The sequence below is a fragment of the Salvelinus fontinalis genome, unplaced genomic scaffold, assembly GCF_029448725.1.
Source record: "Salvelinus fontinalis isolate EN_2023a unplaced genomic scaffold, ASM2944872v1 scaffold_0018, whole genome shotgun sequence".
Taxonomy (NCBI): domain Eukaryota; kingdom Metazoa; phylum Chordata; class Actinopteri; order Salmoniformes; family Salmonidae; genus Salvelinus; species Salvelinus fontinalis.
The window spans coordinates 577,964-722,142 of NW_026600227.1; the positions used below are offsets into that span (position 1 = coordinate 577,964).

The 144,179-nt window shown below is 44.0% G+C and overlaps 1 protein-coding gene and 1 long non-coding RNA gene across 2 annotated transcripts; both read left to right on the forward strand.

The window, feature by feature from the left end:
• The first annotated feature begins 14,867 nt into the window (after positions 1 to 14,867).
• Positions 14,868 to 68,651, forward strand: LOC129842155 (protein Wnt-7a-like). Its single transcript, XM_055910569.1, has 4 exons — positions 14,868 to 15,413; positions 15,924 to 16,150; positions 41,941 to 42,212; positions 67,852 to 68,651. Exons 1-4 carry the CDS (start codon positions 15,343 to 15,345, stop codon positions 68,317 to 68,319), a joined length of 1,038 nt encoding a protein of 345 aa, XP_055766544.1. The 5' UTR covers positions 14,868 to 15,342; the 3' UTR covers positions 68,320 to 68,651.
• A 44,185-nt stretch (positions 68,652 to 112,836) lies between these two features.
• LOC129842157 (uncharacterized) lies at positions 112,837 to 113,335 on the forward strand. Its single transcript, XR_008757475.1, has 2 exons — positions 112,837 to 113,064; positions 113,167 to 113,335. It is a non-coding gene; the product is annotated as an uncharacterized LOC129842157 (long non-coding RNA).
• The last annotated feature ends 30,844 nt before the right edge of the window (positions 113,336 to 144,179 follow it).

The following is a 144,179-nucleotide window of genomic DNA, read 5'->3' on the forward strand; positions in this document are numbered from 1 at the left end:
AAACGTTACCAGAGCATTGATTCAAGCCAAAGAGAGTGATAACGTAAACATCGACAAAATGTATTAATTTTTTCACTAACCTTCTCAGAATTCTTCAGATGACAGTCCTGTAACATCACATTACAACATACATATACAGTTTGTTCGAAAATGTGCATATTTAGCCACCAAAATCATGGTTAGACAATGAGAAAAGTAGCTCAGCTGGTCAGAAAATGTCCTGCGCCACATTAGACAGTGATCTAGTCGTATACATAAATACTCATAAACGTGACTAAAAAATATAGGGTGGACAGCGATTGATAGACAATTTAATCGCTGATTTACATTTTTTAAATTATCCTTACTTTTCAATACAGTTTGCGCCAAGCGAAGCTACGTCAAAAAAGATGGCGTCCTAAGCCACTAACATTTTTCGACAGAAACACGATTTATCATAATAAATTGTTCCTACTTTGAGCTGTTCTTCCATCAGTATCTTGGGCAAAGGATCCTTTCTTGGGTCTAATCGTCTTTTGGTGGAAAGCTGTCCTCTTGCCATGTGGAAATGCCAACTGCGTTCGGCATGAACTGGAAGCGTGCCCAGAGATTCACAGCGTCTCAGAAATAAATGTCCCAAAATCGCACTAAACGGATATAAATTGCTATAAAACGCTTTAAATTAACTACCTTATGATGTTTTTAACTCCTATAACGAGTCTTAACGGCTCTTTTCTGGATTTTGATAATTAGCGGTATGGGCCTCATTCTGCTCTGCATGCATTATTTGGTGTTTTACGTTGATCGCAGAGGATATTTTTGCAGAATTATGCATGCAGAGTCTCAATTTGGTGTTTGTCCCATTTTGTGAATTCTTGGTTGGTGAGCGGACCCCAGACCTCACAACCATGAAGGGCAATGGGTTCTATAACTAATTTATGTTCCTTTTGATGGCATAAAAGGCCCTTGCCTTGTCTCTCAGATCGTTCACAGCTTTGTGGAAATTACCTGTGGTGCTGATGTTTAGGCCGAGGTATGTATAGTTTTTTGTGTGCTCTAGGGCAACGGTGTCTAGAAGGAATTTGTATCTGTGGTCCTGGCAACTGGACCTTTTTTGGAAAACCCTTATTTTGGTCTTACAGAGATTTACTGTCAGGGCCCAGGTCTGACAGAATCTGTGCAGAAGATCTAGGTGCTGCTGTAGGCCCTCCTTGGTTGGTGACAGAAGCACCAGATCATCAGCAAACAGTAGACATTTGACTTCAGATTCTAGTAGGGTGAGGCCGGGTGCTGCAGACTGTTCTAGTGCCCTCGCCAATTCGTTGATATATATGTTGAAGAGGGTGGGGCTTAAGCTGCATCCTTGTCTCACCCCACGGCCCTGTGGGAAGAAATATGTTTTTTTGCCAATTTTAACCGCAGACTTGTTGTTTGTGTACATGGATTTTATAATGTTGTATGTTTTTCCCCCAACACCCCTTTCCATCAATTTGTATAGCAGACCCTCATGCCAAATTGAGTCGAAGGCTTTCTTGAAATCAACAAAGCATGAGAAGACTTTGCCTTTGTTTTGGTTTGTTTGTTTGTTTGTCAATTAGGGTGTGTAGGGTGAATACGTGGTCTGTTGTACGATAATTTGGTAAAAAGCCAATTTGACATTTGCTCAGTACATTGTTTTCACTGAGGAAATGTACGAGTCTGCTGTTAATGATAATGCAGAGGATTCTCTTGAGGTTGCTGTTGACGCATATTCCACGGTAGTTATTGGGGTCAAATTTGTCTCCACTTTTGTGGATTGGGGTGATCAGTCCTTGGTTCCAAATATTGGGGAAGATGCCAGAGCTGAGGATGATGTTAAAGAGTTTAAGTATAGCCAATTGGAATTTGTGGTCTGTATATCATTTCATGTGGGATACCATCAATACCACAGGCCTTTTGTGGTTGGAGAGGGATTGTAATTTTGTCCTGTAACTCATTCAATGTAATTGGAGAATCCAGTGACTTCTGGTAGTCTTTAATAGTTGATTCTAAGATTTGTATTTGATCATATATATATATTTTCTGTTTGTGCTTCATTATAGGGCCAAAAAGGTTGGAGAAGTGGTTTACCCATACATCACCATTTTAGATAGATAACTTTTCGTGTTGTTTGTTTAGTGTTTTCCAATTTTCCCAGAAGTGGTTAGATTCTATGGATTCTTCAATTACATTGAGCTGATTTCTGACGTGCTGTTCCCTCTTTTTCCGTAGTGTATTTCAGTATTGTTTTAGTGATTCACTGTAGTGAAGGTGTAGACTCAGGTTTTCTGGGTCTCAATGTTTTTGGTTGCACAGGTTTCTCAATTTCTTTCTTAGGTTTTTGCATTCTTCATCAAACCATTTGTCATTGTTGTTAATTTTCTTTGGTTTTCTGTTTGAAATTTTTAGAATTTTTAGTGAACCTGAGAGGTCAAATATGCTGTTTAGATTTTCTACTGCCAAGTTTACACCTTCACTATGACAGTGAAATGATTTGTTGTCAAAAAGGGATTGATTTTGTTGTTGCCTAATTGGTTTTTGGTAGGTTTACTCATTTTTCTCTGTTATAGATTCCTTCCATCTATAGCATTTCTTAATATTATTCAGCTCCTTTTGGCTTTGATGCCTCATGATTGAGTATTGCTGACCAACTGGCAGGTGTCTTCACTGACATTTTCAACATGTCCCTGACCGAGTCTTTTTGAATTTGTTCTTAACTGACTTGCCTAGTTAAATACATTAGATTTTTTTATTTTACCATTATTTATTTCACCTTTAATTAACTTGGCAAGTCAGTTAAGAACAAATTCTTATTTTCAATGACGGCCTACGAACAGTGGGTTAACTGCCTTGTTCAGGGGCAGAACGACAGATTTTTACCTTGTCAGCTCGGGGATTTGATCTTGCAACCTTTCAGTTACTAGTCCAACGCTCTAAACACTAGACTACCTGCTACCTGTTACTTGAACTCCGTGAAGCATTTATTTGGGCTGCAATTTCTGAGGCTGGTAACTCTAATGAACTTATCCTCTGCAGCAGATGTAACTCTGGGTCTTCCTTTCCTGTGGCGGTCCTCATGAGAGCGAGTCTCATCATAGCGCTTGATGGTTTTTGCGACTGCACTTGAAGAAACTTTCAACGTTCTTGACATTTTCCGGATTGACTGACCTTCGTGTCTTAAAGTAATGATGGACTGTTGTTTCTCTTTGCTTATTTGAGCTGTTCTTGCCATAATATGGACTTGGTCTTTTACCAAATAGGGCTATCTTCTGTATACCACCCCTACCTTGTCACAACACAGCTGATTGGCTCAAACTCATTAAGAAGGAAAGAAATTCCACATATTAACTTTTAACAAGGCACACCTGCTAATTGAAATGCATTCCAGGTGACTACCTCATGAAGCTGGTTGAGAGAATGCCAAGAGTGTGCAAAGCTGTCATCAAGGCAAAGGGTGGCTGCTTTGAAAATCTCAAATCTCAAATATATCTTGTTTTGTTTAACACTTTGACCACATGATTCCATATTTGTTATTTCATAGTTTTGGTGTCCACAATATTATTCTACAATGTAGAAAATAGTAAAAATAAAGAAAAACCCTTGAATGAGTAGGTTTTTCTTTATTTTTACTATTTTCTGCATTGCTTACTGATGAGTGTCTTCTGTCTGGCCACCATAAAGTCCTGATTGGTGGAGTGCTGCAGAGATGGTTGTCCTTCTGAAAGGTTCTCGGGAGCTCAGCGTGACCATCTGGTTCTTGGTTACCTTCCTGACCAAGGCCCTTCACCCCGATTGCTCAGTTTGGCCGGGCGGCCAGCTCTCGGAAGAGTCTTGGTGGTTACAAACTTATTCCATTTAAGAATGATGGAGGTCACTGTGTTCTTCAGGACCTTCAATGCTGCAGAAATGTTTTGGTACCCTTCCCCAGATCTGTACCTCGTCTCAATCCTGTCTCGGAGGTCTACAGACAATTCCTTTGACCTCATGGCTTGGTTTTTGCTCTGACATGCACTGTCAATCAATCAATCAATCAATCAATCAAATGTATTTATAAAGCCCTTTTTACACCTATGCCTAAAACCCCAAACAGCAAGCAATGCAGATGTATAAGCACTGTGGGACCATATATAGACAGGTGTGTGCCTTTCCAAATCATTTCCAATCAATTGAATTTACCACAGGTGGACATCTCAAGGATGATCAATGGAAACAGGATTCACCTGAGCTCAATTTTGAGTCTCATAGCAAAGGGTCTGAATACTTATGGAATATCTACAGAGGCTCATTATCAGCAACCATCACTCCTGTGTTCCAATGGCACGTTGTGTTAGCTAATCCAAGTTTATCATTTTAAAAGGCTAATTGATCATTAGAAAACCCTTTTGCAAATATGTTAGCACAGCTGAAAACTGTTGTTCTGATTAAAGAAGCTTTACTTTGAAAAACAAGGACATTTCTAAGTGACTCCAAACGTTTTCGGTAGTGTATAACTGTTTTCCCTTTGCCATTATGGGGTGTTGGTGTTTTTTAAATGTAATCCATTGTAGAATAAGGCTGTAACAAAACCAAACGATAAGGCTGTAACAAAACCAAACGATAAGGCTGTAACAAAACCAAATGATAAGGCTGTAACAAAACCAAACGATAAGGCTGTAACAAAACCAAACGATAAGGCTGTAACAAAACCAAACGATAAGGCTGTAACAAAACCAAATGTGGAAAAAGAGAAGAGGTTTGAAAACTTTCTTCCAAATGGCAGGATTTGTCATAAATCATGTATTGACTGATGGAATCGGGAGACGTGGATCAAATGTCCAACTATGGGGTCTCTATGATTCTGCCCCATCAGAGCTCCATGTGACTGACTGACTGGCTGGCTGACTGACTGACTGACTGACTGACTGACTGACTGGCTGGCTGACTGACTGGCTGACTGACTGGCTGACTGGCTGGCTGACTGGCTGACTGGCTGGCTGACTGGCTGACTGACTGACTGACTGACTGGCTGACTGACTGACTGACTGGCTGACTGACTGACTGGCTGACTGGCTGGCTGACTGACTGACTGAATGGCTGGCTGGCTACCTACATGACTGCAGGTGTCTCTTGCCATGAGCAGACTTACTCAGTTGTGACCATCCTCTGTGAATGGTCTGTACTATAGGACATGAGGTCATCACTCTGACTGTAGTTGTACTAGAAGTCTCCACATGAGGTCATCACTCTGACTGTAGTTGTACTAGAAGTCTCCACATGAGGTCATCACTCTGACTGTAGTTGTACTAGAAGTCTCCACATGAGAAAAGTGTTTGCCACTAGATCCTGCACTAGATAACGATACAACCACTAATCTGTCAGAGTGGGTCCTCACTAGATAGTGGGTCCTCACTAGATAATGATACAACCACTAATCTGTCAGAGTGGGTCCTCACTAGATAATGATACAACCACTAACCTGTCAGAGTGGGTCCTCTCTAGATAATGATACAACCACTAATCTGCCAGAGTGGGTCCTCACTAGATAGTGGGTCCTCACTAGATAATGATACAACCACTAATCTGGCAGAGTGGATCCTCTCTAGATAATGATACAACCACTAATCTGTCAGAGTGGGTCCTCACTAGATAATGATACAACCACTAATCTGTCAGAGTGGGTCCTCACTAGATAATGATACAACCACTAATCTGTCAGAGTGGGTCCTCACTAGATAATGATACAACCACTAATCTGTCAGAGTGGGTCCTCACTAGATAGTGGGTCCTCACTAGATAATGATACAACCACTAACCTGTCAGAGTGGGTCCTCACTAGATAGTGGGTCCTCACTAGATAATGGGTCCTCACTAGATAATGATACAACCACTAATCTATCAGAGTGGGTCCTCACTAGATAATGATACAACCACTAACCTGTCAGAGTGGGTCCTCACTAGATAGTGGGTGCTCACTAGATAATGGGTCCTCACTAGATAATGATACAACCACTAATCTGGCAGAGTGGGTCCTCACTAGATAATGATACAACCACTAATCTGTCAGAGTGGGTCCTCACTAGATAGTGGGTCCTCACTAGATAATGATACAACCACTAATCTGACAGAGTGGGTCCTCACTAGATAGTGGGTCCTCACTAGATAATGATACAACCACTAACCTGTCAGAGTGGGTCCTCACTAGATAATGATACAACCACTAATCTGTCAGAGTGGGTCCTCACTAGATAATGATACAACCACTAATCTGGCAGAGTGGGTCCTCACTAGATAATGATACAACCACTAATCTGTCAGAGTGGGTCCTCACTAGATAATGATACAACCACTAATCTGTCAGAGTGGGTCCTCACTAGATAATGATACAACCACTAATCTGTCAGAGTGGGTCCTCACTAGATAATGATACAACCACTAATCTGTCAGAGTGGGTCCTCTCTAGATAATGATACAACCACTAATCTGTCAGAGTGGGTCCTCACTAGATAATGATACAACCACTAATCTGTCAGAGTGGGTCCTCACTAGATAATGATACAACCACTAACCTGTCAGAGTGGGTCCTCTCTAGATAATGATACAACCACTAACCTGTCAGAGTGGGTCCTCACTAGATAATGATACAACCACTAACCTGTCAGAGTGGGTCCTCTCTAGATAATGATACAACCACTAACCTGTCAGAGTGGGTCCTCTCTAGATAATGATACAACCACTAATCTGTCAGAGTGGGTCCTCTAGATAATGATACAACCACTAACCTGTCAGAGTGGGTCCTCACTAGATAATGATACAACCACTAATCTGTCAGAGTGGGTCCTCTCTAGATAATGATACAACCACTAACCTGTCAGAGTGGGTCCTCACTAGATAATGATACAACCACTAATCTGTCAGAGTGGGTCCTCTCTAGATAATGATACAACCACTAACCTGGCAGAGTGGGTCCTCACTAGATAATGATACAACCACTAACCTGGCAGAGTGGGTCCTCACTAGATAATGATACAACCACTAATCTGTCAGAGTGGGTCCTCTTCACAACATTTTCCCATTGGATAAAAACGATGACGTAAAGAGCCCTTGTTGAAACACTGTGCGATGTTTAAAACGATGAGAAATCGGAGAATGGTGATTTTACTAAATGACTGAAGAGTTTGACTGTGTGATATTAGGTGGCTTCTTGTGTAAATATACAGAATCTGACCACTAGGGGGGGCTGTACTGATGTTAATGGTGATTTTACTAAATGACTGAAGAGTTTGACTGTGTGATATTAGGTGGCTTCTTGTGTAAATATACAGAATCTGACCACTAGGGGGGGCTGTACTGATGTTAATGGTGATTTTACTAAATGACTGAAGAGTTTGACTGTGTGATATTAGGTGGCTTCTTGTGTAAATATACAGAATCTGACCACTAGGGGGGGCTGTACTGATGTTAATGGTGATTTTACTAAATGACTGAAGAGTTTGACTGTGTGATATTAGGTGGCTTCTTGTGTAAATATACAGAATCTGACCACTAGGGGGGGCTGTACTGATGTTAATGGTGATTTTACTAAATGACTGAAGAGTTTGACTGTGTGATATTAGGTGGCTTCTTGTGTAAATATACAGAATCTGACCACTAGGGGGGGCTGTACTGATGTTAACCACAACACAACACACTGTCCTTCAGGTTATGGTTACTAACGACTAGGAGAACAGTAACATGAATGACAAATAACAAAATCAAAACAAAAATACAGAACTATCAAAAATACATAACTATCAAATAACAAAGTCAAGGGTATATTTGTTGAAACAGGGAGAACTGTTGTAATGTAAAATCCATAACTTTTGGCAGTGAACAAGCGGTTAATAACTGTGCCCGTTAGTTAATTTACTTGTTGGTAGCGGCGTTCATCAACCTCCAGGCTACCTAATTATGTGATGCTACGATGCTTGCATCCTCAAGGAAGACTGTTAATGTAGCAAAACACACAAAACAAATATCAGTCTGGAAATGGGATGAGCCTTCCTGTTTTCAAGGAAAAGTCAAACTGTCCTGAGAGACACTATATATACATATATATATATATATTTATTATGAGGACATCCCTTCATACACTATACAGTTGAAGTCAGAAGTTTACTTACACTTAGGTTGGAGTCATTAAAACAAGTTTTTCAACCACTCCACAAATTTCTTGTTAACAAACTATAGTTCTGGCAAGTCGGTTAGGACATCTACTTTGTGCATGACACATGTCATTTTTCCAACAATTGTTTACAGACAGATTATTTCACTTATAATTCACTGTATCACAATTCCAGTGGGTCAGAAGTTTACATACAGTAAGTTGACTGGGCCTTTAAACAGCTTGGAAAATTCCAGAAAATTATGTCATGGCTTTAGAAGCTTCTGATAGGCTAATTGACATCATTTGAGTCAATTGGAGGTGTACCTGTGGATGTATTTCAAGGCCTACCTTCAAACCCAGTGCCTCTTTGCTTGACATCATGGGAAAATCAAAAGAAATCAGCCAAGACCTCAGAAAAACAATTGTAGACCTCCACAAGTCTGGTTCATCCTTGGGAACAATTTCCAAACGCCTGAAGGTACCACGTTCATCTGTACAAACAATAGTACGCAAGTATAAACACCATGGGACCACGCAGCCGTCATACCGCTGAGGAAGGAGATGCGTTCTGTCTCCTAGAGATGGACGTACTTTGGTGCAAAAAGTGCAAATCAATCCCAGAACAACAGCAAAGGACCTTGTGAAGATGCTGGAGGAAACAGGTACAAAAGTATCTATATCCACAGTAAAACAAGTCCTATATCGACATAACCTGAAAGACCGCTCAGCAAGGAAGAAGCCCCTGCTCCCAAACCGCCATAAAAAAGCCAGACTACGGTTTGCAACTGCACATGGGGACAAAGATCGTACTTTTTGGCGAAATGTCCTCTGGTCTGATGAAACAAAATAGAACTGTTTGGCCATAATGACCATCGTTATGTTTGGAGGGACTGGTGCACTTCACAAAATAGATGGCATCATGAGGGGAGAAATTAAGTGGATATATTGTTGCGTCAAAAAACAGAACACTCAAAACATGAGCACAATGGCAGCTCTTCCTTTAAAGAACTCCAGGCCTCAAGAGGGCAGATAACCCAAAAAACACGGGTGGAACTAAAAAATTGAGCCAGGATTTCTGGAGGGACTACTCTTACATGCGCACCTGGCAGATAAGCATGGGTATAAAATGTTTGGTCCTCAACATACACACAGCTCATTGTTCAACCCTAAAGACGCAACTGGTATGTAATGTTTGGAATTATTTATTATGTTGCATCCAGTGCTTAGCAATTTACATGTTTAACTCTGGTAGGAATTTTGACTTTTGTTGTGGATATTTTCTGACCTCAGAAGTAATTGCTAGAAGTGCTAGATTAAATTGTTTAAACGTTTACTTTATTCAGAGCCATGCTTTGTTGCTGTGTCATGCATTGTTTAGTGTCAAATAATGCATGTTTATTCTCTGTTTAAGGTTATCAACCTATTCCTAGTGCTAGTGCTATTCCTAGTGCTAGTGCTATTCCTATTCCCTATTCCTATCCCTATTCCTTATTCCTCTGTCATTCAACTACTCTATTCAACAAATCAACTGTTTCAACATATTCAACAAATGGCATCAAAACCACAATAAAACACTTTAAAGGAATTGAGTTGTCCCTTTGCATCCTTCACGGGTTGAGCAAGCCGTTTTCAAGTTTGGGCAGAGATGAAATAATTATAACACCTAGACAACTTGACAACTTGAAGCAACATCTCAAGACATCAGTCAGGAAGTTAAAGCTTGGTCGCAAATGGGTCTTCCAAATGGACAATGACCCCAAGCATACTTCCAAAGTTGTGGCAAAACGCCTTAGGGTCCCACATATCCTAGAGAAGTTAACGTCCCACTTGGCCAAAAGCCAGTAAAAATACAGAGCGCCAAATTCAAATATATTACTATAAACATCTAACTTTCATGAAATCACACAAAAAAGACACCAAATTAAAGCTATACTTGTTGTGAAGCCAGCCAACATGTCTGACTTCATAAGGATTTACGGCGAAAGCACACCAAACGATTATGTTACGTCAGTAGATAGCCACAGAAAACACAGCTATTTTTCTAGCCAAAGAGAGGAGTAACAAAAAGCAGAAATCGAGAAAATTAATCAGTAACCTTTGATCTTCATCAGATGACACGCATACATACACATACATACACACATACATACATGTATGTTTTGTTTGGTAAAGTTCATATTTATATCCAAAAATCTGAGTTTAGGCTGGACGCTACTGTCTCACTTGGCAAAAAGCCAGAGAAAATGCAGAGCCCCATAGTAATTATGTATTATGTAAATTACTATAAAAATCAAACTTTCATTAAATCACACATAAAAGTTACCAAATTAAAGCGACACTGGTTGTGAATCCAGCCAACATGTCAGAATTCAAATAGGCTTTTCAGTGAAAGCAAACGATGCTATTATCTGAGTATAGCGCCATAGTAAACAAAGAGAGAAGCATATTTCAACCCTGCAGGCGCGACACAAAACACAGAAATAAAAATATAATTCATGCCTTACCTTTGATGAGCTTCTGTTGTTGGCATTACATCCCATAAACATCACAAATGGTCCTTTTGTTCGATTAATTCCATCAATATACACTGCTCAAAAAAATAAAGGGAACACTTAAACAACACAATGTAACTCCAAGTCAATCACACTTCTGTGAAATCAAACTGTCCACTTAGGAAGCAACACTGATTGACAAATTTCACATGCTGTTGTGCAAATGGAATAGACAAAAGGTGGAAATTATAGGCAATTAGCAAGACACCCCCCAAAACAGGAGTGATTCTGCAGGTGGTGACCACAGACCACTTCTCAGTTCCTATGCTTCCTGGCTGATGTTTTGGTCACTTTTGAATGCTGGCGGTGCTCTCACTCTAGTGGTAGCATGAGACGGAGTCTACAACCCACACAAGTGGCTCAGGTAGTGCAGCTCATCCAGGATGGCACATCAATGCGAGCTGTGGCAAGAAGGTTTGCTGTGTCTGTTAGCGTAGTGTCCAGAGCATGGAGGCGCTACCAGGAGACAGGCCAGTACATCAGGAGACATGGAGGAGGCCGTAGGAGGGCAACAACCCAGCAGCAGGACCGCTACCTCCGCCTTTGTGCAAGGAGGTGCACTGCCAGCGCCCTGCAAAATGACCTCGAGCAGGCCACACACTACTCTACACTATACTATATATACAGCAGTATGTGGACACCCCTTCAAATGAGTGGATTCTATTTCAGCCACACCCGTTGCTGACAGGTGTATAAAATCGAGCACACAGCCATGCAATCTCCATAGACAAACATTGGCAGTAGAATGGCCTAATTGAAGAGCTCAGTGACTTGCAATGTGACACCGTCACAGGATGAAACCTTTCCAGAAAGTCTGTTTGTAAAATGTCTGCCCTGCTAGAGCTGCCCCGGTCAACTGTAAGTGCTGTTATTGTGAAGTGGAAACGTCTAGGAGCAACAATGGCTCAGCCAGGAAGTGGTAGGCCACACAAGCTCACAGAACGGGACCACCGAGTGCTGAAGCGCGTAGCGTGTAAAAATTGTCTGTCCTCGGTTACAACACTAACTACTGAGTTCCAAACTGCCTCTGGAAGCAACGTCAGCACAAGAACTGTTCGTCGGGAGCTTCATGAAATGGGTTTCCATGGCCGAGCAGCCGCACACAAGCCTCAAATCACCATGCGCAATGACAATAGTCGGCTGGACTGGTGTAAATCTCATTGCCATTGGACTCTGGAGCAGTGGAAACACGTTCTCTGGAGTGATGAATCACGCTTCATTATTTGGCAGTCTGATGGACAAATCTTGGTTTGGTGTGACAACTGTAAAGTTTGGTGGAGGAGGAGTAATGGTCTGGGGCTGTTTTTCATGGTTCAGGCCCCTTAGTTCCAGTGAAGGGAAATCTTAAAGCTACAGCATACAATGACATTCTAGACGATTCTGTTGTTCCAACTTTGTGGCAACAGTTCGGGGAAGGCCCTCTCCTGTTTCAGCATGACAATGCCCCTTTGATCAAAGTGAGGTCCATACAGAAATGGTTTGTCGACATCAGTGTGGAAGAACTTGACTGGCCTGCACTGAGCCCTGACCACAACCCCTCAACCTTCATATTAATGTCATGATTTTGGAATGAGATGTTCGATGAGCAATTGTCTACATACCATTGGTTATGTAGTGTAGTTAGCAGACTGTCTACATACCGTTGATCAGGTAGTGTAGTTAGCAGACTGTCTACATACCGTTGGTTATGTAGTGTCATTAGCAGACTGTCTACATACCGTCGATCATGTAGTGTAGTTAGCAGACTGTCTACATACCGTCGATCATGTAGTGTAGTTAGCAGACTGTCTACATACCGTTGGTTATGTAGTGTCATTAGCAGACTGTCTACATACCATTGGTTATGTAGTGTAGTTAGCAGACTGTCTACATACCGTTGGTTATGTAGTGTAGTTAGCAGACTGTCTACATACCGTTGGTTATGTAGTGTAGATAGCAGACTGTCTACATACCATTGGTTATGTAGTGTAGTTAGCAGACTGTCTACATACCGTTGGTTATTTAGTGTCGTTAGCAGACTGTCTACATACTATTGGTTATGTAGTGTAGTGTCATTAGCAGACTGTCTACATACCATTGGAGTGTAGTGTCATTAGCAGACTGTCTACATACCGTTGGTTATGTAGTGTAGATAGCAGACTGTCTACATACCATTGGTTATGTAGTGTCGTTAGCAGACTGTCTACATACCGTTGGTTAAGTAGTGTCGTTAGCAGACTGTCTACATACCGTTGGTTAAGTAGTGTCGTTAGCAGACTGTCTACATACCATTGGTTATGTAGTGTCGTTAGCAGACTGTCTACATACCGTTGGTTAAGTAGTGTCGTTAGCAGACTGTCTACATACCATTGGTTATGTAGTGTAGTTAGCAGACTGTCTACATACCGTTGGTTATGTAGTGTCGTTAGCAGACTGTCTACATACCGTTGGTTAAGTAGTGTCGTTAGCAGACTGTCTACATACCATTGGTTATGTAGTGTCGTTAGCAGACTGTCTACATACCGTTGGATAAGTAGTGTCGTTAGCAGACTGTCTACATACCATTGGTTAAGTAGTGTCGTTAGCAGACTGTCTACATACCGTTGGTTAAGTAGTGTAGATAGCAGACTGTCTACATACCATTGGTTATGTAGTGTAGTTAGCAGACTGTCTACATACCGTTGGTTATGTAGTGTAGATAGCAGACTGTCTACATACCATTGGTTATGTAGTGTAGTTAGCAGACTGTCTACATACCATTGGTTATGTAGTGTCGTTAGCAGACTGTCTACATACCATTGGTTATGTAGTGTCGTTAGCAGACTGTCTACATACCATTGGTTATGTAGTGTCGTTAGCAGACTGTCTACATACCGTTGGTTATGTAGTGTAGATAGCAGACTGTCTACATACCATTGGTTATGTAGTGTCGTTAGCAGACTGTCTACATACCGTTGGTTATGTAGTGTCGTTAGCAGACTGTCTACATACCATTGGTTATGTAGTGTCATTAGCAGACTGTCTACATACCATTGGTTATGTAGTGTCGTTAGCAGACTGTCTACATACCATTGGTTAAGTAGTGTAGTTAGCAGACTGTCTACATACCATTGGTTATGTAGTGTCATTAGCAGACTGTCTACATACCATTGGTTATGTAGTGTCGTTAGCAGACTGTCTACATACCGTTGGTTAAGTAGTGTAGTTAGCAGACTGTCTACATACCGTTGGTTAAGTAGTGTCGTTAGCAGACTGTCTACATACCGTTGGTTAAGTAGTGTCGTTAGCAGACTGTCTACATACCATTGGTTATGTAGTGTCGTTAGCAGACTGTCTACATACCGTTGGTTAAGTAGTGTCGTTAGCAGACTGTCTACATACCATTGGTTATGTAGTGTAGTTAGCAGACTGTCTACATACCGTTGGTTATGTAGTGTCGTTAGCAGACTGTCTACATACCGTTGGTTAAGTAGTGTCGTTAGCAGACTGTCTACATACCATTGGTTATGTAGTGTCGTTAGCAGACTGTCTACATACCGTTGGATAAGTAGTGTCGTTAGCAGACTGTCTACATACCATTGGTTAAGTAGTGTCGTTAGCAGACTGTCTACATACCATTGGTTAAGTAGTGTAGATAGCAGACTGTCTACATACCATTGGTTATGTAGTGTCGTTAGCAGACTGTCTACATACCGTTGGTTATGTAGTGTAGATAGCAGACTGTCTACATACCATTGGTTATGTAGTGTCGTTAGCAGACTGTCTACATACCGTTGGTTATGTAGTGTCGTTAGCAGACTGTCTACATACCATTGGTTATGTAGTGTCATTAGCAGACTGTCTACATACCATTGGTTATGTAGTGTCGTTAGCAGACTGTCTACATACCATTGGTTAAGTAGTGTAGTTAGCAGACTGTCTACATACCATTGGTTATGTAGTGTCATTAGCAGACTGTCTACATACCATTGGTTATGTAGTGTCGTTAGCAGACTGTCTACATACCGTTGGTTAAGTAGTGTAGTTAGCAGACTGTCTACATACCATTGGTTATGTAGTGTCGTTAGCAGACTGTCTACATGGCTTTAAAGTAATACCCCACGCTACATTCATTCACTCTGTCATGCAAACTCTGCAACAGGAACATGATCAATATAAACTTTGAATTACCGTTTATTATATGAACACTTCAAATCGATATTTCGTATCAACAATGTAATAATGTGGAAGAACATGTCAATCTTTTTTTATACAATTGCGGTCAGTCACTGTTCCAGACGATCCTAGCGAGTGTCGGTGACTTAGTTTCGGGGGCAGCAGCGGTGTGTCTCAGTGCTGGAGTCAGTGAGCTGCTGGTGCATGTGTTAGCAGCACGCCCTGATGCCTGACAGATATCAGAGATATCAGAGATAGATACCATCGGCCCTGCAGGCGAGCACTCGGATAGATATCTCTTTCTCTTACGCTACCGGAGACAGGCTGACCAATGCGACACAAACAACTCCAGATATACCCCCAGGATATTTCCGACGCGTTTGCAGAGGAACTTTCATTTGTTCCCCGGAGTCTTTTCTTTCTGTCGTCAATAAGTTGACCTGTAATTCCCGCCGGTCTACCGGCCCGGGCTGGGTGCAGACAGAAGACAACACGGTCTGGTTGTAGCGGTCATATCAAACCCACTGGCTGGTGATCATGAGCATCAAAACGCGCTGCTGGATTTTCCACACGTTTCTCTGTTTGGGAATAGTGTATTTGAAAATAGGGTGAGTAGCACGTTGTGCATGTTGAGACCTGATAGCGTGGAATTAAGGATGAGAGCTGGGGAATGTTGTCAGGGGATAGCTATGAACACAGATCATATGGGACACGTGGGCAGGAAATAATACCTGCACAATGTATTGTAAACGAAATAATATTAGCTAGACTAGTTTTTTTATTTCATTGTCCCATTAATTGTGACACCTGTGTAAATGAGCTATTAGCCCGAATAGACATGTATTAGCCTACTGTCCTGCACAGTCTGATTTATATTGTAGTTTAAATAGAGTTTTAACATTAAACAGAGAATGACACATGAAGAATAACAATAACTCGGATTGAAAATATCTTGAATGGTTTTGTGTTGTAATGTATGTCTGATTCATAGTCCCTGTAAAAACGTCAAAATACTCGCATGATTCTCATTCTCCACTATGTCCACATATTTTGAAACCATGTTGATGACGCATTATTAATTATTTGCCATCATTTAATGTAACTAATACAATTCACAGGGTTTTCTCGTCCGTGGTGGCATTAGGCGCGAGTGTCATCTGTAACAAGATCCCGGGTTTAGCTCCCCGACAGCGGACGATCTGTCAGAGCCGACCGGACGCCATCATAGTGATCGGAGAAGGAGCCCAGATGGGCATCAATGAGTGCCAGTTTCAGTTTAAAAACGGACGGTGGAACTGTTCTGCCCTGGGAGAGAGGACCGTCTTTGGAAAAGAGCTGAAAGTGGGTATGTTACAATCATTTCAGTTTCACCACTTACAGAGATGAAGTCGATATTATTAGGGTACACCTGCCAAAGTGACAGCACTCCGTTCCCAATGTATTTGCCAAGTGCTCAGAAATGTTCTTCCCTCTTTTTTGAATGTTATAACACGTGTTCAACCTCTCACTTTAGTTCAGGTTGACCATGACCATCATATGGCATTAGTCCAATTAAAAAGCTGTTTACACTCATCATGTCTGGTATCCTATATTATGGACATCAGATAGCTGAGCAGTGATAGACTTTAATCATGTCTGGTATCCTATATTATGGACATCAGACATGAATTAATTCACCGATTTCTTCCTTTCATAGTTTTTATTCCTGAGATCAAAGCGTTAAGTAATCAGGTGATGTCAATGTCTATAACCAACTTGACTTTTACTGAATGCTATTCCAAACGAATCTTTCCACCTGGCTCAATCTGTAGGTCTAGAAGGAGGTATGAGGTATACAGAGGTATGAGGTATACAGAGGTATGAGGTATACAGAGGTATGAGGTATGCAGAGGTATGAGGTATTCAGAGGTATGAGGTATTCAGGGGTATGAGGTATACAGAGGTATGAGGTATACAGAGGTATACAGAGGTATGAGGTATACAGAGGTATGAGGTATACAGAGGTATGAGGTATACAGAGGTATGAGGTATTCAGGGGTATGAGGTATACAGAGGTATGAGGTATACAGAGGTATGAGGTATACAGAGGTATACAGAGGTATGAGGTATACAGAGGTATGAGGTATACAGAGGTATGAGGTATACAGAGGTATGAGGTATTCAGAGGTATGAGGTATTCAGAGGTATGAGGTATACAGAGGTATGAGGTATACAGAGGTATGAGGTATGCAGAGGTATTCAGAGGTATGAGGTATACAGAGGTATGAGGTATACAGAGGTATGAGGTATACAGAGGTATGAGGTATTCAGAGGTATGAGGTATACAGAGGTATGAGGTATGCAGAGGTATGAGGTATGCAGAGGTATGAGGTATACAGAGGTATACAGGGGTATGAGGTATACAGAGGTATGAGGTATACAGAGGTATGAGGTATACAGAGGTATGAGGTATGCAGAGGTATACAGAGGTATGAGGTATTCAGAGGTATGAGGTATACAGAGGTATACAGAGGTATGAGGTATACAGAGGTATGGGGTATACAGAGGTATGAGGTATACAGAGGTATACAGAGGTATGAGGTATACAGAGGTATGGGGTATACAGAGGTATGAGGAATACAGAGGTATGAGGTATACAGAGGTATGAGGTATGCAGAGGTATGAGGTATGCAGAGGTATGAGGTATGCAGAGGTATGAGGTATACAGAGGTATGAGGTATACAGAGGTATACAGAGGTATGAGGTATACAGAGGTATGAGGTATACAGAGGTATACAGAGGTATGGGGTATACAGAGGTATGGGGTATACAGAGATATGAGGTATACAGAGGTATGGGGTATACAGAGGTATGAGGTATACAGAGGTATGAGGTATTCAGAGGTATGAGGTATGCAGAGGGATGAGGTATGCAGAGGTATGAGGTATGCAGAGGTATGAGGTATGCAGAGGTATGAGGTATGCAGAGGTATGAGGTATGCAGAGGTATGAGGTATACAGAGGTATGAGGTATTCAGAGGTATGAGGTATACAGAGGTATGGGGTATACAGAGGTATGAGGTATACAGAGGTATGAGGTATACAGAGGTATACAGAGGTATGGGGTATACAGAGGTATGGGGTATACAGAGGTATGGGGTATACAGAGGTATGAGGTATTCAGAGGTATGAGGTATACAGAGGTATGAGGTATACAGAGGTATGGGGTATACAGAGGTATGAGGTATACAGAGGTATGAGGTATTCAGAGGTATGAGGTATACAGAGGTATGGGGTATACAGAGATATGAGGTATACAGAGGTATGAGGTATTCAGAGGTATGAGGTATACAGAGGTATGAGGTATACAGAGGTATGAGGTATTCAGAGGTATACAGAGCTATGAGGTATACAGAGCTATGAGGTATACAGAGGTATGAGGTATTCAGAGGTATACAGAGGTATGAGGTATTCAGAGGTATGAGGTATACAGAGGTATGAGGTATACAGAGGCATACAGAGGTATGAGGTATTCAGAGGTATACAGAGGTATGAGGTATACAGAGGTATGAGGTATACAGAGGTATGAGGTATACAGAGGTATGAGGTATACAGAGGTATGAGGTATACAGAGGTATGAGGTATTCAGAGGTATGAGGTATACAGAGGTATGAGGTATACAGAGGCATACAGAGGTATGAGGTATTCAGAGGTATGAGGTATACAGAGGTATACAGAAATATGAGGTATTCAGAGGTATGAGGTATACAGAGGTATGAGGTATACAGGGGTATGAGGTATACAGAGGTATGAGGTATACAGGGGTATGAGGTATACAGGGGTATGAGGTATACAGAGGTATGAGGTATACAGAGGTATGAGGTATACAGAGTTATGAGGTATACAGAGGTATACAGAGGTATGAGGTATACAGAGGTATACAGAGGTATGAGGTATACAGAGGTATACAGAGGTATGAGGTATACAGAGGTATGAGGTATACAGAGGTATGAGGTATACAGAGGTATACAGAGGTATGAGGTATTCAGAGGTATGAGGTATACAGAGGTATACAGAGGTATGAGGTATACAGAGGTATGAGGTATACAGAGGTATGAGGTATACAGAGGTATACAGAGGTATGGGGTATACAGAGGTATGGGGTATACAGAGGTATGGGGTATACAGAGGTATACAGAGGTATGGGGTATACAGAGGTATGAGGTATACAGAGGTATACAGAGGTATGAGGTATACAGAGGTATGAGGTATACAGAGGTATGAGGTATACAGAGGTATGGGGTATACAGAGGTATATAGAGGTATGGGGTATACAGAGGTATGAGGTATTCAGAGGTATGAGGTATTCAGAGGTATGAGGTATACAGAGGTATGAGGTATACAGAGGTATACAGAGGTATGAGGTATACAGAGGTATGAGGTATACAGAGGTATGAGGTATACAGAGGTATACAGAGGTATGAGGTATACAGAGGTATGAGGTATACAGAGGTATACAGAGGTATGAGGTATACAGAGGTATGAGGTATACAGAGGTATGAGGTATACAGAGGTATGAGGTATACAGAGGTATACAGAGGTATGGGGTATACAGAGGTATGAGGTATACAGTGGTATATAGAGGTATGAGGTATACAGTGGTATGGGGTATACAGAGGTATGGGGTATACAGAGGTATGAGGTATACAGAGGTATGAGGTATGCAGAGGTATGAGGTATGCAGAGGTATGAGGTATGCAGAGGTATGAGGTATACAGAGGTATACAGAGGTATGAGGTATACAGAGGTATGAGGTATACAGAGGTATGAGGTATACAGAGGTATGAGGTATGCAGAGGTATGAAAGGCTTCAATAACACATGCAGCTTAAAGAGGCAATCAGTTTGACTGAAAAGCTGAGGGGTGGGCTGGGCGGAGTGCGTGGCTTCCGGGTGGGCAGAAGGATGCTGGTGGGTGGATGGGGACTAAGGGAAAATGGGTTGGGGTCTTTGTATGCATTTCTTTGATTGGTTATTTTTTGTACCTGTAGCCCCCAACAAAACGAAATATTAACTTAATCACAAAAACAAGCTGATGGATGATGGGGCTGGAGATACTGATGTGACCACTCTCAGATTCATAGACTTGTAGACTGTATGTAACCACTCTCAGATTCATAGACTGGTAGACTGTATGTCACCACTCTCAGATTCATAGACTGGTAGACTGTATGTCACCACTCTCAGATTCATAGACTGGTAGACTGTATGTAACCACTCTCAGATTCATAGACTGGTAGACTGTATGTAACCACTCTCTGGTTCATAGACTGGTAGAATGTATGTCACCACTCTCTGATTCATAGACTGTATGTCACCACTCTCTGATTCATAGACTGTATGTCACCACTCTCTGATTCATAGACTGTATGTCACCACTCTCTGGTTCATAGACTGGTAGAATGTATGTAACCACTCTCAGATTCATAGACTGGTAGACTGTATGTAACCACTCTCAGATTCATAGACTGGTAGACTGTATGTAACCACTCTCAGATTCATAGACTGGTAGACTGTATGTAACCACTCTCTGGTTCATAGACTTGTAGACTGTATGTAACCACTCTCAGATTCATAGACTGTATGTAACCACTCTCTGGTTCATAGACTTGTAGACTGTATGTAACCACTCTCAGATTCATAGACTGGTAGACTGTATGTAACCACTCTCAGATTCATAGACTGGTAGACTCTATGTAACCACTCTCAGATTCATAGACTTGTAGACTGTATGTAACCACTCTCAGATTCATAGACTGGTAGACTGTATGTAACCACTCTCAGATTCATAGACTGGTAGACTCTATGTAACCACTCTCAGATTCATAGACTGGTAGACTGTATGTAACCACTCTCAGATTCATAGACTGTATGTAACCACTCTCAGATTCATAGACTGGTAGACTTATGTAACCACTCTCAGATTCATAGACTGGTAGACTGTATGTAACCACTCTCAGATTCATAGACTGTATGTAACCACTCTCAGATTCATAGACTGTATGTAACCACTCTCAGATTCATAGACTTGTAGACTGTATGTAACCACTCTCAGATTCATAGACTTGTAGACTGTATGTAACCACTCTCAGATTCATAGACTGGTAGACTGTATGTAACCACTCTCTGGTTCATAGACTTGTAGACTGTATGTAACCACTCTCAGATTCATAGACTGTATGTAACCACTCTCTGGTTCATAGACTGGTAGACTGTATGTAACCACTCTCAGATTCATAGACTGTATGTAACCACTCTCAGATTCATAGACTGGTAGACTTATGTAACCACTCTCTGGTTCATAGACTGGTAGACTGTATGTAACCACTCTCAGATTCATAGACTGTATGTAACCACTCTCAGATTCATAGACTGTATGTAACCACTCTCAGATTCATAGACTGTATGTAACCACTCTCAGATTCATAGACTGTATGTAACCACTCTCAGATTCATAGACTGTATGTAACCACTCTCAGATTCATAGACTTGTAGACTGTATGTAACCACTCTCAGATTCATAGACTTGTAGACTGTATGTAACCACTCTCAGATTCATAGACTTGTAGACTGTATGTAACCACTCTCACATTCATAGACTGTATGTAACCACTCTCAGATTCATAGACTGGTAGACTGTATGTAACCACTCTCAGATTCATAGACTGGTAGACTGTATGTAACCACTCTCTGGTTCATAGACTTGTAGACTGTATGTAACCACTCTCAGATTCATAGACTGGTAGACTGTATGTAACCACTCTCTGGTTCATAGACTTGTAGACTGTATGTAACCACTCTCAGATTCATAGACTGTATGTAACCACTCTCAGATTCATAGACTGTATGTAACCACTCTCAGATTCATAGACAGACTGACCATCAATGATATACAATCATAGTTTGAACCATGTTTTGAGGCTATACTGTGTTTGTTTATATTTACTTTGTTTACAAACATTGGAGTAAAACGAGGTTATATGTTGTGTTCTGATGAGGAAGCCAGTTGAACTAAGAGGCATTTATCAGTTATATCCTTCAAAGGTCAATGGGTACACATCAAGTATTCAATCAATGGGTACACATCAAGTATTTAATCAATGGGTACACATCAAGTATTCAATCAATGGGTACACATCAAGTATTCAATCAATGGGTACACATCAAGTATTCAATCAATGGGTACACATCAAGTATTTAATCAATGAGTACACATCAAGTATTCAATCAATGGGTACACATCAAGTATTTAATCAATGGGTACACATCAAGTATTTAATCAATGGGTACACATCAAGTATTTAATCAATGGGTACACATCAAGTATTTAATCAATGGGTACACATCAAGTATTAATGGGTACACATCAATTATTCAATCAATGGGTACACATCAAGTATTCAATCAATGGGTACACATCAATTATTCAATCAATGGGTACACATCAAGTATTTAATCAATGGGTACACATCAAGTATTTAATCAATGGGTACACATCAAGTATTTAATCAATGGGTACACATCAAGTATTTAATCAATGGGTACACATCAAGTATTAATGGGTACACATCAATTATTCAATCAATGGGTACACATCAATTATTCAATCAATGGGTACACATCAAGTATTTAATCAATGGGTACACATCAAGTATTTAATCAATGGGTACACATCAAGTATTTAATCAATGGGTACACATCAAGTATTTAATCAATGGGTACACATCAATTATTTAATCAATGGGTACACATCAAGTATTTAATCAATGGGTACACATCAATTATTCAATCAATGGGTACACATCAAGTATTTAATCAATGGGTACACATCAAGTATTTAATCAATGGGTACACATCAATTATTTAATCAATGGGTACACATCAAGTAATTAATCAATGGGTACACATCAATTATTCAATCAATGGGTACACATCAAGTATTTAATCAATGGGTACACATCAAGTATTTAATCAATGGGTACACATCAAGTATTTAATCAATGGGTACACATCAAGTATTTAATCAATGGGTACACATCAATTATTTAATCAATGGGTACACATCAAGTATTTAATCAATGGGTACACATCAATTATTCAATCAATGGGTACACATCAAGTATTTAATCAATGGGTACACATCAAGTATTTAATCAATGGGTACACATCAATTATTTAATCAATGGGTACACATCAAGTATTTAATCAATGGGTACACATCAATTATTCAATCAATGGGTACACATCAAGTATTTAATCAATGGGTACACATCAAGTATTTAATCAATGGGTACACATCAATTATTTAATCAATGGGTACACATCAAGTATTTAATCAATGGGTACACATCAATTATTTAATCAATGGGTACACATCAAGTATTTAATCAATGGGTACACATCAATTATTCAATCAATGGGTACACATCAAGTATTTAATCAATGGGTACACATCAAGTATTTAATCAATGGGTACACATCAATTATTTAATCAATGGGTACACATCAAGTATTTAATCAATGGGTACACATCAATTATTCAATCAATGGGTACACATCAAGTATTTAATCAATGGGTACACATCAATTATTCAATCAATGGGTACACATCAAGTATTTAATCAATGGGTACACATCAATTATTTAATCAATGGGTACACATCAAGTATTTAATCAATGGGTACACATCAATTATTCAATCAATGGGTACACATCAAGTATTTAATCAATGGGTACACATCAATTATTTAATCAATGGGTACACATCAAGTATTTAATCAATGGGTACACATCAAGTATTTTGAAGTCCACAAATGGACGTTGCAACTGCAGATTTCCCCTTTGATTGGCCTGTTTATGGATTATAAACAAATAGCCATAAATATAATAGAATTTACAATCAAATGTAGGCTATTCCTTCTATAGTATATATATTTTTTCAATGGCTTTGGTGCAAGTCTGTGTAAAATGTTCATAACTTTTAGCACAAAACTCCAAACAGATCATGGAAAATACAGTTACAAATCTGTAAACACATTTTCAATTGGTTTAGTACAACACACAACATCATACAGTCACTTTTTCACCCAACTTAAACAGTAATACACATTGCAATGCATGTTCATATATAGAGCATTTGCTTTTCACAATACAATGTCCAAATTACTGATTGTCTTCTCATTTGTTAAAATGTTTTTTTAAACTGGTTTGTCTAAAGCAGATTTAAAGCCCGGATCCGCTGTTCTTTTTCCCAACAGATGGCGCCCCACTGCTTGTGTTGTGAGAGAGAAAAAATATAGAGTTTGAAGGAAAACATGGGGGGTTTTGCCTAGCCATATCTGCTGGGCTGGCCTAGCCATATCTGCTGGGCTGGCCTAGCCATATCTGCTGGGCTGGCCTAGCCATCTCTGCTGGTCTGGCCTAGCCATCTCTGCTGGGCTGGCCTAGCCATCTCTGCTGGGCTGGCCTAGCCATCTCTGCTGGTCTGGCCTAGCCATCTCTGCTGGTCTGGCCTAGCCATCTCTGCTGGGCTGGCCTAGCCATCTCTGCTGGGCTGGTCTAGCCATCTCTGCTGGGCTGGCCTAGCCATCTCTGCTGGGCTGGTCTAGCCATCTCTGCTGAGCTGGCCTAGCCATCTCTGCTGGGCTGGTCTAGCCATCTCTGCTTCGCTGGCCTAGCCATCTCTGCTGGGCTGGCCTAGCCATATCTGCTGGGCTGGCCTAGCCATCTCTGCTGGGCTGGCCTATCCATCTCTGCTGGGCTGGCCTAGCCATCTCTGATGGGCTGGCCTAGCCATCTCTGCTGGGCTGGCCTAGCCATCTCTGCTGGGCTGGTCTAGCCATCTCTGCTGGGCTGGCCTAGCCATCTCTGCTGGGCTGGCCTAGCCATCTCTGCTGGGCTGGCCTAGCCATATCACGACGCCATAACGTGGTCTGGAAACACGACGCCATAACGTGGTCTGGAAACACGACGCCATAACGTGGTCTGGAAACAAGACGCCATAACGTGGTCTGGAAACACGACGCCATAACGTGGTCTGGAAACAAGACGCCATAACGTGGTCTGGAAACACGACGCCATAACGTGGTCTGGAAACACGATGCCATAACGTGGTCTGGAAACAAGACGTCTTGCACGTGGTCCGCCACACGACGCCATAACGTGGTCTGGAAACACGATGCCATAACGTGGTCTGGAAACACGACGCCATAACGTGGTCTGGAAACAAGACGTCATGCACGTGGTCCGCCACACGACGCCATAACGTGGTCTGGAAACACGACGCCATAACGTGGTCTGGAAACACGACGCCATAACGTGGTCTGGAAACACGACGCCATAACGTGGTCTGGAAACACGACGCCATAACGTGGTCTGCGGTTGCTCTCTAAATCCCCATTGGTATGTGGCTTATGGTAGTTTAAGATCTAAAGTGAATTAGATACACTGAGTGTACAAAACATTAGGAACAGATTCCTAATATTGAGTTGCACCCCCTTTTGCCCTCAGAACAGCATCAATTTGCCGTGGCATGGACTCCACAACGTGTCAAAAGCGTTCAACAGGGATGCTGGCACATGTTGACTCCAATGCTTCCCATTGGCTGGTAGTGGATCTCTACCTCAAGTAGCTCATTCCATCTCATCCCACAGATGCTTCGTAGGATTGAGGTCTGGTGGGCAGGCCGCTGCTGTAAGCAGATTTCACGCCAATCCTAGCCTCGTGGCATGGGGCATTATCCTGCTGAAAAAATATTTTAGCAGATGTATACACTGCTGTCCTGAAGGCATCTGATTGGCAATAATGTTCAGATATCCTGTGGCATTCAAACGTTGCTCCACTTTTATCAAGGGGCCCGATGCGTGCCCCGAAAACACAACACCAGCACCAGCCTGCAATGTTGACAGTCCTCCCATCAGCGTGAAACCGCAGGAACCGGGATTCCTCAAACCAGGCAATGTTTTTCCAATTCTCCTGGGTCCAGTGTTTTATGTTCCATAGCCCACTGCAATAGCAGGTTCTTGTTTGGTCGTCGGCTGTCGTACCCCATTCTTGTCAAGGTAAGACGAGTTGTGCATTCTTTTATGGGTCTTTGGGAACCAATGTTGTGCTGGACTGTCAGTTGACTAACTGTCAGTTGACTTACTGTAGCCCGTCTGTTGCTCTGCACAATTTGTGTCAGCCTCCTTTGTCCTCTTTCATCAATCACCCGTTTTCCACCACTGGCCTGCCGTTGGCTGGTTGTCCTCTGGGTGGTGGACCATTCTTGATACACACGGGAAACTGTTAACTAAAAGTTAACTAGATCTATCTAGCTGTTTAAGATCTAAAGTTAACTAGATCTATCTAGCTGTTTAAGATCTAAAGTTAACTAGATCTATCTAGCTGCTTAGGATCTAAAGTTAACTAGATCTATCTAGCTGTTTAAGATCTAAAGTTAACTAGATCTATCTAGCTGTTTATATGAAGTGTTACTGAGGAGAGGCAGGCCTCACTTCACTCCACATGATATTTTAAAACATTTTAATTGATTGCCCTGTCAGTTATTCAGTGAACAATGTGCTGCGTACCTGTAGCTATCGGTCCAGAACAATGTGCTGCCTACCTGTAGCTATCGGTCTAGAACAATGTGCTGCGTACCTGTAGCTATCGGTCCAGAACAATGTACTGCCTACCTGTAGCTATCGGTCCAGAACAATGTGCTGCGTACCTGTAGCTATCGGTCCAGAACAATGTGCTGCGTACCTGTAGCTATCGGTCCAGAACAATGTACTGCCTACCTGTAGCTATCGGTCCAGAACAATGTGCTGCCTACCTGTAGCTATCGGTCCAGAACAATGTGCTGCGTACCTGTAGCTATCGGTCCAGAACAATGTGCTGCGTACCTGTAGCTATCGGTCCAGAACAATGTGCTGCGTACCTGTAGCTATCGGTCCAGAACAATGTGCTGCGTACCTGTAGCTATCGGTCCAGAACAATGTGCTGCGTACCTGTAGCTATCGGTCCAGAACAATGTGCTGCGTACCTGTAGCTATCGGTCCAGAACAATGTGCTGCGTACCTGTAGCTATCGGTCCAGAACAATGTGCTGCGTACCTGTAGCTATCGGTCCAGAACAATGTGCTGCCTACCTGTAGCTATCGGTCCAGAACAATGTGCTGCCTACCTGTAGCTATCGGTCTAGAACAATGTGCTGCCTACCTGTAGCTATCGGTCCAGAACAATGTGCTGCCTACCTGTAGCTATCGGTCCAGAACAATGTGCTGCCTACCTGTAGCTATCGGTCCAGAACAATGTGCTGCCTACCTGTAGCTATCGGTCCAGAACAATGTGCTGCCTACCTGTAGCTATCGGTCCAGAACAATGTGCTGCGTACCAGTAGCTATCGGTCTAGAACAATGTACCTGTAGCTATCGGTCTAGAACAATGTACCTGTAGCTATCGGTCCAGAACAATGTGCTGCCTACCTGTAGCTATCGGTCCAGAACAATGTGCTGCGTACCTGTAGCTATCGGTCCAGAAAAATGTGCTGCGTACCTGTAGCTATCGGTCCAGAACAATGTACCTGTAGCTATCGGTCCAGAACAATGTGCTGCGTACCTGTAGCTATCGGTCCAGAACAATGTGCTGCGTACCTGTAGCTTTCGGTCCAGAACAATGTGCTGCGTACCTGTAGCTATCGGTCTAGAACAATGTGCTGCCTACCTGTAGCTATCGGTCCAGAACAATGTGCTGCCTACCTGTAGCTATCGGTCTAGAACAATGTGCTGCCTACCTGTAGCTATCGGTCCAGAACAATGTGCTGCCTACCTGTAGCTATCGGTCCAGAACAATGTGCTGCCTACCTGTAGCTATCGGTCCAGAACAATGTGCTGCGTACCTGTAGCTATCGGTCTAGAACAATGTACCTGTAGCTATCGGTCTAGAACAATGTACCTGTAGCTATCGGTCCAGAACAATGTGCTGCCTACCTGTAGCTATCGGTCCAGAACAATGTGCTGCGTACCTGTAGCTATCGGTCCAGAACAATGTGCTGCGTACCTGTAGCTATCGGTCCAGAACAATGTACCTGTAGCTATCGGTCCAGAACAATGTGCTGCGTACCTGTAGCTATCGGTCCAGAACAATGTGCTGCGTACCTGTAGCTATCGGTCCAGAACAATGTGCTGCGTACCTGTAGCTATCGGTCCAGAACAATGTGCTGCGTACCTGTAGCTATCGGTCCAGAACAATGTGCTGCGTACCTGTAGCTATCGGTCCAGAACAATGTGCTGCCTACCTGTAGCTATCGGTCCAGAACAATGTGCTGCGTACCTGTAGCTATCGGTCCAGAACAATGTGCTGCGTACCTGTAGCTATCGGTCCAGAACAATGTGCTGCGTACCTGTAGCTATCGGTCCAGAACAATGTGCTGCGTACCTGTAGCTATCGGTCCAGAACAATATGCTGCGTACCTGTAGCTATCGGTCCAGAACAATGTGCTGCCTACCTGTAGCTATCGGTCCAGAACAATGTGCTGCGTACCTGTAGCTATCGGTCCAGAACAATGTGCTGCCTACCTGTAGCTATCGGTCCAGAACAATGTGCTGCCTACCTGTAGCTATCGGTCCAGAACAATGTGCTGCCTACCTTTAGCTATCGGTCCAGAACAATGTGCTGCCTACCTGTAGCTATCGGTCCAGAACAATGTGCTGCCTACCTGTAGCTATCGGTCCAGAACAATGTGCTGCCTACCTGTAGCTATCGGTCCAGAACAATGTGCTGCCTACCTGTAGCTATCGGTCCAGAACAATGTGCTGCCTACCTGTAGCTATCGGTCCAGAACAATGTGCTGCCTACCTGTAGCTATCGGTCCAGAACAATGTGCTGCCTACCTGTAGCTATCGGTCCAGAACAATGTGCTGCGTACCTGTAGCTATCGGTCCAGAACAATGTACCTGTAGCTATCGGTCCAGAACAATGTACCTGTAGCTATCGGTCCAGAACAATGTACCTGTAGCTATCGGTCCAGAACAATGTGCTGCCTACCTGTAGCTATCGGTCCAGAACAATGTGCTGCGTACCTGTAGCTATCGGTCCAGAACAATGTGCTGCGTACCTGTAGCTATCGGTCCAGAACAATGTGCTGCGTACCTGTAGCTATCGGTCTAGAACAATGTGCTGCCTACCTGTAGCTATCGGTCCAGAACAATGTGCTGCGTAGCTGTAGCTATCGGTCCAGAACAATGTGCTGCGTACCTGTAGCTATCGGTCCAGAACAATGTGCTGCCTACCTGTAGCTATCGGTCCAGAACAATGTGCTGCCTACCTGTAGCTATCGGTCCAGAACAATGTGCTGCGTACCTGTAGCTATCGGTCTAGAACAATGTGCTGCCTACCTGTAGCTATCGGTCCAGAACAATGTGCTGCCTACCTGTAGCTATCGGTCTAGAACAATGTGCTGCGTACCTGTAGCTATCGGTCTAGAACAATGTGCTGCGTACCTGTAGCTATCGGTCCAGAACAATGTGCTGCGTACCTGTAGCTATCGGTCCAGAACAATGTGCTGCGTAGCTGTAGCTATCGGTCCAGAACAATGTGTTGCGTACCTGTAGCTATCGGTCCAGAACAATGTGCTGCCTACCTGTAGCTATCGGTCCAGAACAATGTGCTGCCTACCTGTAGCTATCGGTCCAGAACAATGTGCTGCGTACCTGTAGCTATCGGTCCAGAACAATGTGCTGCCTACCTGTAGCTATCGGTCTAGAACAATGTGCTGCGTACCTGTAGCTATCGGTCTAGAACAATGTGCTGCGTACCTGTACCTATCGGTCCAGAACAATGTGCTGCGTACCTGTAGCTATCGGTCCAGAACAATGTGCTGCGTGCCTGTAGCTATTGGGTCCAGAACAATGCGCTGCGTGCCTGTAGCTATCGGTCCAGAACAAAGTGCTGCCTACCTGTAGCTATCGGTCCAGAACAATGTTCTGCCTACCTGTAGCTATCGGTCCAGAACAATGTGCTGCCTACCTGTAGCTATCGGTCCAGAACAATGTGCTGCCTACCTGTAGCTATCGGTCCAGAACAATGTGCTGCCTACCTGTAGCTATCGGTCCAGAACAATGTGCTGCGTACCTGTAGCTATCGGTCCAGAACATTGTGCTGCGTACCTGTAGCTATCGGTCCAGAACAATGTGCTGCGTACCTGTAGCTATCGGTCCAGAACAATGTGCTGCGTACCTGTAGCTATCGGTCCAGAACAATGTGCAGCCTACCTGTAGCTATCGGTCCAGAACAATGTGCTGCCTACCTGTAGCTATCGGTCCAGAACAATGTGCTGCGTACCTGTAGTTATGACATCATCTACTGGTGAGAAACAGAAACATGGTGGACATTTCCTACAATTAGATTTTCGTACAAAGACTACTTCCTCTCACCTGCAGGTGTTCAGACATGATTGGTCAGGATTAACAAGAGTAAACTAGTAAACTAACAAGGGTTAGGATGTTATACACACAAAAACAAATGGTTCTATATAGTTCCAAATAACAGTTATTTGGCTTGTAAGCAAAGGGGAACCATGTTTAGTGCTACTGTATATAGAAACTTGTTTTGAAGGTTCTATAAAGAACCGTTAATAAAATGTTCTATATATCACCAAAGAAGGGTTCTGCTATGATTAAAACCCTTTTTGGGGTTTTCAATCAAATTAAAATCAAATTGTATTGGTCACATACACATGGTTAGCAGATTATAATGTGAGTGTAGCGAAATGCTTGTGCTTCTAGTTCTGACCGTGCAGTAATATCTAACAAGTAATCTAACAATTTCACAACTACCTAATACACACAAGTGTAAAGGAATTAATAAGAATATGTACATACAAATATATGGATGAACGATGGCCGAACGGCACAGGCAAGATGCAGTAGATGGTATAGAGTACAGTATATACATATGAGATTAATAATGTAGGGTATGTAAACATTATTTAAAGTGGCATTGTTTAAAGTGACTAGTGATACATTTATTACATCCAATTTGTAATAAAGTGGCTAGAGATTTTAGTCAGTATGTTGGCAGCAGCCACTCAATGTTAGTGGTGACTATTTAACAGTCTGATGGCCTTGAGATAGAAGCTGTTTTTCAGTCTCTCGGTCACAACTTTGATGCACCTGTACTGACCTCGCCTTCTGGGTGATAGCGGGGTGAACAGGCAGTGGCTTGGGTGGTTGTTGTCCTTGATGATCTTTTTGGCCTTCATGTGACATCAGGTGGTGTAGGTGTCCTGGAGGGCAGGTAGTTTGCCCCCGGTGATGTGTTGTGCAGACCTCACTACTCTCTGGAGAGCCCTGCGGTTATGGCCGGAGCAGTTGCTGTACCAGGCGGTGATACAGCCCGACAGGATGTTCTCGATTGTGCATCTTTAAAAGTTTGTGAGTGTTTCTGGTGACAAGACAAATTTCTTCAGCTTCCTGAGGTTGAAGAGGCGCTGCTGCGCCTTCTTCACAACGCTGTCTGTGTGGGTGGACCAATTCAGTTTGTCCGTGATGTGTACGCCGAGGAACTTAAAACTTTCCACCTTCTCCACTGCTGTCCCATCGATGTCCCATCGATGTGGATAGGGGGGTGCTCCCTCTGCTGTTTCCTGAAGTCCACGAACATCTCTTTTGTTTTGTTGACATTGAGTGTGAGGTTATTTTCCTGACACCACACTCCGAGGGCCCTCACCTCCTGCCTGTAGGCCATCTCGTTGTTGTTGGTAATCAAGCCTACCACTGTAGTGTCGTCTGCTAACTTGATGATTGAGTTGGAGGTGTGCTTGGCCACGCAGTCATAGGTGAACAGGGAGTACAGGAGAGGGCTCAGAACGCACCCTTGTGGGGCCCCAGTGTTGAGGATCAGAGGGGTGGAGATATTGTTTCCTACCCTCACCACCTGGGGGCGGCCCGTCAGGAAGTCCAGGACCCAGTTGCACAGGGCGGGGTCGAGACTCACGGTCTCAAGCTTAATGACGAGTTTGGAGGGTACTATGGTGTTAAATGCTGAGCTGTAGTCGATGAACGGCATTCTTACATAGCTATTCCTCTTGTCCAGATGGGTTAGGGCAGTGTGCAGTGTGATTGCGATTGCACAATCTGTGGACCTATTGGGGCGGTAAGCAAATTGGAGTGGGTCTAGGGTGTCGGGGAGGGTGGAGGTGATATGGTCCTTGACTAGTCTCTCAAAGCACTTCATGATGACGGAGGTGAGTGCTACGGGGCGATAGTCATTTAGCTCAGTTACATTAGCTTTCTTGGGAACAGGAACAATGGTGGCCCTCTTGAAGCATGTGGGAACAGCAGACTGGGATAGGGATTAATTGAATATGTCCGTCAACACACCAGCCAGCTGATCTGTGCATGCTCTGAGGACGCGGCTGGGGATGCCGTCTGGGCCTGCAGCCTTGCGAGGGTTAACACGTTTACATTTTTTAACACGTTTAAATGTTTTACTCACGTCGGCTGCAGTGAAGGAGGTTTTGTCGGTGGCACTGTATTGTCCTCATAACGAGCAAAGTTGTTTAGTCTGTCTGGGAGCAAGACATCCTGGTCCGCGACGGGGCTGGTTTTCTTTTTGTAATCCATGATTGTCTGTAGACCCTGCCACACACCTCTTGTGTCTGAGCCGTTGAATTGCGACTCTACTTTGTCTCTATACTGACGCTTAGCTTGTTTGATTGCCTTGTGGAGGAAATAGCTACTCTGTTTGTATTCGGCCATGTTTTCGGTCGCCTTGCCCTGATTAAAAGCAGTGGTTTGCGCTTTCAGTTTTGCGCGAATGCTGCCATCAATCCACGGTTTCTGGTTGGGGAAGGTTTTAATTGTCGCCGTGGGTACAACATCACCGATGCACTTGCTAATAAACTTGCTCACCGAATCAGCGTATTCATCGATGTTATTGTCCGACGCTATGCGGAACATATCCCAGTCCACGTGATCGAAACAATCTTGAAGCGTGGAATCAGATTGGTCGGACCAACGTTGAACAGACCTGAGCACGGGAGTTTCCTGTTTTAGTTCCTGTCTATAGGCTGGGAGCAACAAAATGGAGTCGTGGTCAGATTTTCCGAAAGGAGGGCGGGGGAGAGCTTTGTCGTTGAAGTTAGAGTAACAATGATCCAGGTTTTTACCAGCCCGGGTCGCCGTTCGATATGCTGATAAAATTTGGGGAGCCTTGTTTTCAGATTAGCCTTGTTAAAATCCCCAGCTACAATAAATGCTGCCTCAGGATATATGGTTTCTAGTTTACATAGAGTCCAATGAAGTTCTTTCAGAGCCGTCAATGTGTCTGCTTGGGGGGGGGGTATACACGACTGTGATTATAATCGAAGAGAATTCTCTTGGTAGATAATGCGGTCGGCATTTGATTGTAAGGACTTCTATGTCAGAGCAAAAGGACTTAGCTATAGAACCCTTTTTAATGGTTCTTTATAGAGAATGATTCTATAAAGAACCTTTCTAAATCTGAAGGTTCTAGAAAGAACCTTTTGAAGAACCAAACAGGTTTATTTTTTCTGGTTAGCCATTTTATATTGTTAAAATTTCATTGGTTTTATTATTGTGTTAACAAAGTTGAATCAGGCATTCTAGGTCTGCAATGGCTGGGGGTCCTTGAGGAGAACCACTGGTTTAGACATCAGTTTACAATTGACTCAAGGCCATACGTGAGTCTTTCACTAGACACTGTCACGTTCCGTAGTCACATTTTAATTATCACTAAAAGAGCCAAGAACCCTTTTGTGAACTGCAAAGAACCAGTGAAGAGCTCTAATGGTTCTTTTAGTCATTATGGTTCCACATAGAACCATCAACCTTCCCAAAGAACCCTTGAGGAACCCTCTTTTCTTAGTGTTTAGGGGGGCTAGGGGCTGATTTGGAATACAGGGTCTGTTTCCTTGGTTGTACGGTCAGAGTGTTGTAGGGTTAAGGTGTAAATGATTGATCGGGGGGAGAGTTGACCAGGCAAGCCAGTAACACTGATTATCAATACTGTAATGATGATGATGATGATGATGATTGAACTCTGAAACTGCTGAGGCTACAGCATTCAATCAATCCCCCAAAAATGTAGCCCTTACATCAGCTGATATCTCAAAGTGCTGTACAGAAACCCAGCCTAAAACTCCAAACAGCAAGCAATGCAGGTGTAGAAGCACGGTGGCTAGGAAAAACTCCCTAGAAAGGCCAGAACCTAGGAAGAAACCTAGAGAGGAACCAGGCTCTGAGGTGTGGCCAGTCCTCTTCTGGCTGTGCCGGGTGGAGATTATAACAGAACACGGCCAAGATGTTCAAATGTTCATAAATGACCAGCAGGATCAAATAATAATAATCACAGTAGTTGTCGAGGGTGCAGCAAGTCAGCACCTCAGGAGTAAATGTCAGTTGACTTTTCATAGCCGATCATTCAGAGTATCTCTACCGTTCCTGCGGTCTCTAGAGAGTTGAAAACAGCAGGTCTGGGACAGGTAGCACGTCCGGTGAACAGGTCAGGGTTCCATAGCCGCAGGCAGAACAGTTGAAACTGGAGCAGCAGCACGACCAGGTGGACTGGGGACAGCAAGGAGTCATCAAGCCAGGTAGTCCTGAGGCATGGTCCTAGGGCTCAGGTCCTCAGAGAGAGAGAGAGAGAGAGAGAGAGAGAGAGAGAAAGAAAGAAAGAAAGAACCTTGTGGTATCAGAACCCTGTGGTATCAGAACAGAACCCAGTGGTATCAGAACAGAACCCTGTGGTATCAGAACAGAGCCCAGTGGTATCAGAACAGAACCCAGTGGTATCAGAACAGAACCCAGTGGTATCAAAACAGAACCCAGTGGTATTAGAACAGAACCCAGTGGTATCAGAACTCTGTGGTATCAGAACAGAAATCTGTGGAATCAGAACAGATCCCTGGTCTGTTCAGAACCTTGTGGTACTGTATTAGTGCGGGGTGTAATGGTGTGGTATCAGGCGGTCCATCTAGGGAGGGTCTGCATGCTTCTCAGCCCTCAGGCTCACCTCAAGGAGCTGCCAGCTGTGTGACAGGAGCTGGGCTGCAGGCCAGATCATCACAACACTATCTCTCCCTCTGGGTGCACCGTTACATACACCTCTGACCATTGTATTGCTGCAATACATGGACGATACCTTCCTGGGTTGACCTGGTGACCTAATGAGAGACAGTGTTGACCTGGAGGGTTGACCTGCTAAGAGACAGTGTTGACCTGCTGAGAGACAGTGTTGACCTGCTGAGAGACAGTGTTGACCTGCAGAGAGACAGTGTTGACCTGCAGAGAGACAGTGTTGACCTGCTGAGAGACAGTGCTGACCTGCAGAGAGACAGTGTTGACCTGCAGAGAGACAGTGTTGACCTGCTGAGAGACAGTGTTGACCTGCAGAGAGACAGTGTTGACCTGCAGAGAGACAGTGTTGACCTGCTGAGAGACAGTGTTGACCTGCTGAGAGACAGTGTTGACCTGCTGAGAGACAGTGTTGACCTGCTGAGAGACAGTGTTGACCTGGAGGGTTGACCTGCTGAGAGACAGTGTTGACCTGCTGAGAGACAGTGTTGACCTGCTGAGAGACAGTGTTGACCTGCAGAGAGACAGTGTTGACCCGCTGAGAGACAGTGTTGACCCACTGAGAGACAGTGTTGACCCGCTGAGAGACAGTGTTGACCTGCAGAGAGACAGTGTTGACCCACTGAGAGACAGTGTTGACCTGCAGAGAGACAGTGTTGACCTGCAGAGAGACAGTGTTGACCTGCAGAGAGACAGTGTTGACCTGCAGAGAGACAGTGTTGACCTGCAGAGAGACAGTGTTGACCTGCTGAGAGACAGTGTTGACCTGGAGGGTTGACCTGCTGAGAGACAGTGTTGACCTGCTGAGAGACAGTGTTGACCTGCTGAGAGACAGTGTTGACCTGCAGAGAGACAGTGTTGACCTGCTGAGAGACAGTGTTGACCCACTGAGAGACAGTGTTGACCTGCTGAGAGACAGTGTTGACCTGCAGAGAGACAGTGTTGACCCACTGAGAGACAGTGTTGACCTGCAGAGAGACAGTGTTGACCTGCAGAGAGACAGTGTTGACCTGCAGAGAGACAGTGTTGACCTGCAGAGAGACAGTGTTGACCTGCAGAGAGACAGTGTTGACCTGCTGAGAGACAGTGTTGACCTGGAGGGTTGACCTGCTGAGAGACAGTGTTGACCTGCTGAGAGACAGTGTTGACCTGCTGAGAGACAGTGTTGACCTGCTGAGAGACAGTGTTGACCTGCAGAGAGACAGTGTTGACCTGCAGAGAGACAGTGTTGACCTGCAGAGAGACAGTGTTGACCTGCTGAGAGACAGTGTTGACCTGCTGAGAGACAGTGTTGACCTGCAGAGAGACAGTGTTGCCCTGCTGAGAGACAGTGTTGACCTGCAGAGAGACAGTGTTGACCTGCAGAGAGACAGTGTTGACCTGCAGAGAGACAGTGTTGACCTGCTGAGAGACAGTGTTGACCTGCAGAGAGACAGTGTTGACCTGCTGAGAGACAGTGTTGACCTGCTGAGAGACAGTGTTGACCTGCAGAGAGACAGTGTTGACCTGCTGAGAGACAGTGTTGACCTGCTGAGAGACAGTGTTGACCTGCTGAGAGACAGTGTTGACCTGCTGAGAGACAGTGTTGACCTGCTGAGAGACAGTGTTGACCTGCTGAGAGACAGTGTTGACCTGCAGAGAGACAGTGTTGACCTGCAGAGAGACAGTGTTGACCTGCAGAGAGACAGTGTTGACCTGCAGAGAGACAGTGTTGACCTGCAGAGAGACAGTGTTGACCTGCAGAGAGACAGTGTTGACCTGCTGAGAGACAGTGTTGACCTGCTGAGAGACAGTGTTGACCTGCTGAGAGACAGTGTTGACCCGCTGAGAGACAGTGTTGACCCACTGAGAGACAGTGTTGACCCACTGAGAGACAGTGTTGACCTGCTGAGAGACAGTGTTGACCTGCAGAGAGACAGTGTTGACCTGCAGAGAGACAGTGTTGACCTGCAGAGAGACAGTGTTGACCTGCAGAGAGACAGTGTTGACCTGCTGAGAGACAGTGTTGACCTGGAGGGTTGACCTGCTGAGAGACAGTGTTGACCTGCTGAGAGACAGTGTTGACCTGCTGAGAGACAGTGTTGACCTGCTGAGAGACAGTGTTGACCTGCAGAGAGACAGTGTTGACCTGCAGAGAGACAGTGTTGACCTGCTGAGAGACAGTGTTGACCTGCAGAGAGACAGTGTTGCCCTGCTGAGAGACAGTGTTGACCTGCTGAGAGACAGTGTTGACCTGCAGAGAGACAGTGTTGACCTGCAGAGAGACAGTGTTGACCTGCAGAGAGACAGTGTTGACCTGCTGAGAGACAGTGTTGACCTGCAGAGAGACAGTGTTGACCTGCAGAGAGACAGTGTTGACCTGCAGAGAGACAGTGTTGACCTGCTGAGAGACAGTGTTGACCTGCTGAGAGACAGTGTTGACCTGCTGAGAGACAGTGTTGACCTGCTGAGAGACAGTGTTGACCTGCTGAGAGACAGTGTTGACCTGCAGAGAAACAGTGTTGACCTGCTGAGAGACAGTGTTGACCTGCTGAGAGACAGTGTTGACCTGCTGAGAGACAGTGTTGACCTGCAGAGAGACAGTGTTGACCTGCTGAGAGACAGTGTTGACCTGCTGAGAGACAGTGTTGACCTGCTGAGAGACAGTGTTGACCTGTTGAGAGACAGTGTTGACCTGCTAAGACAGTGTTGACCTGCAGAGAGACAATGTTGACCTGCTGAGAGACAGTGTTGACCTGGAGAGAGACAGTGTTGACCTGGAGAGAGACAGTGTTGACCTGCTAAGACAGTGTTGACCTGCATAGAGACAGTGTTGACCTGTTGAGAGACAGTGTTGACCTGGAGGGTTGACCTGCAGAGAGACAGTGTTGACCTGCAGAGAGACAGTGTTGACCTGCAGAGAGACAGTGTTGACCTGCAGAGAGACAGTGTTGACCTGCTGAGAGACAGTGTTGACCTGCTGAGAGACAGTGTTGACCTGCAGAGAGACAGTGTTGACCTGCTGAGAGACAGTGTTGACCTGCTGAGAGACAGTGTTGACCTGCAGAGAGACAGTGTTGACCTGCAGAGAGACAGTGTTGACCTGCTGAGAGACAGTGTTGACCTGCTGAGAGACAGTGTTGACCTGCTGAGAGACAGTGTTGACCTGCTGAGAGACAGTGTTGACCTGCTGAGAGACAGTGTTGACCTGGAGAGAGACAGTGTTGACCTGTTGAGAGACAGTGTTGACCTGTTGAGAGACAGTGTTGACCTGCAGAGAGACAGTGTTGACCTGCTGAGAGACAGTGTTGACCTGCTGAGAGACAGTGTTGACCTGCTGAGAGACAGTGTTGACCTGCAGAGAGACAGTGTTGACCTGCAGAGAGACAGTGTTGACCTGCAGAGAGACAGTGTTGACCTGCAGAGAGACAGTGTTGACCTGCAGAGAGACAGTGTTGACCTGCTGAGAGACAGTGTTGACCTGCAGAGAGACAGTGTTGACCTGCTGAGAGACAGTGTTGACCTGCAGAGAGACAGTGTTGACCTGCAGAGAGACAGTGTTGACCTGCAGAGAGACAGTGTTGACCTGCTGAGAGACAGTGTTGACCTGCAGAGAGACAGTGTTGACCTGCAGAGAGACAGTGTTGACCTGCTGAGAGACAGTGTTGACCTGTTGAGAGACAGTGCTGACCGGCAGAGAGACAGTGTTGACCTGGAGGGTTGACCTGCTCAGAGACAGTGTTGACCTGCAGAGAGACAGTGTTGACCTGCAGAGAGACAGTGTTGACCTGCTGAGAGACAGTGTTGACCTGCAGAGAGACAGTGTTGACCTGCTGAGAGACAGTGTTGACCTGCTGAGAGACAGTGTTGACCTGCAGAGAGACAGTGTTGACCTGCTGAGAGACAGTGTTGACCTGCTGAGAGACAGTGTTGACCTGCTGAGAGACAGTGTTGACCTGCTGAGAGACAGTGTTGACCTGCAGAGAGACAGTGTTGACCTGCAGAGAGACAGTGTTGACCTGCTGAGAGACAGTGTTGACCTGCTGAGAGACAGTGTTGACCTGCTGAGAGACAGTGTTGACCTGGAGGGTTGACCTGCTGAGAGACAGTGTTGACCTGCAGAGAGACAGTGTTGACCTGCAGAGAGACAGTGTTGACCTGCTGAGAGACAGTGTTGACCTGCTGAGAGACAGTGTTGACCTGCTAAGAGACAGTGTTGACCTGCTAAGAGACAGTGTTGACCTGCTGAGAGACAGTGTTGACCTGTTGAGAGACAGTGTTGACCTGCTAAGAGACAGTGTTGACCTGCTGAGAGACAGTGTTGACCTGTTGAGAGACAGTGTTGACCTGCTAAGACAGTGTTGACCCGGAGAGAGACAGTGTTGACCTGGAGAGAGACAGTGTTGACCTGCTAAGACAGTGTTGACCTGCAGAGAGACAGTGTTGACCTGTTGAGAGACAGTGTTGACCTGGAGGGTTGACCTGCAGAGAGACAGTGTTGACCTGCAGAGAGACAGTGTTGACCTGCAGAGAGACAGTGTTGACCTGCTGAGAGACAGTGTTGACCTGGAGAGAGACAGTGTTGACCTGCTAAGACAGTGTTGACCTGCAGAGAGACAGTGTTGACCTGTTGAGAGACAGTGTTGACCTGGAGGGTTGACCTGCTGAGAGACAGTGTTGACCTGCAGAGAGACAGTGTTGACCTGCAGAGAGACAGTGTTGACCTGCAGAGAGACAGTGTTGCCCTGCTGAGAGACAGTGTTGACCTGTTGAGAGACAGTGTTGACCTGTTGAGAGACAGTGTTGACCTGCTGAGAGACAGTGTTGACCTGCAGAGAGACAGTGTTGACCTGCAGAGAGACAGTGTTGACCTGCTGAGAGACAGTGTTGACCTGCTGAGAGACAGTGTTGACCTGCTGAGAGACAGTGTTGACCTGTTGAGAGACAGTGTTGACCTGTTGAGAGACAGTGTTGACCTGTTGAGAGACAGTGTTGACCTGCTGAGAGGCAGTGTTGACCTGTTGAGAGACAGTTTTGACCTGTTGAGAGACAGTGTTGACCTGCTGAGAGACAGTGTTGACCTGCTGAGAGTCAGTGTTGACCTGCTGAGAGACAGTGTTGACCTGCTGAGAGACAGTGTTGACCTGCTGAGAGACAGTGTTGACCTGCAGAGAGACAGTGTTGACCTGCAGAGAGACAGTGTTGACCTGCAGAGAGACAGTGTTGACCTGCAGAGAGACAGTGTTGACCTGCAGAGAGACAGTGTTGACCTGCAGAGAGACAGTGTTGACCTGTTGAGAGACAGTGTTGACCTGCAGAGAGACAGTGTTGACCTTCTGAGAGACAGTGTTGACCTGCTGAGAGACAGTGTTGACCTGCTGAGAGACAGTGTTGACCTGCTGAGAGACATTGTTGACCTGCAGAGAGACAGTGTTGACCTGCAGAGAGACAGTGTTGACCTGCTGAGAGACAGTGTTGACCTGCAGAGAGACAGTGTTGACCTGCTGAGAGACAGTGTTGACCCGCTGAGAGACAGTGTTGACCTGCTGAGAGACAGTGTTGACCTGGAGTGTTGACCTGCTGAGAGACAGTGTTGACCTGCAGAGAGATAGTGTTGACCCACTGAGAGACAGTGTTGACCTGCAGAGAGACAGTGTTGACCTGCAGAGAGACAGTGTTGACCTGCAGAGAGACAGTGTTGACCTGCTGAGAGACAGTGTTGACCTGCTGAGAGACAGTGTTGACCTGCAGAGAGACAGTGTTGACCTGCAGAGAGACAGTGTTGACCTGCAGAGAGACAGTGTTGACCTGCTGAGAGACAGTGTTGACCTGCTGAGAGACAGTGTTGACCTGCTGAGAGACAGTGTTGACCTGCAGAGAGACAGTGTTGACCTGCAGAGAGACAGTGTTGACCTGCTGAGAGACAGTGTTGACCTGCAGAGAGACAGTGTTGACCTGCTGAGAGACAGTGTTGACCTGGAGGGTTGACCTGCTGAGAGACAGTGTTGACCTGCTGAGAGACAGTGTTGACCTGCTGAGAGACAGTGTTGACCTGCAGAGAGACAGTGTTGACCTGGTACTCTGTCAGTCTAGAGACTGTTGGTGGCTGTCTGTCTGTCTGTCTGTCAGTCTAGAGACTGGTGGTGGCTGCCTGCCTGTCTGTCTGTCTGTCTGTCTGTCAGTCTAGAGACTGGTGGTGTCTGTCTGTCTGTCTGTCTGTCTGTCTGTCAGTCTAGAGACTGGTGGTGTCTGTCTGTCTGTCTGTCTGTCTGTCTGTCTGTCTGTCTGTCTGTCTGTCTGTCTGTCTGTCTGTCTGGAGACTGGCCTGTCTGGACTAATGAATCCTCTGTCTGACAGCAGAATAAAGGACAGTGTTTGTAGTACATCTAGTATGCCCTCTGAGATTGACACTTTCTCTTCTGCATAGTACATTTGGATTCTATCTCCTACAGATATCTGTGAGCTCACAATACTCAGAGCCCTTCAGGTGCATTTGTCTCCCTCCTTTCCCTGCCCTCCTGCTCCTCCTCTCCTCTCCCCCTTTTCCTGCCCTCCTCTTCTCCTCCTCCCCTTCTCCTCCTCCCCTTCTCCTCTCCCCTTCTCCTCTCCCCTTTTCTCTGCTTTCCTCCCCCCCTTTCCCTGCCCTCCTCCTCCTCCTCTCCTCTCCCCTTTCCCTGCCCTCCTCCTCCTCTTCTCCTTCCCCCCATTTCCTGCCCTCCTCTCCTTCTCTCCTTCCTCCTTCCCCCTGCAGCCCTCCCCCTGCCCTTCACCCCCCTACCGTCATTAATCTGTTTAAAGCAGCTGTGATAAATGAACTAAACTTGGCTTGCCTCGCACATTTTATGATTTGGTTTGAACAAGCTATGTCAGGTATGTGAGGAGGCTTGATACCGCCCAAACAGAGGGTCATGTTGTCAGCGATTCTGATTCAAAATGTTCTTTCTTGATATATTTCATTGCTGTGCAAAACAAATTCCCTTCAGGGAAATGGTTTCAATCAATCAACCTATCAACCAATCAAATCCTCTCTCCTCTCTCCCAGGTAGTAAGGAGGCAGCGTTTACCTATGCCATCATCGCCGCAGGTGTGGCCCATGCCATCACAGCAGCGTGTACCCAGGGGAACCTGTCCGACTGCGGCTGTGATAAGGACAAGCAGGGGACCTACAGCCAGGACGAGGGCTGGAAGTGGGGAGGCTGCTCGGCCGACGTGAGCTATGGCCTGGGGTTCTCTAAGGTCTTCGTAGACGCGAGAGAGATCAAAAAGAACGCCAGGACCTTAATGAACCTCCACAACAACGAGGTGGGACGCAAGGTATGTAGACGCGGTAACGAAAGTGGACACTCCACCTCAATGACATCCTGTAGGAAGTCATGTCAATGTTTCCCCTCACTAACAATGTCAAACAGGAAGATCATTTTATCATATTGAGACACGGTATAACACACCTTTATAGTAGTCTGATAGACATTTACATTTACATTTAAGTAATTTAGCAGACGCTCTTATCCAGAGCGACTTACAAATTGGTGCATTCACCTTATGACATCCAGTGGAACAGCCACTTTACAATAGTGCATCTAAATCTTTTAAGGGGGGGGGGGTGAGAAGGATTACTTTATCCTATCCTAGGTATTCCTTAAAGAGGTGGGGTTTCAGGTGTCTTCGGTAGGTGGTGATTGACTCCGCTGCCCTGGCGTCGTGAGGGAGTTTGTTCCACCATTGGGGGGCCAGAGCAGCGAACAGTTTTGACTGGGCTGAGCGGGAACTGTACTTCCTCAGTGGTAGGGAGGCGAGCAGGCCAGAGGTGGATGAACGCAGTGCCCTTGTTTGGGTGTAGGGCCTGATCAGAGCCTGGAGGTACTGAGGTGCCGTTCCCCTCACAGCTCTGTAGGCAAGCACCATGGTCTTGTAGCGGATGCGAGCTTCAACTGGAAGCCAGTGGAGAGAGCGGAGGAGCGGGGTGACGTGAGAGAACTTGGGAAGGTTGAACACCAGACGGGCTGCGGCGTTCTGGATGAGTTGTAGGGGTTTAATGGCACAGGCAGGGAGCCCAGCCAACAGCGAGTTGCAGTAATCCAGACGGGAGATGACAAGTGCCTGGATTAGGACCTGCGCCGCTTCCTGTGTGAGGCAGGGTCGTACTCTGCGGATGTTGTAGAGCATGAACCTACAGGAACGGGCCACCGCCTTGATGTTAGTTGAGAACGACAGGGTGTTGTCCAGGATCACGCCAAGGTTCTTAGCGCTCTGGGAGGAGGACACAATGGAGTTGTCAACCGTGATGGCGAGATCATGGAACGGGCAGTCCTTCCCCGGGAGGAAGAGCAGCTCCGTCTTGCCGAGGTTCAGCTTGAGGTGGTGATCCGTCATCCACACTGATATGTCTGCCAGACATGCAGAGATGCGATTCGCCACCTGGTCATCAGAAGGGGAAAAAGGAGAAGATTAATTGTGTGTCATCTGCATAGCAATGATAGGAGAGACCATGTGAGGTTATGACAGAGCCAAGTGACTTGGTGTATAGCGAGAATAGGAGAGGGCCTAGAACAGAGCCCTGGGGGACGCCAGTGGTGAGAGCACGTGGTGAGGAGACAGATTCTCGCCACGCCACCTGGTAGGAGCGACCTGTCAGGTAGGACGCAATCCAAGCGTGGGCCGCGCCGGGGATCCCCAACTCGGAGAGGGTGGAGAGGAGGATCTGATGGTTCACAGTATCGAAGGCAGCCGATAGGTCTAGAAGGATGAGAGCAGAGGAGAGAGAGTTAGCTTTAGCAGTGCGGAGCGCCTCCGTGATACAGAGAAGAGCAGTCTCAGTTGAATGACTAGTCTTGAAACCTGACTGATTTGGATCGAGAAGGTCATTCTGAGAGAGATAGCAGGAGAGCTGGCCAAGGACGGCACGTTCAAGAGTTTTGGAGAGAAAAGAAAGAAGGGATACTGGTCTGTAGTTGTTGACATCGGAGGGATCGAGTGTAGGTTTTTTCAGAAGGGGTGCAACTCTCGCTCTCTTGAAGACGGAAGGGACGTAGCCAGCGGTCAGGGATGAGTTGATGAGCGAGGTGAGGTAAGGGAGAAGGTCTCCGGAAATGGTCTGGAGAAGAGAGGAGGGGATAGGGTCAAGCGGGCAGGTTGTTGGGCGGCCGGCCGTCACAAGACGCGAGATTTCATCTGGAGAGAGAGGGGAGAAAGAGGTCAGAGCACAGGGTAGGGCAGTGTGAGCAGAACCAGCGGTGTCGTTTGACTTAGCAAACGAGGATCGGATGTCGTCGACCTTCTTTTCAAAATGGTTGACGAAGTCATCTGCAGAGAGGGAGGAGGGGGGGGAGGGGGAGGAGGATTCAGGAGGGAGGAGAAGGTGGCAAAGAGCTTCCTAGGGTTAGAGGCAGATGCTTGGAATTTAGAGTGGTAGAAAGTGGCTTTAGCAGCAGAGACAGAAGAGGAAAATGTAGAGAGGAGGGAGTGAAAGGATGCCAGGTCCGCAGGGAGGCGAGTTTTCCTCCATTTCCGCTCGGCTGCCCGGAGCCCTGTTCTGTGAGCTCGCAATGAGTCGTCGAGCCACGGAGCGGGAGGGGAGGACCGAGCCGGCCTGGAGGATAGGGGACATAGAGAGTCAAAGGATGCAGAAAGGGAGGAGAGGAGGGTTGAGGAGGCAGAATCAGGAGATAGGTTGGAGAAGGTTTGAGCAGAGGGAAGAGATGATAGGATGGAAGAGGAGAGAGTAGCGGGGGAGAGAGAGCGAAGGTTGGGACGGCGCGATACCATCCGAGTAGGGGCAGTGTGGGAAGTGTTGGATGAGAGCGAGAGGGAAAAGGATACAAGGTAGTGGTCGGAGACTTGGAGGGGAGTTGCAATGAGGTTAGTGGAAGAACAGCATCTAGTAAAGATGAGGTCGAGCGTATTGCCTGCCTTGTGAGTAGGGGGGGAGGGTGAGGTCAAAAGAGGAGAGGAGTGGAAAGAAGGAGGCAGAGAGGAATGAGTCAAAGGTAGACGTGGGGAGGTTAAAGTCGCCCAGAACTGTGAGAGGTGAGCCGTCCTCAGGAAAGGAGCTTATCAAGGCATCAAGCTCATTGATGAACTCTCCGAGGGAACCTGGAGGGCGATAAATGATAAGGATGTTAAGCTTGAAAGGGCTGATAACTGTGACAGCATGGAATTCAAAGGAGGCGATAGACAGATGGGTAAGGGGAGAAAGAGAGAATGACCACTTGGGAGAGATGAGGATCCCGGTGCCACCACCCCGCTGACCAGAAGCTCTCGGGGTGTGCGAGAACATGTGGGCGGATGAAGAGAGAGCAGTAGGAGTAGCAGTGTTATCTGTGGTGATCCATGTTTCCGTCAGTGCCAAGAAGTCGGGGGACTGGAGGGAGGCATAGGCTGAGATGAACTCTGCCTTGTTGGCCGCAGATCGGCAGTTCCAGAGGCTACCGGAGACCTGGAACTCCACGTGGGTCGTGCGCGCTGGGACCACCAGATTAGGGTGGCCGCGGCCACGCGGTGTGAAGCGTTTGTATGGTCTGTGCAGAGAGGAGAGAACAGGGATAGACAGACACATAGTTGACAGGCTACAGAAGAGGCTACGCTAATGCAAAGGAGATTGGAATGACAAGTGGACTACACGTCTCGAATGTTCAGAAAGTTAAGCTTACGTAGCAAGAATCTTATTGACTAAAATGATTAAAATGATACAGTACTGCTGAAGTAGGCTAGCTGGCAGTGGCTGCGTTGTTGACTTTGTAGGCTAGTTGGCAGTGGCTGCGTTGTTGACACTACACTAATCAAGTCGTTCCGTTGAGTGTAATAGTTTCTACAGTGCTGCTATTCGGGGGCTAGCTGGCTAGCTAGCAGTGTTGATTACGTTACGTTGCGTTAAAAGAACGACAATAGCTGGCTAGCTAACCTAGAAAATCGCTCTAGACTACACAATTATCTTTGATACAAAGACGGCTATGTAGCTAGCTATGTAGCTAGCTACGATCAAACAAATACCACCATAGCATGAGGTAGAGCAACAAATGATAAGATATGATATGACATGACCCTACAGAGCTCGTTGGGGATATGATATGATAGGATAGGATAGGATAGGATAGGATAGGATATGATATGATATGATAGGATATGACCCTACAGAGCTGGTTGGGGATATGATATGATATGATATGACCCTATAGAGATTATTGGGGATATGACCCTATAGAGATCATTGGGGATATGATATGATATGATATGATCCTACAGAGCTGACTGGGGATATGATATGATATGATATGACCCTACAGAGCTGGTTGGGGATATGATATGATATGATATGATATGACCCTACAGAGCTGGTTGGGGATATGATATGATATGATATGATATGACAAGATATGACCCTACAGAGATGGTTGGGGATATGATATGATATGATATGATATGACCCTACAGAGATGGTTGGGGATATGATATGATATGATATGATATGACCCTACAGAGCTGGTTGGGGATATGATATGATATGATATGATATGATATGACCCTATAGAGATGATTGGGGATATGACCCTATAGAGATCATTGGGGATATGATATGATATGATATGATATGATCCTACAGAGCTGACTGGGGATATGATATGATATGATATGATATGACATGATATGACCCTACAGAGATGATTGGAGATATGATATGATATGATATGACCCTACAGAGATGATTGGAGATATGATATGATATGATATGATCCTACAGAGCTGGTTGGGGATATGATATGATATGATATGATATGACCCTACAGAGCTGGTTAGGGATATGATATGATATCATATCATATCATATCATATGACCCTACAGAGATGGTTGGGGATATGATATGATATGATATGATATGATATGACCCTACAGAGCTGGTTGGGGATATGATATGATATGATATGATATGACATGATATGACATGATATGATATGATATGATATGATATGATATGACATGACCCTACAGAGCTCGTTGGGGATATGATATGATATGATATGATATGACCCTACAGAGCTGGTTGGGGATATGATATGACATGATATGATATGATATGATATGATATGACCCTACAGAGCTCGTTGGGGATATGATATGATATGATATGATATGATATGTGTCACGCCCTGGCCTTAGTATTCTTTGTTTTCTTTATTATTTTAGTTAGGTCAGGGTGTGACATGGGGAATGTTTGTGTTTTGTCGGTTTTGGGGGATTATATGGTAAAGGGGGTGTTGGGTGTATTGTATGGGTTTGTGTGTAGTGCATGTGTCTAGCGTTGTCTATGTTGGTTTAGTTGTTTAGGAGAGTCTATGGTTGCCTGAATGAGTTCCCAATTAGAGACAGCTGATTTCTGTTGTCTCTGATTGGGAGCCATATTTAGGGTAGCCATAGGCTTTCATGTGATGTGGGTAATTGTCTATGTTATACGTTTGTAGCCTGTGTGTGCACGACGTTTGATTAGCTTCACGATCGTTTATTGTTTTGTTTAGTGTGCAAGTGTTTTTGTTTCGTTTTGCCTTCGTCATAAATAAACGAGATGGCGTATTTTCCAAATGCTGCGTTTTGGTCCGTCAATCCTCCACACGATCGTGACAATATGACATGACCCTACAGAGCTCGTTGGGGATATGATATGATATGATATGATATGATATGATATGACCCTACAGAGCTCGTTGGGGATATGATATGATATGATATGACCCTATAGAGATGATTGGGGATATGACCCTATAGAGATCATTGGGGATATGATATGATATGACATGACCCTACAGAGCTGGTTGGGGATATGATATGATATGATATGATATGATATGATATGACCCTACAGAGCTGGTTGGGGATATGATATGACATGATATGATATGATCCTACAGAGCTGACTGGGGATATGATATGATATGATATGACCCTACAGAGCTGGTTGGGGATATGACATGATATGATATGATCCTACAGAGCTGGTTGGGGATATGATATGATATGATATGATATGATATGACATGATATGATATGACCCTACAGAGCTGATTGGGGATATGATATGATATGATATGATATGACCCTACAGAGCTGGTTGGGGAGATGATATGATATGATATGATATGATCCTACAGAGCTGGTTGGGGAGATGATATGATATCATATCATATCATATCATATGATATGACTCTACAGAGCTGGTTGGGGATTAACGTTGCTACACAGCTATTTTCAAGTCTCTCTAAGTCCGGGCTCTGGCTGGCCCACTAAAGGACATTCAAGACTTGTCCCAAAGCAACTCCTGCGTTGTCTTGGCTGTGTGCTTAGCGTCGTTGTCCAGTTGGAAGGTGAGCCTTCGCCCCAGTCTGAGGTCCTGCGCACTCTGGAGCAGGTTTTCATCAAGGATCTCTCTATACTTTGCTCCATTCATCTTTCCCTCGATCCTGACTAGTCTCCCAGTACCTGCCGCTGAAAGATACCTCTACAGCATGATGCTGCCACCACCATGCTCCACCATAGGGAAGTTCCCAGGTTTCCTCCAGACGTGACGCTTGGCATTCAGGCCAAAGAGTTGAATCTTGGTTTCATCAGACCAGAGAATCTTGTTTCTCATGGTCTGGGAGTTTTGTCAAACTCCAAGCGGCCTGTCATGTTTCTTTTACTGAAGAATGGCTTCTTTCTGGCCACTCTACCATAAAGGCCTGATTGATGGATTGCTGCAGAGATGGTTATCCTTCTGTAAGGTTCTCCACAGAGGAGACCATTGGGTTCTTGGTCACCTCCCTGACCAAGGCCCTTCACCCTGATTGCTCAGTTTGTCCGGGCGGCCAGCTCTAGGAAGAGTCCTGGTGGTTTCAAACTTCTTCCATTTAAGAATGATGGAGGCCACTGTGTTCTTGGGGACCTTCAATGCTGCAGACATGTTTTGGTACCCTTCCCCAGATCTGTGCCTTGACACAATCCTGTCTCAGAGCTCTACGGACATTTCCTTTGACCTCAAGGCTTGGTTTTTGCTTTGACATGCACTGTCAACTGTGGGACCTTATATAGACAGGTGTGTACCTTACAATTTACCACAGGTGGACTCCAATCAAGTTGTAGAAACATCTCAAGGATCTTCAATGGAAACAGGATGCACCTGAGCTCAATTTCGAGTCTCACAGCAAAGGGTCTGAATGCTTATGTAAATAAGGTATTTCTGTTTTTATTTTTTCAGCAAAAAAATCTACAAATCTGTATTCGAAATGTCATTATGGGGGTATTGCTGAGGATTTTTTTTTATTCAATTCATTTTAGAATAAGGTTATTACGTAACAAAGTTGAAAAAGTCAAGGGGTCTGAATACTTTCTGAAGGCTCTGTACTTCAACATCAAAGTTAGATAAGACGGAAGTTTATATTGTAAGACAACTTTAAATCTTAGTTTCTTATCCAGATCATCTATATGTTTTATAAACATCAAATCCATATCAATCCAAATGCCTCAGTATTTATATGTGGGAACACGTTCCATTGGAGAACCATCTAATGAGTGGACATACAGTTAATCTGGAACCTTCTCGCTAGAGTTTAACATGATACGATATAATATGATGTGACCCTACAGGCCTGGCACCAGGTACCATCCAGACTGGCACTATGCTGGCACCAGGTACCCTCCAGACTGGCACTATGCTGGCACCAGGTACCCTCCAGACTGGCACTATGCTGGCTGATGGCACCAGGTATCCTCCAGACTGGCACTATGCTGGCACCAGGTACCCTCCAGACTGGCACTATGCTGGCACCAGGTACCCTCCAGACTGGCACTATGCTGGCTCCTGGCACCAGGTATCCTCCAGACTGACGCTATGCTGGCACCAGGTACAATCCAGACTGGCACTATGCTGGCACCAGGTACCATCCAGACTGGCACTATGCTGGCTGCTGCCACCAGGTACCCTCCAGACTGACACTATGCTGGCACCAGGTACCCTCCAGACTGGCACTATGCTGGCTGCTGGCACCAGGTACCATCCAGACTGGCACTATGCTGGCACCAGGTACCCTCCAGACTGGCACTATGCTGGCACCAGGTACCCTCTAGACTGGCACTATGCTGGCACCAGGTACCCTCCAGACTGGCACTATGCTGGCTGCTGGCACCAGGTACCCTCCAGACTTACACTATGCTGGCACCAGGTACCCTCCAGACTGGCACTATGCTGGCACCAGGTACCCTCCAGACTGGCACTATGCTGGCACCAGGTACCCTCCAGACTGACACTATGCTGGCACCAGGTACCCTCCAGACTGGCACTATGCTGGCACCAGGTACCCTCCAGACTGGCACTATGCTGGCACCAGGTACCCTCCAGACTGGCACTATGCTGGCTGCTGGCACCAGGTACCCTCCAGACTGGCACTATGCTGGCTGCTGACACCAGGTACCCTCCAGACTGGCACTATGCTGGCTGCTGCCACCAGGTACCCTCCAGACTGGCACTATGCTGGGTGCTGCCACCAGGTACCCTCCAGACTGACACTATGCTGGCTGCTGGCACCAGGTACCCTCCAGACTGGCACTATGCTCGCTGCTGACACCAGGTACCCTCCAGACTGACACTATGCTGGCTGCTGGCACCAGGTACCATCCAGACTGACACTATGCTGGCTGCTGGCACCAGGTACCCTCCAGACTGGCACTATGCTGGCTCCTGGCACCAGGTACCCTCCAGACTGACACTATGCTGGCTGCTGGCACCAGGTACCCTCCAGACTGGCACTATACTGGCACCAGGTACCCTCCAGACTGGCACTATGCTGGCTGCTGGCACCAGGTACCATCCAGACTGGCACTATGCTGGCTGCTGGCACCAGGTACCCTCCAGACTGGCACTATGCTGACACCAGGTACCCTCCAGACTGGCACTATGCTGGCTGCTGGCACCAGGTACCCTCCAGACTGGCACTATGCTGGCTGCTGGCACCAGGTACCCTCCAGACTGGCACTATGCTGGGTGCTGCCACCAGGTACCCTCCAGACTGGCACTATGCTGGCACCAGGTACCCTCCAGACTGGCACTATGCTGTCTGCTGGCACCAGGTACACTCCAGACTGGCACTATGCTGGCTCCTGGCACCAGGTACCATCCAGACTGACACTATGCTGGCTGCTGACACCAGGTATCCTCCAGACTGGCACTATGCTGGCTGCTGACACCAGGTACCCTCCAGACTGGCACTATGCTGGCTGCTGGCACCAGGTACCCTCCACACTGACACTATGCTGGCACCAGGTACCCTCCAGACTGGCACTATGCTGGCTGCTGGCACCAGGTACCCTCCAGACTGGCACTATGCTGGCACCAGGTACCCTCCAGACTGGCACTATGCTGTCTGCTGGCACCAGGTACCCTCCAGACTGGCACTATGCTGGCACCAGGTACCCTCCACACTGACACTATGCTGGCACCAGGTACCCTCCAGACTGGCACTATGCTGGCTGCTGGCACCAGGTACCCTCCAGACTGGCACTATGCTGGCACCAGGTACCCTCCAGACTGGCACTATGCTGGCTGCTGGCACCAGGTACCCTCCAGACTGGCACTATGCTGGCTCCTGGCACCAGGTACCCTCCAGACTGGCACTATGCTGGCTGCTGGCACCAGGTACCCTCCAGACTGGCACTATGCTGGCTCCTGGCACCAGGTACCATCCAGACTGGCACTATGCTGGCTCCTGGCACCAGGTACCCTCCAGACTGGCACTATGCTGGCTCCTGGCACCAGGTACCCTCCAGACTGGCACTATACTGGCTGCTGGCACCAGGTACCCTCCAGACTGGCACTTTGCTGGCACCAGGTACCCTCCAGACTGGCACTAGGCTGGCACCAGGTACCCTCCAGACTGGCACTATGCTGGCACCAGGTACCCTCCAGACTGACACTATGCTGACACCAGGTATCCTCCAGACTGGCACTATGCTGGCTGCTGGCACCAGGTACCCTCCAGACTGGCACTATGCTGGCTGCTGGCACCAGGTACCCTCCAGACTGGCACTATGCTGGCTGCTGGCACCAGGTACCCTCCAGACTGGCACTATGCTGGCTGCTGCCACCAGTTACCATCCAGACTGGCACTATGCTGGGTGCTGCCACCAGGTACCCTCCAGACTGGCACTATGCTGGCTGCTGCCACCAGGTACCCTCCAGACTGGCACTATGCTGGGTGCTGCCACCAGGTACCCTCCAGACTGGCACTATGCTGGCTGCTGGCACCAGGTACCCTCCAGACTGGCACTATGCTGGCACCAGGTACCCTCCAGACTGGCACTATGCTGGCTGCTGGCACCAGGTACCCTCCAGACTGGCACTATGCTGCCACCAGGTACCCTCCAGACTGGCACTATGCTGGCTGCTGCCACCAGGTACCCTCCAGACTGGCACTATGCTGGCTGCTGGCACCAGGTACCCTCCAGACTGACACTATGCTGGCTGCTGCCACCAGGTACCCTCCAGACTGGCACTATGCTGGCTGCTGGCACCAGGTACCCTCCAGACTGGCACTATGCTGGCTGCTGGCACCAGGTACCATCCAGACTGGCACTATACTGCCACCAGGTACCCTCCAGACTGGCACTATGCTGGGTGCTGGCACCAGGTACCCTCCAGACTGGCACTATGCTGGCTGCTGCCACCAGGTACCATCAAGACTGGCACTATGCTGGCTGCTGGCACCAGGTACCATCCAGACTGGCACTATGCTGGCACCAGGTACCCTCCAGACTGGCACTATGCTGGCACCAGGTATCCTCCAGACTGGCACTATGCTGGGTGCTGGCACCAGGTACCCTCCAGACTGACACTATGCTGGCTGCTGCCACCAGGTACCATCCAGACTGGCGCTATGCTGGCTGCTGCCACCAGGTACCCTCCAGACTGGCACTATACTGCCACCAGGTACCCTCCAGACTGGCACTATGCTGGGTGCTGGCACCAGGTACCCTCCAGACTGGCACTATGCTGGCTGCTGCCACCAGGTACCCATCAAGACTGGCACTATGCTGGCTGCTGGCACCAGGTACCATCCAGACTGGCACTATGCTGGCACCAGGTACCCTCCAGACTGGCACTATGCTGGCACCAGGTACCCTCCAGACTGGCACTATGCTGGCACCAGGTCCCCTCCAGACTGGCACTATGCTGACACCAGGTACCCTCCAGACTGGCACTATGCTGGCTGCTGCCACCAGGTACCCTCCAGACTGGCACTATGCTGGCTGCTGGCACCAGGTCCCCTCCAGACTGGCACTATGCTGACACCAGGTACCCTCCAGACTGGCACTATGCTGGCTGCTGCCACCAGGTACCCTCCAGGCTGCCACTATGCTGGCTGCTGGCACCAGGTACCCTCCAGACTGGCACTATGCTGGCTGCTGGCACCAGGTACCCTCCAGACTGGCACTATGCTGGCACCAGGTACCATCCAGACTGGCACTCTGCTGGCACCAGGTACCCTCCAGACTGGCACTATGCTGACACCAGGTACCCTCCAGACTGGCACTATGCTGTCTGCTGGCACCAGGTCCCCTCCAGACTGACACTATGCTGGGTTAATGATCTGAGAATCCCTGTAGTTTGTCATCATTAGAAACATCCTGCATACTCAGTATTTCTCCGCTTGGCCAGCGTAGTCTGTCATCTGGGCCCAGACTGACCAAGTCATTTCTCCGCTTGGCCAGCGTAGTCTGCCATCTGGGCCCAGACTGGCCAAGTCATTTCTCCGCTTGGCCAGCGTAGTCTGTCATCGGGGCCCAGACTGGCCAAGTCATTTCTCCGCTTGGCCAGCGTCGTCTGCCATCTGGGCCCAGACTGGCCAAGTCATTTCTCCGCTTGGCCAGCGTAGTCTGTCATCAGGGCCCAGACTGGCCAAGTCATTCCTCCGCTTGGCCAGCGTAGACTGCCATCAGGGCCCAGACTGGCCAAGTCATTTCTCCGCTTGGCCAGCGTAGTCTGTCATCAGGGCCCAGACTGGCCAAGTCATTTCTCCGCTTGGCCAGCGTAGTCTGTCATCAGGGCCCAGACTGGCCAAGTCATTTCTCCGCTTGGCCAGCGTAGTCTGTCATCTGGGCCCAGACTGGCCAAGTCATTTCTCCGCTTGGCCAGCGTAGTCTGTCATCTGGGCCCAGACTGGCCAAGTCATTGCTCTGCGACAGAGCATAGCTTTGATGACATCAAAGGGCTTTGAGCTTGTGGCTGCGACTGTCTTCCTACTTGAGCTTCCAGGGGGTCTGAATGTTAAACTGACAACAACATCTTCATGGGCATGTAGCTTCAATGTAGCTTCAATCAGCTCCATGAATGTAATGTATCTCAGGAGTCTGAGGCATTACCTTACTAAGCTGTTGTGCTCCCATGGCTCCTGATGATTACCCACCTGACTCCAGCCTGTCTGAGGGGAGGAGAGGGGGGGGGGGGGAGAGAGAGAGGGAGGGGGGATGGAATCATTAAGAATAGGGTGAGGGTAGAGAGAGACAGAGAGGGAGGGGGGATGGAATCATTAAGAATAGGGTGAGGGTAGAGAGAGACAGAGAGGGAGGGGGGATGGAATCATTAAGAATAGGGTGAGGGTAGAGAGAGACAGAGAGGGAGGGGGGATGGAATCATTAAGAATAGGGTGAGGGTAGAGAGAGACAGAGAGGGAGGGGGGATGGAATCATTAAGAATAGGGTGAGGGTAGAGAGAGACAGAGAGGGAGGGGGGATGGAATCATTAAGAATAGGGTGAGGGTAGAGAGAGACAGAGAGGGAGGGGGGATGGAATCATTAAGAATAGGGTGAGGGTAGAGAGAGACAGAGAGAGAGAGGGGATGGAATCATTAAGAATAGGGTGAGGGTAGAGAGGTGAGTGAGAAAGAGAGGGAGGGATTTTTATTTGACCTTTATTTAACTAGGCAAGTCAGTTAAGAACAAATTCTTATTTTCAATGAGGGCCTAGGAACAGTGGGTTAACTGCCTTGTTCAGGGGCAGAACATCAGATTTTTACCTTGTCAGCTTGGGGATTCGATCTTGCGATTTTTCAATTACTGGCCCAACGCACTAACCACTAGGCTACCTCCCGTCCCAAGATGGGGGTAGAGGGAGAGAGAGAGTTGTGAGTGAAAAGGAGAGAGAGAGAGGTGAGTGAGAAGGAGAGAGAGAGAGAGGTGAGTGAGAAGGAGAGAGAGGTGAGTGAGAAGGAGAGAGAGGTGAGTGAGAAGGAGAGAGAGGTGAGTGAGAAGGTGAGAGAGGTGAGTGAGAAGGGGAGAGAGAGGTGAGTGAGAAGGGGGGAGAGAGAGGTGAGTGAGAAGGAGAGAGAGGTGAGTGAGAAGGAGAGAGAGAGAGATAGAGAGGTGAGTGAGAAGGAGAGAGAGGTGAGTGAGAAGGAGAGAGAGGTGAGTGAGAAGGTGAGAGAGGTGAGTGAGAAGGGGAGAGAGAGGTGAGTGAGAAGGGGGGAGAGAGAGGTGAGTGAGAAGGAGAGAGAGGTGAGTGAGAAGGAGAGAGAGAGAGATAGAGAGGTGAGTGAGAAGGAGAGAGAGGTGAGTGAGAAGGAGAGAGAGGTGAGTGAGAAGGTGAGAGAGGTGAGTGAGAAGGAGAGAGAGAGGTGAGTGAGAAGGAGAGAGAGAGGTGAGTGAGAAGGAGAGAGAGAGGTGAGTGAGAAGGAGAGAGAGAGGTGAGTGAGAAGGAGAGAGAGAGGTGAGTGAGAAGGAGAGAGAGAGGTGAGTGAGAAGGAGAGAGAGAGGTGAGTGAGAAGGAGAGAGAGAGGTGAGTGAGAAGGAGAGAGAGAGGTGAGTGAGAAGGAGAGAGAGAGGTGAGTGAGAAGGAGAGGGAGAGGTGAGTGAGAAGGCGAGAGAGAGAGAGGTGAGTGAGAAGGCGAGAGAGAGAGAGGTGAGTGAGAAGGCGAGAGAGAGAGAGGTGAGTGAGAAGGCGAGAGAGAGAGAGGTGAGTGAGGAGGAGAGAGAGAGGTGAGTGAGAAGGAGAGAGATAGGTGAGTGAGAAGGAGAGAGAGATAGGTGAGTGAGAAGGAGAGAGAGATAGGTGAGTGAGAAGGAGAGAGAGATAGGTGAGTGAGAAGGAGAGAGAGAGATAGGTGAGTGAGAAGGGGAGAGAGAGGTGAGTGAGAAGGGGGGAGAGAGAGGTGAGTGAGAAGGAGAGAGAGGTGAGTGAGAAGGAGAGAGAGAGAGATAGAGAGGTGAGTGAGAAGGAGAGAGAGGTGAGTGAGAAGGAGAGAGAGGTGAGTGAGAAGGAGAGAGAGGTGAGTGAGAAGGAGAGAGAGAGGTGAGTGAGAAGGGGGGAGAGAGAGGTGAGTGAGAAGGAGAGAGAGGTGAGTGAGAAGGAGAGAGAGAGAGATAGAGAGGTGAGTGAGAAGGAGAGAGAGGTGAGTGAGAAGGAGAGAGAGGTGAGTGAGAAGGTGAGAGAGGTGAGTGAGAAGGAGAGAGAGAGGTGAGTGAGAAGGAGAGAGAGAGGTGAGTGAGAAGGAGAGAGAGAGGTGAGTGAGAAGGAGAGAGAGAGGTGAGTGAGAAGGAGAGAGAGAGGTGAGTGAGAAGGAGAGAGAGAGGTGAGTGAGAAGGAGAGAGAGAGGTGAGTGAGAAGGAGAGAGAGAGGTGAGTGAGAAGGAGAGAGAGAGGTGAGTGAGAAGGAGAGGGAGAGGTGAGTGAGAAGGAGAGAGAGAGGTGAGTGAGAAGGCGAGAGAGAGAGAGGTGAGTGAGAAGGCGAGAGAGAGAGAGGTGAGTGAGAAGGCGAGAGAGAGGTGAGTGAGGAGGAGAGAGAGAGGTGAGTGAGAAGGAGAGAGATAGGTGAGTGAGAAGGAGAGAGAGATAGGTGAGTGAGAAGGAGAGAGAGATAGGTGAGTGAGAAGGAGAGAGAGATAGGTGAGTGAGAAGGAGAGAGAGAGATAGGTGAGTGAGAAGGGGAGAGAGAGGTGAGTGAGAAGGGGGGAGAGAGAGGTGAGTGAGAAGGAGAGAGAGGTGAGTGAGAAGGAGAGAGAGGTGAGTGAGAAGGAGAGAGAGAGAGATAGAGAGGTGAGTGAGAAGGAGAGAGAGGTGAGTGAGAAGGAGAGAGAGGTGAGTGAGAAGGAGAGAGAGGTGAGTGAGAAGGTGAGAGAGGTGAGTGAGAAGGAGAGAGAGAGGTGAGTGAGAAGGAGAGAGAGAGGTGAGTGAGAAGGAGAGAGAGAGGTGAGTGAGAAGGAGAGAGAGAGGTGAGTGAGAAGGAGAGAGAGAGGTGAGTGAGAAGGAGAGAGAGAGGTGAGTGAGAAGGAGAGAGAGAGGTGAGTGAGAAGGAGAGAGAGAGGTGAGTGAGAAGGAGAGAGAGAGGTGAGTGAGAAGGAGAGGGAGAGGTGAGTGAGAAGGAGAGAGAGAGGTGAGTGAGAAGGCGAGAGAGAGAGAGGTGAGTGAGAAGGCGAGAGAGAGAGAGGTGAGTGAGAAGGCGAGAGAGAGGTGAGTGAGGAGGAGAGAGAGAGGTGAGTGAGAAGGAGAGAGATAGGTGAGTGAGAAGGAGAGAGAGATAGGTGAGTGAGAAGGAGAGAGAGATAGGTGAGTGAGAAGGAGAGAGAGATAGGTGAGTGAGAAGGAGAGAGAGAGATAGGTGAGTGAGAAGGAGAGAGAGATAGGTGAGTGAGTGAGAAGGAGAGAGAGATAGGAGAGAGAGATAGGTGAGTGAGAAGGAGAGAGAGAGGTGAGAAAATGAGGGAGAGAAATAGTGTAATGAATAAAAGGGGTGCGGCTTCTGTCTGGGAAGGAGAGAGATGATATCATTCAGTGGATGGGGACTGAAAGAGATAGATGGAGACAGACTGAAAGAGAGAGACGGAGACAGACTGAAAGAGAGAGATGGAGACAGACTGAAAGAGAGAGATGGAAACAGACTGAAAGAGAGAGACGGAGACAGACTGAAAGAGAGAGATGGAGACAGACTGAAAGAGAGAGATGGAGACAGACTGAAAGAGAGAGATGGAGACAGACTGAAAGAGATAGATGGAGACAGACTGAAAGAGAGAGATGGAAACAGACTGAAAGAGAGAGATGGAGACAGACTGAAAGAGAGAGATGGAGACAGACTGAAAGAGATAGATGGAGACAGACTGAAAGAGATAGATGGAGACTGAAAGAGATAGATGGAGACAGACTGAAAGAGAGCGATGGAGACAGACTGAAAGAGAGAGATGGAGACAGACTGAAAGAGAGAGATGGAGACAGACTGAAAGAGAGAGATGGAGACAGACTGAAAGAGAGAGATGGAGACAGACTGAAAGAGAGAGATGGAGAGAGAAAGAGAGAGATGGAAACAGACTGAAAGAGAGAGATAAAGAGAGAGATGGAGACAGACTGAAAGAGAGAGATGGAGACAGACTGAAAGAGAGAGATGGAAACAGACTGAAAGAGACAGATGGAGAGAGAAAGAGAGAGATGGAGACAGACTGAAAGAGAGAGATAAAGAGAGAGATGGAGACAGACTGAAAGAGAGAGATGGAGACAGACTGAAAGAGAGAGATGGAGACAGACTGAAAGAGAGAGATGGAAACAGACTGAAAGAGAGAGATGGAGACAGACTGAAAGAGAGAGATGGAGACAGACTGAAAGAGAGAGATGGAGAGAGAAAGAGAGAGATGCAGAGAGACTAGACTACCAACCTCTAACAGGCTGTTTACAGTTTAGTCATTTAACAGACATTCTTTTCCAGAGTGACTTACAAGCCCAGGTAGGGTTAAGTGCCTTGATCAAGGACACAGACAGATTGTTTACCTCGTCAGCTCGGGGATTCAAACCAGCAACCTTTTGGTTACTACCCCAACCTCTGAACCGCTAGGCTACTTGCAACCCGTTCACTGCTGCCAGTCAGCAAGACCTTTATAGATTCCTCTAGACACCTAGTCCGTAATCCAACTATCACCCTATTCCCTAGACTGTATAGTGAACCACTACCCTATGGCGCTGGTCTAAAATAGTGTACTACGTAGGGATTAGGATGCCATATGGGACTAATACATTGAGCCCGATAGGCATTCAGGATTCACCGGCTTTATTAAGGAGAAAGGCAGGCCACATGGAGTAGCTGAAACCTGACTCTTAAGATGAATCTGTGTACATTACACCCACATATAAACACTACACACATATAAACACTACACACATATAAACACTCCCACATATAAACACACCCACATATAAACACACCCACATATAAACACACCCACATATCAACACACCCACATATAAACACACCCACATATCAACACACCCACATATAAACACACCCACATATCAACACACCCACATATCAACACACCCACATATAAACACACCCACATATAAACACACCCACATATCAACACACCCACATATAAACACACCCACATATAAACACACCCACATATAAACACTCCCACATATAAACACACCCATATATAAACACACCCACATATAAACACACCCATATATAAACACACCCACATATAAACACACCCACATATATAAACACTCCCACATATAAACACACCCACATATAAACACACCCACATATATAAACACTCCCACATATATAAACACACCCACATATAAACACACCCACATATAAACACACCCACATATAAACACACCCACATATAAACACTCCCACATATAAACACACCCACATATAAACACACCCACATATAAACACACCCATATATAAACACACCCACATATAAACACACCCACATATAAACACACCCACATATAAACACTACACACATATAAACACTCCCACATATAAACACACCCACATATAAACACTACACACATATAAACACTCCCACATATAAACACACCCACATATAAACACACCCACATATAAACACTCCCACATATGACCACACCCACATATGACCACACCCACATATATAAACACACCCACATATATAAACACACCCACATATAAACACACCCACATATAAACACACCCATATATAAACACACCCACATATAATCACTCAGATGTTAAATGCTCGTGTTCCTAGCTCCAACAGCGCAGTAAAATCTAACAATTCAGAACAAAACACATAAATATAAAAGTAAAAGAATGGAATTAAAAAATATATAAATATTAGGATGAGCAATGTCTGAGTCCAGAGTATAAAAAATAAATGTTTTATTATTATTTATTTTTTAATATGAACAAATTCTTATTTACTTTGATGGCCTACCAAAAGGCAAAAGGCCTCCTGTGGGGACGGGGGCTGGAATTAAACATAAACACCCACATCACGACAAGAGAGACACCCCAACACTACATAGAGACCTAAGACAACAACACAGCATGGTAGCAACGCACCCCAACACTACATAGAGACCTAAGACAACAACACAGCATGGTAGCAACGCACCCCAACACTACATAGAGACCTAAGACAACAACACAGCATGGTAGCAACGCACCCCAACACTACATAGAGACCTAAGACAACAACACAGCATGGTAGCAACGCACCCCAACACTACATAGAGACCTAAGACAACAACACAGCATGGTAGCAACGCACCCCAACACTACATAGAGACCTAAGACAACAACACAGCATGGTAGCAACGCACCCCAACACTACATAGAGACCTAAGACAACAACACAGCATGGTAGCAACGCACCCCAACACTACATAGAGACCTAAGACAACAACATAGCATGGTAAAAACACATGACAACACAGCATGGCAGCAACACATGACAACACAGCATGGCAGCAACACATGACAACACAGCATGGCAGCAACACATGACAACACAGCATGGCAGCAACACATGACAACACAGCATGGTAACAACACATGACAACACAGCATGGTAACAACACATGACAACACAGCATGGCAGCAACACATGACAACACAGCATGGTAACAACACATGACAACACAGCATGGTAACAACACATGACAACACAGCATGGTAGCAACACATGACAACACAGCATGGCAGCAACACATGACAACACAGCATGGTAACAACACATGACAACACAGCATGGCAGCAACACATGACAACACAGCATGGCAGCAACACATGACAACATAGCATGGCAGCAACACATGACAACACAGCATGGCAGCAACACATGACAACACAGCATGGTAGTAACACATGACAACACAGCATGGTAGCAACACATGACAACACAGCATGGTAGTAACACATGACAACACAGCATGGTAGCAACACATGACAACACAGCATGGTAGTAACACATGACAACACAGCATGGTAGTAACACATGACAACACAGCATGGTAGCAACACATGACAACACAGCATTGGAGTAACACATGACAACACAGCGTGGTAGCAACACATGACAACACAGCATGGTAGTAACACATGACAACACAGCATGGTAGCAACACATGACAACACAGCATGGTAGCAACACATGACAACACAGCATGGTAGCAACACATGACAACACAACATGGTAACAACACATGACAACACAGCATGGTAGCAACACATGACAACACAGCATGGTAGCAACACATGACAACACAGCATGGTAACAACACATGACAACACAGCATGGCAGCAACACATGACAACACAGCATGGTAGCAACACATGACAACACAGCATGGTAGAAACACATAACAACACAGCATGGTAACAACACATGACAACACAGCATGGTAGCAACACATGACAACACAGCATGGTAGAAACACATAACAACACAGCATAGTAACAACACATGACAACACAGCATGGTAGCAACACATGACAACACAGCATGGTAGAAACACATAACAACACAGCATGGTAACAACACATGACAACACAGCATGGTAGCAACACATGACAACACAGCATGGCAGCAACACATGACAACACAGCATGGTAGCAACACATGACAACACAGCATGGTAGCAACACATGACAACACAGCATGGTAGCAACACATGACAACACAGCATGGTAACAACACATGACAACACAGCATGGTAGCAACACATGACAACACAGCATGGTAGTAACACATGACAACACAGCATGGTAGCAACACATGACAACACAGCATGGTAGTAACACATGACAACACAGCATGGTAGCAACACATGACAACACAGCATGGTAGTAACACATGACAACACAGCATGGTAGTAACACATGACAACACAGCATGGTAGCAACACATGACAACACAGCATTGGAGTAACACATGACAACACAGCATGGTAGCAACACATGACAACACAGCATGGTAGCAACACATGACAACACAACATGGTAACAACACATGACAACACAGCATGGTAGCAACACATGACAACACAGCATGGTAGCAACACATGACAACACAGCATGGTAACAACACATGACAACACAGCATGGTAGAAACACATAACAACACAGCATGGTAACAACACATGACAACACAGCATGGTAGCAACACATGACAACACAGCATGACAACACAGCATGGTAGCAACACATGATAACACAGCATGTTAGCAACACATGACAACACAGCATGGTAGCAACACATGACAACACAGCATGGTAGCAACACATGACAACACAGCATGGTAGCAACACATGACAACACAGCATAGTAACAACACATGACAACACAGCATGGTAGCAACACATGACAACACAGCATGGTAGCAACACATGACAACACAGCATGGCAGCAACACATGACAACACAGCATGGCAGCAACACATGACAACACAGCATGGCAGCAACACATGACAACACAGCATGGTAGTAACACATGACAACACAGCATGGTAGCAACACATGACAACACAGCATGGTAGTAACACATGACAACACAGCATGGTAGCAACACATGACAACACAGCATGGTAGTAACACATGACAACACAGCATGGTAGTAACACATGACAACACAGCATGGTAGCAACACATGACAACACAGCATTGGAGTAACACATGACAACACAGCGTGGTAGCAACACATGACAACACAGCATGGTAGTAACACATGACAACACAGCATGGTAGCAACACATGACAACACAGCATGGTAGCAACACATGACAACACAGCATGGTAGCAACACATGACAACACAACATGGTAACAACACATGACAACACAGCATGGTAGCAACACATGACAACACAGCATGGTAGCAACACATGACAACACAGCATGGTAACAACACATGACAACACAGCATGGCAGCAACACATGACAACACAGCATGGTAGCAACACATGACAACACAGCATGGTAGAAACACATAACAACACAGCATGGTAACAACACATGACAACACAGCATGGTAGCAACACATGACAACACAGCATGGTAGAAACACATAACAACACAGCATAGTAACAACACATGACAACACAGCATGGTAGCAACACATGACAACACAGCATGGTAGAAACACATAACAACACAGCATGGTAACAACACATGACAACACAGCATGGTAGCAACACATGACAACACAGCATGGCAGCAACACATGACAACACAGCATGGTAGCAACACATGACAACACAGCATGGTAGCAACACATGACAACACAGCATGGTAGCAACACATGACAACACAGCATGGTAACAACACATGACAACACAGCATGGTAGCAACACATGACAACACAGCATGGTAGTAACACATGACAACACAGCATGGTAGCAACACATGACAACACAGCATGGTAGTAACACATGACAACACAGCATGGTAGCAACACATGACAACACAGCATGGTAGTAACACATGACAACACAGCATGGTAGTAACACATGACAACACAGCATGGTAGCAACACATGACAACACAGCATTGGAGTAACACATGACAACACAGCATGGTAGCAACACATGACAACACAGCATGGTAGCAACACATGACAACACAACATGGTAACAACACATGACAACACAGCATGGTAGCAACACATGACAACACAGCATGGTAGCAACACATGACAACACAGCATGGTAACAACACATGACAACACAGCATGGTAGAAACACATAACAACACAGCATGGTAACAACACATGACAACACAGCATGGTAGCAACACATGACAACACAGCATGACAACACAGCATGGTAGCAACACATGATAACACAGCATGTTAGCAACACATGACAACACAGCATGGTAGCAACACATGACAACACAGCATGGTAGCAACACATGACAACACAGCATGGTAGCAACACATGACAACACAGCATAGTAACAACACATGACAACACAGCATGGTAGCAACACATGACAACACAGCATGGTAGCAACACATGACAACACAGCATGGCAGCAACACATGACAACACAGCATGGCAGCAACACATGACAACACAGCATGGTAACAACACATGACAACACAGCGAGGTAGCAACACAACATGGCAGCAACACATGACAACACAGCATGGTAGCAACACATGACAACACAGCATGGCAGCAACACATGACAACACAGCATGGTAGCAACACATGACAACACAGCATGGTAGTAACACATGACAACACAGCATGGTAGCAACACATGACAACACAGCATGGTAGTAACACATGACAACACAGCATGGTAGCAACACATGACAACACAGCATGGTAGTAACACATGACAACACAGCATGGTAGTAACACATGACAACACAGCATGGTAGCAACACATGACAACACAGCATTGGAGTAACACATGACAACACAGCATGGTAGCAACACATGACAACACAGCATGGTAGCAACACATGACAACACAACATGGTAACAACACATGACAACACAGCATGGTAGCAACACATGACAACACAGCATGGTAGCAACACATGACAACACAGCATGGTAACAACACATGACAACACAGCATGGTAGAAACACATAACAACACAGCATGGTAACAACACATGACAACACAGCATGGTAGCAACACATGACACCACAGCATGACAACACAGCATGGTAGCAACACATGATAACACAGCATGGTAGCAACACATGACAACACAGCATGGTAGCAACACATGACAACACAGCATGGTAGCAACACATGACAACACAGCATGGTAGCAACACATGACAACACAGCATGGTAGTAACACATGACAACACAGCATGGTAACAACACATGACAACACAGCATGGTAGCAACACATGACAACACAGCATGGTAGCAACACATGACAACACAGCATGGTAGCAACACATGACAACACAACATGGTAGCAACACAACATGGTAGAAGCAAAAAACATGGTACAAACATTATTGGGCACAGTCAACAGCACAACGGGCAAGAAGGTAGAGACAGCAATATATCATGCAAAGCAGCCACAACTGTCAGTAAGAGTCCATGATTGAGTCTTTGAATGAAGAGATTGAGATAAAACTGTCCAGTTTGAGTGTTTGTTGCAGCTCGTTCCAGTCGCTAGCTGCAGCGAACTGAAAAGAGGAGCGACCCAGGGATGTGTGTGCTTTGGGGACCTACGAGTAAGGCCTGAGCACAAATGACAGATGATTGGTTAAAGAGTATGGATGACAGGAAGTTAGTTGGTGCGGTGATGCTAGATTTCAGTGCTGCTGTTGATGTAATTGATCATGAACTGTTACTCTCAAATGTTATGTTCTTTAATGGTAGCTTTTCAAACAGTAAAGATATACACTGTGGTGTTCCTCAAGGAAGCTGCCTAGGCCCACTTCTCTACTCTTATCTTTACTAATGATTTACCTTCAGTAATGTTACCCCAATTTGTAAGTCGCTCTGGATAAGAGCGTCTGCTAAATGACTTAAATGTAAATGTAAATGTAATGAACAAAGCAAGAGTGGTCATGTATGCTGATGCCTCTACAATGTATAACGCAGCATCAGAATGTAATGAGCTAACGGATGTACTGAGCAGTGAACTAAGAAGGGTGTCTGAGTGGGTTGATATGAACAAATTGGTGTTGAACATTTCTAAAACTGAATGTATTGTATTTGGTTCAAGATATATGCTTGATGATGATCCCCAGTTGAATTTGTCGATGAACAGAACCCATGTAGAGCAAGTGAAAAAAACAACACTACTAGGCGTTATGTTGGACGCAGCTTTATCCTGGTCAGAACACATAAATCATATTGTTATTATGTTGGACGCAGCTTTATCCTGGTCAGAACACATAAATCATATTGTTATTAAGATGGGTAAGGGAATTTCTGTTACAAGAAAATGTTCAGAGTATGTAACATCTAGCACACTGAATCAGGTGATTCAATCCCTGGTCCTATCACACTTAGAGTACTGTCCAGTTATATGGTCAATCCCTGGTCCTATCACACTTAGAATACTGTCCAGTTATATGGTCAATCCCTGGTCCTATCACACTTAGAGTACTGTCCAGTTATATGGTTAATCCCTGGTCCTATCACACTTAAAGTACTGTCCAGTTATATGGTCAATCCCTGGTCCTATCACACTTAGAATACTGTCCAGTTATATGGTCAATCCCTGGTTCTATCACACTTAGAGTACTGTCCAGTTATATGGTTAATCCCTGGTCCTATCACACTTAAAGTACTGTCCAGTTATATGGTCAATCCCTGGTCCTATCACACTTAGAGTACTGTCCAGTTATATGGTCAATCCCTGGTCCTATCACACTTAGAGTACTGTCCAGTTATATGGTCAATCCCTGGTCCTATCACACTTAGAGTACTGCCCAGTTATATGGTCAATCCCTGGTCCTGTCACACTTAGAGTACTGCCCAGTTATATGGCCAATCCCTGGTCCTATCACACTCTCTCTCTCTTCTCTCTCTCTCTCTCCTCTCTCTTCTCTCTCTCTCTTCTCTCTCTTCTCTCTCTTCTCTCTCTTCTCTCTCTTCTCTCTCTCTCTTCTCTCTCTCTCTCTCTTCTCTCTCTCTCTCTCTCTTCTCTCTCTTCTCTCTCTTCTCTCTCTTCTCTCTCTCTCTTCTCTCTCTCTCTCTTCTCTCTCTTCTCTCTCTTCTCTCTCTCTCTCTTCTCTCTCTTCTCTCTCTCTCTCTCCTCTCTCTTCTCTCTCTCTCTCTCTTCTCTCTCTCTCTCTTCTCTCTCTTCTCTCCCTTCTCTCTCTTCTCTCTCACTCTCTTCTCTCTCAATTCAATTCAATTCAATTCAATTTGCTTTATTGGCATGACGTAACAATGTACATATTGCCAAAGCTTATTTACAATATAAAAATGAGAATCAAAATGGTCAACGGGACAACAGTAACAACAATAACTAAGTGTCAAAATAACCAACACATTCAACAATAACAATAAACATACAGTAGAGTACATGTGCAGGTTGATTGGTCTGTCAGACACTGTCCCTCAACTTATGGCAGGCAGCAATGTAGTGCGCTGCCAACCCACAGCTCTCTGCGTCCTCCCCCAACAGGACGGGTAGCCTATCCTCATCAGAGAGGTCTTTGAAACCTTGAATAAGAGTTTCAAATTTGGGGAAATGACACTCTCTAATTGTTTTATATTTTTGACATTTTGTCAGGAAATGCAGCTCCGTCTCAGGTTCTGCTGTTGTGCAGTGGTTGCACAGCCTTTCCTCTACAGGGAGCCAGGTTTTCCTGTGTCTACCCTTCTCAATGGCAAGGCTGTGCTCACTGAGCCTGTACTTTGTCAAGGTTTTTCTAAGGTTTTGATCAGTAACCATAGTCAAATAGTCTCTCTCTCTCTCCTCTCTCTTCTCTCTCTCTCTCTCTTCTCTCTCTCTCTCTTCTCTCTCTTCTCTCTCTTCTCTCTCTGTCTCTCTCTTCTCTCTCTGTCTCTCTCTGTCTCTCTCTGTCTCTCTCTCTCTCTCACTAAAGCATAGTCTAAATTGAAATCAAATCAAAACTTATTGGCCTCTTACACAGATTTGCATATGTAATCGCAGGTGCAGCGAAATGCTTGTGTTTGTATCTCCAACAGTGTATATGACCCGGTGTTCCTCTCTCTGTGTGTCCCAGATCCTGGAGAAGAGTATGCGTTTGGAGTGTAACTGTCATGGAGTGTCAGGATCCTGCACCACTAGGACGTGTTGGACCACGCTGCCTATGTTCCGCCAGCTGGGGTACACGCTGAGGGACAAGTACAACCAGGCCGTGCACGTAGAACCGGTACGCGCCACGCGACACAAACGACCCACCTTCCTGAAGGTCAAGAAGGTCCACTCCTACAGGAAACCCATGGACACAGACTTGGTGTACGTAGAGAGGAGCCCTAACTACTGCGAGGCCGACCTGGTCACGGGCAGCATGGGTACCCACGGGAGGGCATGCAACAAGACTAATGGCTGTGACCTGATGTGTTGTGGACGAGGTTACGACACTCACCAGTACTCTAGAGTCTGGCAATGCAACTGCAACTTTCTCTGGTGCTGCTATGTGAAGTGTAATACCTGCAGAGAGAGGACAGAGGTATACACCTGTAAATAAGAGTTATATGTGGGTTACAGTATCTTATCATTTAGGGGGTGGAGACTTCACTAGTCTCCTTAGTATCTTATAATTTAGGGGTGGAGACTTCACTAGTCTCTTTAGTATCTTATCATTTAGGGGTGGAGACTTCACTAGTCTCCTTAGTATCTTATCATTTATGGGGTGGAGACTTCACTAGTCTCCTTAGTATCTTATCATTTAGGGGGGGTGGAGACTTCACTAGTCTCTTTAGTATCTTATCATTTAGGGGGGGTGGAGACTTCACTAGTCTCTTTAGTATCTTATCATTTAGGGGGGTGGAGACTTCACTAGTCTCTTTAGTATCTCATCATTTAAGGGGTGGAGACTTCCTTCACTAGTCTCCTTAGTATCTTATCATTTAGGGGGGGTGGAGACTTCACTAGTCTCCTTAGTATCTTATCATTTAGGGGGGGGTGGAGACTTCACTAGTCTCTTTAGTATCTTATCATTTAGGGGTGGAGACTTCACTAGTCTCCTTAGTATCTTATAATTTAGGGGTGGAGACTTCACTAGTCTCCTTAGTGTCTTATCATTTATGGGGTGGAGACTTCACTAGTCTCCTTAGTATCTTATCATTTAGGGGGGGTGGAGACTTCACTAGTCTCTTTAGTATCTTATCATTTAGGGGGGGTGGAGACTTCACTAGTCTCTTTAGTATCTTATCATTTAGGGGGGTGGAGACTTCACTAGTCTCTTTAGTATCTCATCATTTAAGGGGTGGAGACTTCCTTCACTAGTCTCCTTAGTATCTTATCATTTAGGGGGGGTGGAGACTTCACTAGTCTCCTTAGTATCTTATCATTTAGGGGGGGGTGGAGACTTCACTAGTCTCCTTAGTATCTTATCATTTAGGGGGGGGGTGGAGACTTCACTAGTCTCCTTAGTATCTTATCATTTAGGGGGGGGTGGAGACTTCACTAGTCTCCTTAGTATCTTATCATTTAGGGGGGTGGAGACTTCACTAGTCTCTTTAGTATCTCATCATTTAGGGGGGTGGAGACTTCACTAGTCTCCTTAGTATCTTATCATTTAGGGGTGGAGACTTCACTAGTCTCCTTAGTATCTTATCATTTAGGGGGGGGGTGGAGACTTCACTAGTCCCCTTAGTATCTTATCATTTAGGGGGGTGGAGACTTCACTAGTCTCTTTAGTATCTTATCATTTAGGGGGGTGGAGACTTCACTAGTCTCCTTAGTATCTTATCATTTTGGGAGGTGGAGACTTCACTAGTCTCCTTAGTATCTTATCATTTAGGGGGGTGGAGACTTCACTAGTCTCTTTAGTATCTCATCATTTAGGGGTGGAGACTTCACTAGTCTCCTTAGTATCTTATCATTTAGGGGGGTGGAGACTTCACTATTCTCCTTAGTATCTTATCATTTAGGGGTGGAGACTTCACTAGTCTCCTTAGTATCTTATCTCATACATATCTCCCTAGAACCTAATTCCGCTTCTGTCACAATTAAGTGTTCATAAGTCTGAGAGAGAGAGGCTTATTTCAGTGACAGGGATGTCTGTGGTTGACATGGATGTTACAATGATAGGAGTGGAGAGTAAGAGATGTATGGTATCTTCTGGTCTGTTCATGGAAATACTGTTTACTAGGATGACTTCCTGTGCTACTGGACTACTACAACACTGGACTACTATTGCACAAACTCCCTGCTCCTTCAGTCACAAGCTGGTCCTTCGAGCCGGATGATAGACTTCCCTTATCACTGCTTTGATGGCCCAGAACTGGACAATAGAACTACAATAGAAATGGACGTAGAAATAGAAATACAATAGAATACAATAGAAATACATCTAGCATGGCCCAGAACTACTGCTCTACTGACTGGATATCTACAGTGCCATGGCCCAGAACTACTGCTCTACTGACTATACATCTAGCATGGCCCAGAACTACTGCTCTACTGACTGGATATCTACAGTGCCATGGCCCAGAACTACTGCTCTACTGACTATACATCTTGCATGGCCCAGAACTACTGCTCTACTGACTGGATATCTACAGTGCCATGGCCCAGAACTACTGCTCTACTGACTATACATCTAGCATGGCCCAGAACTACTGCTCTACTGACTGGATATCTACAGTGCCATGGCCCAGAACTACTGCTCTACTGACTGGATATCTACAGTGCCATGGCCCAGAACTACTGCTCTACTGACTATACATCTAGCATGGCCCAGAACTACTGCTCTACTGACCGGATATCTACAGTGCCATGGCCCAGAACTACTGCTCTACTGACTATACATCTAGCATGGCCCAGAACTACTGCTCTACTGACTATACATCTAGCATGGCCCAGAACTACTGCTCTACTGACTGGATATCTACAGTGCCATGGCCCAGAACTACTGCTCTACTGACTATACATCTAGCATGGCCCAGAACTACTGCTCTACTGACCGGATATCTACAGTGCCATGGCCCAGAACTACTGCTCTACTGACTATACATCTAGCAAGGCCCAGAACTACTGCTCTACTAACTATACATCTAGCATGGCCCAGAACTACTGCTCTACTGACTGGATATCTACAGTGCCATGGCCCAGAACTACTGCTCTACTGACTATACATCTAGCATGGCCCAGAACTACTGCTCTACTGACTGGATATCTACAGTGCCGTGGCCCAGAACTACTGCTCTACTGACTATACATCTAGCATGGCCCAGAACTACTGCTCTACTGACTAGATATCTACAGTGCCATGGCCCAGAACTACTGCTCTACTGACCGGATATCTACAGTGCCATGGCCCAGAACTGGACAGAGCTGCCTCTGTGGATGACAGTGACTGTTGTAGCTTGTAATGGATCCCTACCTGTTCAGTGAGTCTTTGGCAGGTGGATTGACATTATCCATGTCTGAAGTCTGGTTTGCCTACTACCTACTTAAACTACGTACTAATCATATGACATACTATTTACAACATTTAGCAAAAAGGTATGCAGTAAGCAACAAATATCAGCATGCTAGAAACCTCCTACTGAGAATATCAGAGTGCTAGGCTCCTCCTACTGAGAATATCAGCATGCTAGGCTCCTCCTACTGAGAATATCAGCATGCTAGGCTCCTCCTACGGAGAATATCAGCATGCTAGGCTCCTCCTACTGAGAATATCAGAGTGCTAGGCTCCTCCTACTGAGAATATCAGAGTGCTAGGCTCCTCCTACTGAGAATATCAGAGTGCTAGGCTCCTCCTACTGAGAATATCAGCATGCTAGGCTCCTCCTACGGAGAATATCAGCATGCTTGGCTCCTCCTACTGAGAATAGCAGCATGCTAGGCTCCTCCTACTGATAATATCAGCATGCTAGGCTCCTCCTACTGAGAATATCAGCATGCTAGGCTCCTCCTACTGAGAATATCAGAGTGCTAGGCTCCTCCTACTGATAATATCAGCATGCTAGGCTCCTCCTACTGAGAATATCAGCATGCTAGGCTCCTCCTACTGAGAATATCAGAGTGCTAGGCTCCTCCTACTGATAATATCAGCATGCTAGGCTCCTCCTACTGATAATATCAGCATGCTAGGCTCCTCCTACGGAGAATATCAGCATGCTTGGCTCCTCCTACTGAGAATAGCAGCATGCTAGGCTCCTCCTACTGATAATATCAGCATGCTAGGCTCCTCCTACTGAGAATATCAGCATGCTAGGCTCCTCCTACTGAGAATATCAGAGTGCTAGGCTCCTCCTACTGATAATATCAGCATGCTAGGCTCCTCCTACTGATAATATCAGCATGCTAGGCTCCTCCTACGGAGAATATCAGCATGCTTGGCTCCTCCTACTGAGAATATCAGCATGCTAGGCTCCTCCTACTGATAATATCAGCATGCTAGGCTCCTCCTACGGAGAATAGCAGCATGCTAGGCTCCTCCTACTGATAATATCAGCATGCTAGGCTCCTCCTACTGAGAATATCAGCATGCTAGGCTCCTCCTACTGATAATATCAGCATGCTAGGCTCCTCCTACTGAGAATATCAGAGTGCTAGGCTCCTCCTACTGAGAATATCAGAGTGCTAGGCTCCTCCTACTGAGAATATCAGCATGCTAGGCTCCTCCTACTGAGAATATCAGCATGCTAGGCTCCTCCTACTGATAATATCAGCATGCTAGGCTCCTCCTACTGAGAATATCAGAGTGCTAGGCTCCTCCTACTGAGAATATCAGCATGCTAGGCTCCTCCTACTGAGAATATCAGCATGCTAGGCTCCTCCTACTGATAATATCAGCATGCTAGGCTCCTCCTACTGAGAATGCATAATCTAATGCTGAATTCTGTTGATTCCTGCCATTCATTCATTTTGGTACAGCGTGTCACTGTGATTATCAGCTGTTGTCAGACACACGTCGGTCTTGAAAGACGATTCTCTCCCTCAGTAGAGTGCAGTGAATTCTACTAGATGAAAAGCCTAACTGAGTATGACATCCTGGCATTTAAAGCATACTACATTTTTGAAATTTCACATACTATAAACCTTTTTCCCCCCGCCTACGATTTAGAAGAAGCAAGTACGGTTAGTCAGACACACATTATGATCTTATGTTATGAATCAACTGAAGCAGGATTGCAATATCTAACTTTATTTTTTAGGAACCACTAGACTAAAATGTATTTATTTAAATGAGCAAACTACTGATGTTTGTCAGAATTCTCTGGTCAGATCTGGTCAGATCTGGTCCCTGTGATGTCTGTCAGTGTTGTTTTAGGATGGAATAGTAAATACCCACTCTCTCATACGCTACCTGCAAGCCAAATGATACACGCTGTGATTTACTGGAGCTAGCGATGTGAACTCAAGTTTATACACTGGACCTGTACTTACTGTAAGAGTGGGAGATGATTTGTGTCAACGCTTGTGCAACTAGCTACATCACATTAAAACTAGAAAAATCTAACATTCTTAAATTAATTTAACAGAATACACCACGGCCAATCAGATGGAGCTTCTTCTTGAAGGATGATAGTTCTGAGAATCTGATCGATTCACAGAAAATAAATAGTTTTTGGACAATTTGACTTCCATTCACAAGAGCAACACGATTGTTACCTGCTGAATTAAGCCAACAGAATTAAGGCAGTTTATACCATTTTAAAAATATTACAATACATTCAGGCCCCTACTCCACCACTACCACATATATACAGTACAAAATCCATTGTGTATGCTATCGTGTGTGTGTGTATGCGCCTATGTTTGTGTCGCTTCACAGTCCCCGATGTTCCATAAGGTGTTTTTGTATCTGTTTTTGAAATCAAATGGTACTGCTTGCATGAGTTACCTGATGTGGAATAGTTCCATGCAGTACTGTGCTCCTTCCATAGTCTGATCTGGACTTAGGGACTGTGAAGAGACCTCTGGTGGCATGTCTTGTGGGGGATGCATGGGTGGACTGTGAAGAGACCTCTGGTGGCATGTCTTGTGGGGTATGCATGGGTGGACTGTGAAGAGACCTCTGGTGGCAAGTCTTGTGGGGTATGCATGGGTGGACTGTGAAGAGACCTCTGGTGGCAAGTCTTGTGTGGTATGCATGGGTGTCTGAGCTGTGTGCCAGTAGTTAAGACAGACCTCTGGTGGCATGTCTTGTGGGGTATGCTTGGGTGCATGAGACAGCTCGGTCTGTTTGTTTGAACTAGAGATGTCTCTACCATGTCTTAACCCCCTGTTTGCTGCTAGTAGTCTGCAGAATCATACAGGTTGAGATGACCAGCCTTACTGACCAGAACGATGTCTCTGATCTTACTGACTGTTACCTTACTGACTGTTACCTGAGGGTTAGTCTTACTGACTGTTACCTTACTGACTGTTACCTTACTGACCAGAACGATGTCTCTGATCTTACTGACTGTTACCTTTGGGACTGTTACCTGAGGGTTAGTCTTACTGACTGTTACCTTAGATTTACCTGAGGGTCAGCCTTACTGACTGTTACCTTACTGACTGTTACCTGAATGTCACTCTTACTGAATGTCACTCTTACTGACTGTTACCTTACTTACTGTTACCTTTGGGACTGTTACCTGAGGGACAGTCTTACTGACTGTTACCTTACTGACTGTTACCTGAATGTTACTCTTACTGACTGTTACCTTACTGACTGTTACCTGAATGTCACGCTTACTGACTGTTACCTTACTGACTGTTAACTTACTGACTATTACCTGAGGGTCAGTCTTACTGACTGTAACCTTACTGACTGTTACCTTACTGACTGTTTACTGAGGGTCAGCTTTACTGACTGTAACCTTACTGTCTGTTACCTTACTGACTGTTTACTGAGGGTCAGTCTTACTGACTGTAACCTTACTGACTGTTACCTTACTGACTGTTTACTGAGGGTCAGCTTTACTGACTGTTACCTTACTGACTGTTTACTGAGGGTCAGATTTACTGACTGTAACCTTACTGACTGTTACCTTACTGACTGTTTACTGAGGGTCAGTTTTACTGACTATAACCTTACTGACTGTTATCTCACTAACTGTTACGTTACTGACTATTACCTGAGGGTCAGTCTTACTGACTGTTACCTAACTGACTGTTACTTTTCTGACTGTAACCTTACTGACTGTTTCCTTACTGACTGTTTACTGAGGGTCAGTCTTACTGACTGTAACCTTACTGACTGTTACCTTACTGATTTTACCTTCCTGCTTGTTACCTGACGGTCAGCCTTACTGACTGTTGCCTTAGTGACTGTTACCTGTCCACAAAGACTAAACCATTCTTATTCCAAAACACGTTTTTTTCCCGTTGTTGACATTGTTTAATAGAATATATTTTGTAAGAGATTATTTTTATATTAATATTTTTATTTATTTTATTTCTTTGTGTAATATATCGTCCTCTCAGCCCTTGTTGTAACTGTTGGAGTTCAGTAAAGACAGGACAATAAGATAGGTAGTTTGGTTAGGTAATGTTTTGTCATGTCAGATGGTGACAAAGTTTGACCAAAGACCAACTGAAACACAAAATGTCTGACTCTAAAGAACCTGCAAACAGGATGTCACATCCTGATTACAGGAAGCTTCATACTGAACTGATATTTTGCCAAACTGATAATAGTTGATGTCTGTATTGTCGTGTCTGATCTAACAGACATATGATGTTCTGTTTCAGTGTTAATAAACCAACAGATAAAGGTTATTTTCCTGTGTTTGTCATTAAACTGTTAGAGATGACCTAGGGCTTGACCAATCTGTTTTACTGAAGATCTGTATTTTATGACAAGTTAAATGTAAAGGTAATTTCCGATTGAGCCGACAAATGAAGCGTTTACTTCAATGTGAACGCAGGAACATTGCCTTTCAACCACGCTACAGTGTGGATCTTCAGCACTACGGATTCAATCTAGACTGTAGATAGAAAACACACATGTAGGAAATAGTACTTTTCAATGCACTATTCCTCAAATTAGATTGCAATGTGTTTTAAATACCTTGTTAAACACCTTGTTAAACACCTTGTTATTGTTGTCTGTTTGGTTCGACAGGTTTTACTAGCTATGTGAATAATCTCAGAACAAGAGTTTACTAGCTATGTGAATAATCTCAGAACAAGAGTTTACTAGCTATGTGAATAATCTCAGAACAAGAGTTTACTAGCTATGTGAATAATCTCAGAACAAGAGTTTACTAGCTATGTGAATAATCTCAGAACAAGAGTTTACTAGCTATGTGAATAATCTCAGAACAAGAGTTTACTAGCTATGTGAATAATCTCAGAACAAGAGTTTACTAGCTATGTGAATAATCTCAGAACAAGAGTTTACTAGATATAGAATAATCTCAGAACAATAGTTTACTAGATATATGTATAATCTCAGAACAAAAGTTTACTAGATATGTGAATAATCTCAGAACAATAGTTTACTAGCTATGTGAATAATCTCAGAACAAGAGTTTACTAGCTATGTGAATAATCTCAGAACAAGAGTTTACTGTATGTATGACTAGAGGGCAGGAAAGCAGATGAGGAAAGTGGTAGAGTTGTCATGGTAGACTAGAGGAGAGAGTTGTAATGGTAGGCTGGAGGAGAGAGTTGTAATAGTAGACTGGAGGAGAGCGTTGTAATGGTAGGCTGGAGGAGAGAGTTGTCATGGTAAACTGGAGGAGAGCGTTGTCATGGTAATCTGGAGGAGAGAGTTGTAATGGTAGGCTGGAGGAGAGAGTTGTGATGGTAGGCTGGAGTAGAGAGTTATAATGGTAGGCTGGAGGAGAGCATTGTGATGGTAATCTGGAGGAGAGAGTTGTAATGGTAGGCTGGAGTAGAGAGTTGTCATGGTAAACTGGAGGAGAGAGTTGTCATGGTAATCTGGAGGAGAGAGTTGTAATGGTAGGCTGGAGTAGAGAGTTGTCATGGTAAACTGGAGGAGAGAGTTGTCATGGTAATCTGGAGGAGAGAGTTGTAATGGTAGGCTGGAGGAGAGATTTGTAATGGTAGGCTGGAGGAGAGAGCTGTAATGGTAGTCTAGAGGAGAGAGTTGTCATGGTAAACAGGAGGAGAGAGTTGTAATGGTAGGCTGGAGGAGAGAGTTGTGATGGTAGGCTGGAGTAGAGAGTTATAATGGTAGGCTGGAGTATAGATATGTAATGGTAGGCTGGAGGAGAGAGTTGTTATGGTAGAATGGAGTAGAGAGTTGTAATGGTAAACTGGAGGAGAGAGTTGTCATGGTAAACTGGAGGAGAGAGTTGTCATGGTAAACTGGAGGAGAGAGTTGTCATGGTAAACTGGAGGAGAGAGTTGTCATGGTAAACTGGAGGAGAGAGTTGTCATGGTAAACTGGAGGAGAGAGTTGTCATGGTAAACTGGAGGAGAGAGTTGTCATGGTAAACTGGAGGAGAGAGTTGTCATGGTAAACTGGAGGAGAGAGTTGTCATGGTAAACTGGAGGAGAGAGTTGTCATGGTAAACTGGAGGAGAGAGTTGTCATGGTAAACAGGAGGAGAGAGTTGTCATGGTAGGCTGGAGGAGAGAGTTGTTATGGTAATCTGGAGGAGAGAGTTGTAATGGTAGGCTGGAGGAGAGAGTTGTCATGGTAATCTGGAGGAGAAAGTTGTCATGGTAAACTGGAGGAGAGCGTTGTAATGGTAGGCTGGAGGAGAGAGTTATCATGGTAGGCTGGAGGAGAGAGTTGTAATGGTAGAATGGAGGAGAGAGTTGTAATTGTAGGCTGGAGGAGAGTTGTCATGGTAAACTGGAGAAGAGAGTTGTCATGGTAGGCTGGAGGAGAGAGTTGTAATGGTAGGCTGGAGGAGAGAGTTGTAATGGTAGGTGGAGGAGAGTTGTCATGGTAAACTGGAGGAGAGAGTTGTCATGGTAAACTGGAGGAGAGAGAGGGTGAGTTGTAAGTTTCGGAGAGGATGATGTGGGGTGATATTCCTGCATTAGGAGAGGATGATGTGGGGTGATATTCCTCATTAGGAGAGGATGATGTGGGGTGATATTCCTCATTAGGAGAGGATGATGTGGGGTGATATTCCTCATTAGGAGAGGATGATGTGGGGTGATATTTTTATTAGGAGAGGAAGATGTGGGGTGATATTCCTCATTAGGACAGGATGATGTGGGGTGATATTCCTCATTAGGACAGGATGATGTGGGGTGATATTCCTCATTAGGACAGGATGATGTGGGGTGATATTCCTCATTAGGACAGGATGATGTGGGGTGATATTCCTCATTAGGAGAGGATTATGTTCGGTGATATTCCTCATTAGGAGAGGATGATGTGGGGTGATATTCCTCATTAGGACAGGATGATGTGGGGTGATATTCCTCATTAGGAGAGGATGATGTGGGGTGATATTCCTCATTAGGAGAGGATGATGTGGGGTGATATTCCTCATTAGGAGAGGATGATGTGGGGTGATATTCCTCATTAGGAGAGGGTGATGTGGGGTGATATTCCTCATTAGGAGAGGATGCTGTGGGGTGATATTCCTCATTAGGAGAGGATGATGTGGGGTGATATTCCTCATTAGGAGATGATGATGTGGGGTGATATTCCTCATTAGGAGAGGATGATGTGGGGTGATATTCCTCATTAGGACAGGATGATGTGGGATGATATTCCTCATTAGGAGAGGATGATGTGGGGTGATATTCCTTATTAGGAGAGGATTATGTTCGGTGATATTCCTCATTAGGACAGGATGATGTGGGGTGATATTCCTCATTAGGACAGGATGATGTGGGGTGATATTCCTGCATTAGGAGAGGATGATGTGGGGTGATATTCCTCATTAGGAGAGGATGATGTGGGGTGATATTCCTGCATTAGGAGAGGATGATGTGGGGTGATATTCCTCATTAGGAGATGATGATGTGGGGTGATATTCCTCATTAGGAGAGGATGATGTGGGGTGATATTCCTCATTAGCAGAGGATGATGTGGGGTGATATTCCTCATTAGGAGAGGATGATGTGGGGTGATATTCCTCATTAGGAGATGATGATGTGGGGTGATATTCCTCATTAGGAGAGGATGATGTGGGGTGATATTCCTCATTAGGAGAGGATGATGTGGGGTGATATTTCTCATTAGTAGAGGATGATGTGGGGTGATATTCCTGCATTAGGAGAGGAAGCTGTAGGGTGATATTCCTCATTAGGAGAGGATGATGTGGGGTGATATTCCTCATTAGGAGAGGATGATATGGGGTGATGTTCCTCATTAGGAGAGGATGATGTGGGGTGATATTCCTGCATTAGGAGAGGATGATGTGGGGTGATATTCCTCATTAGGAGAGGATGATGCGGGGTGATATTCCTCATTAGGAGAGGAAGATGTGGGGTGATATTCCTCATTAGGAGAGGATGCTGTGGGGTGATATTCCTCATTAGGAGAGGAAGATGTGGGGTGATATTCCTCATTAGGAGATGATCCTGTGAGGGCTGTTACTACTTCAGTAACTGGTGGGAGTTGTTGGGACCTGAGCTTGGGTTAATGAAGCCGGGTGCTGTAATACTGGGAGGCAGAAGGACTGGAGAAGCAGTAGCTGATTGGTGGTGTTTCACTCCTGTAGAAGATAGATGCGGTTGGGGCGCTGAGCTGCATTGTGTAGAGCTGAGAGGGGCAGAGCTTTGCTAAGCTGAAGTGTGAATTACTCTGACATCTGCTTTCATCACTGCTCACCCTGGTTGCCACAACAACTGCTAATCACCCTCAAAAATTCTAAATGTTAACTGTGTTAAACCATGGGGGGGAGTAAGAGAGAAGGAGGGGAGGGGGAGAAAAAGAGAAGGAGGGGGGGAAGATAGAAGGGGGGGAGGGGGAGAGAATGAGGGGGGAAGAGAGAGGTAGGGGAGAAAGAGAGAAGGAGGGGGGGAAGAGAGAGGAGGGGGGAGAAAGAGAGAATGAGGGGGGAAGAGAGAGGAGTGGGGAGAAAGAGAGAATGAGGGGGGAAGAGAGAGGAGTGGGGAGAAAGAGAGAATGAGGGGGGAAGAGAGAGGAGTGGGGAGAAAGAGAGAAGGAGGGGGGGAAGAGAGAGGAGGGGGGAGAAAGAGAGAAGGAGGGGAGGGAGAGAGAGGAGGAGGGGGAGAAAGAGAGAAGACGGGGAGGGGGACAAAGAGAGGGAGGAGATGGAAAGAGGGGGAGCAAGAGAGAAAGAGGGGAGAAAGAGAGGAAGAGGGGGAGAAAGAGATGGAGAAAGAAGTATAGGAAGCGAGAAAGGGGGAGAAAGAAGAAAAAGCAAGTTTTACAATGGTGAAAGATATTGTGTAGAAGAAGAGAGGATCTTGACTTCCTGAATAATCCTCAGCTCTTCTTCATTAGGGTTAGGGTACGGGCGCTTGGAGAAAACAGCTGGCCAAACAGACTAACAGACACCATGACTGGTTAGAGTAGGAACACCCAGGCGCTGTCTCTGTTGGTCTCTCAGATGAATTACATTATATTTCCAAGAGGAGCTGTGAATGAGATGCACAATGCTACGTAATTTAACAGATCTGGGCCTGTACTCATAACGTGGCTCAGAGTAGGACTGCTACATAGGATCAGCTTTACCCCCCCCCCCCCCCCCTCCCCGGATGAATGGTTGGGAAAATTCTGATAACCTTCCCAAAATTACCAGGTTTTCCAGAAAACGCGGTGGGAATATTCCTGGAATCAGAAGATATTTAGCACGAAATCCGGAAGCCTTCAACCAGGAGTACCAGAATGTTGCATCCCTACACTCTTCGAAGAAAAGGACTAAAGTAGAACCCTACAGGGATCTTCGGTTTGTCCCCATGGGGGAACCCTTCCCTACAATCTTCGAAGAAAAGGACTGAAGTAGAACCATACAGGGATCTTCGGTTTGTCCCCATGGGGGAACCCTTCCCTACACTCTTCGAAGACAAGGACTAAAGTAGAACCCTACAGGGATCTTCGGTTTGTCCCCATGGGGGAACCCTTCCCTACACTCTTCGAAGACAAGGACTAAAGTAGAACCATACAGGGATCTTCGGTTTGTCCCCATGGGGGAACCCTTCTTGGTGCTGGGTGGAACCCTTTGCAGAGGGATATGGAACCCTTTGCAGAGGGTTCTTCACAGAACCCCCTGTATATGGTTCTACCTACAACCCTCTATCAAGGGTTCTACTAAGAACCATTTTATAATCTAAAGTTTCTTCCTAGTACCGCCGAAGGATTCTAATGCAAACCCTTTATCTTTGTAGGGTTCTTGCTAAAACCCTCTATGAACTGGTAGCACCCAGCAGCCTTATTAGCCTTTACAATGTAATTATTTACAGTACATATATCATAAGGCCTTTCTTTGAGGGCTTAGTTATTCCCTAACACAGTGGTGTTAGGAATCTCCAGGTTTTACAGGCCACATCAGGCCTGCAAGTCACATTATAATGGCTTGAAAAGTGATGTGTAATTCCTATTGGAATCTAGTCAGAATTAGGACATCCAACAAGTGGACTTGTTCATCACCTGCAACCTGCATTCAGGATAACTGTCAGGGAAGATTGAACACTGAGGCTACCTCCATCATCTAAAACAACCATCTCAGTAGCAGGTGAAATACATCCAACTATTAACAGATTGGATTAGTTTAAAAAACGTTATTTATCTTTATGTAGCATAAAATGTATCAACCGATGCAAAAACATAGGTATTACAATAATACAAACAATTGTGAAAATCTCCCTGCAATAGAGCATGCTGGGAAATATTATATATGGTCCTATGTAGAACCCTGCCTGCCTTCCAAAGCACCCTACATACCATTCCATTCTGCTACCACACAAACATACCATTCTATGCTTCTACCACACACGACATACCATTCCATTCTTCTACCACACATGACATACCATTCCATTCTGCTACCACACAAGACATACCATTCTGTAATTCTACCACACAAGACATACCATTCCATTCTGCTACCACACAAGACATACCATTCTATTCTGCTACCACACAAACATACCATTCCATTCTGCTACCACACACGACATACCATTCCATTCTGCTACCACACAAACATACCATTCCATTCTGCTACCACACACGACATACCATTCTATTCTGCTACCACACAAACATACCATTCTATGCTTCTACCACACACGACATACCATTCCATTCTGCTACCACACAAGACATACCATTCTATGCTTCTACCACACACGACATACCATTCCATTCTGCTACCACACAAACATACCATTCTATGCTTCTACCACACATGACATACCATTCCATTCTGCTACCACACAAGACATACCATTCCATTCTTTTCTACCACACAAGACATACCATTCCATTCTTTTCTACCACACAAACATACCATACCATTCCATTCTTCTACCACACAAGACATACCATTCCATTCTTTTCTACCACACAAACATACCATACCATTCCATTCTGCTACCACACAAGACATACCATTCCATTCTACTACCACACAAACATACCATTCTATGCTTCTACCACACACGACATACCATTCTATTCTGCTACCACACAAGACATACCATTCCATTCTGCTACCACACAAGACATACCATTCCATTCTTTTCTACCACACACGACATACCATTCCATTCTGCTACCACACAAGACATACCATTCCATTCTGCTACCACACAAACATACCATTCTATGCTTCTACCACACAAGACATACCAATTTATGATGCTACCACACATGACATACCATTCTGTAATTCTACCACATAAGACATACCATTCTATTCTGCTACCACAGAAGACATACCATTCCATTCTGCTACCACACACGACATACCATTCTATTCTGCTACCACAGAAGACATACCATTCCGTTCTGCTACCACACATGACATACCATTCCATTCTGCTACCACACATGACATACCATTCTATGCTTCTACCACACAATACATACCATTCCATTCTGCTACCACACAAGACATACCATTCTATGCTTCTACCACACACGACATACCATTCCATTCTGCTACCACACAAGACATACCATTCTATGCTTCTACCACACAAACATACCATTCTATTCTGCTATCACACAAACATACCATTCTATGCTTCTACCACACAATAAATACCAATTTATGATGCTACCACACACGACATACCGTTCCGTTCTGCTACCACACAAACATACCATTCTATTCTGCTACCACACAAGACATACCATTCTGTAATTCTACCACATAAGACATACCATTTCATTCTGCTACCACACAATACATACCATTCCATTCTGCTACCACACAAGACATACCATTCTATGCTTCTACCACACAAACATACCATTCTATGCTTCTACCACACAAGACATACCATTCCATTCTTCTACCACACGACATACCATTCCATTCTGCTACCACACAAGACATACCATTCCATTCTGCTACCACACAAACATACCATTCTATGCTTCTACCACACAAGACATACCAATTTATGATGCTACCACACAAACATACCATTCTATGCTTCTACCACACAAACATACCATTCTATGCTTCTACCACACACGACATACCATTCCGTTCTGCTACCACACAAGACATACCATTCCATTCTGCTACCACACAAACGTGTCATTCTATGCTTCTACCACACAAGACAAACCATATGTCTTGTGTGGTAAATCATATGAGCAAAAAATATTTAATTTCATTTCGAATGCAAAGCCAGACCAAATTAAACTTGTCTATTTATATGAGTTTGGAGGGCTAAAATTATTGAATTTTAAAGCTTTAAACCTCTCACTAGAAGCTTCACTCATACATAAGTTGTACTTAAACCCCAAATGGTTCTCCGGTAGATTATTAAGAGGCTCATGTTTTGTTCAAAAATTGCCTTTTTGCCTTTATACAGATTACAGATCACACAGTTCTGACATATTGAAAATGAAATGTTGTTTAAACTATCACCCTTTCTTAAACAAGCCGTACAAAGCTGGTTACAATTTCAGTTTTATCCTCCAGAAAAGATAGAACAAATATTACAACAAATGTTATGGTTAAACTGAAATATATTGATTAATATTAAACATTCTTTATGGATTTAAAAAAAATAACTTCTCAAGGATCGGTTTCCCCTCAACGCAGCACGTTATGTCAAGATTGCAGAATTTAGAGAAACCACACATTTCGGTTCATGTAAGTGTCTTTTATCAGCTGAAAGCTTAAATTCTTGTTAATATAACTACACTATCCAATTTACAGTAGCTATTACTGTGAAAAAAAAATACCATGCTATTGTTTGAGGAGAGCTCCTAATAACAAAACAGTCTTTTCCCCTCGATAGGTTTGATAAATTCACCTCTGAAGGTGAACTACTTACATTCTGAAATCTTGCTCTGATTTATCATCCAAAGGGTCCCAGAGATAACATGAAGTGTCGTTTTGTTAGATAAAATCATTGTTCATATCCTAAAAATGTCCATATTGCACGATCGATTTTATATTTCCACTCGTTCAATTTGCAAAGACTTATATCTCCCTCACTAACTTTAAACATCAGCTATCTGAGCAGCTTACCAATCGCTGCAGCTGTACATGGTCCATCTGTAAATAGCCCACCCAATTTACCTACCTCATCCCCATACTGTTTTTATTTACTTTTCTGCTCTTTTGCACACCAGTATTTCTACTTGCACATCATCATCTGCACATCTACCATTCCAGTGTTAATTTGCTAAATTGTAATTACTTCGCTCCTATGGCCTATTTATTGCCTTACCTCCTCACTCCAGTTGCACACACTGTATATAGACTTTTTTTCTATTGTGCTATTGATTGTACGTTTATTTCTTGTGTAACTGTGTAGTTGTTTGTGTCGAACTACTGTGCTCTATCTTGGCCAGGTCGCAGTTGTAAATGAGGACTTGTTCTCAACTGGCCTACCTGGTTAAATAAGGTTTTCTCAACTGGCCTACCTGGTTAAATAAAGGTGTTCTCAACTGGCCTACCTGGTTAAATAAAGGTGTTCTCAACTGGCCTACCTGGTTAAATAAAGGTGTTCTCAACTGGCCTACCTGGTTAAATAAAGGTGTTCTCAACTGGCCTACCTGGTTAAATAAAGGTAAAAGAAAAAAGAAAAGAAAAAGGAATCTGAAAATCTCCCCCTAAACGTTGCTTCAACGAGTCAAATCACGTTCGTCCTCAGAGATCCTAGAAGGTAACAAGACTTCACTCTTTCATTAGGATTGTAGTATATCCTGTAGGACACCATATTTGGTCAGAGAGCGACGCCTTCATGGCACGCCGATGACGCGGGCGGCCATCACTTGAACGACTGTATACTTGTCAAATAAGCACCAATCGGGGTCAAACAAAGCTAGCTAGCTAGACAATGAGCTGGGCTTTCCGGGAGTATGCGGAAACCATGTATATGTCGTAAAATGTAGCTACTAACCTAGTACGACAGCCTGCCTTTTCATTTTGTACAAAAATTATAAGGATACAGAGTTATGAAGTTATGAAAACTTGTTGTTTTGCAAATGTTGAACTTATAATATGGCTACTAATACTTGGAAGGCTAAATCAAAGTCCAAGTAGACAGATTTGATGACATCCTTGCAGAAAAATGGAATATGAATGCGAATGTCTCCTTCACGATTTGCCCAAATGTAACTGGGGATTTCACACTAAATGTCTTGAGGTTCAGTCACACTTCAAGTTATCCATTATACACTGCTGCCATCTTGTGGACACTATGGGAATTACGAGAGTAATGGCTATTACTGTGACCTTTCTCTTGTATTTCAAAAACACAGGTTGTTTTTTTTGTCTTTGTATTTTCTTTTACCAGATCTATTGTGTTTTATTCTCCTAACTTTAATTTAACATTTCCACAAAATACAACGTGTTTCCAGTCAAATGGTATCAAGAATATGCATATCCTTGCTTCAGGTCCTGAGATACAAGCAGTTAGATTTGGGTTATTAATGATATTATGAATAGAAGGAGTTATGTCACATACTATGTAGCTATGGAAATATATGGAAACATCGGTTCAATCCAAACATACAACCAACTGATTGCAGCTCCACAAAATGGAGGAGGCAAGTGGAGAAGGGAAGGAACTTGGTTCCCTGCCATTTATTACATATAAAAATTGGCTGAAAGGAACTGGTACTGGAAGTGCAACATGTGGATTGATTACAAACAAACACCAGATATCTCAAACCGTCGGCTTTGATGGGGATCTTTGTGTTATGTTACTTAGAATGACGCACCGGTGCGCCAATCGACTCGAGGGGGTTAAAAACAACCAAACAATCAAGCGCCCTGGTGGTAGAGGTGACCTGAACAAGAAGTGATATTCTAACACCGGGTCTGCTTTTCATTTGTATTTGCACCATAGTTTCAGGCAGTGTCAGAGAAAGGCCCTAAAAAATGTCAAAGACTCCAGCCACCCAAGTCATCAACTGTTCTCTCTGCTACCGCACGGCAAGCGGTACCGGAGAACTAAGTCTAGGACCAAAAGGCTCCTGAACAGCTTCTATCCCAAAGCCAATAAGACTCAAAAACAGTTAATAATTTGTCTACCCAGACGATTTATATTGACCTCCCCTTTTTAACACAGACATTCTTAGATTAGCGATATGCACACTCACTGGACTCTACCCACACACTCACCGGACTCTACCCACACACTGACTGGACTCTACCCACACACTCACCGGACTCTACCCACACACTGGACTCTACCCACACACTCACTGGACTCTACCCACACACTCACTGGACTCTACCCACACACTCACCGGACTGTACCCACACACTGGACTCTACCCACACACTCACTGGACTCTACCCACACACTCACCGGACTGTACCCACACACTGGACTCTACCCACACACTCACTGGACTCTACCCACACACTCACTGGACTCTACCCACACACTCACCGGACTGTACCCACACACTGGACTCTACCCACACACTCACTGGACTCTACCCACACTCACCGGACTCTACCCACACACTCACCGGACTCTACCCACACACTGACTAGACTCTACCCACACACTCACTGGACTCTACCCACACACTCACTGGACTCTACCCACACACTCACCGGACTGTACCCACACACTGGACTCTACCCACACACTCACTGGACTCAACCCACACTCACCGGACTCTACCCACACACTCACTGGACTCTACCCACACACTCACCGGACTCTACCCACACACTGGACTCTACCCACACACTCACTGGACTCTACCCACACACTCACTGGACTCTACCCACACACTCACCGGACTGTACCCACACACTGGACTCTACCCACACACTCACTGGACTCTACCCACACACTCACTGGACTCTACCCACACACTCACCGGACTGTACCCACACACTGGACTCTACCCACACACTCACTGGACTCTACCCACACTCACCGGACTCTACCCACACACTCACCGGACTCTACCCACACACTGACTAGACTCTACCCACACACTCACTGGACTCTACCCACACACTCACTGGACTCTACCCACACACTCACCGGACTGTACCCACACACTGACTGGACTCTGCCCGCACACTTACCGGACTCTACCCACACACTGACTGGACTCTGCCCGCACACTCACCGGACTCTACCCACACACTGACTGGACTCTACCCACACACTCACCGGACTCTACCCACACACTGACTAGACTCTACCCACACACTCACTAGACTCTACCCACACACTCACTGGACTCTACCCACACACTCACTAGACTCTACCCACACACTCACTAGACTCTACCCACACACTCACCGGACTCTACCCACACACTGACTAGACTCTACCCACACACTCACTGGACTCTACCCACACACTCACTAGACTCTACCCACACACTCACTAGACTCTACCCGCAAACTCACCGGACTCTACCCACACACTCACTAGACTCTACCCACACACTCACTAGACTCTACCCACACACTCACCGGACTCTACCCACACACTGACTAGACTCTACCCACACACTCACTAGACTCTACCCACACACTCACCGGACTCTACCCACACACTGACTAGACTCTACCCACACACTCACTAGACTCTACCCACACACTGACTGGACTCTACCCACACACTGACTAGACTCTACCCACACACTGACTGGACTCTACCCACACACTCACTAGACTCTACCCACACTGACTAGACTCTACCCACACACTGACTGGACTCTACCCACACACTCACTAGACTCTACCCACACACTGACTGGACTCTACCCACACACTGTATGGTACCACTGGGTCTGTCCTAAAGGTATGGTTACACTGGGTCTGTACTAAAGGCTTTAGCTCAGTGGGCTCAAACAGTCTTGTGATGCACAGGAGACCCAGCTTCAAACACAGACAGTCAAACATGGATGTCACTACCCACCTGTCTGAGTTTCTGGTAAAACAGTGCATTGGGGTCTGCGTGAATTGGTGTCTGGGTGAATTGGTGTCTGGATGAATTGGGGACTGGGTGAATTGGGGACTGGGTGAATTGGGGACTGGGTGAATTGGGGTCTGGGTGAATTGGTGTCTGGGTGAATAGGGGACTGGGTGAATTGGGGTCTGGGTGAATTGGGGTCTGGGTGAATTGGGGACTGGGTGAATTGGGGTCTGGGTGAATTGGGGACTGGGTGAATAGGGGTCTGGGTGAATTGGGATGAGACAGTTGAAGTTCAACAACAATAAAGGTATGCCACTTGTGTGGCCTGTTCTAACAGACACACCTCTCAATGGAAGAATATTTTTTCTGTTCGTCATGCCATCTTCTGTCACGGTGCCCAGGAACTCCCTCCTTCTCCTGATGTGTCAAGTTGTGGTTCAGTATCAGGTCACAGCTCTAGGAGCGACAGAATGGAAACTAGGAAATCAGGGATACATCCCTTAAAGTACAGAAGGGAAAATAAATAAACATAAATATGGGTTGTATTTACAATGATGTTTGTTCTTCAATGGTTGCTCTTTTCTTACGTCACAAATCTTGCTGCTGTGACGTCACGGCAGCAAGATCTGCTCTTAAATTCAGGATTAAGGGCCGAGAGAAGCCTTGGTTTACTAAGGAAGTTACTAAAATCATAAGGGAACGAAATGCTATGTGGGCTAATGCAAGAGGGACTGGTTTGGCAGATGATTGGATGGCTTTTAAACATCATTGAAATATGGGTGTGGCTATGATCCGTAAACTGGAAGTAGACCACTACATGTAATCTTCTTCACATCATTTAAATAATCCATCCAAATGTTGGAAAGTAGTGAAGGGTTTGGAGTGCCAAAAAAGATACACAGCTTCCTGAACAATTGTTTTCAACACACAGATTGTAACTGAGAGAACCTCCATTCTGAAAGACTTGAATACGCATTTTTTTTAAATGGAGGCAGTTTATTTGAAAAGGTCAAAGGTATAATTGAGCCCCCTATGAATTTACCTGACACCCCTGTGCACTCCTTCACCAGGTTCTCCTTTTCATCCTTCTCTGTTTCAGAAGTGTGTAAAGCCCTGAAAGAAATTTATTTGAAACAATCCCCAGGCCCTGATGAACTAGACCCCCACTTCCTACACCTAGCTGCAGACATCATTGCTCCCCCTTAACATGAATTTATAAACTCACGCTTGATGTTTAAGGAAATCCCCAAGTTATGTAAATCTGCTTTTGTACTGCCTCTCCTGAAAGGTGAAGATCCTTCGCTACTTGACAACTATCAACCCATATCAACATCGTCTGTACTGTCAAAGGTACTGGAGTCCTTAGTTAGTAGGCAGCTGAAGGTCTACTTCCAAGAAAACAACATCTGAAATGGAATCAGGTTTTAGGTCTGGCCACAGGGTTAGGGTTAGCACTGTTTCAGCAACATCTGAAATGGAATCAGGTTTTAGGTCTGGCCACAGCACTGTTTCAGCAACATCTGAAATGGAATCAGGTTTTAGGTCTGGCCACAGCACTGTTTCAGAAACATCTGAAATGGAATCAGGTTTTAGGTCTGGCCACAGCACTGTTTCAGCAACATCTGAAATGGAATCAGGTTTTAGGTCTGGCCACAGGGTTAGGGTTAGCACTGTTTCAGCAACATCTGAAATGGAATCAGGTTTTAGGTCTGGCCACAGCACTGTTTCAGCAACATCTGAAATGGAATCAGGTTTTAGGTCTGGCCACAGCACTGTTTCAGCAACATTGAAGGTTTTAAATGACATCCACTGTGCTGTTGATAAGAAGTTACATTGTGTGTCTGTTTTTATTGATTTGTCGAAGGCTTTTGACACCGTGGACCATGCTGTTAGTGCAAAGGTTAAAATGTTGTGGAATTACTGGTCATGCTCTGAATTGGTTTATAAATTACCTATCAAATCGTACACAATGTGTAATGGCGGATGGTTGTAAATCTGAGTCCATAGAGGTGTGCTCAGGTGTTCCGCAAGGTTCTATTTTGGACCCACTGTTGTTCATTTTGTATATCAACAACATTGGGGATCTTATTGAAACAGCGGATGTTCATTTTTATGCAAATGATACTGTTCTTTATTCAAGTGGTAGTGGTTTATCTTTAGCTTTTGAAAATGGCCAAAGAGCATTTAACATCATCCAACAGAATCTCTATGATTTAAAGCTGGTTCTAAACTCAAAATGCCAGGCATGTTACAAATCATGTCATTGCTACATTGGCTGGACATTCTATAGAGCAAGTTAAAGTGTACACATATTTGGGTGTGTGGGTTGATGATAAGCTGAGCTTCACTGTGCATGTCGAGAACTTGATAAGGAGCTCGAGCCTTAAATAGGATTTTATTACCGGCATAATGCTTGTTTTTCTTTGAGGCCAGGAAGGAGCTGGTACGATGTACATTACTGTCGGTTTTAGATTTTAGTGATGTTATGTATATGCAGGCCTCAACCACTACCCTGAGAGCACTTGATTCAGTGTATCATGCAGCCCTCAGCCACTACCCTGAGAGCACTTGATTCAGTGTATCATGCAGCCCTCAGCCACTACCCTGAGAGCACTTGATTCAGTGTATCATGCAGCCCTCAGCCACTACCCTGAGAGCACTTGATTCAGTGTATCATGCAGCCCTCAGCCACTACCCTGAGAGCACTTGATTCAGTGTATCATGCAGCCCTCAGCCACTACCCTGACAGCACTTGATTCAGTGTATCATGCAGCCCTCAGCCACTACCCTGAGAGCACTTGATTCAGTGTATCATGCAGCCCTCAGGTTCATTACACATCAGAAACGTCTAACACATCATTGTGATCTCTACAGCGCTGTTGGCTGGTCGTCATTGACCTTGCGTAGGCTTAAATACTGTTTTACACTGAATTATATTGTGTAAAATGCCAATTTATCGCTGTTCTTTTTTAATCAGGTCGGTAAATAAATATCAATTACGGTCCCATTCTGATTTTAAAAATTAGAACAGGTCATGGTAGAAATAGTTTTAGTTACTCAGCTCCGTGGTCCTGGAATTCTCTCCTGAACATTTTAAAATGTAAGGAACTAGTTTCGTTGGTGGCCCTGTCTGGGGGTGTCATCGAATGGGGCCACAGTGTCTCCTGACCCCTCCTGTCTCAGCTTCCAGTATTCATGCTGCAGTAGTTTATGTGTCGGGGGGCTAGGGTCAGACTGTTATATCTGGAGTACTTCTCCTGTCTTATCCGGTGTCCTGTGTGAATTTAAGTAAGCTCTCTCTAATTCTCTCCTTCTCTCTTTCTTTCTCTCTCTCGGAGGACCTGAGCCCTAGGACCATGCCTCAGGACTACCTTGCATGATGACTCCTTGCTGTCCCCAGTCCACCTGGCCGTGCTGCTGCTCCAGTTTCAACTGTTCTGCCTGCGGCTATGGAACCCTGACCTGTTCACCGGACGTGCTACCTGTCCCAGACCTGCTGTTTTCAACTCTCTAGAGACCGCAGGAGCGGTAGAGATGTAACGGATGTGAAATGGCTAGCTAGTTAGCGGTGGTGCGCGCTAATAGCCTTTCAATTGGTGACGTCACTTGCTCTGAGACCTTGAAGTAGTGGTTCCCCTTGCTCTGCAAGGGCCGCGGCTTTTGTGGAGCGATGGGTAACGATGCTTCGTGGTTGACTGTTGTTGATGTGTGCCTGGTTCGCGCCCGGGTCGGGGCGAGGGGACGGACTAAAGTTAAACTGTTACAGAGATACAGGTGTAGAAGCACGGTGGCTAGGAAAAACTCCCTAGAAAGGCCAAAACCTAGGAAGAAACCTAGAGAGGAACCAGGCTATGAGGGGTGGCCAGTCCTCTTCTTGCTGTGCCGGGTGGAGAATATAACAGAACATGGCCAAGATGTTCAAATGTTCATAAATTACCAGCATGGTCAAATAATAATAATCACAGTAGTTGTCGAGGGTGCAGCAAGTCAGCACCTTAAGGAGTAAATGTCAGTTAGCTTTTCATAGCCGATCATTAAGAGTATCTCTACCGCTCCTGCGGTCTCTAGAGAGTTGAAAACAGCAGGTCTGGGACAGGTAGCACGTCCGGTGAACAGGTCAGGGTTCCATAGCCGCAGGCAGAACAGTTGAAACTGGAGCAGCAGCACGACCAGGTGGACTGGGGACAGCAAGGAGTCATCATGCCAGGTAGTCCTGAGGCATGGTCCTAGTACTCAGGTCCTCCGAGAGAGAGAGAGAGAGAGAGAGAGAGAGAGAGAGAGAGAGAGAGAGAGAGAGAGAGAGAGAGAGAGAGAGAGAGAGAGAGAGAGAGAGAGAGAGAGAGAGAGAGAGAGAGAGAGAGAGAGAGAGGAGAGAGAGAGAGAGAGAGAGAGAGAGAGAGAGAGAGAGAGAGAGAGAGAGAGAGAGAGAGAGAGAGAGAGAGAGAGAGAGAGAGAGAGAGAGAGAGAGAGAGAGAGAGAGAGAGAGAGAGAGAGATTTAGATAGAGCATTGATATATAGGCTACTTGTGCCTTTTTTAAATTGATGTAGTTCTGTACTTGAGTTTGTTGTCTATTAATGTCTATTAATGTTCTGTATTATGTAATGTTATGTTTGTGGTCCCCAGGCAGAGTAGCTGCTGCTTTTGCAACAGGGCTGGGGAAGCAAAGACTGCTGGAGTAGTTATATACTGTGGGTCAGGGCTGGGGAAGCAAAGACTGCAGGAGTAGTTAGGTACTGTGGGTCACGGCTGGGGAAGCAAAGACTGTAGGAGTAGTTAGATACTGTGGGTCAGGGCTGGGGAAGCAAAGACTGCTGGAGTAGTTATATACTGTGGGTCAGGAATGGGGAAGCAAAGACTGCAGGAGTAGTTATATACTGTGGGTCAGGGCTGGGGAAGCAAAGACTGTAGGAGTAGTTAGATACTGTGGGTCAGGGCTGGGGAAGCAAAGACTGTAGGAGTAGTTATATACTGTGGGTCAGGGCTGGGGAAGCAAAGGCTGCAGGAGTAGTTATATACTGTGGGTCAGGGCTGGGGAAGCAAAGACTGTAGGAGTAGTTAGATACTGTGGGTCAGGGCTGGGGAAGCAAAGACTGTAGGAGTAGTTAGATACTGTGGGTCAGGGCTGGGGAAGCAAAGGCTGCAGGAGTAGTTATATACTGTGGGTCAGGGCTGGGGAAGCAAAGACTGCAGGAGTAGTTATATACAGTGGGTCAGGGCTGGGGAAGCAAAGACTGCAGGAGTAGTTATATACTGTGGGTCAGGGCTGGGGAAGCAAAGACTGCAGGAGTAGTTATATACTGTGGGTCAGGGCTGGGGAAGCAAAGACTGCAGGAGTAGTTATATACTGTGGGTCAGGGCTGGGGAAGCAAAGGCTGCAGGAGTAGTTATATACTGTGGGTCAGAGCTGGGGAAGCAAAGACTGCAGGAGTAGTTATATACTGTGGGTCAGGGCTGGGGAAGCAAAGGCTGCAGGAGTAGTTATATACTGTGGGTCAGGGCTGGGGAAGCAAAGACTGCAGGAGTAGTTATATACTGTTGGTCAGGGCTGGGGAAGCAAAGGCTGCAGGAGTAGTTATATACTGTGGGTCAGGGCTGGGGAAGCAAAGACTGCAGGAGTAGTTAGATACTGTGGGTCAGGGCTGGGGAAGCAAAGGCTGCAGGAGTAGTTATATACTGTGGTTCAGGGCTGGGGAAGCAAAGGCTGCAGGAGTAGTTATATACTGTGGGTCAGGGCTGGGGAAGCAAAGGTTAGAGCGTTGGACTAGTAACCAGCAGGTAGCCTAGTGGTTAGAGCGTTGGACTAGTAGCCAGCAGGTAGCCTAGTGGTTAGAGCGTTGGACTAGTAACCAGCAGGTAGCCTAGTGGTTAGAGCGTTGGACTAGTAACCAGCAGGTAGCCTAGTGGTTAGAGCGTTGGACTAGTAACCAGCAGGTAGCCTAGTGGTTAGAGCGTTGGACTAGTAACCAGCAGGTAGCCTAGTGGTTAGAGCGTTGGACTAGTAGCCAGCAGGTAGCCTAGTGGTTAGAGTGTTGGACTAGTAACCAGCAGGTAGCCTAGTGGTTAGAGCGTTGGACCAGTAACCAGCAGGTAGCCTAGTGGTTAGAGTGTTGGACTAGTAACCAGCAGGTAGCCTAGTGGTTAGAGCGTTGGACCAGTAACCAGCAGGTAGACTAGTGGTTAGAGTGTTGGACTAGTAACCAGCAGGTAGCCTAGTGGTTAAAGCGTTGGGACAGTAACCAGCAGGTAGCCTAGTGGTTAGAGCGTTGGACTAGTAGCCAGCAGGTAGCCTAGTGGTTAGAGCGTTGGACTAGTAACCAGCAGGTAGCCTAGTGGTTAGAGCGTTGGACTAGTAACCAGCAGGTAGCCTAGTGGTTAGAGCGTTGGACTAGTAACCAGCAGGTAGCCTAGTGGTTAGAGCGTTGGACTAGTAACCAGCAGGTAGCCTAGTGGTTAGAGCGTTGGGACAGTAACCAGCAGGTAGCCTAGTGGTTAGAGCGTTGGACTAGTAACCAGCAGGTAGCCTAGTGGTTAGAGCGTTGGACTAGTAACCTAAAGGTTTCTAAATCGAATCCCCGAGCTGACAAAGTAAAAATCTGTCGTTCTGCCCCTGAACAAGGCAGTTAACCCACTGTTCCCCGGTAGGCCGTCATTGTAAATAAGAATTTGTTCTTAACTGACTTGCCCAGTTAAATAAAGGTAAACAATTTAAAAAGGCTGCAGGAGTAGATTTTTGCAGCACTTTGAGGTTTACTTACTGAGGCAAATTGACCATAAATGTACCATGAAGGTATACATGTTGTAGCTGATTCAGGGCGTACCCTGACATTGACTCGAACCAGGGTCTGTCAGGTCTGAGGCATGATCGCTAACTGCATCTATTCATATGTCCCACACTCTTCTATGGAAGCAGTCCTGGATATGTTACCAGCTCTTCCAAGAATGTTCATTTTCCTGGCGAGGTCAAATACAAGTGTGTTTATTTTTTTCATATACACATGATTAAACGGAGAACACAGTGCAACGAAATGTTTACTTGCAGGTTCACCACTCAACATCTTAGCCTGGATCTTAGCCTCAGGAGGATCTTAGCCTGGATCTTAGCCTCAGGAGGATCTTAGCCTGGATCTTAGCCTCAGGAGGATCTTAGCCTGGATCTTAGCCTCAGGAGGATCTTAACCTGGATCTTAGCCTCAGGAGGATCTTAGCCTGGATCTTAGCCTCAGGAGGATCTTAACCTGGATCTTAGCCTCAGGAGGATCTTAGCCTGGATCTTAGCCTCAGGAGGATCTTAACCTGGATCTTAGCCTCAGGAGGATCTTAACCTGGATCTTAGCCTCAGGAGGATCTTAGCCTGGATCTTAGCCTCAGGAGGATCTTAGCCTGGATCTTAGCCTCAGGAGGATCTTAACCTGGATCTTAGCCTCAGGAGGATCTTAGCCTGGATCTTAGCCTCAGGAGGATCTTAACCTGGATCTTAGCCTCAGGAGGATCTTAGCCTGGATCTTAGCCTCAGGAGGATCTTAGCCTGGATCTTAGCCTCAGGAGGATCTTAACCTGGATCTTAGCCTCAGGAGGATCTTAGTCTGGATCTTAGCCTCAGGAGGATCTTAGCCTCAGGAGGATCTTAGCCTGGATCTTAGCCTCAGGAGGATCTTAGCCTGGATCTTAGCCTCAGGAGGATCTTAGCCCGGATCTTAGCCTCAGGAGGATCTTATCCTGGATCTTAGCCTCAGGAGGATCTTAACCTGGATCTTAGCCTCAGGAGGATCTTAACCTGGATCTTAGCCTCAGGAGGATCTTAGCCTGGATGGCGTGAGTGTCCACGTGCGTGTTCTGATGTTCTAACAAGCACAACCTCACAGAGACAGAGAGATCGAACCCTGTTTGAAGATCTGACCCACAGTTCCACTGTTACCCTCTGACTGTGTTTCATTGTCAGGCAGCAGAGGGCCTGATGCTTCGCCGTGTCTGTAAAGGGTCATGTGTCTACAGTCATAACCATCTCAAAAGTCTCTGTTGGCAATTGCCTGATTCCAGGAATGCATTACCTCTGTTACATGTACCATACATCTCTTAATGTTGAGATTCAGACAGCCAGTCGAGACAGTGATATGGAGACTCAGTGATATGGAGATACACAGTGATATAGAGACTCAGTGATATGGAGACTCAGTGATATGGAGACTCAGTGATATGGAGACTCAGTGATATAGAGACACAGTGATATGGAGACTCAGTGATATGGAGACACACAGTTATATAGAGACTCAGTGATATGGAGACACACAGTGATATGGAGACTCAGTGATATGGAGACTCAGTGATATGGAGACTCAGTGATATGGAGACTCAGTGATATGGAGACACACAGTGATATAGAGACTCAGTGATATGGAGACTCCGTGATATGGAGACTCAGTGATATAGAGACTCAGTGATATAGAGACTCAGTGATATGGAGACACAGTGATATGGAGACTCAGTGATATGGAGACTCAGTGATATGGAGACTCAGTGATATGGAGACTCAGTGATATGGAGACACACAGTGATATGGAGACTCAGTGATATGGAGACACACAGTGATATGGAGACTCAGTGATATGGAGACTCAGTGATATGGAGACACAGTGATATGGAGACTCAGTGATATGGAGACTCGGTGATATAGAGACTCAGTGATATAGAGACTCAGTGATATAGAGACTCAGTGATATGGAGACACAGTGATATGGAGACTCAGTGATATGGAGACTCAGTGATATGGAGACACACAGTGATATGGAGACTCAGTGATATGGAGACTCAGTGATATGAAGACACAGTGATATGGAGACACACAGTGATATGGAGACTCAGTGATATAGAGAAACAGTGATATAGAGACTCAGTGATATGGAGATACACAGTGATATAGAGACTCAGTGATATGGAGACTCAGTGATATGGAGACAGTGATATGGAGACTCAGTGATATGGAGACTCAGTGATATAGAGACACAGTGATATGGAGAGACAGTGATATGGAGACTCAGTGATATGGAGACTCAGTGATATAGAGACACAGTGATATGGAGACTCAGTGATATGGAGACTCAGTGATATGGAGACTCAGTGATATGGAGACTCAGTGATATAGAGACACAGTGATATGGAGAGACAGTGATATGGAGACTCAGTGATATAGAGACACAGTGATATGGAGAGACAGTGATATGGAGACTCAGTGATATGGAGACTCAGTGATATAGAGACTCAGTGATATGGAGACTCAGTGATATGGAGACACACAGTGATATGAAGACTTAGTGATATGGAGACTCAGTGATATAGAGACACAGTGATATGGAGACTCAGTGATATGGAGACTCAGTGATATGGAGACACACAGTGATATGGAGACTCAGTGATATGGAGACTCAGTGATATGGAGACTCAGTGATATGGAGACTCAGTGATATGGCGACTCAGTGATATAGAGACACAGTGATATGGAGACACACAGTGATATGGAGACACACAGTGATATGGAGACACACAGTGATATGGAGACTCAGTGATATAGAGACACAGTGATATAGAGACTCAGTGATATGGAGACTCAGTGATATGGAGACTCAGTGATATGGAGACTCAGTGATATGGAGACTCAGTGATATGGAGACTCAGTTATATAGAGACTCAGTGATATAGAGACTCAGTGATATGGAGACTCAGTGATATGAAGACACAGTGATATGGAGACACACAGTGATATGGAGACTCAGTGATATGGAGACTCAGTGATATAGAGACTCAGTGATATGGAGACTCAGTGATATGGAGACTCAGTGATATAGAGACTCGGTGATATGGAGACTCGGTGATATGGAGACACAGTGATATAGAGACTCAGTGATATAGAGACTCAGTGATATGGAAACACACAGTGATATGGAGACTCAGTGATATGGAGACTCAGTGATATGGAGACTCAGTGATATGGAGACTCAGTGATATGGAGACTCAGTGATATGGAGACACACAGTGATATGGAGACTCAGTGATATGGAGACTCAGTGATATGGAGACTCAGTGATATGGAGACTCAGTGATATGGAGACACACAGTGATATGGAGACTCAGTGATATAGAGACTCAGTGATATGGAGACTCAGTGATATAGAGACTCAGTGATATGGAGACTCAGTGATATAGAGACTCAGTGATATAGAGACTCAGTGATATGGAGACTCAGTGATATAGAGACTCAGTGATATGGAGACTCAGTGATATGGAGACTCAGTGATATGGAGACTCAGTGATATAGAGACTCAGTGATATAGAGACTCAGTGATATGGAGACTCGGTGATATGGAGACACTCAGTGATTCAGTGAGATCCCAGGTGTAGTCCTTCAGATAGTTCATATCCACAGTGAGATCCCAGGTGAAGACAATGGGACAATATTAATCCCCAGTCAGACGGGTGGATCAAACTCCCTGTGGATATACTGTGGGTGGGTGCCTTGTCAGAATGTGGACAACATTCTCAAATCAAATCAAATTGTATTGGTCACATACACATAGCAGATGTTATTTCAGGTGTAGTGAAATGCTTGTGTTCCTAGCTCCCAACAGTGCAGTGGTATCTAACAATTCACAACAATAATCCAAAAGTAAAAGAATGGAATTAAGAAATATATAAATATTAGGATGAGTAATGTCTGAGTCCAGAGTGTAAATATAGACGTGTGATGGGAGAGAACAGTGCTGTCTAAAGAGCCCATGCCCCGGGCACCCAGAAAGTCAAGGGTCTGTTTTGTAAAATTCCCTCAAACCCCTTGTATCACGCAGTCAGTATGGTTTAGCGAGCCACACGGGGATTCCAAAAGTCAAGCTTTTGGGATCAAAGTTCATATTTATAATTTAAAGAAAAAACAAGTCTGTTTCTGTCTCTCTCTTTTTTCTCTGTTTCTCTCTTTTTATTCCACCTCTATCTCTGTCTTTCTCTTTTTATCCCATCTCTCTCTCTGTTTCTCTCTTTTTATCCCACCTCTCTCTCTGTTTCTCTCTTTTTATCCCACCTCTCTCTCTGTCTCTCTCTTTTTATCCCATCTCTCTCTCTGTTTCTCTCTTTTTATCCCATCTCTCTCTCTGTTTCTCTCTTTTTATCCCACCTCTCTCTCTGTTTCTCTCTTTTTATTCCATCTCTCTCTCTGTTTCTCTCTTTTTATTCCACCTCTCTCTCTGTTTCTCTCTTTTTATCCCATCTCTCTCTCTGTTTCTCTCTTTTTATCCCACCTCTCTCTCTGTTTCTCTCTTTTTATTCCATCTCTCTCTCTGTTTCTCTCTTTTTATTCCACCTCTCTCTCTGTTTCTCTCTTTTTATCCCACCTCTCTCTCTGTTTCTCTCTTTTTATTCCACCTCTCTCTCTGTCTCTCTCTTTTTATTCCATCTCTCTCTCTGTTTCTCTCTTTTTATTCCACCTCTCTCTCTGTTTCTCTCTTTTTATCCCACCTCTCTCTCTGTCTCTCTCTTTTTATCCCAGCTCTCTCTCTGTCTCTCTCTTTTTATTCCACCTCTCTCTCTGTTTCTCTCTTTTTATCCCACCTCTCTCTCTGTCTCTCTCTTTTTATCCCACCTCTCTCTCTGTCTCTCTCTTTTTATCCCAGCTCTCTCTCTGTCTCTCTCTTTTTATTCCACCTCTCTCTCTGTTTCTCTCTTTTTATCCCACCTCTCTCTCTGTCTCTCTCTTTTTATCCCAGCTCTCTCTCTGTCTCTCTCTTTTTATTCCACCTCTCTCTCTGTTTCTCTCTTTTTATCCCACCTCTCTCTCTGTTTCTCTCTTTTTATCCCCCTCTCTCTCTGTTTCTCTCTTTTTATTCCACCTCTCTCTCTGTTTCTCTCTTTTTATTCCACCTCTCTCTCTGTTTCTCTCTTTTTATTCCATCTCTCTCTCTGTTTCTCTCTTTTTATCCCATCTCTCTCTCTGTTTCTCTCTTTTTATTCCACCTCTCTCTCTGTCTCTCTCTTTTTATTCCATCTCTCTCTCTGTTTCTCTCTTTTTATTCCACCTCTCTCTCTGTTTCTCTCTTTTTATCCCACCTCTCTCTCTGTCTCTCTCTTTTTATCCCAGCTCTCTCTCTGTCTCTCTCTTTTTATTCCACCTCTCTCTCTGTTTCTCTCTTTTTATCCCACCTCTCTCTCTGTCTCTCTCTTTTTATCCCAGCTCTCTCTCTGTCTCTCTCTTTTTATTCCACCTCTCTCTCTGTTTCTCTCTTTTTATCCCAGCTCTCTCTCTGTTTCTAAATCACCCATCCTTCTCTCAAATGTCTGCCTTGTGTTACTTGTTGCTGTTCTCTCCTTGTTTAAACAGCTTGCAGCTCCTTACTGGAAGGATCGAGAGTTGATATTTATGTTTTCACCCTGACCATAAGAAGCTCCCCATGTCTTTGCGTAGGTAGACTGGACTTGGCCAATGTGTGTGCGTGCGTGTGTGTTCCCTATGTCTTCGCGTGGGTAGACTAGCACTAATACAAGTTGATACAAGTGGAAGGAAAGTGAAAGAGAGGACACTGAGTGGAGATGAGAGACTAATACATTGAACATGAGAGGGGAAGCCTCCTCCTCAGTAGAGCTAGTATGTTGAACATGAGAGGGGAAGCCTCCTCAGAAGGCAGAGCCAGTATGTTGAACATGAGAGGGGAAGCCTCCTCCTCAGTAGAGCCAGTATGTTGAACATGAGAGGGGAAGCCTCCTCAGAAGGCAGAGCCAGTATGTTGAACATGAGAGGGGAAGCCTCCTCAGTAGAGCTAGTATGTTGAACATGACAGGGGAAGCCTCCTCAGAAGGCAGAGCCAGTATGTTGAACATGAGAGGGGAAGCCTCCTCCTCAGTAGAGCCAGTATGTTGAACATGAGAGGGGAAGCCTCCTCTATAGAGCCAGTATGTTGAACATGACAGGGGAAGCCTCCTCAGTAGAGCCAGTATGTTGAACATGAGAGGGGAAGCCTCCTCAGAAGGCAGAGCCAGTATGTTGAACATGAGAGGGGAAGCCTCCTCCTCAGTAGAGCTAGTATGTTGAACATGAGAGGGGAAGCCTCCTCAGAAGGCAGAGCCAGTATGTTGAACATGAGAGGGGAAGCCTCCTCAGAAGGCAGAGCTAGTATGTTGAACATGAGAGGGGAAGCCTCCTCCTCAGTAGAGCCAATATGTTGAACATGAGAGGGGAAGCCTCCTCAGAAGGCAGAGCCAGTATGTTGAACATGACAGGGGAAGCCTCCTCCTCAGTAGAGCCAGTATGTTGAACATGAGAGGGGAAGCCTCCTCTGTAGAGCCAGTATGTTGAACATGAGAGGGGAAGCCTCCTCAGTAGAGCCAGTATGTTGAACATGAGAGGAGAAGCCTCCTCCTCAGTAGAGCTAGTATGTTGAACATGACAGGGGAAGCCTCCTCAGTAGAGCTAGTATGTTGAACATGAGAGGGTCGTAGTCGACAGCAGTGCCAAAATCCCGAAGTATCCCTTTAAGTTCACACCGTAGTCGACAGCAGTGCCAAAATCCCGAAGTATCCCTTTAAGTTCACACCGTAGTCGACAGCAGTGCCAAAATCCCGAAGTATCCCTTTAAGTTCACACCGTAGTCGACAGCAGTGCCAAAATCCTGAAGTATCCCTTTAAGTTCACACCGTAGTCTTCAGCAGTGTCAAAATCCCGAAGTATCCCTTTAAGTTCACACCGTAGTCGACAGCAGTGCCAAAATCCCAAAGTATCCCTTTAAGTTCACACCGTAGTCGACAGCAGTGCCAAAATCCCGAAGTATCCCTTTAAGTTCACACCGTAGTCGACAGCAGTGCCAAAATCCCAAAGTATCCCTTTAAGTTCACACCGTAGTCGACAGCAGTGCCAAAATCCCGAAGTATCCCTTTAAGTTCACACCGTAGTCGACAGCAGTGCCAAAATCCCGAAGTATCCCTTTAAGTTCACACCGTAGTCGACAGCAGTGCCAAAATCCCGAAGTATCCCTTTAAGTTCACACCGTAGTCGACAGCAGTGCCAAAATCCCGAAGTATCCCTTTAAGTTCACACCGTAGTCGACAGCAGTGCCAAAATCCCGAAGTATCCCTTTAAGTTCACACCGTAGTCGACAGCAGTGCCAAAATCCCGAAGTATCCCTTTAAGTTCACACCGTAGTCGACAGCAGTGCCAAAATCCCGAAGTATCCCTTTAAGTTCACACCGTAGTCGACAGCAGTGCCAAAATCCCGAAGTATCCCTTTAAGTTCACACCGTAGTCGACAGCAGTGCCAAAATCCCAAAGTATCCCTTTAAGTTCACACCGTAGTCGACAGCAGTGCCAAAATCCCGAAGTATCCCTTTAAGTTCACACCGTAGTCGACAGCAGTGCCAAAATCCCGAAGTATCCCTTTAAGTTCACACCGTAGTCGACAGCAGTGCCAAAATCCCGAAGTATCCCTTTAAGTTCACACCGTAGTCGACAGCAGTGCCAAAATCCTGAAGTATCCCTTTAAGTTCACACCGTAGTCTTCAGCAGTGTCAAAATCCCGAAGTATCCCTTTAAGTTCACACCGTAGTCGACAGCAGTGCCAAAATCCCGAAGTATCCCTTTAAGTTCACACCGTAGTCGACAGCAGTGCCAAAATCCCGAAGTATCCCTTTAAGTTCACACCGTAGTCGACAGCACTGCCAAAATCCCAAAGTATCCCTTTAAGTTCACACCGTAGTCGACAGCAGTGCCAAAATCCCGAAGTATCCCTTTAAGTTCACACCGTAGTCGACAGCAGTGCCAAAATCCCGAAGTATCCCTTTAAGTTCACACCGTAGTCGACAGCAGTGCCAAAATCCCGAAGTATCCCTTTAAGTTCACACCGTAGTCGACAGCAGTGCCAAAATCCCGAAGTATCCCTTTAAGTTCACACCGTAGTCGACAGCAGTGCCAAAATCCCGAAGTATCCCTTTAAGTTCACACCGTAGTCGACAGCAGTGCCAAAATCCCGAAGTATCCCTTTAAGTTCACACCGTAGTCGACAGCAGTGCCAAAATCCCGAAGTATCCCTTTAAGTTCACACCGTAGTCGACAGCAGTGCCAAAATCCCGAAGTATCCCTTTAAGTTCACACCGTAGTCGACAGCAGTGCCAAAATCCCGAAGTATCCCTTTAAGTTCACACCGTAGTCGACAGCAGTGCCAAAATCCCGAAGTATCCCTTTAAGTTCACACCGTAGTCGACAGCAGTGCCAAAATCCCGAAGTATCCCTTTAAGTTCACACCGTAGTCGACAGCAGTGCCAAAATCCCGAAGTATCCCTTTAAGTTCACACCGTAGTCGACAGCAGTGCCAAAATCCCAAAGTATCCCTTTAAGTTCACACCGTAGTCGACAGCAGTGCAAAAATCCCGAAGTATCCCTTTAAGTTCACACCGTAGTCGACAGCAGTGCCAAAATCCCGAAGTATCCCTTTAAGTTCACACCGTAGTCGACAGCAGTGCCAAAATCCCGAAGTATCCCTTTAAGTTCACACCGTAGTCGACAGCAGTGCCAAAATCCCGAAGTATCCCTTTAAGTTCACACCGTAGTCTTCAGCAGTGTCAAAATCCTGAAGTATCCCTTTAAGTTCACACCGTAGTCGACAGCAGTGCCAAAATCCCAAAGTATCCCTTTAAGTTCACACCGTAGTCGACAGCAGTGCCAAAATCCCGAAGTATCCCTTTAAGTTCACACCGTAGTCGACAGCAGTGCCAAAATCCCAAAGTATCCCTTTAAGTTCACACCGTAGTCGACAGCAGTGTCAAAATCCCGAAGTATCCCTTTAAGTTCACACCGTAGTCGACAGCAGTGCCAAAATCCCGAAGTATCCCTTTAAGTTCACACCGTAGTCGACAGCAGTGCCAAAATCCCGAAGTATCCCTTTAAGTTCACACCGTAGTCGACAGCAGTGCCAAAATCCCGAAGTATCCCTTTAAGTTCACACCGTAGTCGACAGCAGTGCCAAAATCCCGAAGTATCCCTTTAAGTTCACACCGTAGTCGACAGCAGTGCCAAAATCCCGAAGTATCCCTTTAAGTTCACACCGTAGTCGACGGCAGTGCCAAAATCCCGAAGTATCCCTTTAAGTTCACACCGTAGTCGACGGCAGTGCCAAAATCCCGAAGTATCCCTTTAAGTTCACACCGTAGTCGACGGCAGTGCCAAAATCCCGAAGTATCCCTTTAAGTTCACACCGTAGTCGACAGCAGTGCCAAAATCCCGAAGTATCCCTTTAAGTTCACACCGTAGTCGACAGCAGTGCCAAAATCCCGAAGTATCCCTTTAAGTTCACACCGTAGTCGACAGCAGTGCCAAAATCCCGAAGTATCCCTTTAAGTTCACACCGTAGTCGACAGCAGTGCCAAAATCCCGAAGTATCCCTTTAAGTTCACACCGTAGTCGACAGCAGTGCCAAAATCCCGAAGTATCCCTTTAAGTTCACACCGTAGTCGACAGCAGTGCCAAAATCCCGAAGTATCCCTTTAAGTTCACACCGTAGTCGACAGCAGTGCCAAAATCCCGAAGTATCCCTTTAAGTTCACACCGTAGTCGACAGCAGTGCCAAAATCCCGAAGTATCCCTTTAAGTTCACACCGTAGTCGACAGCAGTGCCAAAATCCCGAAGTATCCCTTTAAGTTCACACCGTAGTCGACAGCAGTGCCAAAATCCCGAAGTATCCCTTTAAGTTCACACCGTAGTCGACAGCAGTGCCAAAATCCCGAAGTATCCCTTTAAGTTCACACCGTAGTCGACAGCAGTGCCAAAATCCCGAAGTATCCCTTTAAGTTCACACCGTAGTCGACAGCAGTGCCAAAATCCCGAAGTATCCCTTTAAGTTCACACCGTAGTCGACAGCAGTGCCAAAATCCCGAAGTATCCCTTTAAGTTCACACCGTAGTCGACAGCAGTGCCAAAATCCCAAAGTATCCCTTTAAGTTCACACCGTAGTCGACAGCAGTGCCAAAATCCCGAAGTATCCCTTTAAGTTCACACCGTAGTCGACAGCAGTGCCAAAATCCCGAAGTATCCCTTTAAGTTCACACCTTAGTCGACAGCAGTGTCAAAATCCCGAAGTATCCCTTTAAGTTCACACCGTAGTCGACAGCAGTGCCAAAATCCCGAAGTATCCCTTTAAGTTCACACCGTAGTCGACAGCAGTGCCAAAATCCCGAAGTATCCCTTTAAGTTCACACCGTAGTCGACAGCAGTGCCAAAATCCCAAAGTATCCCTTTAAGTTCACACCGTAGTCGACAGCAGTGCCAAAATCCCGAAGTATCCCTTTAAGTTCACACCGTAGTCGACAGCAGTGTCAAATTGAGGTTTTATATTCCAACAGTATTGTATTTTTTTTTTACTGATAAAATTTGGAAAAAGCAGAGGAAGTGGATTGAGTCCCGTCTGTCTGTCTGTCTGTCTGTCTTTCTGTCTGTCTGTCTGTCTGTCTGTCTGTCTGTCTGTCTGTCTGTCTGTCTGTCTGTGTGCGCCCCACAAATAATGAAAACCTGAAAAAAAGTCCCCAAGAGTTATGACCCAGTCAAGTTGGACAAAGTCGGGGACAAAGCTTCTTTATTGTGTTAATTTCAAGTGATATTTGTGCTTACAAAGTGCTTTTGATCAGATTCTTTTCAGGAACGACCTGTGGAAAGGCTCCTCCTCACAATTCATGTTCCACACTTTTGTCCCACAACGTCATAAAAAAAGTGTGTGTGTGTGTGTGTGTGTGTGTGTGTGTGTGTGTGTGTGTGTGTGTGTGTGTGTGTGTGTGTGTGTGTGTGTGTGTGTGTGTGTGTGTGTGTGTGTGTGTGTGTGTGTGTGTGTGTGTGTGTGTGTGTGTGCGTGCGTGCGTGCGTATGTGCGTGCATGCGTGCGTGTGTTTTTTCCAGCGACAGTCAACTGTAGAAGCAGGCCGTACTGTCATCTGATTGGCTGAAAGGTCAGTTCATCGTAAGGTCAGAGGGTCGTGGCAATGTCCTTTCAGATAAACACAGCTGCCATGATGACGACGGTGATGATGTCACAGTGGAACACTGATGGGGGAATTCAATACCTAATTCTACCAGAGAGAGAGAAGAGAGAGAGAAGCCTCACCTGGTGCTAACATGGGTCCTTTGTCCTGACCGTGGCTACATTCTGATTGTCCCCACATTTACAGAAATGTGTCTACACATGGTACTAAAATGTGGTGTGTCTGCATTGTGCCCAGGTTTCCTGGTCCCTTCCTTTATGCAGTGGTGTGTATTCATGGGTGATAAGGGAAGCCAGGCTTCTCCCCATAAAATGTACGAATAATTTATATTTCCTTCAGTTTGCAAGAGACTGAATGTATCTTACCAGAGAAGGCATCCGAGCGAGCTAAACAGCACCCCTCAGTATGTGTAGCCCGTCTATCTGATGCTGTCTGGTCAAAACGAGTATGACATTGTTGCCGCCTGTAACATTGAATGCAAGGGAAGCCAGCGAGCATTTGGACCTCCCTTGATAAAAAATAAGTCTAAAACAATAGCCAATCAGCGATGAGCTAAACTGAGCAAGCTCAACTGTGAATGGTCCCGGTGCACCCCAAAAATACGTGTCAAGGGAAGCCAGTTTGGATTTGGCTTCAGACCAATCACATCAAAAGCAAACTGTAATTGACAGGAAAAAAAACTTTAATTGTTGCATCTCATTGTGTCGTTGTCTAAAATTGACCCTTTCCTAAATTAGCCATGGATGGAGATAGGGATTTGGATTTGTGGTTTTACCTAATTCTTTGTACTGGCAAGTGATTTAACAGCGATTCTGATCCAACCATAAATTCATACTTCATACATTGTGCCCCTGGCCTGAGAAGATGGCAGTATGTAGCTAGATGTACTTGGCTGAAATTAACTAGCTAATGTTGCCAATGAAAGGAAGTTAGGCTAGTGAGCAAGCATTTCAGCCAGGTAGGACAACAACAACTAAAAGTGTGTACAGAGTCATAGACCGTTTTGTCCACGTGAAAGAGAGGAGGGTGGCATTGGCGTTTCTTTACAAGTAGAGTGACATGTTTTTACACACACACACACACACACACACACACACACACACACACACACACACACACACACACACACACACACACACACACACACACACACACACACACCACTTATAAGACTAAGCAGTGAATACCAACCGAAGCGCAACCCAGTTAGCATTAACCCATCATAATGAACAGTTAGCATTAACCCATCATAATGAACAGTTAGCATTAACCCATCATAATGAACAGTTAGCATTAACCCATCATAATGAACAGTTAGCATTAACCCATCATAATGAACAGTTAGCATTAACCCATCATAATGAACAGTTAGCATTAACCCATCATAATGAACAGTTAGCATTAACCCATCATAATGAACAGTTAGCATTAACCCATCATAATCAACAGTTAGCATTAACCCATCATAATGAACAGTTAGCATTAACCCATCAGAATCAACAGTTAGCATTAACCCATCATAATGAACAGTTAGCATTAACCCATCATAATGAACAGTTAGCATTAACCCATCATAATGAACAGTTAGCATTAACCCATCATAATGAACAGTTAGCATTAACCCATCATAATCAACAGTTAGCATTAACCCATCATAATGAACAGTTAGCATTAACCCATCATAATGAACAGTTAGCATTAACCCATCATAATCAACAGTTAGCATTAACCCATCATAATCAACAGTTAGCATTAACCCATCATAATCAACAGTTAGCATTAACCCATCATAATCAACAGTTAGCATTAACCCATCATAATGAACAGTTAGCATTAACCCATCATAATGAACAGTTAGCATTAACCCATCATAATGAACAGTTAGCATTAACCCATCATAATGAACAGTTAGCATTAACCCATCATAATGAACAGTTAGCATTAACCCATCATAATGAACAGTTAGCATTAACCCATCATAATGAACAGTTAGCATTAACCCATCATAATGAACAGTTAGCATTAACCCATCATAATCAACAGTTAGCATTAACCCATCATAATCAACAGTTAGCATTAACCCATCATAATGAACAGTTAGCATTAACCCATCATAATGAACAGTTAGCATTAACCCATCATAATGAACAGTTAGCATTAACCCATCATAATGAACAGTTAGCATTAACCCATCATAATGAACAGTTAGCATTAACCCATCATAATGAACAGTTAGCATTAACCCATCATAATCAACAGTTAGCATTAACCCATCATAATGAACAGTTAGCATTAACCCATCATAATGAACAGTTAGCATTAACCCATCATAATCAACAGTTAGCATTAACCCATCATAATCAACAGTTAGCATTAACCCATCATAATGAACAGTTAGCATTAACCCATCATAATGAACAGTTAGCATTAACCCATCATAATGAACAGTTAGCATTAACCCATCATAATGAACAGTTAGCATTAACCCATCATAATGAACAGTTAGCATTAACCCATCATAATCAACAGTTATCATTAACCCATCATAATGAACAGTTAGCATTAACCCATCATAATCAACAGTTAGCATTAACCCATCATAATGAACAGTTAGCATTAACCCATCATAATCAACAGTTAGCATTAACCCATCATAATGAACAGTTAGCATTAACCCATCATAATGAACAGTTAGCATTAACCCATCATAATGAACAGTTAGCATTAACCCATTATAATGAAAAGAAAGACTATACGCCAACATGTCTAGAAACCAGCCTCATAATCCCAACGAGCCCAATATTACAGGTAGAGGACATTTGGTTATATACAATATAACAACAAGAGGATATGTGTTTAATAGTTACAGCTAAGACGATATAACAACAAGAGGATATGTGTTTTATAGTTACAGCCAAGATAATATAACAACAAGAGGATATGTGTTTTATAGTTACAGCCAAGATAATATAACAACAAGAGGATATGTGTTTTATATTTACAGCCAAGATAATATAACAACAAGAGGATATGTGTTTTAGAGTTACAGCCAAGATAATATAACAACAAGAGGATATGTGTTTTATAGTTACAGCCAAGACGATATAACAACAAGAGGATATGTGTTTTATATTTACAGCCAAGATAATATAACAACAAGAGGATATGTGTTTTATAGTTACAGCCAAGATAATATAACAACAAAAGGATATGTGTTTTAGAGTTAAGTGCCTTCGAAAGGTATTCAGTCATGTTACGATAATCCTCCTCCTCTTCATCAGAAGAGGAGGAGCAGGGATTGAACCAAGGTGCAGCGCGTTGAAATGACATGATGAATTTATTTAACAAGACAAAACGAACTATACTTGAAAATGATACAAAATAACAAAACGAAAGTAGACAGACCTGAACGACGAACTTACATACAACGTGAAGAACGAAATGAACAGGAACAGACTACATGAAATGAACAAACCGTAAACAGTCCCGTATGGTGCAAACATTGACACAGACACAGGAGACAACCACCCACAAACAAACAGTGAGAAATGCCCTACCTAAATATGACTCTTAATTAGAGACAAACGCAAACCACCTGCCTCTAATCAAGAGCCATACCAGGCAAACCAAAACCAACATAGAAACAGATAACATAGAATGCCCACCCAACCTCACGTCCTGACCAACTAACACACAAAAACTAACATAAATAGGTCAGGAACGTGACAGTACCCCCCCCACAAGGTGCGAACTCCGGGCGCACCAGCACAAAGTCCAGGGGAGGGTCCGGGTGGGCATCTAACCACGGTGGTGGCTCAGGCTCCGGGCGCGGTTCCCACCCCACCATAATCCATCCTAACTTCCTCCCACAAAGAATGTCCACCCTCTTTTCTCCCCCACACAATTCTCTTAATAATATATTTAATAAGGATAACACCAGGATAGAGAGATAAATCAAGATAGAGGGATAGATAAGACTATAGAGATAGATGAAGATAGAGAGGGAGATTAGGATAGAGGGGCAACTCCGGACTGAAAGGCAGCTCCGGACAGAGAGACAGCTCTGGACTGATGGGCAGTTCTGGGTATCCAGCCTTTTCAGGCTGAAGGGCAGCTCATGGCTGACTGACGACTCTCGATGCTCATGGCAGGCTGACGGCTCTCGACGCTCATGGCAGGCTGACGGCTCTCGACGCTCATGGCAGGCTGACGGCTCTCGACGCTCATGGCAGGCTGACGGCTCTCGACGCTCATGGCAGGCTGACGGCTCACGACGCTCATGGCGCTCTGACGGCTCTGGCTGCTCATGGCTCTCTGACGGCTCTGGCTGCTCATGGCTCGCTGGCGGCTCTGGCAGATCCTGTCTGGTTGGCGGCTCTGGCAGATCCTGTCTGGTTGGCGGCTCTGGCAGATCCTGTCTGGTTGGCGGCTCTGGCAGATCCTGTCTGGTTGGCGGCTCTGGCAGATCCTGTCTGGCTGACGGCTCTAGCGGCTCCTGTCTGGCTGATGGCTCTAGCGGCTCCTGTCTGGCTGACGGCTCTGTAGGCTCATGGCAGACGGGCGGCTTTGCAGGCTCATGGCAGACGGGCGGCTTTGCAGGCTCCTGGCAGACGGATGGCTCAGATGGCGCTGGGGAGACGGATGGCTCAGATGGCGCTGGGGAGACGGATGGCTCTGGCCGGATATGGCGCACTGTAGACCTGGTGCGTGGTGCCGGAACTGGAGGCACCGTGCTAATGATAAGCACCTTCCTACTAGTGCGGGGAGCAGGGACAGGGCACACTGTATTCTCAAAGCCTACTCTCTCCCTGATGCGTGGTACCGGCACTGGTGACACCGGGCTGAGGACAAGCACATCAGGATTAGTAGGGGAAGAAGATACAGTGGGTTCAGGGCTCTGGAGACGCACTGGTAGCTTAGTGCGTGGGACCGAAACTGGAGGCACCGGGCTAGATACACGCACTACAGGGAGAGTGCGTGGAGGAGGAACAGGGCTCAGGATACGCACTGGTAGCCTAGTGCGTAGTGTATACACTGTAGGTACTAGGCTGGGGCGGGGAGGTGGTGCCGGAAATACCGGACCGTGGAGGCGTACTGGCTCTCTTGAGCATTTAGCCTGCCCAACCTTACCTGGTTGAATGCTCCCGGTCGCCCGACCAGTGCGGGGAGGTGGAATAACCCGCACCGGCCTATGTAGGCGAACCGGAGAAACCATGCGTAAGGCCGGTGCCATGTATGCCGGCCCGAGGAGACGCACTGGTGACCAGATGCGTTGAGCCGGCCTCATGACACCTGGCTCAATACCCAATCTAGCCCTCCCAGTGCGGGGAGGTGGAATAACCCGCACCGGGCTATGCACTCGTACAGGAGACACCGTGCGCTCTACTGCGTAACACGGCGCCTGCCCGTACTCCCGCTCTCCACGGTGAGCCTGGGAAGTGGGCGCAGGTCTCCTACCTGCCCTTGGCCCACTACCCTTTAGCCCCCCCCCAAGAAATTTTTGGGAGTTACTCACGGGCTTTTTCGGCTTCCGTGCCAGACGCGTTCCCTCATAGCTCCGGTTCCTCTCTCCGGTAGCCTCCGCTCTCCTCAGTGCCTCCAGCTGTTCCCATGGGAGGCGATCTCTACCAGCTAGGATCTCCTCCCATGTGTAGACACCCTTTCCATCCAGAACATCGTCCCAAGTCCACGAGTCCTGATTATTTGGTCGCTGCTCGTAGTCACACTGCTTGGTTCTGGACATTTGGTGGGTGGTTCTGTTTTGTTGGTTTTGGGTGTTTATTTGGTAAAGGGGTTATGGGGTGTAGTAGATGGTTTTGTGTTGAGTGTATATGTCTAGCGTTGTCTATGTTGGTTAGTTATCTAGGAGAGTCTATGGTTACCTGAATGAGTTCCCAATTAGAGACAGCTGATTTCGGTTGTCTCTGATTGGGAGCCTTATTTAGGGTAGCCATAGGCTCTCATTGGTTGTGGGTAATTGTCTATGTAAAACGTTTGTAGCCTGTATGTATGTGCACAACGTTTGTAGCTTCACGGTCGTTTTGTTGTTTTGTTCGTTTTGTTAAAGTGTTTCGTGTTTATTTTTGTCATCTTTTAAAATAAAAGAAGATGGCTTATTTTCCAACTGCTGCGTTTTGGTCTGTCAATCCGCCACACGATCGTGACAAGTCACCTTGACTTTTTCCACATTTTATTAGTTTACAGCCTTATTCTAAAATGGATTAAATAGTTTTTCCCCCCTCATCAATCTACACAAAATACCCAATAATGACAAAGCAAAAACAGATTATTAGAAATGTTTGCTAATTTATTCAATCTTAAAAACTAAAATATTACATTCAATAAATATTCAGACCCTTTACTTAATACTTTGTTGAAGAAACTGGTAGTGATTACAGCCTCTAGTCTTCTTGGGTATGACGCTACAAGCTGGGCACACCTGTATTTGGGTAGTTTCTCCCATTCTTCTCTGCAGATCCTCTCAAGCTCTGTCAGGTTGGATGGGGAGTGTCGCTGCACAGCTATTTTCAGGTTTCTCCAGAGATGTTTGATCAGGTTTATGTCTGGGCTGTTGCTGGGCCACTCAAGGACATACAGAGACTTGTCACGAATCCCGCTTCCTGAGTCTGTTTTTGCCTGTGTTCTGTCCTGGAGTGTTTTTTCCGGTGTCCTGGAACGCACCCTGTCTGGTTGCCGGGCGACGTAGCTGGTTGGGAGATCTCTGATTTACCGCACCTGTTTCCAAACCGCTATCTGCACACCTGGTCCTGATCATCACCCCTCCACTTCATAAGCACTGACCTGACATCCATTCCCTGCCGGATCGTTAGCCATGAACAGTATGTCGTGCCAGCGTATTAGCCTCCATTTTGATAGAGTTTGTTTTGTTGTTTTGTACGTCTTGCTTGCCTTGAACTTACCTCCGTTCTCTCTGTCTACAGTCATTCACCCGGAACACTCATTCCTTCCCTGCCTGGTCGTCGGTGGCTTCTGTTACTCCCTTGGATCTGCCTATTCAATCCCATCAACTCAACTCCGCTGCCCGCTCCGCTACCTGGATCTTTCTATCTCTACACTTAAACTTGTAAATAAATACTCACCTTCGTCTTACTCTCCTTGTCCTGGTCTGCTTCTGGGTTCTACGTTAGAAAATTGTGACACCCGAAGCCACTCCTGCATTGTCTTGGCTGTGTGCTAGGGTCGTTGTCCTGTTGATAGGTGAACAGTCACCCCAGTCTGAGGCCCTGAGTGCTCTGGAGCAGGTTTTCATCAAGGATCTCTCTGTACTTTGTTCTGTTCATCTTTCCCTTGATCCTGACTAGTCTCCCAGTCCCTGTCACTGAAAAACATCTCCACAGCATAATGCTGCCACCACCATGCACACGTAGGGATGGTGCTAGGATTCCTCCAGACGTGAAGCTTGGCATTCACGCCAGAGAGTTCAATCTTGGTTTCATCAGACCAGAAAATCTTGTTTCTCATGGTCTGAGTCTTTAGGTGCCTTTTGGCAAACTCCAAGGGGGCTGTCATGTGCCTTTTACTGAGGAGTCGCTTCCATCTGGCCACTCTACCATAAAGGCCTGATTGAGATGATTGTCCTTCTGGAAGGTTCTCCCATCTCCACAGAGGAACTCTGTCAGAGTGACCATCAGGTTCTTGGTCACCTCCCTGACCAAGGGCCTTCTCCCCCGGTTACTCAGTTTGGTCGGGCGGCCAGACTTTGAAGGTTTTGGTGGTTCCAAACGTCTTCCATTTAAGAATGATGGAGGCCACTGTGTTCTTGTGGACCTTCAATTCTGCAGAAATGATTTGGTACCCTTCCCCAGGTCTGTTCCTCGACACAATCCTGTCTCGGCGCTCTACAGAGAATTCGTTCAACCTCATGGTTTGGTTTTTGCTCTGCCATGCACTGTCAACTGTGCACAGTACAGGTGTGCCTTATATAGACAGGTGTGCCTTTCCAAAACATGTCCAATCAATTGAAATAACACAGATGGACTCAAATCAAGTTGTAGAAACGTCTCAAGGATGACCAATGGAAACAGGATGCACCTGACCTCAATTTCCAGTTTCATAGAAAAGGGTTTAATTCTCTGTCATTATGGGGTATTGTGTGCCGATTGCTGAGGATTTAAAAAAAAATGTAATCCATTTTAGAATAAGGCTGTAAAGTAACAAAATGTGGAAAAAGTCAAGGGGTCTGAATACTTTCCGAAGGCATTGTATAGCAAAAACAATATTACTGCTAGGGGATATGTGGTTTATGGTTAGATAATATTACTGTTAGAGGATATGTGTTTTATGGTTAGAACTAAGATAATATTACTGCTAGAGGTTATGTGGTTTATGGTTAGATAATATTACTGTTAGAGGATATGTGGTTTATGGTTACAACTAAGATAATATTACTGCTAGAGGATATGTGGTTTAGAGTTAGATAATATTACTGCTAGAGGATATGTGGTTTATGGTTAGATAATATTACTGCTAGAGGTTATGTGGTTTATGGTTAGATAATATTACTGCTAGAGGATATGTGGTTTATGGTTAGATAATATTACTGCTAGTGGATATGTGGTTTATGGTTAGATAATATTACTGCTAGAGGTTATGTAGTTTATGGTTAGAACTAAGATAATATTACTGCTAGAGGATATGTGGTTTATGGTTAGATAATATTACTGCTAGAGGTTATGTAGTTTATGGTTAGAACTAAGATAATATTACTGCTAGAGGTTATGTAGTTTATGGTTAGATAATATTACTGCTAGAGGATATGTGGTTTATGGTTAGAACTAAGATAATATTACTGCTAGAGGATATGTGGTTTATGGTTAGATAATATTACTGCTAGAGGATATGTGGTTTATGGTTAGAACTAAGATAATATTACTGCTAGAGGATATGTGGTTTATGGTTAGATAATATTACTGCTAGAGGATATGTGGTTTATGGTTAGAACTAAGATAATATTACTGCTAGAGGATATGTGGTTTATGGTTAGAACTAAGATAATATTACTGCTAGAGGTTATGTAGTTTATGGTTAGATAATATTACTGCTAGAGGATATGTGGTTTATGGTTAGAACTAAGATAATATTACTGCTAGAGGATATGTGGTTTATGGTTAGATAATATTACTGCTAGAGGATATGTGTTTTATGGTTAGATAATATTACTGCTAGAGGATGTGTGGTTTATGGTTAGATAATATTACTGCTAGAGGATATGTGGTTTATGGTTAGAACTAAGATAATATTACTGCTAGAGGATATGTGGTTTATGGTTAGATAATATTACTGCTAGAGGATATGTGGTTTATGGTTAGATAATATTACTGCTAGAGGTTATGTGGTTTATGGTTAGAACTAAGATAATATTACTGCTAGAGGATATGTGGTTTATGGTTAGATAATATTACTGCTAGAGGTTATGTGGTTTATGGTTAGATAATATTACTGCTAGAGGTTATGTGGTTTATGGTTAGATAATATTACTGCTAGAGGATATGTGGTTTATGGTTAGATAATATTACTGCTAGAGGTTATGTGGTTTATGGTTAGATAATATTACTGCTAGAGGATATGTGGTTTATGGTTAGATAATATTACTGCTAGAGGATATGTGGTTTATGGTTAGATAATATTACTGCTAGAGGATATGTGGTTTATGGTTAGATAATTGTAATGGTAGTCCTCCTCCTCTTCAACCGAAAAGGAGGAGTAGTGATGGAACCAAGGCGCAGCGGGTTGTGAACACATAATTTATTTAAAGAAAACACGAAAACACGAACTCGACTATAAACTAACAAAACAACAAACGGAGTAGACAGACCTGGACGACGAACTTACATTAAACACGAAGAACTCACGAACAGGGAAAATAGACTACACAAAATGACGATGTACAAAAACAAACCGAACAGTCCCGTATGGTGCGACAAACACTGACACAGTGTCACGATCATGTGGTGGATTGACGGACCAAAATGCAGCTTTTGGAAAATAAGCCATCTTCTTTATTAAACAAAAACACGAAGATGAACACGACACAAAAACTCTATACAAAATAACAAAACGACCGTGAAGCTACAAACGTTGTGCACAAACATACAGGCTACTAACGTTCTTACATAGACAATTACCCACACCCAATGAGAGCCCATGGCTACCCTAAATAAGGCTCCCAATCAGAGACAACCGAAATCAGCTGTCTCTAATTGGGAACTCATTCAGGTAACCATAGACTCTCCTAGACAACTAACCACCATAGACAATGCTAAACATCTACACTCAACACAAAACCATATACTACACCCATTAACCCCTTTACCAAATAAACACCCAAAAACAACAAAACATAAACATTCCCCATGTCACACCCTGACCTAACTAAAATAATAAAGAAAACAAAGAATAATAAGGCCAGGGCGTGACATAACCCCCCCCTTGAGGCGCGAACTCCGGGCGCACCATACACAGTCTAGGGGAGGGTCTGGGTGTGCTCCCCTCCACGGTGGCGGCTCCGGCTCTGGTCGTAGTCCCCACGTCACCACAGTACCTAACCACCTCCTAGGCCTCCTCCAAACGACCCCCCTCCACATTAACCCCATTGCATTCAGGGGCAGTTCCAGACTAAGGGGCAGTACCAGGGTAAGAGGCAGTACCAGGGTCAGGGGCAGTACCAGGATCAGGGGCAGTACTAGGGTCAGGGACAGTACCAGGGTAAGGGGCAGCACCAGGGTAAGGGGCAGCACCAGGGTAAGGGGCAGAACCAGGGGAAGGGGCAGCTCCAGGGTAAAGGGCAGCTCCGGACTGAGGAATGGCAGCTCCGGACTGAGGGACTGCAGCTCCGGACTGAGGGACTGCAGCTCCGGACTGAGGGACAGCCCATGGCTGGCTGACAGATCTGGCTGCTCATGGCTGGCTGACTGATCTGGCTGCTCATGGCTGGCTGACTGATCTGGCTGCTCATGGCTGGCTGACGGATCTGGCTGCTCATGGCTGGCTGACGGATCTGGCTGCTCATGGCTGGCTGACGGATCTGGCTGCTCATGGCTAGCTGACGGATCTGGCTGCTCATGGCTAGCTGACGGATCTGGCTGCTCATGGCTAGCTGACGGATCTGGCTGCTCATGGCTAGCTGACGGATCTGGCTGCTCATGGCTAGCTGACGGATCTGGCTGCTCATGGCTAGCTGACGGATCTGGCTGCTCATGGCTAGCTGACGGATCTGGCTGCTCATGGCTAGCTGACGGATCTGGCTGCTCATGGCTAGCTGACGGATCTGGCTGCTCATGGCTAGCTGACGGATCTGGCTGCTCATGGCTAGCTGACGGATCTGGCTGCTCATGGCTAGCTGACGGATCTGGCTGCTCATGGCTGGCTGACTGATCTGGCAGATCCTGTCTGGTTGGCGGCTCTGGCAGATCCTGTCTGGTTGGCGGCTCTGGCAGATCCTGTCTGGTTGGCGGCTCTGGCAGATCCTGTCTGACGGACGGCTCTAGCGGCTCCTGTCTGGCTGGCGGCTCTAGCGGCTCCTGTCTGGCGGACGGCTCAGTGGGCTCATGGCAGACGGGCGGCTTTGCAGGCTCATGGCAGACGGGCGGCTTTGCAGGCTCATTGCAGACGGATGGCTCAGATGGCGCTGGGGAGACGGATGGCTCAGATGGCGCTGGGGAGACGGATGGCTCAGATGGCGCTGGGGAGACGAGCAGTTCAGTCAATGCTGTGCAGACGGCAGATTCCTGCCGGCTGAGGCGCACTGTAGGCCTGGTGCGTGGTGCCGGGACTGGTGGCACCGGGCTGGGGACACGCATCTCAGGGCTAGTGCGGGGAGCAGCAACAGGACGCACAGGACTCTGGGGACACACAGGAGGCTTGGTGCGTGGTTTAGACACTGGTGGTAAAGGGCTGGAGACACGCACCATATAGCTAGTGCGTGGAGGAGGCACTGGTGGTACTGGATTGGGGCGGGGAGGTGGCGCCGGAAATACCGGACCGTGCAGGCGTACTGGCTCCCTTGAACGCCGAGCCTGCCCAACCTTACCTGGTTGTATGCTCCCCGTCGCCTGACCAGTGCGGGGAGGTGGAATAACCCGCACCGGCCTATGTAGGCGAACCGGGGACACCATGCGTAAGGCTGGTGCCATGTACGCCGGCCCGAGGAGACGCACTGGTGACCAGATGCGTTGGGCCGGCTTCATGACATACGGCTCAACGCTCAGTCTAGCCCGGCCGATACGTGGAGCTGAAATGTACCGAACCGGGCTATGCACGCGTACAGGAGACACCGTGCGCTCTACTGCGTAACACGGTGTCTGCCCGTACTCCCGCTCTCCACGGTAAGTACAGGGAGTAGGCGCAGGTTTCCTACCTGACTTCGCCACACTCCCTTTAAGGCCCCCCCCAATAAATTTTTGGGTTGTACTCACGGGTCTCCAGCCTTGTCTCCGTGCTGCCTCCTCATATCGCCTCCTCTCGGCTTTCGCTGCCTCCAGCTCTTCACGAGGGAGGCGATATTCTCCAGGTTGATCCCAAGGTCCATCTCCTTCCAATTCGTCCTCCCAACTCCAGAAATCCTGTGTAGGTAGGTCCTGTTGCCGCCTTCCATGCCGCTTGGTCCTATGGTGAGTAATTCTGTCACGATCGTGTGGTGGATTGACGGACCAAAATGCAGCTTTTGGAAAATAAGCCATCTTCTTTATTAAACAAAAACACGAAGATGAACACGACACAAAAACTCTATACAAAATAACAAAACGACCGTGAAGCTACAAACGTTGTGCACAAACATACAGGCTACTAACGTTCTTACATAGACAATTACCCACACCCAATGAGAGCCCATGGCTACCCTAAATAAGGCTCCCAATCAGAGACAACCGAAATCAGCTGTCTCTAATTGGGAACTCATTCAGGTAACCATAGACTCTCCTAGACAACTAACCACCATAGACAATGCTAAACATCTACACTCAACACAAAACCATATACTACACCCATTAACCCCTTTACCAAATAAACACCCAAAAACAACAAAACATAAACATTCCCCATGTCACACCCTGACCTAACTAAAATAATAAAGAAAACAAAGAATAATAAGGCCAGGGCGTGACACACAGGAGACAACCACCCACAACGAACACTGTGAAACAACCTACCTAAATATGACTCTCAATTAGAGGAACGCCAAACACCTGCCTCTAATTAAGAGCCATACCAGGCAACCCTTAAACCAACATAGAAACAGAAAACATAGAATGCCCACCCAAACTCACGTCCTGACCAACTAACACATACAACAAACTAACAGAAGTAGGTCAGGAACGTGACAATAATATTACTGCTAGAGGATATGTGGTTTATGGTTAGATAATATTACTGCTAGAGGATATGTGGTTTATGGTTAGAGCTAAGATAATATTACTGCTAGAGGATAACAGACAACACAGTGTGATTGAAATTAATCAGCTCCAGTGACTGGTAATTCTGTGGTTATCGTTGTGTCTATTATTAGACTAATTAAACAGAGTTGATTGTTCTATAAATACGTATCATAGATTAGCTGTATCTGTTATCCGAGATCTCGTAACCTGACAAAATCAAGGCAATCTCAGAATATTCTGTTGTCTATATGTTTTACTGAATGTTGAGAATATGTTCCATTTTTAAAATACTTGCAATTGGGAAGCTTCAAGTTCCTTGGTATTGTCACGGCCGTTGAAAGAACTGGACCAAAGCACAGCGTGGTTAGCGTACATATTCCTTTTTATTAGAAATGACGCCGACAAAAACAATTACAAAAACAACCGTGAAGCTTAAGGGCTATGTGCCACAAACAAAGTTAACTTCCCACACTGAAAGGAGGGAAAAGGGCTACCTAAGTATGGTTCCCAATCAGAGACAACGATAGACAGCTGACCCTGATTGAGAACCATACCCGGCCAAAACATAGAAATACAAAATTATAGAAAACAAAAACATAGAATGACCACCCCAAATCACACCCTGACCAAACCAAATATAGACATAAAAAGGCTCTCTAAGGTCAGGGCGTGACAGGTGTCCACATCATCAACAAACTATCATGGTCCAAACACACCAAGACAGTCGTGAAGAGGGCACGACAAAACCTTTTCCACCTCAGCAGACTGAAAAGATTTGGTATGGGTCCCTAGATCCTCAAAAGATCTACAGCTGCACCATCGAGAGCATCCTGACCGGTTGCATCACCGCCTGGTACGGCAACTGCTCGGTATCAGTGAAGCCATCTTCATCGACCTTGCCAAGGCTTTTGACTCTGTCAATCACCGCATTCTTATCGGCAGACTCAATAGCCTTGGTTTCTCAAATGACTGCCTCGCCGGGTTCACCAACTTCTTCTCAGACAGAGTTCAGTGTGACAAATCGGAGGGCATGTTGTCCGGACCTCTGGCAGTCTCTATGGGGGTGCCACAGGGTTCAATTCTCGGGCCAACTCTTTTCTCTGTAGATATCAATGATGTCGCTCTTGCTGCTGGTGATTCTCTGATCCACCTCTACGCAGACGACAACATTCTGTATTTTGCACGCACTGTACATAGATTTTTCTATTGCGCTATTGACTGTACGTTTGTTTGTGTGTAACTTTGTGTTGTTGTTTGTGTCGCACTGCTTTGCTTTATCTTGGCCAGGTCACAGGTGTAAATGAGAACTTGTTCTCAAATGGCATACCTGGTTAAATAAATGTGAAATATATAATTTTTTTATATGGCACTGCAGAGGGTAGTGCGTACGGCCCAGTACATCGCTGGGGCCAAGCTTCCTGTCATCCAGGACCTTGATAATAGGCGGTGCCCATAAAATTGTCAAAGACTCCAGTCACCCTAGTCATAGACTGTTTTCTCTGCTACCGTACGGAAGTGGTACTGGAGCGCCAAGTCCAAAAGGCTCTGAACACTGCTGCTACTCACTGTTTAGTATCTATGCATAGTCACTTCACACCTAACGACATGTACAAGTTACCTAAACTAACCTGTACCCCCGCACACTGACTCGGTACCGGTACCCCCTGTATATAACCTCCACACTGACTCGGTACCGGTACCCCCTGCGTATAACCTCATTGTTATTTTATTGTGTTACTTTTATTATTTATTAATTTAGTTTTTTGTTAAATATTTTCTTAACTCTTCTTGAACTGCGTTGTTGGTTAAGGGCTTGTAAGTAAGCATTTCACGGTAAGGTCACGCTCGTTTTATTCAGCGCATGTGACAAATAACGATTGATTTAATTTGATTCTGAAATGCATATGGATTGTCTTGTTTCAAACTATCTACCTAGAAGTGAATCTAATTTATTTTCCCATTTGATTGTTTTTCTAAAAGGAAGATGGGTGAGTATTATTTCCACAGTGACCGACATGGTCGTCACGGACTCAATACTGAACCTCACTCTCATTCTGGACTAATTAACTGTTAATTAACTAACGACATCATAATGACATCATAATTCTACAGGTCTTTGGCAGACCAACACATAATGTGTCCCAAATGGAAGCCTATTCCCTATGTAGTGTTTGACCAGGCCCATAGGGCTCTCTGTAGGGAATAGGGTACCATTTGGTCCGCCCCCACATACTTCTCCAGCCAGTCATTCCCTCAATAAAAGCTGATGCTTTCCTTTCTAATGGTGAAACTATTGATGTCAATGGAACAATGCAGCACATTGACCTCACAGGAGAAGAGAGCTTCTCTCTCCACTGTAGATATATACTATACTGTCCCCAGCATATCCCCAGCATATCCCCAGTATAACTAACCCCTCAGTCTCTCCACTGTAGATATATGCTATACTGTCCACAGTATATCCCCAGTATAACTCTCCCCTCAGTCTGTCCACTGTAGATATATACTATACTGTCCACAGTATATCCCAGTATAACTACCTCCTCAGTCTGTCCACAGTAGATATATACTATACTGTCCACAATATATCCCCAGTATAACTAACCCCTCAGTCTCTCCACTGTAGATATATACTATACTGTCCACAGTATATGTCACGCCCTGGCCTTAGTATTCTTTGTTTTCTTTATTATTTTAGTTAGGTCAGGGTGTGACATGGGGAATGTTTGTGTTTTGTTGGTTTTGGGTGATTCTATGGTAAAGGGGTTGTTGGGTGTAGTATATGGGTTTGTGTTGAGTGCATGTGTCTAGCGTTGTCTATGTTGGTTTAGTTGTCTAGGAGAGTCTATGGTTACCTGAATGAGTTCCCAATTAGAGACAGCTGATTTCGGTTGTCTCTGATTGGGAGCCTTATTTAGGGTAGCCATAGGCTTTCATTTGTTGTGAGTAGTTGTCTATGTGATACGTTTGTAGCCTGTGTGTGCACATCGTTATTTAGCTTCACGATCGTTTTCTTGTTTTGTTTAGTTCGCAAGTGTGTTTGTTTCGTTTGCCTTCTTCATCAATAAAAAGGAGATGGCTTATTTTCCTAAAGCTGCGTTTTGGTCCGTCAATCCTCCACACGATCGTGACAGAACTACTCACACATACAGGACCAAGCGGCATGGAAAGCGGCAACAGGACCCACCTACACAGGATTCGTGGACATGGGAGGAGATACTGGATGGTAAGGGGCCGTGGGCACAACCGGGAGAATATTGCCTTCCTCGTGAAGAGCTGGAGGCAGCTAAAGCCGAGAGGAGGCGATATGAGGAGGCAGCACGGAGACAAGGCTGGAAGCCCGTGAGTACAACCCAAAAATTTCTTGGGGGGGGCCTTAAAGGGAGTGTGGCGAAGTCAGGTAGGAAACCTGCGCCTACTCCCTGTACTTACCGTGGAGAGCGAGAGTACGGGCAGACACCGTGTTACGCAGTAGAGCGCACGGTGTCTCCTGTACGCGTGCATAGCCCGGTTCGGTACATGTCAGCTCCACGTATCGGCCGGGCTAGACTGAGCGTTGAGCCATATGTCATGAAGCCGGCCCAACGCATCTGGTCACCAGTGCGTCTCCTCGGGCCGGCGTACATGGCACCAGCCTTACGCATGGTGTCCCCGGTTCGCCTACATAGGCCGGTGCGGGTTATTCCACCTCCCCGCACTGGTCAGGCGACGGGGAGCATACAACCAGGTAAGGTTGGGCAGGCTCGGCGCTCAAGGGAGCCAGTACGCATGCACGGTCCGGTATTTCCGGCGCCACCTCCCCGCCCCAACCCAGTACCACCAGTGCCTCCTCCACGCACTAGCCATATGGTGCGTGTCTCCAGCCCTTTACCACCAGTGCCTAAACCACGCACCAAGCCTCCTGTGTGTCCCCAGAGTCCTGTGCGTCCTGTTGTTGCTCCCCGCACTAGCCCTGAGATGCGTGTCCCCAGCCCGGTGCCACCAGTCCCGGCACCACGCATCAGGCCTACAGTGCGCCTCAGCCGGCAGGAGTCTGCCGTCTGCACAGCGATGCCTGAACTGCCCGTCTCCCCAGCGCCATCTGAGCCATCCGTCTCCCCAGCGCCATCTGAGCCATCCGTCTCCCCAGCGCCATCTGAGCCATCCGTCTCCCCAGCGCCATCTGAGCCATCCGTCTGCAATGAGCCTGCAAAGCCGCCCGTCTGCCATGAGCCTGCAAAGCCGCCCGTCTGCCATGAGCCTACTGAGCCGCCCGCCAGACAGGAGCCGCTAGAGCCGCCCGCCAGACAGGAGCCGCTAGAGCCGCCAGCCAGACAGGATCCGCCAGAGCCGCCAACCAGACAGGATCTGCCAGAGACGCCAACCAGACAGGATCTGCCAGACCCGACAATCAGACAGGATCTGCCAGAGCCGCCAATCAGACAGGATCTGCCAGACCCGCCAATCAGACAGGATCTGCCAGACCCGCCAATCAGACAGGATCTGCCAGACCCGCCAATCAGACAGGATCTGCCAGACCCGACAATCAGACAGGATCTGCCAGAGCCGCCAATCAGACAGGATCTGCCAGAGCCGCCAGCCAGCCATGAGCAGCCAGATCAGTCAGCCAGCCATGAGCAGCCAGATCCGTCAGCCAGCCATGAGCAGCCAGATCCGTCAGCTAGCCATGAGCAGCCAGATCCGTCAGCTAGCCATGAGCAGCCAGATCCGTCAGCCAGCCATGAGCAGCCAGATCCGTCAGCCAGCCATGAGCAGCCAGATCCGTCAGCCAGCCATGAGCAGCCAGATCCGTCAGCCAGCCATGAGCAGCCAGATCCGTCAGCCAGCCATGAGCAGCCAGATCCGTCAGCCAGCCATGAGCAGCCAGATCCGTCAGCCAGCCATGAGCAGCCAGATCCGTCAGCTAGCCATGAGCAGCCAGATCCGTCAGCCAGCCATGGGCCGTCCCTCGGTCCGGAGCTGCAGTCCCTCAGTCCGGAGCTGCCGTTCCTCAGTCCGGAGCTGCCCCTTATCCTGGTGCTGCCCCTTATCCTGGTGCTGTCCCTTACCCTGGTACTGCCCCTTAGTTCGGAGCTGCCCCTGACCCTGGTACTGCCCCTTACCCTGGTACTGCCCCTTAGTCCGGAACTGCCCCTTAATGCAGTGGGGTTAATGTGGAGGGGGGTCATTTGGAGGAAGCAAAGGAGGCGGTTAGGGACTGTGGTGACGTGGGGACCACAACCAGAGCCGGAGCCGCCACCGTGGATGGAAGCCCACCCAGACCCTCCCCTAGACTGTGTAATGGTGCGCCCGGAGTTCGCACCTTAAGGGGGGGGTTATGTCACGCCCTGGCCTTAGTATTCTTTGTTTTCTTTATTATTTTAGTTAGGTCAGGGTGTGACATGGGGAATGTTTGTGTTTTGTTGGTTTTGGGTGATTCTATGGTAAAGGGGTTGTTGGGTGTAGTATATGGGTTTGTGTTGAGTACATGTGTCTAGCGTTGTCTATGTATGTTTAGTTGTCTAGGAGAGTCTATGGTTACCTGAATGAGTTCCCAATTAGAGACAGCTGATTTCGGTTGTCTCTGATTGGGAGCCTTATTTAGGGTAGCCATAGGCTTTCATTTGTTGTGAGTAGTTGTCTATGTGATACGTTTGTAGCCTGTGTGTGCACATCGTTATTTAGCTTCACGATCGTTTTCTTGTTTTGTTTAGTTCGTAAGTGTGTTTGTTTCGTTTGCCTTCTTCATCAATAAAAAGGAGATGGCTTATTTTCCTAAAGCTGCGTTTTGGTCCGTCAATCCTCCACACGATCGTGACAGTATATCCCAGTATAACTACCTCCTCAGTCTGTCCACAGTAGATATATACTATACTGTCCACAGTATATCCCCAGTATAACTCTCCCCTCAGTCTCTCCACTGTAGATATATACTATACTGTCCACAGTATATCCCAGTATAACTACCCCCTCAGTCTGTCCACAGTATCTCCCCAGTATAACTCTCCCCTCAGTCTCTCCACTGTAGATATATACTATACTGTCCACAGTATATCCCAGTATAACTCTCCCCTCAGTCTCTCCACTGTAGATATATACTATACTGTCCACAGTATATCCCAGTATAACTCTCCCCTCAGTCTCTCCACTGTAGATATATACTATACTGTCCACAATATATCCCCAGTATAACTCTCCCCTCAGTCTCTCCACAGTAGATATATACTATACTGTCCACAGTATATCCCAGTATAACTAACCCCTCAGTCTGTCCACAGTATATCCCTCCCCAGTATAACTACCTCCTCAGTCTGTCCACAGTATATCCCCAGTATAACTACCTCCTCAGTCTGTCAGTATATATGGCCACGGCAACATGGACCACGGCAACATAGAACCGTCAGCTCCATGTCACTAGTAAATCAAGCTGTTTCTCATGTTTCCCTGACAACAAGATGGCGCCGCCAGACACGGCTCCAAGTCAACTTTGACATGTTGTTGTGTTATTTCTTACATTATTTGCTCAGAATCTTTCTTGTATTATTACCTATTAGCCAAAAATAACTTTTGAACATTTGATCGGCGGCAACTCACCAGATATCCGACTCCCCTACCTGGATCTTCTTTATCTTCCCGAGGCAGATATTTTCATTTAAAAAAAAAACGTATTTCACCTTTATTTAACCATGTAATCCAGTTGAGAGCAAGTTCTCATTTACACCTGTGACCTGGCCAAGATAAAGCAAAGGAGTGCGACACACAACAACAACACAAAGTTATACACAAACAAACGTACAGTCAATAGCACAATAGAAAAATATATGTACAGTGTTTGCAAATGTAGAAGAGTAGGGAGGTAAGGCAATTAATAGGCCATAGAGGCTAAATAATTACAATTTAGCAGATTAACACTGGAGTGATAGATGTGCAGATGATGATGTGCAAGTAAACATACTGGGGTGTAAAAGAGCAAGAGGGTAAATAATAATATGGGGATGAGGTAGTTGGGTGTGCTATTTACAGATGGGCTGTGTACAGGTACAGTGATCGGTAAGCTGCTCTGACAGCTGGTGCTTAAATTCTTTGGGATAAGGGGGCGCTGTTTTCACTTTGGGAAAAAATCGTGCCCAATTTAAACGGCCTCGTACTCTATTCTAGATCGTACAATATGCATATTAATATTACGATTGGATAGAAAACACTCTCAAGTTTCTAAAACCGTTTGAATTATATCTGTGAGTAAAACAGAACTCATTTTGCAGCAAACTTCCTGTTAGGAAGTGAAAAATCTGAAATCGAGGCTCTGTTCCAGGGCCTTCTTATTCATTTGCTTAGCAGCCCCTTCAGGTATGAAAGAGAAATAATTTTCAGATTGTGTACTAGTAAGCAGAGATGAATCTATCTCCCATTCAATAGGCCTGTCAGCCTGGACTGCAACACGCTGACCCTGGTCCTCCTCTACCCTCTCTGTTCTGCTGTTCACTCAAACCTCTCTATCTATAGCAGCCCCTTCAGAACCCTTTAGGAGCATTCCTCCCCTCTCTGTTCTGCTGTTCACTCTAACCTCTCTATCTATAGCAGCCCCTTCAGAACCCTTTAGGAGCATTCCTCCCCTCTCTGTTCTGCTGTTCACTCTAACCTCTCTATCTATAGCAGCCCATTCAGGACCCTTTAGGAGCATTCCTCCCCTCTCTGTTCTGCTGTTCACTCTAACCTCTCTATCTATAGCAGCCCCTTCAGAACCCGTTAGGAGCATTCCTCCCCTCTCTGTTCTGCTGTTCACTCTAACCTCTCTATCTATAGCAGCCCCTTCAGGACCCTTTAGGAGCATTCCTCCCCTCTCTGTTCTGCTGTTCACTCTAACCTCTCTATCTATAGCAGCCCCTTCAGAACCCTTTAGGAGCATTCCTCCTCCTCTCTGTGCTGCTGTTCACTCTAACCTCTCTATCTATAGCAGCCCCTTCAGGACCCTTTAGGAGCATTCCTCCCCTCTCTGTTCTCCTGTTCACTCTAACCTCTCTATCTATAGCAGCCCCTTCAGGACCCTTTAGGAGCATTCCTCCCCTCTCTGTTCTGCTGTTCACTCTAACCTCTCTATCTATAGCAGCCCCTTCAGGACCCTTTAGGAGCATTCCTCCCCTCTCTGTTCTCCTGTTCACTCTAACCTCTCTATCTATAGCAGCCCCTTCAGGACCCTTTAGGAGCATTCCTCCCCTCTCTGTTCTGCTGTTCACTCTAACCTCTCTCTGAGACTGGGTTTTAAAGAAGGGTCATCTCTGTGTTGACGTTGGCTTTAAAGACAGGATGCTCCTATTAGTACACAAACGCAGACAGACAGTCCCAATCACGCACTACAACATGTTACACACTACAACATGTTAATACACACTACAACATGTTAATACACACTACACCATGTTACACACTACAACATGTTAATACACACTACAACATGTTAATACACACTACAACATGTTAATACACACTACAACATGTTAATACACACTACACCATGTTAATACACACTACAACATGTTAATACACACTACAACATGTTAATACACACTACACCATGTTACACACTACAACATGTTAATACACACTACAACATGTTAATACACACTACAACATGTTAATACACACTACAACATGTTAATACACACTACAACATGTTAATACACACTACAACATGTTAATACACACTACAACATGTTAATACACACTACACCATGTTACACACTACAACATGTTAATACACACTACAACATGTTAATACACACTACAACATGTTAATACACACTACAACATGTTAATACACACTACAACATGTTAATACACACTACAACATGTTAATACACACTACAACATGTTAATACACACTACAACATGTTACACACTACAACATGTTAATACACACTGCAACATGTTAATACACACTGCAACATGTTAATACACACTGCAACATGTTAATACACACTACAACATGTTAATACACACTACAACATGTTACACACTACAACATGTTAATACACACTACAACATGTTAATACACACTACAACATGTTACACACTACAACATGTTACACACTACAACATGTTAATACACACTACAACATGTTAATACACACTACAACATGTTAATACACACTACAACATGTTACACACTACAACATGTTAATACACACTACAACATAATACACACTACAACATAATACACACTACAACATGTTAATACACACTACAACATGTTAATACACACTACAACATGTTAATACACACTACAACATGTTACACACTACAACATGTTAATACACACTACAACATGTTAATACACACTACAACATGTTAATACACACTACAACATGTTAATACACACTACAACATGTTAATACACACTACAACATGTTAATACACACTACAACATGTTACACACTACAACATGTTAATACACACTACAACATGTTAATACACACTACAACATGTTAATACACACTACAACATGTTAATACACACTACAACATGTTAATACACACTACAACATGTTACACACTACAACATGTTAATACACACTACAACATGTTACACACTACAACATGTTAATACACACTACAACATGTTAATACACACTACAACATGTTAATACACACTACAACATGTTAATACACACTACAACATGTTAATACACACTACAACATGTTAATACACACTACAACATGTTAATACACACTACAACATGTTAATACACACTACAACATGTTACACACTACAACATGTTAATACACACTACAACATGTTAATACACACTACAACATGTTAATACACACTACAACATGTTAATACACACTACAACATGTTAATACACACTACAACATGTTAATACACACTACAACATGTTAATACACACTACAACATGTTAATACACACTACAACATGTTAATACACACTACAACATGTTAATACACACTACAACATGTTAATACACACTACAACATGTTAATACACACTACAACATGTTAATACACACTACAACATGTTAATACACACTACAACATGTTAATACACACTACAACATGTTAATACACACTACAACATGTTAATACACACTACAACATGTTACACACTACAACATGTTAATACACACTACAACATGTTAATACACACTACAACATGTTAATACACACTACAACATGTTAATACACACTACAACATGTTAATACACACTACAACATGTTACACACTACAACATGTTAATACACACTACAACATGTTAATACACACTACAACATGTTAATACACACTACAACATGTTAATACACACTACAACATGTTAATACACACTACAACATGTTAATACACACTACAACATGTTAATACACACTACAACATGTTACACACTACAACATGTTAATACACACTACAACATGTTACACACTACAACATGTTAATACACACTACAACATGTTAATACACACTACAACATGTTAATACACACTACAACATGTTACTACACACTACAACATGTTAATACACACTACAACATGTTACACACTACAACATGTTAATACACACTACAACATGTTAATACACACTACAACATGTTAATACACACTACAACATGTTAATACACACTACAACATGTTAATACACACTACAACATGTTAATACACACTACAACATGTTAATACACACTACAACATGTTAATACACACTACAACATGTTAATACACACTACAACATGTTAATACACACTACAACATGTTAATACACACTACAACATGTTAATACACACTACAACATGTTAATACACACTACAACATGTTAATACACACTACAACATGTTAATACACACTACAACATGTTAATACACACTACAACATGTTAATACACACTACAACATGTTAATACACACTACAACATGTTAATACACACTACAACATGTTAATACACACTACAACATGTTAATACACACTACAACATGTTAATACACACTACAACATGTTAATACACACTACAACATGTTAATACACACTACAACATGTTAATACACACTACAACATGTTAATACACACTACAACATGTTAATACACACTACAACATGTTACACACTACAACATGTTAATACACACTACAACATGTTATACACACTACAACATGTTAATACACACTACAACATGTTAATACACACTACAACATGTTAATACACACTACAACATGTTAATACACACTACAACATGTTAATACACACTACAACATGTTACACACTACAACATGTTAATACACACTACAACATGTTACACACTACAACATGTTAATACACACTACAACATGTTAATACACACTACAACATGTTATACACACTACAACATGTTAATACACACTACAACATGTTAATACACACTACAACATGTTAATACACACTACAACATGTTAATACACACTACAACATGTTAATACACACTACAACATGTTAATACACACTACAACATGTTAATACACACTACAACATGTTAATACACACTACAACATGTTAATACACACTACAACATGTTAATACACACTACAACATGTTAATACACACTACAACATGTTAATACACACTACAACATGTTACACACTACAACATGTTAATACACACTACAACATGTTAATACACACTACAACATGTTAATACACACTACAACATGTTAATACACACTACAACATGTTAATACACACTACAACATGTTAATACACACTACAACATGTTAATACACACTACAACATGTTACACACTACAACATGTTAATACACACTACAACATGTTAATACACACTACAACATGTTAATACACACTACAACATGTTAATACACACTACAACATGTTAATACACACTACAACATGTTACACACTACAACATGTTAATACACACTACAACATGTTAATACACACTACAACATGTTAATACACACTACAACATGTTAATACACACTACAACATGTTAATACACACTACACCATGTTACACACTACAACATGTTAATACACACTACAACATGTTAATACACACTACAACATGTTAATACACACTACAACATGTTAATACACACTACAACATGTTAATACACACTACAACATGTTAATACACACTACAACATGTTAATACACACTACAACATGTTAATACACACTACAACATGTTAATACACACTACAACATGTTAATACACACTACAACATGTTAATACACACTACAACATGTTACACACTACAACATGTTACACACTACAACATGTTAATACACACTACAACATGTTAATACACACTACAACATGTTAATACACACTACAACATGTTACACACTACAACATGTTACACACTACAGCATGTTAATACACACTACAACATGTTACACACTACAACATGTTAATACACACTACAACATGTTAATACACACTACAACATGTTAATACACACTACAACATGTTAATACACACTACAACATGTTAATACACACTACAACATGTTAATACACACTACAACATGTTAATACACACTACAACATGTTACACACTACAACATGTTAATACACACTACAACATGTTAATACACACTACAACATGTTAATACACACTACAACATGTTAATACACACTACAACATGTTAATACACACTACAACATGTTAATACACACTACAACATGTTAATACACACTACAACATGTTAATACACACTACAACATGTTAATACACACTACAACATGTTAATACACACTACAACATGTTAATACACACTACAACATGTTAATACACACTACAACATGTTAATACACACTACAACATGTTAATACACACTACAACATGTTAATACACACTACAACATGTTAATACACACTACAACATGTTAATACACACTACAACATGTTAATACACACTACAACATGTTAATACACACTACAACATGTTAATACACACTACAACATGTTAATACACACTACAACATGTTACACACTACAACATGTTAATACACACTACAACATGTTAATACACACTACAACATGTTAATACACACTACAACATGTTAATACACACTACAACATGTTAATACACACTACAACATGTTAATACACACTACAACATGTTACACACTACAACATGTTAATACACACTACAACATGTTAATACACACTACAACATGTTAATACACACTACAACATGTTAATACACACTACAACATGTTAATACACACTACAACATGTTAATACACACTACAACATGTTAATACACACTACAACATGTTAATACACACTACAACATGTTAATACACACTACAACATGTTAATACACACTACAACATGTTAATACACACTACAACATGTTAATACACACTACAACATGTTAATACACACTACAACATGTTAATACACACTACAACATGTTAATACACACTACAACATGTTAATACACACTACAACATGTTAATACACACTACAACATGTTAATACACACTACAACATGTTAATACACACTACAACATGTTAATACACACTACAACATGTTAATACACACTACAACATGTTAATACACACTACAACATGTTAATACACACTACAACATGTTAATACACACTACAACATGTTAATACACACTACAACATGTTACACACTACAACATGTTAATACACACTACAACATGTTAATACACACTACAACATGTTAATACACACTACAACATGTTAATACACACTACAACATGTTAATACACACTACAACATGTTAATACACACTACAACATGTTAATACACACTACAACATGTTAATACACACTACAACATGTTAATACACACTACAACATGTTAATACACACTACAACATGTTAATACACACTACAACATGTTAATACACACTACAACATGTTAATACACACTACAACATGTTAATACACACTACAACATGTTAATACACACTACAACATGTTAATACACACTACAACATGTTAATACACACTACAACATGTTAATACACACTACAACATGTTAATACACACTACAACATGTTAATACACACTACAACATGTTAATACACACTACAACATGTTAATACACACTACAACATGTTACACACTACAACATGTTAATACACACTACAACATGTTAATACACACTACAACATGTTAATACACACTACAACATGTTAATACACACTACAACATGTTAATACACACTACAACATGTTAATACACACTACAACATGTTAATACACACTACAACATGTTAATACACACTACAACATGTTAATACACACTACAACATGTTAATACACACTACAACATGTTAATACACACTACAACATGTTAATACACACTACAACATGTTAATACACACTACAACATGTTAATACACACTACAACATGTTAATACACACTACAACATGTTAATACACACTACAACATGTTAATACACACTACAACATGTTAATACACACTACAACATGTTAATACACACTACAACATGTTAATACACACTACAACATGTTAATACACACTACAACATGTTAATACACACTACAACATGTTAATACACACTACAACATGTTAATACACACTACAACATGTTAATACACACTACAACATGTTAATACACACTACAACATGTTAATACACACTACAACATGTTAATACACACTACAACATGTTAATACACACTACAACATGTTAATACACACTACAACATGTTAATACACACTACAACATGTTAATACACACTACAACATGTTAATACACACTACAACATGTTAATACACACTACAACATGTTAATACACACTACAACATGTTAATACACACTACAACATGTTAATACACACTACAACATGTTAATACACACTACAACACTACACACTACAACATGTTAATACACACTACAACATGTTACACACTACAACATGTTAATACACACTACAACATGTTAATACACACTACAACATGTTACACACTACAACATGTTACACACTACAACATGTTAATACACACTACAACATGTTAATACACACTACAACATGTTAATACACACTACAACATGTTAATACACACTACAACATGTTAATACACACTACAACATGTTAATACACACTACAACATGTTAATACACACTACAACATGTTAATACACACTACAACATGTTAATACACACTACAACATGTTAATACACACTACAACATGTTAATACACACTACAACATGTTAATACACACTACAACATGTTAATACACACTACAACATGTTAATACACACTACAACATGTTAATACACACTACAACATGTTAATACACACTACAACATGTTAATACACACTACAACATGTTAATACACACTACAACATGTTAATACACACTACAACATGTTAATACACACTACAACATGTTAATACACACTACAACATGTTAATACACACTACAACATGTTAATACACACTACAACATGTTAATACACACTACAACATGTTAATACACACTACAACATGTTAATACACACTACAACATGTTAATACACACTACAACATGTTAATACACACTACAACATGTTAATACACACTACAACATGTTAATACACACTACAACATGTTAATACACACTACAACATGTTAATACACACTACAACATGTTAATACACACTACAACATGTTAATACACACTACAACATGTTAATACACACTACAACATGTTAATACACACTACAACATGTTAATACACACTACAACATGTTAATACACACTACAACATGTTAATACACACTACAACATGTTAATACACACTACAACATGTTAATACACACTACAACATGTTAATACACACTACAACATGTTAATACACACTACAACATGTTAATACACACTACAACATGTTAATACACACTACAACATGTTAATACACACTACAACATGTTAATACACACTACAACATGTTAATACACACTACAACATGTTAATACACACTACAACATGTTAATACACACTACAACATGTTAATACACACTACAACATGTTAATACACACTACAACATGTTAATACACACTACAACATGTTAATACACACTACAACATGTTAATACACACTACAACATGTTAATACACACTACAACATGTTATACACACTACAACATGTTAATACACACTACAACATGTTAATACACACTACAACATGTTAATACACACTACAACATGTTAATACACACTACAACATGTTAATACACACTACAACATGTTAATACACACTACAACATGTTAATACACACTACAACATGTTAATACACACTACAACATGTTAATACACACTACAACATGTTAATACACACTACAACATGTTAATACACACTACAACATGTTAATACACACTACAACATGTTAATACACACTACAACATGTTAATACACACTACAACATGTTAATACACACTACAACATGTTACACACTACAACATGTTAATACACACTACAACATGTTAATACACACTACAACATGTTAATACACACTACAACATGTTAATACACACTACAACATGTTAATACACACTACAACATGTTACACACTACAACATGTTAATACACACTACAACATGTTAATACACACTACAACATGTTAATACACACTACAACATGTTATACACACTACAACATGTTAATACACACTACAACATGTTAATACACACTACAACATGTTAATACACACTACAACATGTTAATACACACTACAACATGTTAATACACACTACAACATGTTAATACACACTACAACATGTTAATACACACTACAACATGTTAATACACACTACAACATGTTAATACACACTACAACATGTTAATACACACTACAACATGTTAATACACACTACAACATGTTAATACACACTACAACATGTTATACACACTACAACATGTTAATACACACTACAACATGTTAATACACACTACAACATGTTAATACACACTACAACATGTTAATACACACTACAACATGTTAATACACACTACAACATGTTAATACACACTACAACATGTTAATACACACTACAACATGTTAATACACACTACAACATGTTAATACACACTACAACATGTTAATACACACTACAACATGTTAATACACACTACAACATGTTAATACACACTACAACATGTTAATACACACTACAACATGTTAATACACACTACAACATGTTAATACACACTACAACATGTTAATACACACTACAACATGTTAATACACACTACAACATGTTAATACACACTACAACATGTTAATACACACTACAACATGTTAATACACACTACAACATGTTAATACACACTACAACATGTTAATACACACTACAACATGTTAATACACACTACAACATGTTAATACACACTACAACATGTTAATACACACTACAACATGTTAATACACACTACAACATGTTAATACACACTACAACATGTTAATACACACTACAACATGTTAATACACACTACAACATGTTAATACACACTACAACATGTTAATACACACTACAACATGTTAATACACACTACAACATGTTAATACACACTACAACATGTTACACACTACAACATGTTAATACACACTACAACATGTTAATACACACTACAACATGTTAATACACACTACAACATGTTAATACACACTACAACATGTTACACACTACAACATGTTAATACACACTACAACATGTTAATACACACTACAACATGTTAATACACACTACAACATGTTAATACACACTACAACATGTTAATACACACTACAACATGTTAATACACACTACAACATGTTAATACACACTACAACATGTTAATACACACTACAACATGTTAATACACACTACAACATGTTAATACACACTACAACATGTTAATACACACTACAACATGTTAATACACACTACAACATGTTAATACACACTACAACATGTTATACACACTACAACATGTTAATACACACTACAACATGTTAATACACACTACAACATGTTAATACACACTACAACATGTTAATACACACTACAACATGTTAATACACACTACAACATGTTAATACACACTACAACATGTTATACACACTACAACATGTTAATACACACTACAACATGTTAATACACACTACAACATGTTAATACACACTACAACATGTTAATACACACTACAACATGTTAATACACACTACAACATGTTAATACACACTACAACATGTTAATACACACTACAACATGTTAATACACACTACAACATGTTAATACACACTACAACATGTTAATACACACTACAACATGTTAATACACACTACAACATGTTAATACACACTACAACATGTTAATACACACTACAACATGTTAATACACACTACAACATGTTAATACACACTACAACATGTTAATACACACTACAACATGTTAATACACACTACAACATGTTAATACACACTACAACATGTTAATACACACTACAACATGTTAATACACACTACAACATGTTAATACACACTACAACATGTTAATACACACTACAACATGTTAATACACACTACAACATGTTAATACACACTACAACATGTTAATACACACTACAACATGTTAATACACACTACAACATGTTAATACACACTACAACATGTTAATACACACTACAACATGTTAATACACACTACAACATGTTAATACACACTACAACATGTTAATACACACTACAACATGTTAATACACACTACAACATGTTAATACACACTACAACATGTTAATACACACTACAACATGTTAATACACACTACAACATGTTAATACACACTACAACATGTTAATACACACTACAACATGTTAATACACACTACAACATGTTAATACACACTACAACATGTTAATACACACTACAACATGTTAATACACACTACAACATGTTAATACACACTACAACATGTTAATACACACTACAACATGTTAATACACACTACAACATGTTAATACACACTACAACATGTTAATACACACTACAACATGTTAATACACACTACAACATGTTAATACACACTACAACATGTTAATACACACTACAACATGTTAATACACACTACAACATGTATACACACTACAACATGTTAATACACACTACAACATGTTAATACACACTACAACATGTTACACACTACAACATGTTAATACACACTACAACATGTTAATACACACTACAACATGTTACACACTACAACATGTTAATACACACTACAACATGTTAATACACACTACAACATGTTAATACACACTACAACATGTTAATACACACTACAACATGTTAATACACACTACAACATGTTAATACACACTACAACATGTTAATACACACTACAACATGTTAATACACACTACAACATGTTAATACACACTACAACATGTTAATACACACTACAACATGTTAATACACACTACAACATGTTAATACACACTACAACATGTTAATACACACTACAACATGTTAATACACACTACAACATGTTAATACACACTACAACATGTTAATACACACTACAACATGTTAATACACACTACAACATGTTAATACACACTACAACATGTTAATACACACTACAACATGTTAATACACACTACAACATGTTAATACACACTACAACATGTTAATACACACTACAACATGTTAATACACACTACAACATGTTAATACACACTACAACAGTTATACACACTACAACATGTTAATACACACTACAACATGTTAATACACACTACAACATGTTAATACACACTACAACATGTTAATACACACTACAACATGTTAATACACACTACAACATGTTAATACACACTACAACATGTTAATACACACTACAACATGTTAATACACACTACAACATGTTAATACACACTACAACATGTTAATACACACTACAACATGTTAATACACACTACAACATGTTAATACACACTACAACATGTTAATACACACTACAACATGTTAATACACACTACAACATGTTAATACACACTACAACATGTTAATACACACTACAACATGTTAATACACACTACAACATGTTAATACACACTACAACATGTTAATACACACTACAACATGTTAATACACACTACAACATGTTAATACACACTACAACATGTTAATACACACTACAACATGTTAATACACACTACAACATGTTAATACACACTACAACATGTTAATACACACTACAACATGTTACACACTACAACATGTTAATACACACTACAACATGTTAATACACACTACAACATGTTAAACACTACAACATGTTAATACACACTACAACATGTTAATACACACTACAACATGTTAATACACACTACAACATGTTAATACACACTACAACATGTTAATACACACTACAACATGTTAATACACACTACAACATGTTAATACACACTACAACATGTTAATACACACTACAACATGTTAATACACACTACAACATGTTAATACACACTACAACATGTTATACACACTACAACATGTTAATACACACTACAACATGTTAATACACACTACAACATGTTAATACACACTACAACATGTTAATACACACTACAACATGTTAATACACACTACAACATGTTAATACACACTACAACATGTTAATACACACTACAACATGTTACACACTACAACATGTTAATACACACTACAACATGTTAATACACACTACAACATGTTAATACACACTACAACATGTTAATACACACTACAACATGTTAATACACACTACAACATGTTACACACTACAACATGTTAATACACACTACAACATGTTAATACACACTACAACATGTTAATACACACTACAACATGTTAATACACACTACAACATGTTAATACACACTACAACATGTTAATACACACTACAACATGTTAATACACACTACAACATGTTAATACACACTACAACATGTTAATACACACTACAACATGTTAATACACACTACAACATGTTAATACACACTACAACATGTTAATACACACTACAACATGTTAATACACACTACAACATGTTAATACACACTACAACATGTTAATACACACTACAACATGTTAATACACACTACAACATGTTAATACACACTACAACATGTTAATACACACTACAACATGTTAATACACACTACAACATGTTAATACACACTACAACATGTTAATACACACTACAACATGTTAATACACACTACAACATGTTAATACACACTACAACATGTTAATACACACTACAACATGTTAATACACACTACAACATGTTAATACACACTACAACATGTTAATACACACTACAACATGTTAATACACACTACAACATGTTAATACACACTACAACATGTTAATACACACTACAACATGTTAATACACACTACAACATGTTAATACACACTACAACATGTTAATACACACTACAACATGTTAATACACACTACAACATGTTAATACACACTACAACATGTTAATACACACTACAACATGTTAATACACACTACAACATGTTAATACACACTACAACATGTTAATACACACTACAACATGTTAATACACACTACAACATGTTAATACACACTACAACATGTTAATACACACTACAACATGTTAATACACACTACAACATGTTAATACACACTACAACATGTTAATACACACTACAACATGTTAATACACACTACAACATGTTAATACACACTACAACATGTTACACACTACAACATGTTAATACACACTACAACATGTTAATACACACTACAACATGTTAATACACACTACAACATGTTAATACACACTACAACATGTTACACACTACAACATGTTAATACACACTACAACATGTTAATACACACTACAACATGTTAATACACACTACAACATGTTAATACACACTACAACATGTTAATACACACTACAACATGTTAATACACACTACAACATGTTAATACACACTACAACATGTTACACACTACAACATGTTAATACACACTACAACATGTTAATACACACTACAACATGTTAATACACACTACAACATGTTAATACACACTACAACATGTTAATACACACTACAACATGTTAATACACACTACAACATGTTAATACACACTACAACATGTTAATACACACTACAACATGTTAATACACACTACAACATGTTAATACACACTACAACATGTTAATACACACTACAACATGTTAATACACACTACAACATGTTAATACACACTACAACATGTTAATACACACTACAACATGTTAATACACACTACAACATGTTAATACACACTACAACATGTTAATACACACTACAACATGTTAATACACACTACAACATGTTAATACACACTACAACATGTTAATACACACTACAACATGTTAATACACACTACAACATGTTAATACACACTACAACATGTTAATACACACTACAACATGTTAATACACACTACAACATGTTAATACACACTACAACATGTTAATACACACTACAACATGTTACACACTACAACATGTTAATACACACTACAACATGTTAATACACACTACAACATGTTAATACACACTACAACATGTTACACACTACAACATGTTAATACACACTACAACATGTTAATACACACTACAACATGTTAATACACACTACAACATGTTAATACACACTACAACATGTTAATACACACTACAACATGTTAATACACACTACAACATGTTAATACACACTACAACATGTTAATACACACTACAACATGTTAATACACACTACAACATGTTAATACACACTACAACATGTTAATACACACTACAACATGTTAATACACACTACGACATGTTAATACACACTACGACATGTTAATACACACTACGACATGTTAATACACACTACGACATGTTAATACACACTACGACATGTTAATACACACTACGACATGTTAATACACACTACGACATGTTAATACACACTACGACATGTTAATACACACTACAACATGTTAATACACACTACAACATGTTAATACACACTACAACATGTTAATACACACTACGACATGTTAATACACACTACAACATGTTAATACACACTACAACATGTTAATACACACTACAACATGTTAATACACACTACAACATGTTAATACACACTACAACATGTTAATACACACTACAACATGTTAATACACACTACAACATGTTAATACACACTACAACATGTTAATACACACTACAACATGTTAATACACACTACAACATGTTAATACACACTACAACATGTTAATACACACTACAACATGTTAATACACACTACAACATGTTAATACACACTACAACATGTTAATACACACTACAACATGTTAATACACACTACAACATGTTACACACTACAACATGTTAATACACACTACAACATGTTAATACACACTACAACATGTTACACACTACAACATGTTAATACACACTACAACATGTTAATACACACTACAACATGTTAATACACACTACAACATGTTACACACTACAACATGTTAATACACACTACAACATGTTAATACACACTACAACATGTTACACACTACAACATGTTAATACACACTACAACATGTTAATACACACTACAACATGTTAATACACACTACAACATGTTAATACACACTACAACATGTTAATACACACTACAACATAATACACACTACAACATGTTAATACACACTACAACATGTTAATACACACTACAACATGTTAATACACACTACAACATGTTAATACACACTACAACATGTTAATACACACTACAACATGTTAATACACACTACAACATGTTACACACTACAACATGTTAATACACACTACAACATGTTAATACACACTACAACATGTTAATACACACTACAACATGTTAATACACACTACAACATGTTACACACTACAACATGTTAATACACACTACAACATGTTAATACACACTACAACATGTTAATACACACTACAACATGTTAATACACACTACAACATGTTACACACTACAACATAATACACACTACACCATGTTAATACACACTACAACATGTTAATACACACTACAACATGTTAATACACACTACAACATGTTAATACACACTACAACATGTTAATACACACTACAACATAATACACACTACAACATGTTACACACTACAACATGTTAATACACACTACAACATGTTAATACACACTACACCATGTTAATACACACTACAACATAATACACACTACAACATGTTAATACACACTACAACATGTTAATACACACTACAACATGTTAATACACACTACAACATGTTAATACACACTACAACATGTTAATACACACTACAACATGTTAATACACACTACAACATGTTAATACACACTACAACATGTTAATACACACTACAACATGTTACACACTACAACATGTTAATACACACTACAACATGTTAATACACACTACAACATGTTAATACACACTACAACATGTTACACACTACAACATGTTAATACACACTACAACATGTTAATACACACTACAACATGTTAATACACA

What these genes read in the sequence shown, in the direction of transcription:
- LOC129842155 (XM_055910569.1), top strand. Translation starts at nt 15,343, where the DNA reads ATGAGCATCAAAACGCGCTGCTGGATTTTCCACACGTTTCTCTGTTTG. An exon ending in ATAGTGTATTTGAAAATAGG is followed by an intron (nt 15,414 to 15,923) that starts GTGAGTAGCACG and finishes TACAATTCACAG; the next exon opens with GGTTTTCTCGTCCGTGGTGG. An exon ending in TGGAAAAGAGCTGAAAGTGG is followed by an intron (nt 16,151 to 41,940) that starts GTATGTTACAAT and finishes CCTCTCTCCCAG; the next exon opens with GTAGTAAGGAGGCAGCGTTT.